Raw genomic sequence first — 118497 nt, forward strand, 5'->3', positions numbered from 1 at the left:
AAACTGTTTTCCGTTCTCCACGCCCTAGAGCCCCTTTAGGTAAATCATATGACAGAGCTTCCCATCAAGACATCATTCAAGCCCCTTCTTTAGACTCCCAGAATGGCTGCGCCCTTTCTGGTAATACTCCTTCATTCAGAAAGCCCCGGGAAAGCAATGTCCTAGTTTCTTGCATTTCTTTCTTCTATGACATAATTAAAACCTGCAACGAAGCAGACTTACCGTCCGACGTGAAGGAAATCCTTTTCAAAATCATTGACATATTAAAATCTAATAATGGCTCCGAGGACCATTATACAATGGAACTGTAGGAGCATCCGGAATAAGAAACATGAAATCATATATTTTATAAATAAATATAAACCAATTTTATTAGCCATATCCGAGACTTGGTTAGTTCCCAAGTCTCATTTTAACATTCCTAACTATGTTTGCTTACGCGATGACAGAGCAGATGGGTATGCTGGAGCTGCTCTGCTCATTAATCGTTCAATCCCCTTCACTCTTCTCCCTATCCCTAACCATAGTCCAAGCATCAACGCTGTTGCTGCAAAAGTTTTAAATTTCACCATTGTTTCCTTTTACGTTTCCGACCCCAACTCTTCACTAATTCCTGACATCTATTATATCCTATCCTCTCTCCCCAGTCCTATTTTTGTCCTTGGGGATTTTAATGCGCATCACATTTCTTGGGGCTCTCATAAAACAGACACATTTTCCCTCTCATTGTTAGATTTGTTTGACGATTTGAATCTGTGCACTTTAAATTCAGGCTCCCCTACTCATCTTGTCCTTCCTAACCAGAATCCAAACAGTGCCGTAGATTTGTCTCTCTCTTCTCCATCCCTTTCTTTACTCTGTTCATGGAATACTTTACCTAACACTCATGGTAGTGACCACTTCCCCATCCTTATCTCCTTTGAACACGATGTTCCTTCCTCTCCTCAATCTCCCCTCCTAAAATATAGAACCACTAAAGCAAACTGGTCGGATTATTCTGATTCGTTGGAATTTCAACTTAATTCCCTACCTTCCCCTTCCCTTTCCCTATATAATCCCCTTCCTATCTATTCCATGTTTGTATCCTGTATCATATCTTCTGCCAATAATCATATTCCAATCAAAAATCCATCCACTTATAAACCCTCAACTCCCTGGTGGGACTCTGAATGTACTGCAATCATCCGTGAGAGATCAGAGACAGAGAAATTGTATATTGAACAGATGACTATGCAAAACTTTCTTAATTTCAAACAAATTTCGGCCAAAGCTAAAAAATTATTGGTATCCAAGAAACGTTCAGGATGGCTTAACTTCTGTGAATCCCTGTCCCCTAAAACTCCTCCCTCCCTGGTCTGGAAACAGATTAAAAGATTTAGAAGCTCCCGTTCCCAAAATAATATCACTTCTTCTAACTGCTCGCTCTGGTTAGAGGACTTCATTAACAAATTAGCCCCCCCTTTTGTCCCTTCCCTTGAAAATCTCCCTGCTGCCCCCTCCTACCTACCCCATACAAACTCTCTGGACGCTCCTTTTACAATTGATGAGCTCTCCTGTGCCCTTGAAGGCCTGAATGATTCTTCCCCTGGCATAGATGGGATTCCATATTCTTTTATATCCCAGTCCTCTCCTAAAACTAAATTATTCTTTCTTGATTTAATTAACTCCTTCCTTGCTTCTGGATCAGTCCCAGAATCATGGAAGTCCCAAATAATAATCCCAGTCTTAAAACCTAACAAAAATCCTTCAGATAGCAACTCCTATCGACCCATTGCATTATCCTCTTGCTTATCCAAAATTACAGAAATTTTAATTAAAAATAGATTAGAGTGGTTTGTTGAGAATAATAATATTTTACCCCCTTCTCAATTTGGCTTCCGCAAAGGCTATAGCACTTTGGATAGCATTGCTATACTCACAACGGACATTCAAATAGCTTTTAAAAAGAAACATTTTCTTGCCGGAGTCTTCCTAGACATTGAATCTGCCTATGATAATGTCATGCTTCCGGTGCTCAGGCAAAAATTGCTTCAGCTGAGCATCCCTGTGAGGCTGGTACGGTTCATTTGTAACCTGTTTATGGGCAGATCAATTTGTGTCAGGTCAGATAACTCCTTGTCTCCCCCTAGACTTGTCTGGAGGGGCCTCCCGCAAGGTTCTGTTTTAAGCCCTATGTTATACAGTTTATACACTCATGACTTAGAATTAGCAGTTAACAGTTATTGCCAAATTCTCCAATATGCTGACGACATTGCTCTCTATATTTGTTCTGACTCTACCTCCGAAATTGAGACTAATTTTAACAATGCTTTTTATTTTTTACATGAGTGGTTATTGCAGCATGGTTTATCTCTTTCAGTTTCTAAAAGTTCAGCCATTATTTTTACCCGTAAAAGAATGATTCCCAACCTTTCTCTTGTTTATGGCAATCAAAATTTCCCTATTAAAGACAATGTTAAATTTTTAGGTGTTTATTTGGACTCTAGAATGACTGGCATAACTCACGCTAATTATATAGCACAAAAATGCGAGAAAGGAGTTAACATCTTACGGGCTTTATCGGGCGTTAGATGGGGTGCTCACCCCTTCTCTCAAAAACTACTCTATAACGCCATAGTACGTAGTCATTTTGACTATGCTTCCTTCCTTTTGGAACCGATGAATAAACGCGGTATTCAGTGTTGGGACAAGATTCAAAGTAAGTCTCTGAGGATTGTTCTTGGCGCTATGAAGTCTACGGCTATTAATGCTTTACAGATTGAATGCGGGGAGCCTCCGTTATCTCTTAGAAGACAATTCCTATGTGACAGGTTTATGAGTAAGCTCACCCAATTTTCCTCCCATCCCCTTATAAATAAATTATTTTCTTTACTCCAATTAGCCAATGGTAATAACTCAGCGTACCCACTTTTAATCTCCTTTATAAATATAATTTCAATTCCTTATAAACTATATCAATCTCCCATTAACCCCCTCTTTTCCAATCCCTTTGAATCACTTGTCTACCGTCCTAACATTACATTTTGTAACATCCAAAAGAAGTCTCCAGATGCTTATCATTCCTTCCAGGCTATTGTGGCTCGTAATTGGGAAGGTTGGACACATATTTACACAGACGCCTCCAAGATTTCTGATAAAGAGAATGTTGGTATAGCTGTGTGGATCCCGAAATTTTCAGTCATGTTGTGCCGCAAATGTCCCCCTATTACATCAAATTTTGTTGGCGAAGCTTTGGCCCTACTCGAAGCGGTAACATATGCGATAAATCACAATCTTAATAAATCTATAATATTTTCAGATTCCAAAAGTTGTTTACAGTGCATTCTTTCAAATCAATTTCGTATAAAAACAAAATATCCCGTTATCCTGCAGATCAGGAAATCTCTTTGGGAGTGTAAACTTAAAGGTATGGAAATAACTCTTGCATGGATTCCTGGACATAGTGGAATTCCGGGAAATGAGTCAGCTGACTGGGGTGCTAAATCTGCTATGCGCATTTCGTCCGAGTCTCATGATCTTGTTTACTCGCATGACCTTTCTCTCCTCGCTAAGACCAGATTAATGTTCGCCTGGGAAAAGTCTTGGGCTTCTACAAGATTTCAGAAGGGAAAGTTTTACTCAAACATTCAGAATGACATCCCTGCTAAACCTTGGTTTTTCAAATACAAGGACATCAATAAAAACGTCACATCTTGTATTAGCCGCTTGCGATTGGGCCATGCTTGTACTCCCGTCCATTTAGCAAAAATTAGGGTAAGGGATAACTCTCTCTGTGAGTGCGGAATAGACGAGGGAAATTTAGAACACATTTTCTTCAACTGTCCTAAAAACTCCTCTTTATACGACATCCTTCCCCCTACTATCCCCCGTCCTACCAACATGAATATTCTCCTTTCACTGACCTTTAGTCCTTTTGTGTATGTCTTATCCAAATTTATTAAAAATAATAATATTAAACTATAATTTTTCTTTCCCTTTTTTCCCTTGATTACATAATTAGTCCTATCTAGTGTTTGTCTATATTTACTAATACATATATTAACTTGGTGTTGGATAATTTATATATTGTGTTGTTTTTTATGTTTGTTGTAGATATCATCTGCGCTTGATTTGAAACTGTTGGATCTAATTTGAACTTTTTGGACGTGAACAAACCCATTCACTACAGGACATTGGCAAAATTGTGGCAACGCAGTACTGCCATAAACTAAAATATTGAATTGAATTGAGAATTTGTGAATTGTGATTTGTGATATTGTGATTGTCTGAAATCATTTGCGATCTTTTTGCGATGTAGGTATTCAAACATTAAATAATGAAAAACTGATTTATATTTTATTTTAAATCATTAATGTTGTTGTAAAAAGGCATTCCTACTAAAATTAGAAGTTTATTTTTTAAATAACGATGGGTGGATTATTTACTAAAAATAAGAAACCAGTCAGCAGAGTAACTGAACAAGATAAGGCAATTCTTCAGTTAAAACAACAAAGGGATAAATTAAAACAGTATCAGAAGAAAATTGAACTGAATTTAGAAAGGGACCGACAGTTAGCTAAAAAACTTCTTGCTGAGGATAAGCGTGAGAGAGCAAAATTACTTCTAAGAAAGAAAAAATACCAGGAAAACCTATTGCAAAGTACTGATGCACAACTTGAAAAGTTAGAGCAACTGACTCATGATTTAGAATTTGCGGAAATTGAAGTACAGGTATGTTGTTTTCACTATCATGGTACCTTTATTGTGTGTACCATCAAAGACCAATAATTAATCAAAGTTTAAAAACATACAATTTACAATATTGTTTATTTTTATTTATGTAGTTATTTTTGTATGTTGTCTGTTTATTCAGGTACTTGATGGCTTGAAGAATGGTAATGCAGCTTTGAAGAACATTCATGATATATTAAATATTGATGAAATAGAAAAAATAATGGATGAAACCCGAGAAGGTATTGAGAAACAAAGAGAAATTGATGATCTTATATCTGGACAACTTACTGAAGAAGATGATGAAGCAATTGAAAATGAGCTTGAAGAGATTTTGGATGTTAGAAAAGAACTTCCCGAAGTTCCGAAAGATGAACTTCCGGAATCTGAAGAAGCTGTACCAGAAAAACCTCAAAGGGCAAAAGCTGGTCAGAAAAGAATTGCCTTGGAAGCCTAAACAAATTTTTATTATTTATATTTTAAAAATGTATATGCATGTATATAAATAATATTGTATTTAAAGCTTTAAGTGAAATATAATATTTTGTTATGAATTAAGTTATGGTGTTGGTTATTTATTAATTTTAATTTTGACACTAACTATTGAATGGATGGGTGATTTGCAATGCTACCTTGTTCAGTACTTGATCTGTGGTCAAGCGGTGCATTCATTTTGCACTTATTTGTCTCATTTCACTAACATTTTCCTCATTTTCCTCAAACATGATTCTTGTAAAGAAGTTTCAGTTTCTGGCCGAAACTTAAACTTTATTACCTACCTCCTCTTTAGATAGGTCACATATTGTTTTCACACATTCTGTTGATTGTCTGAAAGAGCTTACATGTAACTTGTAAGTAACAAGGCCCTCCTTCTGTGTATATGAGGTTTTGTATATTAATATGAGGTTAATGTATCTATTGTTATAAATAAAATACATAATATTTTCTTTCATATTTTAATCTCATTCATATCAAATTACTGAATATAATTTAATGATTTAGTACACACTATAGTGCCTAACAGTTTAAAAATCTATATTAAAATATAAACAGCGTGGCACCATTGAAGATAATATTGTGTGCGTTACCCAGGCAAAATGTTTTGCTTTAGAGAGATGAGACTTAAACAAATAATTAGTGTATCATGAGGAGCAATTTGTTTACTAATAGCAAAATTTGTTTGAATTGTAGTTTTTAAGTTATTTAAGAAAAACAAATTTTGCTGGAGTAACGTTTGAAACGTTACCCAGGCAAAATCGTCTTTCAAAAATTAGTTTCAGCACGGAACCAAATACATGAATAGATAGCTTTTGTTGAGTAGTAAATGTTTATAAATAGCAAAATTTGTGTGTGGTATAGTTCTTTAGTTATTTAAGATTTTGCTGCGGTAACGTTTTGGGATTTCCCAGATCTCGAAAACTGCTCAACGCAGAAGTTTGAAAAAAATACCAATAAAAGACCTTAATTTGTTTAAATTTGTTTAATCATTAGTTTTTGATTTGGTTGACGTAAACCAATGTAATTAAATGGTTTCAAAAATCAGAAGAAGCGGGTTTACATGTAAACCAATACACTTATAACCAAATAAACAGCTGTAAAAAATACCCGTGGTTCGACGCTTGTTTACAGCAGACATTTTAGATTTCATACTTTACACGTTAAGAAGATAAAAACAAATTTGATTTATTTTAGACTGGTCGTACTTTAGCGATCAAATACGCAGTTCCCATAACATTAAGAAACATGGCATACTTTAAACAAATTAAAATGATTCATGAAAATTCTTTCCTGTTAATTTCAGCCTTGAATTACGGCTCTAATGAAAGTTATCTCAAAAACAAGAATATGTCAGCAATTCTCTAATAAGCCGACCAAATTGAAAAGGTCACGTAAAAGCGACTGCACCGTACGTACGGGTAATCTTCGCAAATTAGCAGCTTGGTAACCGATGTTTTGTACAGTTAAGCAGAAAAACGTTATTCGTGAAGCCGATTTTTTAATATTTTTTAAGTGCAGTACCATATTACACAATTTTTACTAGTTAATAAAAGTGTAATATCATAGTGTATAATTTATAGTGTGATTTAAAACAATACAAACATATATACATGTAGCTATATTTTTAGTACTTAATTTGTTGTTTCTGTTAAACCAAATGTTTTATTTTGATACCACAACGCAAAGCCACGCTAAAAACGTTTTAACGTTCTTGATGCTAGTCAGAGCAGCGCGCATCGCTGTGTGCAATGCAACGCAACAGCTATATGCCTTGTCTTACTTACTCTTTAGCTGTGAGTAGTTGAGTACGCTCTATCTATGGGTACGCTAGCTCCGACCGAACCAATGAAACAATCAGTCGTGAACCAAGTGTTTTGGAGAGAAGTGCTTGTGGTTTATGTGTGTGTGTACGACGACGTCTTTGAACGATGTGAGTATTAAATGTTGAGTGATATTAGTAGTTATTAATGATAAAAACTGTACTGTTTCCTATATTTTTAAATAGGTACATAAGTGTAAAAGTTGTTTATTTTTTATATAATTGTTGGAAGATTTTTATTATATTGTTGTTTTCTCATTTAAAAGTTTTGTGATTATATACATTTTTTATAGAATATGCTCGAAACCGTCCCTCGCATAAGGGCAAGAAATATAGGCAAGCCGATAATACATATTTTGTAAAAAAAAACATTAAATGTGCTTTGCACATTACACACACAACGCCGACTCAATTCCAACTCAAGTCACACTGTGGTATTGAAATATGAGCTTTATGTCGTGTTCCTTAGAGTGGATATTTCAACATTAAGTTAAAAGAAGGTTACGACGCTTTGACAATGATTGGTTCACGGGTTATCCACCTGTGGCAGTCACATGTAATGTTAAAATATTCACTCTAAGTAACACGTAACAAAACTCAAAAATGTTGATGCTAAGGCAAAGCAATACATATAATTTGTATGAGACTGATTTTTTAAATAAAAATAATGAATCTTAACCATTTTATTATTTTAACTAACCTGACCAGAAAACTTTTGTATTCAACTGTACTAACAAAACATCTATATTATCCTGTTCATTTCAGATGGTTGCGCTTATGTATGGTGCGGTCGCTTTTATGTGACCTTTTCAATTTGGTCGGCTCATTAGAGAATTGCTGACATAATCTTGTTTTTGAGATAACTTTCATTAGAGCCGTAATTCAAAGCTGCAATTAACAGGAAGGAATTTTCAGGAATCATTTTAATTTGTTTAAAGTATGCCATGTTTCTTAATGTTATGGGAACTGCGTATTTGATCGCTAAAGTACGACCAGTCTAAAATAAATCAAATTTGTTTTTATCTTCTTAATGTGTAAAGTATGAAATCTAATATTTCTGATGTAAACAAGCGTCGAACCACGGGTATTTTTTACAGCTGTTTATTTGGTTATAAGTGTATTGGTTTACATGTAAACCCGCTTCTTCTGATTTTTGAAACCATTTAATTACATTGGTTTACGTCAACCAAATCAAAAACTAATGATTAAACAAATTTAAACAAATTGAGGTCTTTTATTGGTATTTTTTTCAAACTTCTGCGTTGAGCCGTTTTCGAGATCTGGGAAATCCCAAAACGTTACCGCAGCAAAATCTTAAATAACTAAAGAACTATACCACACACAAATTTTGCTATTTATAAACATTTAATACGCAACAAAAGCTATCTATTCATGTATTTGGTTCCGTGCTGAAACTAATTTTTGAAAGACGATTTTGCCTGGGTAACGTTTCAAACGTTACTCCAGCAAAATTTGTTTTTCTTAAATAACTTAAAAACTACAATTCAAACAAATTTTGCTATTAGTAAACAAATTGCTCCTCATGATACACTAATTATTTGTTTAAGTCTCATCTCTCTAAAGCAAAACATTTTGCCTGGGTAACGCACACGATAATATTCATCGCTTTCTTTTGAAACAAATATTATCTCAATGATTCATCGCACCTTATATGAAAGGAAATCATAGAGTACATGACGATTCTGAATCGTTAATCCTATTACTTTACATAACATAAGGTTTAAAACTCAGCCAAATAACACGGAGATATAATATTTTATTACAACTTACGTCTCTATCATGATCATAAATTACTTCTAAATATTTACATATACATACAAGTCCTTTAAGCTGATAAAAAGAATGAAGTGATTATAACACCACTTTCACTTGGCGCGTCGACTAAGCTATGCAAACTAGCCGCCCGTAAATTGTAAAATAATTGTAATTAAGAACTACATTGTTATCACACATTGTACTGTACAAGAATGGCAAACATGTTCAACTTAATATGTCAAGATGTCCATATAAATATTGTTTTCGTATTTTAGAATCAACATTGCTTCATGTGGTCCCATGGTGTTAGCCAATATAAATTTTTGAATACAACCACCGTGTTAAAAAAAATATATTTAAAAAATGGAAAAAAATCTCCATTGTGAATATTGTTAGTACATGATCAAAAAAGGAATGTACATTTATGATATTATATAAAAAGGAGAGGACATCTTTAACATGAAATACCACAGCAATTAAAACAGATAATACTAGAATGGGTTCATTTTATATGATTAAAAAAATATAACCTGGTAACCCGTGACTATATATGTACCACCAGACTAAATGGTGCTGGATCTGAATTATATAATCATATAAGATTAAAAAAAAAAACCTTTTTTAAATCACAATTATATCTATACATAGATTTAAGTAAAATGGGACTTGAAATTATATCACAAGAACATTAATGTTCATCAACATTTAACAAGAATTTTTAAGCCAATGTAGCAAAAAATGGCAAATTCCATAATTACGAAAAATATTTTTTTTTATTGAAATGATCATATTTTTTACATTTAATATAATTATAAAAATTTAATACATGATAAGTATGTACATTAAAAGGAACTGTACAAAGACTTCACAATACAATACGATATTGCATTCAGCTTTTTATAATAAACTGCACAATTCTTGATATTGATCTTGATTTTCTTGATTTGTGATCCACTTATGCTGTCCAAGTCACATCACATTTTATTGTCCAATTTCACTGTTGATATTTTGTTACTTCACTTAAAATTAATGGGAGTTGACTAAAGCAATATGAAGTGTAATAGTATTTTGCATTTTGATAGTTCAGTTTAACACTGCATTCTAAAAACAGGATACTACTCAGTAAAATGTCTATAGATTCTATTGGAAGATCATTTACTCGCTCGGTGATTTATTGCTGTGCGGAACTAGATTTCCATTGACAAGTTGGAGGCGCGAGTTGATGGTAACCATAGCAACGAGGGAAGCGCTCCGATTGGCTCATCGATTGAATCCGCAGCGCCATCTTGTTTCAATGTCAACTGTGGAGAGGAACTTGTACACATGGTCGTATCACGTCAGCACGCTCCATTTAAAAATTTGGGGGCGCGAGACGATGGTAACCATAGCAACTAGGGAAGTGCTCCGATTGGCTCATCATTTGCATCCGTAGCGCCTTCTTGTTTCAGTGTCAACTATACACAGGATCTTGCAGACATGGCCGTCATCACGTCGGCATAAATAGCAGCAGTTCGTTCTGACCCGTCGGTCAGTCGATTTCCTCCTGCTAGTAGTTCACGGTGACCGGGTGGTGCGCTATCGCAGCGCCGGCGTGGTGCTGTGTTGCAGTAAAAGTGCCAGCAGTGACGTTGGTTGCGCTTGTTGCTGCTGTTGATTGCACTTGCTGAAAACATTTTCCTACTGATATTATAAATGCGTATGAGCGCAAGGGTGGTGGTTTATACAGTTCGATTCAGACGTAATGGCGGTTCGGAAGTTAGCTGCGAATGCATGTGCGTGCAGATCCGTCCCTTAACGTCCATCTCGCTGATATCTAAAATTGTTTTCTGCGCATCAGATTTTTCGATGTTCCAAGCCGCCATTAACATTGAATCTTACTGTACGAATCATTGAAATAAAAGAGATAGCGGCCAAGACAGAATAGCCGAAAAATTCATGATGACTAAAAATGTTGAATCATAGTTTATAGAAAACAAAATTTTGATAAAATTTACAGGACATCATTTATCATCATACAAAATTAAAGCTCACCTGTGTTGTAATTTGCATCACAGTGTTGGTTTGAGCTTGAGTAGCCGTATTTTCAGTTGATCTGCTTTCCGATGATGCTCTAGAGAAAATGAAGGTTGTTAATTGTTATATTTAAAACAAAATCTAAATAGGTTTTTTTTCGACTTGTCTTACAAATATTCTTCCTGTTGAAATAATATTTTCATAAGTAAGTCATGAACTGGAGACAAATATTTCTTGTAATTTTGTCATAGATTAAAATATTGTTAAAAATCACATACCTTATATCAGGCTTTCTATCCACGTCGAGTGGGTCTTTACCATCACATTTATTGCACTCATTTGTACAGTCTTCGATTTCTACTGGAGGTTCAGCTGTTGCATTATTTTCTGCTGTGGCGGCGTGCGACCGACGATGTGTTACTAAGTGTGCTAAAATTATAACGTATATTTATCAATTTATTTTTAAAGGTATAAAACAATCAAAAACCTATATAATTTCCAAAGTCTTACATTTACACATAAAATCCTTTGAACAAACTTCACATTTGAATACTTTAGAATTTGCTCCTTTATTATGTGATCGCTCATGGAAGAGGAGGTTTCCTTTTAACGGGAATGATTTGCCGCATTCTCCACAGCTATATGGTCGCTCGCCACAACTGTGAGACCTATGAAACAATGTTTAATTAGATTTCAAGCAACTATTAAAAATTTACAGGGTTAACAAGAGTCTTTAAATGAAACATTATTGTACTGTGCAAATTTTTCATAATACTTAAATTAGAAAAATTACAAAACCTCTTGTTAAATAATTTAACAACATCAACATCAACGCTCAAATATAACAAAAGTTACAATATAGATTTTCATATGGAAAAATTTAAAGTAATATTTATGTACATTACCTCATATGCGTGACGAGGTGTTCCTTCCTCGTGAAGGGTTTAGAGCAAATCTTGCAAGCGTGCGACGAGTCTCCGGTGTGCTGCTTCATGTGATTCGTGAGATGCTCTTTGCGCGTAAACGTCTTTTTGCAGAACTGACACCAGTGTGGTGATTCGCCAGTGTGTATTCTGTGCGAAAATTAGTATACATATATCTACACTAATATTATAAAGAGGAAAACTTTGTTTGTTTGATTGTAATGAATAGGCTCATAAACTACTGGACCGATTTTAAAAATTCTTTCACCATTCGAAAGCTACATTATCCACAAGTAATATAGGATATGTTTTATCCCGGAAATTCCACGGGAACGGGAACTATGCGAGTTTTTCTTTGAAACCGCGGGCGGAGCCGCCGGCGGAAAGCTAGTAATTTTATAAACCAGTATTATGTTTTGGATAGACGAAAAATTACTTCAATACAAACTTTCTATTGCCACGTCTTTATTTGAGATATACTAAAATACATCTGTGGTAGTTTGACGAAATTCTCAATAGGCTAAAACTGTTTAGATGGCCATAATTTTGAGTCTATCTAGCATTATAAATATATATTTGAAACCATGTAAAAAAAATTATAACATGCTCCTTACATCTCTCATAATTCAAATAGTAGTGACAAATATGTAAACTTGCGCTTGACACAAAATACATAAAAAAAAGTTTATTCAATATTTTTATTACTCACCGAACGTGATTGGTCAGATGCTCCTTCCTCGAGAAGGTTTTGGTGCAGAAGGGGCACTTGTGCGGCGTCTCGCCCGTGTGCAGGTGCATGTGGTTCGTGAGGTGCTCCTTGCGCGAGAACGACTTCACGCAGTACGTGCACTTGAACGGCGTCTCGCCCGTGTGTTGTCTGAAACAATGTTTGCAATTTATAGATATTTTTTTTTTTTTTTTTTGTTCCTTCAGTTACTGCAATCTGTCTCCTTGGGGGACATTCAGCAGTATGCTGGTTGGTGCTTATAATGCTGGCGCGCACGGCATGTAACCTGTGTCACATCCTTATTGTTACAACAGTAACTATATTTACTGCGATTGTATGAGGTCTTGAGGTATTTTACGCTTTAAGCGTCGCGCATTGGTCTGATTTGACATAAGTGACCGGGCCAGTGAATTTGGGTGTTGTTCTATACGCTCTTTGTACGCTCTAGTATAGCGTACAATTTCTTGTTTTACAGTGGGCATGCGTAGGTCGCGATGTAATAGATCGTTAGGCACGAACCAGGGTGCATTGGTTATCATGCGGAGTGTTTTATTTTGAAACCTTTGTATGATCTCGATGTTTGAATGGGAGGCAGTTCCCCACAGTTGTATGCCATATGTCCAGATGGGCTTGAGTATAGCTTTGTATAAAAGCATTTTATTTTCTAGGGACAGTTGCGACTTTCGTCCAATCAGCCAGAAAAGTTTGCGCGTTTGGATGCCAAGTTGTTTCCTCTTGGTGAAGATATGTTTTTTCCAGGTAAGCCTTTTGTCCAAGTGCAGCCCAAGGTATCTCACATGATCTGCCTGGGGGATAGCAATGTTGTTCAGCGTGACTGGAGGGCAAGAGTCTCTTCGTAAGGTAAATGTTACGTTTACTGACTTTGTTTCATTCGCTTTTATCCGCCACTTTTTAAGCCAGAGGGATATCTCATTTAGGCCTTGTTGGAGTATTTCTGAGGCTATTTTTGGGTTGTTATGTGTAGCTAGTAGAGCGGTATCATCAGCAAAAGTTCCAGTAACCAAAGATTCAGATGTCGGTAGATCCGCAGTGAAAAGAAGGTATAGTATGGGACCAAGTACGCTGCCTTGCGGAACTCCTGCTTTTATAGGGCGAAGATCTGACAGTGCATCTCCTTGTTGTACTATGAAATGACGCTGCTGGAGGAATGATTCTAATATTCTGTAAAGGTAGTCTGGTAGCCCGTTTTTTAGTTTGAATAGCAATCCTTCATGCCACACCCGGTCGAAGGCTTGAGATATATCTAGGAATGCACTGGCGCAGTAGGATTTACTTTCTAATGATTCCATGATATGTTTTGTTAGTCTATGCACTTGGTCGATGGTAGCATGCTTACTGCGAAATCCAAACTGGTGATCGGGAATTAGCTCCTTTTCTTTGAGTATCGGCAGGATGCGTTGCAATAGCAGGGACTCGTATATCTTAGATGGAGTAGGTAGCAGGCTTATGGGCCTATATGATTTTGCTTCCTCAGGTTGTTTCTCTGGCTTCAGCAGCATTATGATTTGTGCGACCTTCCACTCCAAAGGAAAGAAATGCAGTCTTGTCATTGCATTAAATAGTGACGTAAGGAAGATTATGCCAGATTCAGGTAGTTCTTTGAGTATACGATTTGTGATAAGGTCGTATCCTGGGGCCTTATTTGGGTCAGATTTTTTTATAGTCTGGGAAACCTCAGATTTGGTAAATTTAATAGACATATCCTGTGTACCTTTTGGACTGCTTAAGCGGTTAGTAATTTCTGCTGCATCTTCTGGTGTGCCGTCATATGGGTGAGGAGTGAATACATTTGAGAGATGTTCCGAAAAGGTTTTGGCTTTCTCTTCGTCTGTCCGTGCCCATGTACCATCTAATTTTCTTATAGGATGCGATACATTAATGGGCCGTTTTAGTTTCCGGGTGGCTTTCCATAAAGAATAATCCGAGGAAGCAGTAGCATCCAGGCCGGTGAGGTAAATGTGGAAACCATCATTTCTATCTTTCTCCAGAGTGCGCTTTAGTTGTCTGCTAGCGTGATTGAGCTGTTTTTTCGCAATAGGGTCTCTGGTTGTTTGCCAGCGTTTTCGTAGTCTCCTTTTGTTAATTATTTTTTCAAATATATGTTTTGCTACATGGGTATCCTGATTTCTAGATGGTAGAGGTGGGGTCGATGACCAAGCTGCATTTTGCACACACTTGGTGAAGTAAAGCACCGCTTCTGTTATATCCTCCTTCGATTTTAGACGAACTGATTCTTTGAATGCTTGATCTGTGAGCTCCCTGAATAGTGACCAGTCAGTTCTATTGTTATGCAGAACGCATTTCCTGATACATTCTTGAGGGGTTGTACGCAATTCTACAATGATTGGAGAGTGATCGGAAGATAGGTCCCAGCAACTCTCACACGATATGATGTTCTTTGCAATTCCCTGGCTGACACAAAAGTCTATAACGTCTGGGATTTATAGATATGATTTGTTTCTCGTTTAGATGAATTTTTAGGGCAAAAGATCCTGCGGACATTCACCAGCGAGACGGACAGACCAAATCAAAAGAACACCAGCCACTAATAAATAATTGTAGTAAGAGACACCATGAAAAGAGACCGGTGGAGACAAATCATCCATTAGGACCGACAAAAGAAAGATATTAATTATGTTATGTCACATAATTTTCCCATGAACAAAACATAGTTCTAAAATAAATAAATGCTTGATAATTCTTAAAATTGCAATTCCCAGTTATATAATCTACACTACATTTGTTATGCAACTGTACTACACAATAAAACCCACGAAAGCGATCCCGGCAGCGACTCACCTCACGTGGTTGTTGAGGTGCTCCTTGCGCGTGAAGGTCTTGTTGCAGTACGTGCAGGCGTGCGGCGACTCGCCCGTGTGCGTGCGCACGTGCGTTTTAAGGTGTTCCTTCCGCACGAACGCGCGGGGACATAGCGTACACTTGTATGGAGCCTCCCCTGTATGCTGTCTGCACAGAGTACATTCCGATTTGAATAACACACATAACTCATAACAGTCACACCGCTAGCGGAAGCAAAGATAAGCTCGTCTCAAATCGGAATGCACAATGCTGTGCTACTATTAGCATAAAGGAAACTTCACACAAATGCCACTTTTAATTCTTTTTTTTTTTTTTAATTTGTGTGGTGAGTTAGTAGTTACATGCACAAGCTGCCAGGTCTACTTTAAATTTTAATCAAGCAAATACAACACATATAACATTTTGTAGCACAGCATTATGTCGATTATGTGGCGAAATCATAGAAGAAAACACATATACAATTTTATCAACAGAATTAATCATATTTTTATTCCCAATATTCAAATTAGTAAAATTATAATAAGAACTACCCATACACAAAAAAAAACGTAAAAATTAATAACTTAATTTTCCTTATGGGAGAAGCATTCTAAATTCATTGATCTCTGATGTAATATTAGTTAGTGAATCTCTAAATTGCTACTTAATTAAAATAAGAAATACATTTTCTACCAATTATGTATAAAATCTACTACATTCTACTAGCACACAATTTTTCTTACCTTTTTGTGAATGTTAATTAAAATATCTTCGAATATGCGTAGCATTGCGTATAATATCTAGTAACATTTCATAAATCTATTGAATTACCTGATATGATTAGTGAGGTGTTCTTTTCTGGTGAAGGATTTAGCACAGTATGTACACCGGTGCGGGGATTCGCCCGTGTGTTGTCGCACGTGATTCGTCAAGTGCTCTTTGCGCGTAAACGACTTCGTGCAGAAAGAACATTTGTGCGGAGACTCGCCCGTGTGCTGCCGGACGTGGTTCACTACAAAAGGAAAAACAACATTTTTAGATTTTCCAAACAGTGAGTTCATCTTAAAATAACTTTGAATTTTTAGTTTGTACTTTAGTAATTTTTTTTTATTATTTTTTAACTTAATATTCAGTGTTTTGACCTCTACTCAGGTGGGAGACCTGATGTTAATTGTTATGTTTAAAATTTAAATATATATAAAATATTTCTATTACAAGTTTCGTGACACTAGAACAAAAAATCCATCCATATTCTCTCCATTACTTTAACAAATAATTTACATTTCCAAGACAAAACAACATTAAATAAATTAAAATTACCTAAATGATCCTTCCTGGTGAAGGCTTTGGGACAGTAGCCGCACTGGAAGGGCGTCTCGCCCGTGTGCTGACGCACGTGGTTGACGAGGTGTTCGCGGCGCGTGAACGACTTCGAGCAGAAGTTGCAGCGGTGCGGCGACTCGCCCGTGTGCTGGCGCACGTGGTTCAATAGATGCTCCTTGCGCGTAAACGTCTTTGAGCAGAAGTCGCAGCGGTGCGGGGTTTCACCTGTAAAATTAAATCATTGCGTGCTAATGAAATTTTAAAAAGTAAGTTAATATTTTTTCACTAAGATTACTGAGCAAAAAAAACACTTCAAAACTGCTACTAAAACAGCAGCCAATTCTAAATGTAAGAAATCCCAATTTCAGTGTAAATCCAAGCCTGAGCACCGAGGCGTGATAGAACTAAGCGTATTAAGGAAGCGATACTAACCGGAGTGCCACAATATGTGATTGGTGAAGTGTTCCTTTCTCGTGAACGACTTGCCGCACACTTCGCATCGGAACGGCGTGTCGTTAGTATGCGAGCGCATATGGTTCACTAAATGCTCCTTCCTAGTATACTTCTTGCCGCATATTTGACAATGGTGCGGCGTTTCACCTATTCAAGCGGGCAGAAAATAAAATGTTTCATCAATGATGCAACTATGTTTTCAAAAATTTCCGTGCATTTATTTGTTAGTCGCCCTAAACGATGTAAGCGAACTATAGATGCTTGAAATGTAGCTTAACATGACTAGCTTGATATGCGGGACAAATAGTTGAATCATTCAGTAACTTTCTACTTTCTGCACCACTTGCAAATTCCCTGATATAGGTGCAGGCTTGGTTTCACATTTTTCTCTTTATTGAATGTATGATGTGCTATTTTAAAACTTAATACTAAAGCGTTAATAACTTCAAGCAGAAAGAAAGAAACATTTAAATGCTCATAAAAAATAAAAAATGCTGCATGATTGCCTAACATGTTTAAATAAAAATTAATCTTGTAGTATGCAAATGAAGAGATAATTATATTTTACTTTCATTTGTGTTAGTTGCATTAATTGTATTTATTTATTATTTTAAGATAACTTATTTGGACTAATACAATTTGATAATTACAATTCTGTAACATAAATTTAAACAAATCTTATGCCACACTTACCAGTATGCCACATGACGTGGTTCATAAAATGCTCCTTCCTTGTGAAGCTCTTCTTGCAAATTTCGCAGCGATGCGGAGTTTCGCCCGTGTGCTTTCGTACGTGATTCACCATGTGCTCTTTGCGCGTAAATGTTTTTGAACAGTATTGACATCTGTAATAGAGAAAGATATTACATTTATGTAGATGTTAATTCATACTTTTATTAATTTCGAGGGAAAACATACTACACTAAAATAATAATAAATGAATCAATTAAGTGGAATTTACAGAATGGATTTTTGAACACATGAATATAAAATAGGTGAACAAACTACATGTAACATAATATTATCACTAAAACTTTGACTATATTATTATGAACATAATGAGAGAACACAAAGAATATGTGAATAAATTCTAGTAACCTGTAAGGTGTCTCTCCAGTGTGCGTCCGTACATGGTTATCGAGGTGCTCCTTACGCCAGAATGTCTTGTGACATGTGGAGCAAGCATATGGCTTGTCTTGGGAGAGACGTTTCGCTTGTCTCTCGGCAAGGTCGCCAGCTAAAAACATAGATAATTTAGAATAATTACATACAAATGTTGTGTAGTTCTATCTATTGATGTAAGTGTCATAAAATGTTAAGAGTAGATAATTATTAAGCTTTTTAAAAAAATCTTACCTAAATGACATTTGCCATGTTTTGATAGTTCTGTGGGATTGGAGAAGGCATTTCCACATACTTGACATGTGTATGGTTTATTTTCTCCGTGATATCGCCTGTATAAAAGAAATTAAAAAATCATCCATATGAAGTAAAATTTTATGAGTACTTATAAACGTTAGAGTACTTTGTCTCAATTATAAAAACAAAATATTATGATGTATTTACCTGTGAACAATAAGTTGATATCTAAATTGGAATATTTTTCCACAAATATCACAGGAATGATGACCAGGAGAGGCCTCGGCTTCTGACATGGTTGCACTAGTTCCCGCTTCTATCTCCACTTCGTATAATACAGGCTTGAAAACAAAGATTTTTACATAAATATTTTGTGTAATCATAAATGATATTTGAATTTAATGTGTGTTACCTTTTTTTAGAGTATAATGTACATAATAATGCATTTACAGGATATAGAAAAACATATTTACATCAATCACAATAAAATTCATCATTCATTATTTTTTAATTTTAATAACCATTTTTTTTCGTATTCATTTATATAAACAACTTTTTTTACTCACCTTAGACTCTTGCGTTTGTTGCTGCGGTTGCTGCTGTTGCGGTTGTTGCGCCTCCGAGTTGAGTTTCCCGAAAACCTCATGATATGCGAGAAGCTGAGACAAATCCTCAACATTAACTTTGTACATTGCGTGCAAGTCGTGGTCTGACGCCGCTGCAGATATCTTCACCACAGCGCCTTCCATGCCCATTGCACCAACACTCTGTAAACACAGTTTTAGATAGTAATCTAGCTTGATACATAAAAACATTCATACACACATGATAAAACATGTCAATTTTTTTCTTGTAAAAGACAACATACCAAATAATGTCATTTTTCTATGGTTTGGATACTAGTGAAAATACTGGACACAGTTTCTTTGTTCTGACATCACCAGTTAAGTCATACAAGCCTTACCTTCAAATCAATCCCTTTGATATCTTTTATTTCAGTGGGTGCAGCAAACTGCGCCGCCTCAATTTTACCGACATTCTTTTCATCTTTAACCAACAAGGGATCTGCTGCACTTGTTTCTATAGATGTTGTTCCGTCAGGATTTTGTGTGACTAATATATTTGCTGGTTCGCCGGTAGCTTGCTCAATGCGAACCACACTATCTATTACCTGTGATAAACGAAAATTTATAACATTAATGTGGCAATAATTAAAGGTATAGTATAATAAAAAAAAAGAATTGGCAAATGAAACCGTAATAAAACAAGTAGAAGAAATGTAAATTAAATTATTAATTTTTCATTATCTACCACATAATTATATTGAATTAAGGGCTGATTTTTCAATTCTTGGTTAAAACTTATTTGTAGAATAACGTATTAAACTACCATTTATGAAATGTATTCTAATTGCCAGTATTTGACAGTTTACAGGTGACATTTTAATATTATCGTGTAATACTTTATTGGACGGGTAAGTTTTATCCAAGGATAGAAAAATCGGCCCTAAACAAAATATTTATAAGTTTAGGCTATTCAATTATAGTAGAGCCATTTTAATAGGCAACATTTGACAGTTCAACAAAATTCAACAACGTAACCTAGTAACGACGACATAGAATAACATGATATTTCGTTTTGTTAGAACTGCACATTTGCTTAACTTTTTTCAATTACGATTACATATTTATAATAATAATGACCGATACAAGTAATTTTAAGATTTCATTTTACTGATAAACCATCCTAAATATAATAAACAATTTCTGAATTGAAGAACTGACGTCGCTACAATTTTGTGTCAATAAGCCTTTTTTCTTTTTAAATACTAGAGACGTTACTCTAAAAATCGAAATCTGACATCTAGAATCAAATGCATTGATTACTTGTGAATAAAAGTTATCATAAATTAATAAATTCGATTGAGAAATGTTTCAAAACCGTATCGATTAATACACTTTAATCGATGTTTTTAAGCAGGTTACCTCTCTTCGAAGATAAAATTGATAGACGTCAAATGTTGCCTATTAAATTGGCTCGACTTTAATTTACCATTAACTTTACCTCACTACTAGCCCTGTAGATAAAGTGGTTTCTAACAAAAATATATTTAAAACTTCTTACCTCATTGACTCACATTTTTTTTTTGCATTTTGTCACAATATTTTTGTGTAATAAAAATACCAAACTTTTACTATGAGATTGCTTTTAAGCAATAAGGCCGCCTTCTTCTATGTATTTTTGTGTTACTTTTCTTTTAAATTATTTTATTTGGTTTTCTCTTTCTTGTGTATATGTATATGTACAATAAAATATAAATAAAATAAAATATGACCTTATGAGTACAATCTTATACAAACCTGATGATGTCCAACAATCTGTTGCAACTGGTGCACAGTGAGGGTGTGGTCGGTTGGCATCTTGATAGTTTCGTGTAGTTCATCCTTGTCCACAAGCTTGCCGCCCCCTGGCTCCACCACAGTAACAATACCATCTTCGCTTACTGTCAGTTGAATCTATAGAAAAAGAATTGGTAAAATACTAAATATCTCAAAGTTTGTTTTTTGTATAATATGTATAAATAAAAAATACAAGTGTGGATATTTCATTTAAAACTATTAATACAATTATAGCAAATGATATATTATGATGAATATTGAAAATGTTGACTAAGGGCCGATTTTTCAATGCTTGGATAAAACTTATTCGTCGAATAATGTACAAAACTACCATTTTAAAAACGAATTCTAATTGCCCGTATTTGACAGTTTACGTGACATTTTAATATTATCGTGTAATACTTTATTGGACGGATAAGTTTTATCCAAGCATTGAAAAATCGGCCCTGATTGAAATAATGTTACAAATAAAATATAATATTTTCCTGTACATATTGAAACTTGTGACAACTGACAACTGTTAAGTATTTGTAAAATTTACATTAAAAGTGTCAAAGATAAAGATTAAGTAACTTACCTCGCTCACCTAAAGTTTGATGATTGCATAAGAGTGAAAACAGGCATATGATTAGTTAATTTACATGTACATGTGAATTACTCTTATGATGGATGCATGATATTATTGAAGAATTTACTTAAAAGAGTATATATGTAGTTCCTTCCATGAATAGAACATTAAATTAGTACCTATAATATCACTTGATGACTATTTTTTATTAGGTACTATTTATTTTTGAATTTTCGACAGAGTATACAGATTACATTCGTTACATCTAATACAAGTACATGATCTTCTGCACCTCTAATTATAGGAAATTACAGCGTTCAAAATGTTAATTACGATTACAATTCATCAATTTATTAAAAAGTATTACAATTACAAATTTAAAATTACAATTATATTAGTCAAATTATAAAAAAAAATTATATAATAAAAATGTAATGAGCAATTAATTATATACAGAATTCAAATAATTATTATTAAAATTGCAAATTTTATTCAATTACAATTATATTAAAATTAATCACTACAATAAAATAAAAATTATATAGGTTGGTTACATTTAATAAAGGAAAATTTTAAATTTAATTATAATTTAATTAAAAATTATTACATAGATTGTCATGTTTAAAGTAAATAATTCTATATTTACACACCTGTTGGTTGGCATGCTCAGGCCGGGCAGCCATCAACTGTTGTTGAAGTAGGTGTTGCTGCAAAACAATAGGCTAATTGAAATTTTATGACCATTCAAGTTATTTTAAATACCCAAGTATTAATTTTAATAAAATACTAAACATCTAAAGATCTTTAAAAAATCTAAACTTAAATAAGACCAACTTAATATGTACTTGTTGTATAATCTGTGATCTTGTAGTTACACTTGTAATAAAGGTTAGATCAAGCCTTTGTTAAATGGTCTACAAGTATATTATAATTTCGAAATGTGTTTATTGTTTAAACCATGCTATTGACATATAGGATTAAATCAACTAAATACTTCATGCATGATAAAAGGAACTAACTAGACTGACACAGAAATTAAAATAAATTCTATCAAATAATGATTAAAATAAAGTCTCTTATTTTTCCTATAGACAGTATCTCATGCACGTCTAAAACATATGCATTACACAGATGTTCTACCTGCTAGTCTACAGCACATGTTTATCATTCCCGCTAGAATAGGTAGTGGGTTACCACATAATTTACCATATCAATGTTATGGTGTTGAACAAACTCGACCCGATTATTGGGTACCTGCTGGTGAGAAGCCTGCCCTGAACCAACCGACACCTGTGAAGCTCCAGCTGCGGCTTGCTGTGCTGTGAGCTCTTGTTGCTGATTATGTGCCACAAGAGCTTCTAAAAATAAATAAAATATCAATAAATGCATTGAAGCCCCATCCAATCATTATGATTATCAACATTTATAATCACAGATCCAACAATTATTTCTATTGTTGCTCTGTATCTTTGTAAATAAAGTTAGAATTACCATGTCCTTGTCCTGATTGAGTTGTTATTATTTGAGATATGGGAATCTGTTGACCACCAGCAGACACTGTGACCTGTGGCTGGCCTGAGTGATGACCTAATATTATATTAGGATCTCCGTTCAGTATACTAGCATGTGCTTGTCCAAGATCCTAGAATGATTGGATATATTTAATTACACATTTGTAACAGATAATACTTTACTTTCCTAAGAAATGTATAATAAGTATGTACTTATTTATAATAATATAATAATAAATGTTCAATTGAAACTATATTAAGTATAACAATACCAGCACATTAACATAATATTATTTCAAAAGGACTGGCTCATTACACTATTTGTTAATAAAATAATTGGAATCTTTTAACTGATAGTAGAAAAAATGAGTATAATTCTTATACAAAATATTTGAGTAGCTTTTTAGTTTTCTATACAAAAATAAATTTCAAAAAATAATAAAAAAAAATTAAATTAAGTAAGTAGGAAGGTAGGTAGGTATTTTTTTGTAAAAAAAAACTCTTGTATCAACAGTAGTAGATCAAAGGTAAATTAAAGTTGGTTAGTTGAACATGGTGATACAATAAAACAACAAATTGGGAAAACCAATAGGAAACATGATCATTCTATACCTGGACAGGCTTCCCATTTTCAATCCTAGCATTGGCTGGTAGGCCATACACAGAAACTTGTGGTAATGGGCCGGGAAACAGATTTGTAAACACCCAATATTTAGCGACGCTCGACAAAGCTACATTCACAGCTGCCGAGTTGACCCGTAGGTCAGTAGCAGATGTAGCAGGAGTAAGATTACTCTGTTGCTGCTGTTGAGCAGACTGAACTCTTTGATTTTGGGACTGTAAACAAGTTATATGTTTGATAAAAACATCACATTAATGGCTTTAATCACAACAAAAAAGAATATTCAAACCTCTGTATTGCCTGGGGGCTGGCCGCCACCCGCGTTGATACTATGGTGGTCCTGGTTCATTTTTATTAACTATTTTAAAACCCTTAAAACTATTTATAAGTTTACACACAGTTTTTGATTTCTACGTATCGGCATTGTCATAATTTGACTGTCAACGAAATGGAGGCGCGGGGGACGCGACGGGCCGCCATTATGAAACTTAGCACACAATAACATTTTTCGAACTATCCTTGTAACACAGTTTTATTCGTCACAGTGAGTTATTAGAAATGAAAATTAAATTAATTAGGCACATTGAATCACTATAGATTTTAAAAAGGTATTCATTTATGCGTATCTATTGATTGAAACAAAATTTTCGACATTTTCCAACATAGGTATTCACGACGGATAGGACGAAATACGAACGAAAGTTTGTCATGATCATGTCTGCCAACATAAAGGCAATGCTCTCAATTAAAATTCTTTTTATTTACATATTCTTAATTGTAAAGATAAACTACTCAGTATTTGGTTTTTATTTATAAATTTATTATTAAAATTTAAATGATTTTAATTATGCACCATATTTTGTACATTTTGACATAAAATCACATTTTAACAATTGCTAGATGGCTAGATGTCGCTGTGATCGCTGCCAATGCAAAGTAGGCAACATTAAGAAACTTTAGTTTAAAATCTAATTGAGTCGATACATATCAAACTCCGGTAAGTCCATTCTAACAGAAATGTGGGAATCGAGGTATTTTTAATAACTTAAAAAAACAATATGTTTGGAGCTTTATAATTTATGACGGATATAATATAATACATTAGAATTATTTTTACGAAGAAAAAGAAATGTATTACTTGATGATTATGCCACAAAATTAGATTTAAATCTGGACATACAGGCGTTTGATAAATACCAGCAAAACTTACCGGGTTTTGAAAAACATCGTCTTGGACTTACAGGAATTTGAAAAATCTCTAATGGACTTACAGGGATTTGATAGAACTCAGTTTTGGGACGTACTGAGGTGGTGGAAATAGGTAGATAGTTTGTCGCGTTGTAAGTATAGGACATGAAAATAAAATATGTAAATTAAAAGATACAAATTATTATTATTATTAACCTTTATCATCCCACTGCTGGGCAAAGAGAGGGGTCAATAAATCAAAACGGTTGAAAAAATCTCAGTACGGCCCTGGGCTTCATGGCTGGAAATAACTACTGTGCGTGTGCTGTGCGTCAGTTTCATTTATCTTTTAGCTGTTTTCTGAGCCTTGTCTGTTTTAGCTTTTGGTATTGTTTTTTTCCTTGCTTTGTCTAGAACCACCACCTCTATAGTAAAACTGTTTTCTTCCATCATTTATCAATTAAAACGATTTCTAAGCATTGGTCACACATGTTAGCTTCAACAAAATTGAGAGAAATGGCAGCCATTTTAGTGCCATACTGCGCTGTGATTGGTCGAAATGGACTTACCTGAGTTTGATAAACCACTGTCGATGGACATACCGGAGTTTGAAAAAAAATATTAACTTTAAACCTTATTTTAATAAAGATACGATTGACTTACCTAACTTTGAAAAGTACAGACTGGTTTAGTTTTACAATTCAAAATTGGCGCCATTGTTATCTCAATTTTGGCGGGGAGTGGACTTACCGGAGTTTGATATGTATCGACTCAATTTGTGTATAATATTAATTATTATGTTCTATTGTATTTTTAAAGCATGTACATGTTAAAATTATATATTTTTTCGTAACTTTCAAAGCATTTCTTGGAAATAAATCTAAATACCTACGACCGAAGTATAACAGATCGTAATCTGCGATAAAAATTATTATGTACTTACAAATATTTTTATTTTACCGATAATAATAATTATGTACTTCACTAGTTTTGTGTGTTTCTTTTTTATTTAATTTTTAGAAGGTATAAATTATATTAAGTATAATAATTATGAGAAATAATTACCCGCTTGCATGCATGTGCCAAACAAAGAACATACGAGTTCAAACTTCAACAGCAGCGCCCGCCGGCTACGGCCGGCTAGAGGCTCTCATTGAATGTAGAGCCGAAAGTACTAATGGGCAATGGCGCTTATTTATGATTTTAATTGAAGCTTTTATATTACCATTTTTATTTCGGTTTAAAAATTGCATCTTGGACGGTTAAACGACTTGGTTGTCATCTTTTGAGTAATACTTTTTGGCGCGACTTACGATCCTGACGCCCTTTTTACGGCGAAGAATACAGAGGTCTAGTGTCTACGTTTCCGCATCCGACCACAGAGCAAGTAATATAGCCTACGACTCATATGCGACGAGTACATACAAAATTGTATTACATAATATTTATAATACTGTAGGTGTAAGGTGTTAACTAGGTACTGCACAACTCGCTCAGTCGCTCTATTCTAAAACCGGCACTCTATTACAATATGTACTTAGATATTTATTTAACAAATAATTGTTGGTCTTTTTTATATTTTTAATTAAGAAATATATTTTAATTTTATTAATAGAGATAGCAATAGTTCATTGTTTAGAACATGAGAATTGAGATATATCGGATGTAGGTACTGTTCGATTGTGTTCAATGTTCATACATGACTTCATAATGATTAGTAGTAGTAGATGGTAGATATAGTACTATGTTCATGACTAGCTATTGCCGCAATAGATTGATAATTTGTATAATTTTTAAAATAGCGGGTCAAGATGAAAAACTTAAATTTATAAGAGTGATAAAAAAAAATGTGTAATATAAAAATAATATGTATTTCAGTTTATAACTATAATAGATAAATTACCTACTTATTCAATCTATAACATTAAAATGTACAACTTTAAATACAGATAGATATAGAGCTGTTAACGAAATCTATAGAGCAACTTTCTAGGATATCAAATTTTTTGGATCTTTTTTGCAAAAAGCACAACACAATTAAAATATTATGTGCATCATTGCCTCCACAGCCTGTAATGAACTATGAAATACAGCTGAACATGATAACATGTTCAGCTGTATTTCATACTTTCTTTGATAATAATCATATATAATATTATGTAAGTAGCTAATATTATATTCTAAGTATGCATCTTGGTTATGTTATAACTTAACATTTTCGATAACTCATGTTGAGTCTTAAATTATATTGTACTGATTGTAGGTAGGTAACTAGAGCTAGGTTACAGGTAGCGATTAGCAGTAAGTGATAACCGTCGAGATTAAATTATACCAACAAACGCTCTAAGTATAATTGCTTCAGAATTGTTTGAGAACAGGATAAGCCAATAGTCCTATGCGGATGTAAATTATTCTAAACCTATACATTCACGCGAACGTAGTAGGTTGAAACTTGAAACAAACTACGCTCAGCTTCGACGGCCCAACGATGAACGAAGTTTCAATTCAGTAATAACTGCGAGGCTGTACGGACTGCGCGCCTTCGGCCCCGAATCCCGCGTAAACATTTACGTCAATTCCAAAAACTTTTATATGCATAGAGATTGCTCTTCTATCCTTGTGAAAGTGGATATCCATCAATATAAACCAGTTTCGAATAATTATTAAAAACTTTTATCTAAATTTTATTGGACTTTTATCGACTGTTGCAGTTTGTTTATAGAAGCGATCGCGGCGGTCATTTAGCCGGTTGTCATCAATTCGCAGGTTTGTATTTACATTTAAAATGGTTAATCTCGCAAATATCTTTTGTTTTATTTATCAGTACTCTGCCTGGTACAGTGCCAATTTTTGTAGTCAACAAAGTTTCGTCAACAACGCAACTCTACCATCAACTGACTGACAATGAAATTATTGTGGTTTTAACCCACAAGTGACGAAAAATTAATGGATTTTTAATAACACTTACTACAAATAATAAATTTTGTAGTTAAGCTTCGATTGTTTTGGTTATTTATTGAAATTTATGCCGACAAAAATATGTGTAGAGTCAAATAAAATCTCTACATCTGCTATATCTCTACATATACATAGATCAATCTGTCCGATTAAATTAAATGAGAATTAAACATGCACAATTTATGCAGTACATAATTTAAAAATTAAATCCATGCAAAGAATCAAAAGGAAGCCAAAAGGTAACTACGTATTCGATATTGTACATGGGTTAAGCATAACTTTTACTTTATTTGTGATTTATTTAATTATTTATTTATTTTGCTTGCTATTATAGTTATACCTAGTGACATGAAAATATTATTCTTTTCAAGCATAGCTAGGTACCTAATAAAATATTGGATACGCATAAAGTTATTATGCTATAGGTAGGTATCAAAATATACCTCCTAAAATACTGCGTCTGAAGTTGTTTATATTTCGCCGTGACCAACATTACATTAATACTTATACGGTTACATTTCAGGTTACTTTTGCTATTATTGGTTTGTTTCACCAAGTGATTGCATAACTGAAAGCATAAAGCTTATACAATAGGCCCGTGGAGTGACCGTCAACATACCGGTTCACTGTTTACAAATTGTTGCATTGCTTGATTGCAATTTCTCGATTGTTTCATACGATAATATTGTTCTAATTACTAGCAATTTTTATTGATAAGAGCAATACATAGAACAAAAAATAATATGAGTAATTTTGTTTTATTTATTTTGTATAGGTACACGTGACATTAAGTTATGTAAGTAGGTAGGTAGTAAACAAGGAATAAGGATCAATAATTGTTGCCTGATTAGGTAATATAATTTGTACGTATTCTCTGTATGAGATTGTGCTAACGACGATTGTTATTTTCCGCACATTAAATATCAATTTAATTTGTCGAAACAATAGATATACTTACAAAAATAAACACTTTATCCTTAAGAATATTGTCACTAACTTACCTACCTTCATGTTGAAATTCACATTGAATTGGTAACTTCCGGCAATTAAGCTGTTTTTAAAATTATCTATTATTCTCTCTTTAGAAATTGAATATCATGGTATTAATTCTCCAATTTTGATCGTTATAGTAACTGATAAAACCCAAACTGACTCATGAGCCATGGCTCACTTCGCAATGTAAACGGAAATGCTCTGATTGAAATAACAAGGGATCCCATAGATGCCGTAGCTCTTTCATAACTTAATAAACTTGCAATTGATTTAGTTTTCCTAAATTATTAGCTGTAATGTTGCGTTAATAGTTCCTTGTAAATCTTTAAATTGCCATAATGCCAATAAAGTTAGAAACAGATACATCTATACAGAGAAATTAACCTTGCTTTAATCATGAAAATATGAATAAATTTATAAATAGTGATGTAACGATACATGATTTATGCATAAAAGTTACCAACATTTAACAGAGACTCATCTGTAAATCGTATTCTTTTAAATAACAATGCCAAATCAAAAAACAAGAAAACCATTTATTTTAGTATTATTACTTTGCAAAGTCAGTTAAACTTTAAGTTATACACATACAATCAGTACCTAATAAAAGTTTACTATTGGTAGAGTTTTTTCGGAAAACAAAGTGCGCCCGCGCGGGCGGCCGGGCCTCCCGAATCGTTCATTGGGCGCGGTTTTTTGAATTGTTTGATATCGGTATCGGTTGTTTTATTAACGGCGATACCGATACCGGTATCGGTATCGTTACATCCCTATTTATAAACATACTAACAATTTTTTTAAATGATGGAAACTTATTAGTTATTGGTTAAATAATAATTATCACCAATACTTGCATAAATACCATACCTATTGAGAACAAAATATTAAGAAGAGCGGTGTAAAATGCAGTAGTTACCTACATATTTAATTTAACGATTATTAGAAAATACACAGATTTTATTTTAAATTACTGTTAGGTACTATCCCAAACAACCCAATAATTTATAGAGTGAACTTTATTTCATTCTATGCCTAAGAATTTCAACTTGTGCCTTTTTTTAAATAAAATATAGAACAGTAAGTATATTGAATGTCGAAAAATATTATTTTGAATCTTGGAAAATTACTTTGCTACCAACAGATATTCTTTATCTCCTTTTGACAAAGAAAAATAAGCGGCGCGGTTTATTTTATATTTTTTAATTCCACCGGCTTTTTTCATTTTATACAATTGAAGAGACTTCTTTAGCAGCAGCCACTGGAACACAAGCAACAAAGATATTCTATCTATTTTTTTTGAAAATTCAAAACATTCCACACTCTATTCGGTTCATAGTTATAACAGTTGACTTTGGAGGTTATTTAACATAGTTTAATATTGAAGTTAAAATAGAAACATCACGAACAAAAATCTTAATTGGAAGAAGCAACCATGATGTGATTGTAAATGGGTATGTCATTTCATTGCTCGTTTCCGTCATAAAATTGCACGGTTCTGCATCGAGTTGACAATTGAGAAACGATATCATTAGTGCCTTCTAATGACACGGCTGCGTTAATGACCACAGAAAACATATTTTTTCATGTTCCATTTCCTATGAGGGAAATTATGAGTGTGATGGTATAATTAGGCCTGCTTGGTAGCCCTCCACTTAGCATCGATTGTTGTAAAATGACTTGGTGAACAGTAATAACAGACAAAAAAGTCGAAATTTCGTTTTTATTACATAGTGCTAGATGTTTACAGTTATGTATATGTGGCGGAAAATTGGAGCTGCCTGTTTGTGAATTACTTTAATTGATATAGCCATGGACTAGGTCAATAATTACATGCCTAGTGGGTCTTTTAAATTTTCATTTACTACTTCTGATATACTTTGTTGATAAAGTACTATCTAGGTGTATCAAATACCTAGGAGAAATTAAATATACCTACCACGTAAGAAACTAGGACCAATGAACAGAAATGTACATTTTATTTAAGCTTTAAATTAAATAAACTTTTTCACCATGGATTGTAAACAGCATTTCACGCAATACTGGGCATAAAGACTCGCACAAAATTTTACGCAAATACTTGAAATACTCGCATTACGTCTATAGAAATTGGCACGATTTGGTGGTCACCGTCAATTATTTCGAATGCTATTTCAATAATGTTGTACTTACCTACAGACAATTCACAAGTTTAGTAATAATATCTAGTAATGATTTTTCTAATGGTTTTGACTTTTGACGGTTTTAAGGTCTCAGCACACATATGGGATCGGAAAGGGATCGTAACCGTAACGCCTTTCGCCTCGCTGTCAACCAGGCGTCAACCTACCGTATGCACGTGACGAAAGCGTATCAGCAGCGCCTGTACGTCAACTCGGCTACGGCTAGGCGACACCGGCGTTACGCCTAAAAACGGTAAGTACGGCAAGTCGTAGCAGGCAGAGACGTAAGCGCGGGGACGGAGAGACGTAAGCTCGGGGACGGAGAGTCGTAAGCGCGGGGACGATGAGCCGTTAGCGCTGGAATTGCAAGTTCGGAGCCTGTTCCGAGGGGAGGCGATTACGTTACTATTCCGATTAGTGTGCGTTGCAGTAGGGAGTTTAATACAAACCATTCTGAACGGCTCGAGGCGATACGGTTACGATCCCTTTCCGATCCCATATGTGTGCTGATACCCTTAATGGGTCAAAATTTAGCTGTATATTTTTAATATGTAAAGAATATTGGAAATTATTACTTACTTTCATTGCGTTATATTATTTTTAAGTAGGTACATTTTGAAACAAGACAGTTTTGTACAAGGATGATGATGTAACATTACTCGCCTATATTTGGTACTCAGTGCATATTTAGTTGACTGCTTATTAATTGCATTAATTTGATGCCTTTCGTAACGCATTGCGTGGTTTACGTTACATATTATCATTATGTATGATTTACGATTTATTATTTAATTCATTATTTCCTCAAATTTATCGTTTAAATCATATCATTTGAAACGCAACACGTCTTGATCTCAAAAGAGTTTTATACGAGTAACACTATTCTGCATACTGTATCGCTTAGAATCATAATGCATTAAAATTAAAAACTCAATGCATAGTTTTACTAAGGTTTTACTATAATAAAGGCTAATCAAAAATATGTTTAAGGTTAACGGATATAATACCTTTTTATTACCTATTTATTTAATTTGTATTATTTTTTCAAGTAACTCTTTAAGGTTAATTCAATCTTTGCTTTGCTAAGTTTATCCAGGTTTTAGGAAATTCGAAAATACATTATTAGTGTTCCTCTAATCAGAGTTTTACAAATATAACTTCCAGTACGTAGTACTAATACCTGAATATAGGTATGTAGGTAGGTAATGACAATCACAGCTCCATTGTTTATACAAATGAGTGCAGTCACCATGCGAGAAAATCGCAGAATTGCACAAACTGATGCAGCAGGTACTACATTTGTAGGTATCCAAATTGTTTGTCAGTTATACATTTGCAACGTTTATCTGATCAAGCCAGAATATCTGTTAGTTTTTAAACACACTTCGATATATTGCAGTTTTATCTGAAACGTTAGATCGTAACGAGATAATAACGTTACGCGTTAGCTCCCTTTTAGATTACCTATGTAGGCAGTTGTGATAGAATAGATTATTATCTATTTTCATTCTATTTTATGGAATTTATTTGTTAATTGAGAGCATGTTTAAGTACCTACGTCGATAGTTTTTGTACTTTGAAGTAAATTAATATTACACTGCTATCACAGCTTCTACTTATTTACTTGTAAAGTAAACACACGTTACGACAAGAATACGATATTTCCCTTTATCTCACTGTTTGTCAAGTCCCTATGTAATTTTGATACAACTGTTGCTAGAAGTAGCGCAGCGTTACAAATTATCCAATCAGAGAAATGTTCATTAAAGAAACACATGCAGGGTTAATTTACTACGGCTTTTAAGAAAAACACCGTTTCGAATGAATTGTCTACTGGCTGACGATATCGATGGTATTGTATTAATTGGAATCGAACTAATTAAGCTTATTGCTAACAACCGATCTTATCATTACCATTTGTAATTACGTGAACAGGTATAGTATAGAAACATTTATTGAAATAATGGATTATTGTAAGCCGATTACTAGTTTATGCTACAATGGTCCCTGCTTTTTTTTTAATTCCGTATCCAAGCAATTTAACATAGAAATGTATTGTTTGTATTGAAAAAGAAAACTTTTCACAGACTCTACATAGGCTCGTCATAATATTTGTTTAGAACGTGATAGGTTAACTTTTTCTGATGTTTCGTTTTTATTAACCTTTGGCTGACGACGTGGTCTAAATGTAACTTTAACGCCGCAGTACCGTCTCATAGACGTTAAAACTTAAATTGAAATAAAATAATATAAATTAAACAATACTATACTGTAACGGTTTTACAAATTGATTCATACATGTTTTAGAACAATTTAATACAGATAAAATAAAACTACTGTCCTTAATTTAATAATAATCAACATTTATTCATGAATACACTATAATTGCTTAGCTTAATTTAGGAACTCTTTTTTTTTATAAATCTACACATCAATCGAAAAATGAACTTAAATAATCGTTACTTCTTTGTATTATAATTTAAAAATAACAAAAATAATTAGTCTTTCTTCAATAACAAAAAAAATGACAAGGCACATTTTCGGTATCTACATTTTCAACGTCCCGTGTTAGTCATTGGTCATTGCATATTTGAAGACAGCATGTAAGACACATTGGCTTTCTGCATTGATAGCAGTTGTACTTTGTTCTTTTTTTAGGTGAGATGGACATAAGCACACGTCTTCCGAATTACAGGTTCCGGATAAGCTTGGCTTTTTAGAGACGGAGGAGGTTCAGGCATGTCGGTTGGTCCAATGCAGTGCCGGTGGAGAAGTTGATCTTTCAACTGGGGTTCTTTCCCGTTTCCTTGGCATACTCCTAGCTAGCATAGGTGTTTGTGGCATACTCTTTGGTGCAGATTTCTTTTTTCAAGGCATTCTGCGAAAGAGAATAAAATTAAAACCGATGTGACGTCAACGAGACCCTATGTGGCTACCTACGTAAACACAGAGGTGACGACCAAGAGACATGCTTAGTTTTTGTACATAAACACCGTACTTACGTCTGTGAGACGGCGATCGCTCCTGTGGGAACACCTGTGCACTCGGTGCGCTGGTGGCCGTGACTGGCGGCAACAAGATGGCAGGATAGGAAGGTAGCGGGAGGGGTAACGCTGCACGTCGCGTTATTTGAAAAATATTGTCATAATAAAAATAGTGACGTCTGTGAGACGTATAGCACGTCAGTTAAAGGTTAATATTACGTCTAGTAAAACCTTCGCCATTTTCTTGTTAATGAAAGAAATTAAGAAGCAAATGCATGCTGTAATGTTATTTACACTTGCTTATAAACGAAGCGTTCCTTCTAAGGCTTTAAACTTTATCCCATTCACTGCATATTCGCGAAGAAAATGTAAGAATGCAGGTAGATACTAGATACTTAAGAAAATTAGAAAATATTTAACACCGTCATAACGACGTTCACTATGGGAAGTTTCCATTTAGTGTGAGAATAATATTGAAACATAAAATTTAAACACGTTTTTATTTACTTAGTACCTAACTTTTGCGTATTTAAAATGTTCAACGATTATTTTATTAATAGAACACCAATTATTAAATTCTTTAGTTTTTATTTTATCTTATTTTAACAGTTACAAGAATACTACGCCGTTCATAAGTTAAGATATAAGTTGAATGGAAAGGTAAAGACGACCTTGAACTATCACTTGGAATTATGTAACCTAGAATACGAGCTATATTATCAGTCTGTTGACGTTACGGATTTAACGATTACTTTTAACTTAGTCTCAAAATTTATCTTGGAATTTCTAGACAATAGCGTGAAAAAGTAGATAGTTTTTACATAATCCATACAGTGAAATATTCTCAGTTTCTCTTACCGTGTATCTTGTATCAGTAGTATATTAGCAATAGACGTATTGTATTGCACAAAAATTCTCACGCTTATGTTGAAATCAAATCGTGAATCGGGATGCGAATTTTTATATGACGTGATTTGTGTGCAGGCTCGTGAACGATTTTAAATGTCATTCAGTTTTCAAACGACTCTGAAATAACAGAATATATGTAGATATGTTTTATGTTAATGTATAAATAGGTACTGTTTTGAACTTACTTGATAAATTATTGATTCGGTGCCTTCTAAAATATTAAAATACAGGAAAAATATATGTCCATAATAATAAAAAGTTTCCATACATGTACTGTTATTATATGTAGTTTTCAAATATATCACACAATTTTTCCGCATTTATGATAAGGTATGTTTAAAATAATAATAACAATCAAGTAGATAATCAAACAGTGATTATTTCAATAGAACTGCGACATATACACATGAATTGTTACACGCTTATTACCCATATATGTACATATAAAATACAATACTTATACCTACAGCATTAATGCCGGAAAAAACAGACTACGTAGTTACAAATCAATGCCTACAGCCGGCTGTTTGTCAGTCGGAACACGGGGTCATTTGGAGACAATTGATACATCGAGACGCCGTAAATGCTCCTCCGCTCAGTTAACATATCGCGGGATCAGATGAATGTGTTATCTGTTGCGAGATACGATTTATTGCTATGTTCGTTTTACTTTTTTATAGCCGAATTAATCTTATGTTATACACAGCTATATTGTAGTCTGAAATTGAGAAATGTATCGTATCAAATGATACTTCATGAAACACTTTCAGAGTGTCAAATGTTTCTGAAAGTGTTTTGAAGTACTTTCTGAGACATAAAACAATGTAAATATTGAACTTAACTTGTAATTATTAGAACAGCTTGTAGAATAAAATTATTATTGGTGTTCAATGGCATTGTAAACCTTGTAACCAACAGTATAAATGTTTGAAGAAAAATATTATTGATTGGCCTACCTATATTATACCTAATTATGTACCTTATACATTTCAGAATGTAGATAGGTTAAATTGGTGATTATTAATTAACATGGAATTGTACTGAATAATGTTCAATGGTATTTCAAGAAACATCTTAATAAGTCAAACTTCCTCTATTTTGACTCTACCTGTCTCTATGATATATTGAGTTTATTTAATATTCATCAACCATGACTGAACCTAAACACCAGTTAATAAACTCTTTCAAAACATATTTATGACGCATTAATAGATGCATGATATTCTCAATATTTTGAATGTTTGATGCCAATTGTTTAAGGCAATGCGAGGACTCTTCGAGTATCTCTACAAGGTGCAATTCTATGTTTTGTATAGGTAATTAATAATTATATATATTTAGGTACCTGTAGTTTTATATAGTCTGTTACGCAAGCCTGTTTTAAAAATACTTTTGAAATTATACATAAGTACTAATTGCTTATGAACACAGTCAAAATTCACTACTTAACCTTACTCGCGGTAAATTAAAAACCTAAATTAATTATTTGCTAAAAGAAACATATAAAATTGTCCGAGGCCGTATGTTAATTATATGAATCACAGTTGTAAAAGTATTCTCGGAATTAATCTATGCACTAGCGTAACAGAAATTGATTGCCGATTTAATGGTTGAATAAGCAAGAATATTAGTTGGGTTTTAAAACGATTAATCTGATTTTCTTTAAGAAGCTTTAATTAGAAATATAATCATTCACGTCTAATAATAATAAAAACGATAGCGTAGGTATTCCAAGGAAAAAAAATGTTGGGTGAATCCGAAATGCAAATCTACGCATTGATGCAATCATCGGAACAATTTAAACCAAGGATAATTCTAATTTATCGAAGAAATTCTTCATTCATCTCAGGATCTCAGTTATACACAAGATATTGTATATCTATAGATACCCGGCGACATGGTGGACCTGAATAACTGTATTACAGAATCTCATTACGTAAAGGTATATAAAGGTCAGCGTTCACTCACAGTATCGATATCTCGAACCGGGAGTATTGCGTACATTTTGCATAATCCCGTCCCGCTGACTCAAATGTCGGGTACATTGTACGATATGACATTTTAAACATGCCCTTATTGGTTCCGTCTCATACGCGATTTTCCAACAGGATTTATTTATCTGAAAAGTAAATATCTAATAGCAAATTAACAAAAAAAAAACTCTTTCAACTAAAAGCTGTTTTCGGTGAATTATTTAAGAGTAAGTCATGAACAAATAACAATACACAAAAGAAAAAATATATAATAGCACACATTTAACAACTTGTTAAAGTGGGTTTCACTTTTATACCAATACTCTTCATTAGAGACTGCATTTGATTCGGTTAATTGTTTTAAAATAAGTAATTTGTTACACTTAATGTTGCCAATTTATTGCATTACGATTATACGTTTTTATTCAAGCGTGTCCGTAAATTGAACTTTTGTTGGAACACTGAAGACTCATTTATGAACTCACGGTCATAATAATACTTATCCATTGTCATGTTAAGTAATAATTGTCTTCCTACGAAATATAACAACAATCAACCAAAAACGTAAATAAGTATTATTTAAATACGGAGCAGAGGTTAATGATACCATCCTACATAAGTTGGGATACCGACAAATTGCGAATAACGAATTATTTTAGTACCTACTCATTGATCGCTATTGAGAAAATAAAATTTGTGGACAAGATTCCGAGCGGTTACGAATTGTGATGTATGAGATAAGATAAATAATGTTTTACTACATAAAAACGATGTTTATTCTCTTTGAGCACGTTCCAACAAACTATAACGCTTTAATCATCAGACCTTGAATATTGTACATTTACTTCGTTCAAAATAGACGACTACAATAAAAATTATAAAACTCTGTTAACAATATCTACTAGATAATCATCGGATAAGTTTGCGTGATCATTATCTACGTTTTGTTGTTAAGCAATAACATGAATGCAATGTCCGCTTATATTAACAGGATTAATGCAAATGTATTACATTATAATTAGTAGTAAAAAATAAATATTAACAATTTTTATCCACACAAGTATTTGCATGTAAGTAAAAAAATTAAGTACTTACACTTAACAACATAAACGATAAAATTTAATACTTAACAACAGCTACAGTCACGTTCGCTATAAAATTATTTTTAACATCGTGTTAAATAAAACAGTGACTTGAATTTTTAAATGAGGAATACAGATGTAAAATCGAACAAATTGGAAACTACAAGTAGGTACTATCGCTCTTAGAAAATTCAGGCATACAATATTTAGTTTTAATACATATACGGTATACCTAAATGGGTATGAATCGTAAGTAGAAAATGTCGAAAGCGAAGGTTCAAGTGTCGTTATTTACCTACGAGTAATGTTACATACATTACCAATACGAACGTCGGACACTCAAAATTATGAAAGAGGTGAACTTGTTCTAGAACGAACAATGATCTGTTTTACATTCACCAATCCTTATTTGTTCAGTAACATTATTATTATTTTTTTTTTATTGGTCTACAAAACTGGTTGCAAATTTACAAATTTTAATTGGATACCTTATCTATGTAACAATAATTATGATAACTGTGTACTTATTTGATTAAATTTAATAATTTATTCCTAATTGAGACCAGAGAACCACCAAATATATCTATTTCTGATCGGATACTATTTGCATAGGTGCACATTCGAAACAGAGGTGCATGTTGACCAAGATTAGTTTTACTTAAAGGTGGCAGAAAACATAATCTGTTGTTATGTAAACGAGTAGTGATACGCGGAATTGAGAGACAAATGCGCTCCAAGACATCAGGACAATCTGCTTCCCCATGTACCTTATAAAGAAATAATATATCCGCTACTTTCCTGCGTGTACGTAAACCACTCAAGTTAAAGTACGACAGACGCTGGTCATAGGAAGTTAAAACCCTACATTTATGGTCTGAGTAACTAAGATGGTACAAAAAACGTTTCTGGACTCTTTCAATTCTATCGGAATGGACTTGGTAACTAGGGCTCCAGACAGCTGAACAATACTCTAGTATTCCACGAACGAGGGTGCTATAAACTAAAATGGTAAGTTGAGATTGTTTCAGGAATCTCATTTGTCTCGTGACGAAGCCCGATAATTGTGAAGCTTTTTTGACAATATGATCGTAATGGATTCTGAAACTTAAAGAACTATCCATGATAACGCCTAGGTCACGGATAAAGCTCACTTCCGTGAGTGGTAAATTATTGATAAGGTAAGTAACAGGTGTTCGAATTTTCTTTCTAGAAAATGTTATGTGATAGCATTTATTAATATTTAAGCACATGTGATTATTTGTACACCATTTTTGTATATTATTAAGATCTGATTGAAGTATGTTAACATCTGTTTTATCCTTAATCGTTCTATAAACTTTCAAATCATCAGCGAACATTCTATAGTTGGATTGTATTACACGCGGGAGGTCGTTAATAAAGATTAAAAAGAAGAGAGGACCGAGATGGGAGCCCTGGGGTATTCCCGATGGAATAGTATAGGGGGTGGATTTAAAACCTCGGATTGAGACAAGCTGGGAGCGGTTGCGTAAATATGACTCGCACCATCTTAATAAGGATCCGTGTATCCCCATATTTGAGAGCTTATGTAATAGAAGATCATGATTTACTAAGTCGAATGCCTTTCTGAAATCGGTATACTTACACAGCATGCACCTCGAGATTCTTATCAAGTGCTTCAGCTATATCAGATACATAACCTACAAGATTTGTGTTTGTTGATTTACGGGGCAGAAATCCGTGCTGGTTTTGATCAATTTTACATTTAATGTGGGCCAAAAGTTTAGTATGTATTTACTATGTCTTCTAGAACTTTTCCAGGTGTGCTTAGAATCGAGATAGGTTGGTATTGGGCAATCTCGTTTAATGAGCCTGCTTTGTGAATCGGAGTTAAGTGTGCGAGTTTCCAAGTAGATGAAAAGAAGCTTAATGTTAATGATTCGTTTAAGATTAGAGTAAGTGGTACATATAGGCCTTTGGCACAATTTTTATAGAATATTGGTGGTATTGCATCGGGTCCTGGGCCTTTATTGGCATCTAAGAGTTTTAAGCGATTTAACACTTCTTTTTCAGATATTACCAACGTGCTAAAAGGGGCGTGCTGTCTGTATCTGCATCATGCATATTTTTGGATAAAGATAAAGATTATGTTATTCCGCCGATAATAATGAATTGATTGTTTTCAAACATTTAAACCAACGCAGGTACTAAAATTATTACAAACTCATTGTAGCCTCAAAAGAAAGTGAGAAAAATATGTAATCCGGCGTGAATGAAGCACAAATTTCGCTGTTAGCGTAATTCAGGTAACCAATTACACGCGGTTTATTCGCTTTGCTCCGATGGCACAGGCACAGTAGTCTGTTTACGCGTATTTTAATACGCAGGGTTGGCAATAAAACTGCTATAAAATGATAATTAAGAAACAACTTACATGATAAACTTCAAATAACGTTGTTACAAAATTTTATGATTTTATAGGCAAACCACTACAAAATAGCTATACCTATTATATTACCTATATGTCGATAATATACCTACCTAATTTTAACCAAATACGTTTATAATATTATGTACTTATTTTCCAAGAATAGATATGGAAAAATCTAAAATGGCTTCTTTTTCATATTCTTATTGGAAAAACAATATGCTTTATAAAGAGGGTATTCTAATTGTTTGCTATATAATAATTTAATGTGTGATCTTTCATAATGCAGATTTACATCGAACTGAAGTGTATTTTAGATTACAGTCAGAGTGCTTATTAAAAGTTCGTTTTTTTAGGGCCGATTTTTCAATCCTTGGTTAAAATTTATCTGACCAATAAATTATTACATGAACATTTTAAAATGTCACCTGTAAACTGTCATATACGGACAATTAGAATACATTTTTGAAATGGTAGTTTAGTACGTTATTAAATGAATACGTTTTAACCAAAGATTGAAAAGTCAGCCCTTAGTGTCATTTTTCGAGAAGAAGAAAAAAACAATAGTTTTGGCAACAGGTGACAACCTTACAATGGTCGCTACTCGCGCTGCAAGCCGCTTTGGTGCGAACTTGTCTAACAACTTTCGCTGCTCGTCCCAATATTGCAAGTGAACTATTGCGTAATTGAATCATCGTTTAGTATTCTACCCGTTTTAAGGTTTTAGAACCTAATAATCACCATTCCAGTATGAACTTTGCTCTAATCACTACTTGAACCCACAATGTACAACGTGCAGGATTTAATACATAAAGAATATTTAGTTTAAGTAATGTTAATGATATCGGTATTGTCGAGACAAGTAAAGTAATGTGAAACAATTTCATTTGCAATGTTTGGTTATATGTATAGGTAATTGACTATCATTTAAGACGTAAGTTATTATTTTGTTTCTGGAAAATATAGTCAATACGCAATAAAATATAGGTACCTTTATTGGGTTAAAATTAACAAATACATTATTCCTTATAATAATCCTAATAGTTTATAGCATAAAATAGGAATCTAGTATTTTTTTGACAATTTGATAGATAGATTTAATCTTCCGGTTTTGCTGCTGGTGAAAAGTATTTATTAATTTTGAAATTTTATTATTTTAAACTCAATCATTCGGGCAATTTTAAGTATATACTATACGTATTATAATATTATGGTCCTTGAGTCTGCTTATTATAATTTTTTTTTTTTTTTTTTTTTATTGGTAATAGGGAAGCGCTTGACCACAATCTCGCCTGATGTTAAGCTGAGATGCGGTCTAAGATGGAACGCGCTTCCCTAGAAGGTACCTGTTCACTCTACGCTTGAAGACCCCCATATTGTACTCGTCGGGGAACACAGACTCAGGAAGCATGTTCCAGTCCCTCGCGGTTCGGATAAAGAATGTGGAACCGAACCGCTTAGTCCGGGTACATGGAACGTCCACCATATGGCGATGCCTAGAATCTGTGCGCCTCGACGATCGATGGAAGAACGGGGATGGCGGAACGAGATCGTGCAGTTCCGCAGCGCACTCTCCAAAGTGTATCCGATAGAAGACCGATAAGCTGGCCACTCTGCGGCGGTGACCGAGGCTCTGGAGCTTTTTGCCTACTAGGTCATTGTCGTTTATGAGCCTCTTGGCACGCCTCTCTATCGCCTCAAGCGCCTCCAGCTGGTACTTGGCGGAACCGTCCCAGAGGTGAGAACAGTATTCCATGCACGATCGGACTTGTGCTTGATAAAGGTTGAGCAACTGTCCCGGGCTGAAATACTGTCTCACCTTCGCCAGAATTCCAAGCTTTTTTGAGGCTACTTGGGCTTTAGATTCAATGAAGGAACCAAAGTTCAGAGTAGGCGTTAAGGTGATACCAAGAAGCTCGAGGTGGTTAGTTATCGGCACGGACACACCTTGGAAATTCGGAGTCAGGTGGAATGGACTCCGTTTAGCGGAGAACAGACACGCCTGGGTCTTAGACGCATTGAACTTGACCAGATTGGCATCGCCCCAGTCGGAGACCGCCTGTAAGGACAAGTTCATGCGATCGACCATCGCCTCCCGTAGAGACTGAATTTGTGCCGTACTGGCTCGCGCGCTGGATACATATCTCTCCGCAACAGTGCTATCGTCTGCGTACCCATAGATACCGGGTTTCAGCAGATCGTTGATGTGTAGCAGGAAGAGTGTTGCGGAGAGAACTGATCCCTGAGGGACTCCGGCATTTATAGCCATTTGGTCGGACGAGCAACCGTCGACGACTACCCGAAGCGACCGGTCTCTCAGAAAATCTGAGATCCAGGCGCAGAGACCAGCAGGCAGACCGTAGGATGGAAGCTTGCCAATAAGACTATCATGCCAGACCCTATCGAAGGCCTTCGAGATATCAAGGGAGACAGCAAGTGCTTCACCATGATTCTCGATGGCCTCGCTCCAGATGTAGGTGGCGTACGCTAGAAGATCCCCAGTGGACCGGTTTCGGCGGAACCCGTATTGTCGGTCACTGAGGAGGTCGTTCGCTTCTAGGTGTGCCAGGAGCCGGCTGTTCAGTACACGTTCCATAGTCTTACAGAGTATGGACGTGACTGATATTGGCCTGTAGTTGGAAGGATCGGCACGACTGCCTTTTTTGGGCACAGGCTGCACGTTGGCAAGTTTCCACGATTTTGGTACTATTCCAGTCGTCAGCGAAAGGCGAAAGAGGCGTGTCAAAACAGGAGCAAGTTCAGGCGCACAGGTTTTAAGAACTATGGCTGGAATTCCATCAGGGCCACTGGCTTTATTCACGTCAAGATTCCGCAGCGTTTTAAGAACCTCCGTCTGACGGATGCGAATTTCCGGCATTTTCGCCTCGCATCCAGGTAGACTGGGAGGTTTTGCGCTTGCGGGATCCAGACGAGAATTTTCCGCAAATAGAGTAGCAAATAGGTTCGCTTTCTCTACGGCGGTGTGAGCCAGCGTCCCGTCAGGTTTCAGCAGTGGAGGAAGTGAGGGGCGGCAGAAATTCGATTCAACCGACTTTGCCAGGGACCAAAACGCTTTACTACCGGAGGGGTAAGAAGCCAGTTTGTTCCCTATACGGCTAACGTGGTCAAATCGAGCTTTCCGTAGAGCCTTCTTGCAGGACTTGGCAGCCCGGTTAAAGGCTTTCTTCTTTTCAGATACATCCCTCGCTTTGCGGTGTCGAGCGTCAACCCAAGCCAGATACGCCTCTTGCTTTAGCGCTTCAGCGCGTCTGCAATCGGCTCTGAACCAGGGCTGAGCTTTGCCGGACATGGCTACGTCGGAGAATGGAATAAAGTACTCCATTCCCTGTCGCAACACATCAGTCACAGCATCCGCGCAGGTCGAAGGGTCTTCAGAAGAAAAGCAGACAGGCCGCCAAGGATATGATGCAAAAAAGGAACGCATCTCATCCCAATCTGCTGACTTGTATTGCCACACGCGCCGAGAGCCCTTAGGACTGGGATCGGGCGGCGAGTAGACAGATACAGATTTCACCAGACAGTGATCGGAGCTGCCAAGCGGCGAGGAAATCGCTACCGAGTAACGGTCTGGATCTGTTGTCAGCAGAAGGTCCAAGCAATTGGCTGTATGGCTCTCAACATCAGGAACCCGCGTCGCTCCTTGAACCAGCTGGGTGAGATTCAATGCTATAGCAAGTTTACGCATCTCTCTCCCAGCGAGGTCAGTGCACTGGTATGGGTATAGCCACTCCTGGTGGTGGGCATTAAAATCCCCCAGTAACACAAGCTGAGCGGAAGGGTATTTGTGCTGAGCAGCGTCCGCCGCCTCACTTAGGTACTCTGTGAGCCTGATCGTCTCCTGGTCTCCACTGTGCGCTCGGTAGACACATGCATAGAGAAGTTTCTCTGGGCCTGTGTCCACCAGCATCCATAGTACGGAAAAATGGGGGTCTTCAAGATACCGGAGACGCCGACAACAGATGTCGTCTCGGACGTACGCGCACACACCTGACCGAGCTTTAAAATTGTGCTCCAGGGTGTAGCCGGGATAGGATAGGTACGCCAAGTCAGACGGACATCTTATCTGCGTCTCCGTGAGGAACAAGATACAGGGTTTATGAGTCTCTAGGTGGAAGTGGACTGCAGCGAGATTTGAGTGGAGACCTCTGATATTGGTGAGGTCCACTTTCAGCGAGAGGGAGTGCTGCCGCTGTGCAACGTTACTTCTGTATCTTGCCTTTTTCATGTGTATAGAGGAGAGTGAAGAAGGTGAGAAGACGGTTGTGAATCGAGGCGCTTTACAATTGGACCTGAGACACACACTTAGAAGCCGCAATGACGGGGACTAGTCTGGAGACTGCGGGGACGCCCGAGCCCCCCCAAGTTGTCCATAGGGCCCTCTCATCCGGTCGCCAACCGGCACTATGGCGCAACTTGGGATTTTTCGCTGGTTGGCGGGGCAGCCTTTCACATGTGGCTAGCACGCTACTTGGGCCCCCTACTGACCAGCGGTCGGCCAGCGGTGCACCGTGCCTCGGATCCCGCTACCCTCCATGACTAGCCACCGGAAGCAGCAACGACAGTGTGCGTCAAATCGTCTTGATTGTAAGAGCGCAACTGATTCGACCCGTCTTCACTAAGGCTACATCAGCTTCTTCGTGCCGGAACACGGACGCTTGGCGACACGTCTTCAGCTGATGGGTGGTCATTTTAGCCGCGACAAATGTCTCCCACCTGTTTAGCACCACCCAGGGGCCACGTGTAGGGATTCAGAGTTCTGGGTATACTCCTACGGACGGAGGTGACTCGGCCCCCAAAACATATACAACAGATACCGTATATTAATTGACCCGTTCTTTCACTTTCAGCCTTAAATGGCCTTGTAGGTACATACCTACTGTATCTCATTATAATATTTAAGCAAACATTTTTTACAAAGGATTCAAAGTCCAACAAACGTAATCAAAAATAGTTCGTTTACGATTTAACTTTAAGTGCGTCCGTTTCGAAATGCAATTTCTGCGATAAAAATCTTATTTTACTTTTAAACTCCACGTGCTGTTATGACAATAAAAATCTATGAAGTAAAAAAATATTGGTCGTGTCCTTGGTTACGTTAAAAGTAAAGTTAACCGCGGTAAACTTTGCAGACCTTATTTGAATATTTTATACAATAATTCACACATAAAAATTGTTAAACTAACACTTTTTTAATTCTAGAACAGTTCAATTAATGAACACATTAATTAAACACATAATTCCCTGTCAATATTAATAATAGCTAACGCCATCGAATGCTTATTATAAATAGACAAAACCAGGTGTACTAAAACAATTAATATACTTAGAATTTAATAAAGCTGTGCTGCAAACCTGGCAAGATCTAGACACAATTATTCTGCGTCTGTCTTGTTTTCATAACTTCTATCTTAAATTTATGCGATTGAATACTCTGTAATAAATTATTACATTTTATTAATATCCACGAAGATAATGAGCTGTAGCAGCATGAAAAAGTGCAAAATTGTGAATAATAATACTATTTCCAAATGTGAAACGGTAGGTATACTAGCGTATGATTTATTATAATGTCGAAACAAAACTAGATACCTACCTACATTGCGTTAATAGTAGACTTAGGAAACTTCGTAAATAACTGTCACCTTAAAATGTAAGTTATGTTTATAAGTGTCGTCATTCAAGATGATTCAGTATTTGATCACAAGTTCTAAGTGCACACTTCTGTAGGATTCGAATATTTGTGGAATAACGTCATATACCCACCCACAAATCGTTCAAGTAGCAATAATAAGATGAGGAATCTGCTTGAATCTGATGAGGTGAGGAATAGATAGTGATAAAAAAAAATTTCTTAGTTGTACGAACTCTACAAATTCCTTCGAAATATAATTTTTAATTTTATAATCTAAATACCTATTTCCAATAATATTAGATTGTAAATCATAATATTATGTTTGTCACATATTGTTCGATCGAATGACTACGAGCTAAATGTTCTACAGATACCTATGATATAAATGGAAAACATATTATACAAGAGTAGAGTTCTAGAAATGTCTGAAATTTCTCTTCTCTATAGAAATGTTTCAAATTAGATCAAGTCCCATATAGCTGAGGAGAGCTGTGGGAAGAGGTAAATAAAATTTTCAATAAAATTTCATATGTCATAGGTACTTAAATTTAATGAAATGAAGGTAGTATTAAAATTAGTTATTTTAAGTTAAACTTAAAACAAATTTAAAAAATCGATCAGAATCATAAAATATTAAGCGGCACATCACCGTGCGTTTTTGTAATGCCCATCAATTAATTATATGATATCCATCGAAGTAAACAAACTAAGTCTACGGATAGAACACGTAGACATAGTGAACACGTGAAAAACAGGAATGCAATTTTCCAGCAACAACCTTGCGCCAGGGCCAGCGACACTGTTCTCTTTATAGCTCGGGAGATGCGTGGGCGCGAGATCTTTCTTTAAACAAGATTTGCTCAAAACAACGCGCGTAGCGGCTCGTTTTACACCACCCTTTAGTTTTACAGTTTTCAGTAAAAATGACGTTCGTGAGTGTTTCGTAATATCAGTGTAGCCTGTTTGATTGTGTGTGAAAGTGATGCGGTATTTACAGTTTTGTTTATTGCTATTGTACAGGTAAGTGGTTTGATGTCGTGTTGTAATCATAATATTTAATGTATTTCTTTGACATTTTTTTTTTAAAACGCGAAAATTGTTTATTCGGCACCTCTTATCTTCAATAAATTCTGTTTCTGTGGAATTTCGGCCTGTTGCGATAGAGTTGTTATAAATAATCTTCCAGTCAAATTACAAGTAAAATAACATACGACATTCTCAATTCTCATGCGAACAGTATTGTCCGAACCGCACCTTAATGTACATACCTGCCTAGTGTCATTAACATGGCTCCTTTCTGTACAGTTCTTACAAAACCTGTGTTGTAAATTCACATAAATAATGTTTATGTCGCACTTTAAATGATCGCACTTTATATGTTACCTTCCCCTTTATTATGATTGAAGCTTTACTGAGTAGATTTAACGATAATCGTAAATTAAGGTATTTGGCCGTTTTAGCTTCATTATACGACTAAATATGTATCAATTTTTTGTAACGATGAGGACGAGGAAACAGAGATAGAGAAAATTAAAAATTTGTTTTATTTTTATATTCCTATCAAGAAGATAGGACATAACTATTGTATAGGCATCATTGTATAGGAATATTAATAAATATTTCGAGTAAATTATCTTCAAGAGGATGATTATAAAAACAATAGAAAAACGTAATAGCATAGTGTCGTTAGCTAAAATTAAAATTATCGTGATACAGAAGTATGTGAGTTATGAGATTATGATGCTCGTTGATGACAGATGCGGGTCGGCCACTTAAACCTGTCTCCGACCTTGGGTGTCGGACCGGTACGTTATGTAAATGCAATTACGATTTTGTATGCGTCAATATTTTTTTTTATATATTTGCGACAAGTGGATTGCATTATTATTTGTTTTTTTCATTGTATTATCCGATTTATTACCTATTTAGTAACGTATTATTTTAATATACATAATATATCTCATAGTGTATTCCTAAACGGAAGTAAGTGAGTCGGGGTAAAACGGACGGATTTTAGACGAATTGAAATAATCTAGCAAAAGCCCGATTTTCTCAGCACTAGTTCAAGATTTACTACTTAAAACTGATATAAATGACAATTCATTTAGCATCGCTTTGCTCTACAATAAGTTTATTATTATAAACTCAACAGTTTCTGATTTTAAGGCGTTTAAAAACAACACTTACTTTTTTTATGACTATGGTAAAAAAGTACTCTTCAGGGTAAGTTCGGACATGCTTTTAAATGCACTTCTATTGAATATAGCATAAGGTCGATAAAAAAAATATATCCGATCTTTTACGCTCTAAAATGATTTTTTGACGATTTTTTTTGAAATCCACTTTAGAGGCGCGCGGCTCGTCGGAGCCACGCCCAGAACCTGAAGGTCTATGCAAAACAAAATGAAGTCGTACAGAATTTTGCCCCCGTAAATAAATATGCTCATATTCGCCGAATTTTTGATGTTTACGTTCTTACCCCATGTCCGAACTTACCCGTACTCACTATATACTTTTTAATCTCAAGTTAGGTACTTTTTTTCGTAATTACAAAACATTTTACATTTAAATTATTTTACGTAGTGTAACATCAAAATAATCACTGTTTTACACCTATTTATTTCAAAGTTATCCTCTAATTATTATTATTCAATTCACAACATTGGAAAACATATCTACGTGTGTTGTTTATGAATGAAAAACCACAAATAATTAATAATTATAATAAGGCATACATATTCAGCTCCGAGAATAGCACCTTGGAAATTTATTCACATTAAATGCAATAAAACAATGTTAAGATAAGTGAATTAAAATGTAAGGATGTGTGCAGCATCTCTTTTATTTACGTTGTTCGTCACAACTCACACTTCTTTATAATTACCTCACCGATAACCACGACGAAGTTTACGTTAAATTTAAACTTCATTCATCTCGTTGTAATTTTTTGTTCTATGCTGAATTGTATACTGTTTGTATACAATTCAGCATGCAACTTACAGTTTTTTAAACAACGTTAAATAGGATATACTCTACCAAATTGGTTACCGCCCGTAAAGTATTAATATAAATTTCAAATAATAGCGCTAAAGTATTAATTAAACTACTTAATACTACTAGAGTATTTTATGAAAATTGAAGTACAATACTAATGAATTATTTTGGTTTTGGTGTTTGAGAAGGCTGTATCGCGAACCCAAATTGACCACGCCCAATAGAGAGATCCGCCCCTTACCCTATTTATTCGACCAGAGAAATATACTAATAAAAATAGAATTTCACAACCTTTGCTTTCATCAATGCCTCAAGCAAATAGTTTCTTGTTCACTTTTATACTTACTTCTAAATTTATGTTTATAATAAAATAAAAATTTAGGTTATCTAATTTAATAACAAGCCAAGAAAATATTTTATAAAATAAATAATCAATTCGCAATTCTTGCCTCGCATTTTCGCTCTTCATTTTTAATGAGTTCACTTTTCCAGAGAAACACAAACACAAAAAAAATGTGAAGACATTTTCGTGCCCCGCAACATTCAATTTAACAACTCGTTTGAGGCAATCTCCATAATTACCGATGAAAAGTAAGCGATACCCTTTTATTGGTGGCGTATTTTATTTCTCTAGTGTATTTAGAGGCATTCGTCAATTAGGGGAGTTCTGTCGGTATCTGTTAGTGAGCCAAGTTTCTGTTTGATTTGACGTTTTTACTCTAATGACGCCCGCCCACAGCCTAATGGATGATGGCTCCTCATTTATTGACATTTCACCGCTATTGTATTCACTTGTATTGATAAATTAATAATGCGTTTAGAGATGAAATAATCGAGGTATTGAGAATATTTAATTGTGTTTTTGCACATAAATAGCTAGGTACTAAAGTTTATTCGAACTTTACTCAAATACAACGCAGTGACCTTTGACATTAAATTCGCTTCCTGTTGCTATTATATGGATACTCTGATCACAACCTCTGACTTTTACGGAGGACCTGTTGCGATTTAACCCTTCGATTAAAATTAATTATCTTCGTCATAATATATCAATTATCATAATATTGTGTTCCGTGCTATGATATATAAAAAAGCTAGATACGTTACCCGCTCTCTATTTTGGCAAGAAAAAACTCAGGTAAGTGCCCGAGTTTCATTTAGTCACGCACCATTCAGCGTCGTGGCTGGACGTTCTTTTTGTATTTTAACCGGCAGTTGTTATTACGAAGTACATGAGTGAGACATGTATTATGTCTCGTGCGTGAGAGTGAAAGAGAGAACAACTGTATTGGTGATAATGCGTTAGTAAGTAGGTATGTATTAATTACGCTGTTTTTTAGTGCAATGATGTTGGCGTATGCCGCGTCTACTAGTATAATAGTCATTGGTTCCGTGCTACCAAAATGAGTATGTACCTAATTACTAAAAGCCTTTTTAGTAATTACCTAATTTTCCACTATAAATTGATTTCAATGTTAAGTTTATATAGGTAACTAAATGACAAGTGATGTATTTCAGGTGCGTAGAATAAATTATAGTTACGTTAGTAACGCCGTTAGTACACCTACGCATTCGCGTGCGGCAGCGAATCTCTGCGAAACCACTGCGTAGCGAAATATCTGCGGAACGTTAGTACACAGCAATGTTTTCGCAACTTTTTTGCAATGCGTTTTATTTAATTCGCTGCCGCATACTAATGCGTCGGTGTACTAACGCCGTAAACAAAAATATTGCGAATATATTGAACAAAGGCAAATGTCAAGTGATATCGATATCTTGGCCATTATTGTCATATTAATTGACAAGTCATTGATCCCTTCGCGTTCCACTTTCAAATCGTTTAGCTTAATTACATAGACCTAATGTCGTTCTGCAAATGTCATCATAAACTCGTAATTAATGTTTTCAGATGTAATGCGTCATTTTTCATAATATATAGGTATATGTATTTCAGTATATTTGTTTTGTTTTGTGGCTTATACAAATAATATATTTTTTTAATGTTGGTATTGTATTAAATAATTATAATTATTAAAACATTGAAGTAAAATTAATAAACAATTTTTCGTTTATTTTATCTATGCCGAGTTTCAAGAATTCATACTGACATTTTGTATCTGCACCATTTTCCCGCTCATTTGGAAAATAATTGTGGATGAAACAATTAAAATTTGTAATAATAAATAATTATAAAACCCTTTTCGTAATTCGTTAGTTGGTTGTATAGTTTTACTTACGAAGGAAAAATTAGGTAAGTTCATAGTTATAACCGTGAAAATCGGTAAAAGTTACCAATGCGTAACTATGCCTCTCTCCTAAGTAATGAAGCGGAATGAAATTCGTCTTTTTGATAAAACGTAGGTACTTGAAAATTAATTCCCTTATGATATTGGAACCATAACTAAATATTGGTTTATTATAACCGTTGTATAGCTTTGCAATTGATTACTGCTTTTAATGTAATTACTTCGAATATCAGCGTTATTGTTAGCGCGAACAATAAATGTTATAAATAGGATTGTTGGATTACTATTTATATAATACTAATGTTGCGTAACTGTAGAGTAAACATTGGTATGAATATTATGGAGTACCTACTTGTTGGTCAGTTGTTTTTTTGTTTGTATTATTAAACTTTAAAATAATAACAGGTACTTATTTATTGCATTTAAAAAGAAGAACATATTAACATAATTATCAAAGAATACAGTATGCAGCTTATTAACTTCACTTTCATGAGTGAATGAGAATAAGAGACTAGTGATATCACAGCTGATAATATATTAGGTATATGATATTACTATACAATAGCACGTAAAATATAAAAATATCAAATATGTTTGTACGTCTCTGAAGGCTACACTAACGCAAACAGTGATAATAATCAGTAATCATCCCACAATTATTTAATTATACCATATTCGGTATTCCTACCACATAGACTATAAAATAAATTTATGCCTTTATCAGCTAATTGACATCATGCTCCGTCGTTTACACTATCGAATATTTCTCCGAATTATTATAACAATTAAGATTAACATTTTTTTTTCAGAAACCTGATATCAGCAACCTGCTTCTGTTTTAGGTATGTATCTGTACCTATTCCTTATGTTACCAGTTTCTATCGACGGTTGTTTTGCTTACCTACTCTTCACTGAATGATTACTATCTGTGATAATGAGCTGTTTCATAACTATTTATAGAAATTATAATGTATTATGGTTTTGATGAGAACAGATATTTTTTTACAATAGGTACATTATTGAATAACATAAAATATTATGTAATTATGACTGCGTAAGTGTACCTACCCACACACATCGACAAAACACAAATTGCAATACTATTTCATATTTAAATGTCAAGTCATTAATGTAAGTTCTTTTACTTGTGAGGTCTAGAAAGCTAAACATTACACGTATGAGTGCGCTTGCGCTGTTTCGCTATTATATTGTTCTCTGTAGCCATCGGATTGTGTCGACATTAATTTTAGGCAATCATAAAATTTCATGGTACAAATATGTTGACAAAATTGTTCTATCTTGATGTGTTTTACAATTATAATGATATTATATTATGTACATGATACCTTGATTAATAATTTTAGTGTTTTCAATTAATATTCATATTTTATGAGCAGTTATGTCGTCGTCATATTAATATTGATATTATTAAATATAAGTAACATAGTTTTGACTTCTGCCATTTACTTAATGACCTCATTGACATAACGAATAGTGTTAGCGACTTGTATCAGAACTAGAAACTAGAAAGGTTCTAGCTAGCTTCTATATATTCAAATGATATTCAACGATTATCTATCTCTCCTTACAGAAAAGTAGGTCAGAGATTATATCTTAAATGTCTTCTTATTCATTTCTTTTGTTATTGCCTTAGCATACATAGGTATATTTAAACATTATATAATATATTATATTCTTAGGTTATTACATTCAAATGATACTGAAATGGCTTGGATTGAATTCTGCGTATACTGATACTTTCCTTACGATTCGCTTTTAAAATCATCGCAGCATGAAGATATCTGGGCACGCGTAACATCGCGTGACCGCGCCTTCCGCTTCCGATGCGCAGGAGTCTCGGATCGACGTCACTTGACGCCCGTATATGCGTAGGCGTTGCGATGTAAATCGATCAGCGATTGTAGATTATTTCTAATTTTACAACAGCTATAGTATTAATTCGTATAAAATATTTATGAAGTTTGAGTGTAGTCTTCTGATCGAGGTAAGGTCGGTTAAAAATAACTATTGTTTGATGATGAGGATCTATTATTTAATTATTTAATATTTTATTCAAAGAACATATTGCACACAAACTTTCTGATCTTTTTTAATTATTTATAAATATGATTAAAGTATATACTCTATGCATCTGACATATTTTTTACGCATACCGATATTCTCTACCACTAATTAAACATTAATACAAAACAAACGATTCCTATAACTACAGACTAAACTGATGATATATGTTTATGTATGATACACAAAGGTGTTCCTTTTTGCAGATCCCATTACCACTTTCCATTAGCGTTAGTGGTTAAACCTTTATCTATGTAACTCCTCGATCTAACAGCCTTGTTACTACAATACCACTTTATATTGGACTAATTGCTATCCTTAATTTTCTAGTGTTTGATTTTTCACAAGAGAAAAAGTGTAGTTGACTTTTCTTAAATTTATTGCTTTCTTTGCTTTTTGTCTTTGTTATATTTGTTTGGTTGAAGGACTAAGTACATAGACGATATTATTTTATCTTACTCGTTTAGATGAAAAAATTTTAGTTTGTTTGTATAATATGATATACCAACCTAGATACTAAGATGTATTTTATTTAATCCTCCTATATGAAATAGACTTAGACAAGGTTTCGCGTGTATGTGCGGTATTTCATTTTGAACGATAATAACAAATATTATATTCTAAGAGACATTAAGTAATTTGCTCCGACGGGGCGATGACACCTGTTAAAGCGTGCCAAACTGTCTGATATATTGTGTTACGGCAAATTGTATACTAATTTATTGTGACTACCTTAAACGTACCATTCTATTATAGGTATTTTTGGTTGCGCTCTACTTCCGTAAGGAAAATAAATAATTCAGTTGTGGTGCGATTAAATTAATTTTGGGTTCAATAATAAATAAATTTATCTTTGTTTAAACATTTAAAGCGTTGTTTTAAACATGATTTGGTAATATGTAGGTATGTATAGTAATTTCCAGTCATGAGTTTATAAATCTTCAGTACCTAGTTACCTTTATCATTTTTATTCATGTTATTTTCAATATACACATAAGGTAAGTAATAATAGTAAGCCAGTGTCAATTTATATTCCGGGTCTGTACCTACGACGTAAGGTGTGTCAATGTCAAAATGCGACCCCTCACTTAAATTTAATTTTTTGTGCAGTGTGGGAAGTTATTTATTAAATAAGCACTTAAAGAATTTTATTCAGCCTTCATAGTCTTTTGTTTACACTCGAAAGAACAAAAGATTCAAGATTTTGTTGTTGAGTATGCGCAATCCTTAAAATATTATAAAAGTAGTTCTAGGTCGGCTAGGTCGACGATTCGCGTTGGATGTTTGCCAACTATTCATATAGATTCATCTTTACGCACATGACGCGTGAGGAAAGCTTTACGGACGGTAACGGCCAAGGACCCTGTATAATGATATCACAACATCAATAAAAATAACTGTTTATAATAAGACTGGAAGTTCCCTCAACGCGTTGGCTTTTCTGTTCAATGCAAGCGCGTGTAATGGTCAGATATAATCAATTTGTCTACAACATTCTTTAATATTGCGGAAAAATTAACAAGTAAGCACATTATGATATTATTAAAATTTTCTTTTTATTAGATGTTTGAAATAGGTACCTTCTCAACTGCCTACATTAATATACCGAGCTTTGCTTACGTCTTGATACTGAATTACTGACCTGTGTTCGTTTTTAAATTTGCGACAATATCAAAGTCAAACAATAGAGTGATGTTTAGAAGTCATCGACACAGGCTCTTATAAATTTTATTCACCTCGTTTCTGAAATAGTGTTAACTGATGTTTAAGGATGCCGTTTTGTCCTAAGTGTTCTATTTCGCAATGAATTAGCGGGTCATCTAAATGGACATATTGCTTAAGTCGGTAATGTAGAAACTCTATGCGATACTGAAAATTGATTCTTCAAACAGCTCTAGTTAAACGCTGATGTAATGAAGTGCATTTATGCAAAGTATCTTGTGTCTAGTTACTTCGCTGAGCACATTGCCCGTTCATTTGAGATACAATTTCTTACGTATTTAAACGTTTAGATCAAGTAGGTACATATTTCACAGTCCTTAACATTCATACTGCAACATATGAGCAATTATGTATTTATATATTGTATATGACAGTAAATAGCAAAATAGAGACAAGTAAATGAGAGCAACTTGCATTTTTCTATAATTTTCTTCGTAGCAAATTCCATACAGATTTGATAAGCTTTTTGTAACAAACAGCCATCCTCACAAAGTATCACGTTTGACATTCTAATATAAAGTAGCTTTTCCTTATCCTTAAGATTTACAAAATAATATTTAATCAATATCTATTAATAAAATTAATAATAAACACTAATAAGCACAAGCACTAATCTATCGTATCCTATCCTCTAGAAAGCCTGGCGATGCTTTCCATTTCAATCTAAAACGAAAGTTAATCAATATGTAGGATGGTACCTACTAATCACAACATTTATTTATAATATGAATCTATTATGTAATCGTATATTAAACAAAATTCTCTGTGTGTTATACCTAATACAACAAATTGTATGCAAAAAAAAGAGTCTTTGACATTCATCTGCAGTTTAATACAACAATGATGTTAATATGGTTCTACATACCTACATGGCTGACAGGTCTCGAATCAAAATAATATTAGTATTCTGATTTCATGCTTCTAAAGTAGTGACGTCACTATTTTATGAAGATAAGCGTAGAACATTAGTTACGGACACGTACGGGGTTTGAATGAATATTGAATAGAATATGTCTGAATAGACAATGTTTTTGCCCGCCAAGATAAAGTCTGTAAAGAATGAATATACATTTTTTCACTTTCAATGTCGTTCGTTACGGCTATTATGATTTGTGTCACAATAATACAATTGTGATAACACAAAACAAATATAATAGGTACCTAGTTACGGGTGATTACCTACTATATATACTATAACGCTTTATTTTGAGGAGGAAGAAGATTAAAAAAATAAAGAAATATCCCATAAATATGATGCAAAAGATATCTAATAGGTTCCGAATTATCAAAATGAAATAATACGTATCTAAATTTGTCCTTAAAAAGATAAGTTTTTCGTTTACTTATAGTTCTAGATAATGTTAACTTTCAGTACCACCAACGATTTACGCATCAATTTTGATCTCGTGCAATCCTAACTGGGTTAGCTACACCACTATCGTTTGTATTACTTTAAATACATGAACATAGGTCTTAATAAGACGTGATACCTGAATCAGAACCATTGATTAGTCAAAGTATGCCAGCAGTATAAAGGCACGACAGTCGGTCAGTCGCGCGATGCATGCTAAAACAGCTCCGTCACTTCTAGTTTCACGGATGTGAACATGTAAAACGATCTTTATCAATGTCACGCCACGGGAATTCGGAGAAAACACCGAAAATAGGGAAATCCAATTTAAATTCACTGTTGTGCAACTCTCACACTCATTGAGGAATAGAATTCGCTTCGCTATTCAAAGAATGTGCTAAACTACTTGCCTTGTGTTTCCTGTATTTAATTGATCTTTCTGATGTGAAACCAGGTGTAATGTAGAGTGAAGGTTCAATAACAAAGTTATAGAGCACATTGAGAGATAACAATTACTTTAAAAAAAATTCTGTTTAGATACCTACTAGTAAATGGCATCTATAATAAATAAATATAATCGCTATTTAATTCCCCTAAGGCGCCTTAGAGATCACGAACACATCCAACAATTATTTTTTTAACACCCAAGATTAGAGTGCGTTTAAAAAAAAATATCTTCAGCTTTACGCAATAGGTGTAGATTATGCTGCAATATATGAAAAAAATAAACAAGACATATCGGTAAAACTAGAAAGCGTTATTATACTACCATACAATAATATTAAATAAATGCTAGCTCTCGGTAAAATAATGTGGCGCGGTTATACAATAACTAAGAGGAACCACACGAAAGTTCTCATGCTCACTGACCTTGAAATTGTTTCTCGTATCATATTGTTTTCTAGGTAAAGGTCAGTTAAATATGTCCTAACAAAATAATATAATTATATACATGTAATTGCGTTTGTTTATCATTACGTGAAGGTTTTTTGAACGTTAAAAAATACGACTTTGAATAAATATTAGTGTCACTTGAAAGGCAGTCACGTACTTATACCTTATTATTATATGATTCCTTTTATTGTTCAATCATGTTATTCAGTTTAAGTTGTAAGCGGTCACAAAATAAAAGAGTATATTTTCGCAGGTCTGTAATTTTTTTTTCTGCATGAACTTTTCTGAAGAGCTGTAGGTACATTTTTAAACGTGAAACTATTTAGATTTTTAAATTAACATTAAATTGGAGGAAAGTGTTTTAAAAATGCACTTGGACTTCTAAAACAGTCAAACAAAATGGAAAAGAGTGTGCTGAAAGAACCTCATTTCCGTTCGCGACTTGCTCAATACATTTCATTTAAATACTTTCTTCGTCGTCTAAATGCTGAGTGGTTTTAATTTCTCACATCATCCTCTCATACGGTTGGAACAAAGAAAAGCTTTCTTCCACACTCCAGAGTATCTTCAATGAAAATGAATGCAGCCGCGTAATGTTAATCGATGAGGCCCCACAGCCATACGCGAACCTTGGAGGTAAATTCATATATTTTTATAAGGAAATAATAATAGCATATTGTTTCTTGAAGTCCATGATAATTTGTCAAAAATAACTGATTAATTGACAAATCCTTGTAAATCGCTATTCGCCTCTTTGTCAAGTGTCACGAACGATGGACAATCATTTACCGCATATGGTCTTCATATCCTATTGTCTCAATGCCCTTATACAATGAGTTATACATGTACGTCAGCTATATGTGTATTATATATGTAGATACAAGTATGTGTGTGTATGTGAGAATCCTGTCGCCACTCCTCGCATCGGAACAGTTAACCCACAACAATTTAGTCATTAACTACCTCGTAGGTAGGTTGGTAATTTGCCTCTTTCCTCCTTTTTATAATCTGGAAAGCAATTTTGTACGCATGGAGTTAATGTTACGGCATGATTTGTATTCTTAACGTTCACGACATAATTGTGTGTCATATGTTATTATTGTATACGAGCACGTGTAGCTGTAGATAAGTAGACGCAGTTATATGAAAACAGTTATATTTCTCTATAAATTGTTGTGCCAATATGTTAATTAATAATTGAAATGAATTGTAGCGAAACGAATACGAGAATATTCGCTAATAAATTTGAACGTTTGTAAGAAACAATTCCGTGTATTGTTATTGTGCTACGAAGCTATATTTCGATACTAGTGGTCCGCCCCGGCTTCGCCCGTGGTACCTACATGTTTAATCCTATCTCTCAAGTTGGATCGAACTGCACATGGTGTGCGAATTTTATTATAATCGGTTAAGTGGTTTGGGAGTCCATTGAGGACAAACAATGTGACACGAGATTTATATATATTAAGATGTACATAAAGGTAGATATTATGTAATTTATCCATTTTATAAACCCATTAATGAATTCTAATTTTGAAATTTAATTATAAATCGAGTAACTAAGAAGTGAAGCGTGAATTCAATTTTTTACGGTACAAAATTTAGTTAGTTACCTTTTGTTCATTAGACGTTGGTTTCCTTAATTAGCGTTAAGTTTCGATAAAGCTTATCATTTTACCTTAATGAGTACTTTCTCATGTTTGTAACTGCATAAAAATTTATTGTTACATATTTCTAACTAGTTTAAAATAGATTAGCATTTCATTTATGGTAATTAAGATAAGATTTAAAACAAATTGTTACGTTGTTATTAATTCTGTATGTAACATTCATGTTATTCTTTAACTATTAAAGACAATATAAATTGTTTGCTCTCTTTTTTAAATTCGATAACTACTTACAACTTTCTCAGTGTATATAATAAGTGAATTGTATATTTTATTGTACGTATAGTTATGATAAAACGTTAATTCATACATAGCTTGAAAATATGGAGATATTTTCACTGCAGGAAATATATATATAATAGTAGTCCAATAATAGTTAATTCGTCCATAAAAGTTCCCCTTACCGATTTTGACCACGGGACCAATCTCGATTGAGACTAACCAATTACGCAGGAGATATAATGTAGAGCACAAGTACGCAAACATATAGAACACCGGAATATCTGTAGTCTTATCATGCTACATAGCCCATAGATCCAAGGAATAGGTTCAAAACAGAATATAGACTTCCTTTTGAAAGGAATGACTCGCTAAACGTAAAACTAGAGAACGGCTCTACCAATTCGGAAACTTTATTAACGTTTTCGTTAAGGCACAAGGAAGATTTTTATAGAGAAAACACAAAAACGAGGCTATAGGGCAGAACAACGTTTGCTGGGGCGGCTAGTGCTTAGCAAAATTGGAAACAGATTTGCCTCAAACAGAAGATGCTTAATTTTCGTTTCAATATTTATAGTCTGATGAATGTAGGTTACTTGAACAATGATGCACGAGTAAGAGCGCAAAGACGCAGGAAGCAGTTTGTCATTTAGTTCGCGTCGATTAATTCATAACGAGCGAGTGACATCAACAAAGAGTTGCATTTTATTCATCGTATTTTTATCTAAGAATTAAAGTATTATGTAAAGATAGATTTTATTCGTTTTATGTTTATTGTGCTTGTTGCTCACACTATTGGAATATTATTCCTCTTTACATCTTAGGTTTAGCAAACATTATAATAATTCTTGATATAATTACTTATTTACGTGTACCAATTGTAATTAAAAACAAGATTAGGCCTAATGTCCTAAAGTTGCAACCAAATTTATTTTGCTTATATTTTGTAACTGCTTCTAGCGCTCTTAATATTTTAATTTGATAGTTTTGATAGTTTTAAGTTACCAAATCATATAACCAAGAAGTAACCAATTATTAGCATAGAACGTATCGGAAAAAATCATCAGCTGTTGGCAAACAACGGCACAATGCAATATTTATCTTAATTAGAACGTGGATCTTTCCCAGTTTCAATAATAAGCAATGGTTCTATCACATGCGATATTCAATTTATAAGATCACTTCTGTAGTGAAAAACTGTACCATTTCCCACCGGAGATTTTCCATGTTATTGTTTAGACACGTTATCTAGCTGTTGTTATGTGACACTTTACGTAAACTACGGAGAAATAGTTGTAATTCAATATTTACTGTTTGTAACACAAATTAAATTTGTATCGCGTATTGTTATTGTTTTGGTATTGTGTGTGGATATTGTGCATATTAAGTCTTTGTACCAAGTTTGTACCCTATTGATATTGCTTCGGATGATAGCGCTCGCATCTAAAAATTAGTTCATTGTATGAGTAGTATGACATATTATGGGTCATTTAATATCACACGATGTTTTGTGCTCAGAAAACAATAAATAATTATGAAATGATTTATTTGTATGTATTATGAATAATTCATTAAAGAGAACTATAAGTAGGATGTTAAGTTAACAATACTTTTTTCATAGTATTGATACTTTCGTATTTCTCATTATCTTATATGCGTATTAACTTAAATATGCCCAGTATTATACTTACTATGCGATCTCCTGTCCTCTTTCTTGGTAATAAAAAGAAATAGACTCTAGCACTCAGGAATAATGTAGCGAAATAAGTAAAACACATACCAAACTGCATTTTCCGTAATTTTGGAGATTACGACCTATATATAAATAATGAAACAATATTTCTTTGTCCTCTTTTAAATATGAGTAATGAATATAGATAAGAAATTACCTAACAAAAGGCTCATATCACCGTGATAATTAAATATGCGTTTATTATAACGCCGTGTGTCATCTTCTTGTTATATTTTTGAGTTCACTTCATTTATCTATAACGTGACGATACAAATATACTTATTGTTTTCGATTTACAAGTCAAATTTTCCGAAGTATACGTGATACGTGTAGTGTTAAAGTTGTAAGTATGAGAATGTAGAATTTTGACCTAGGTACATGGTGTTTTAAGTGTATAAATATCATTCAACACCACGATAGATATGCGAGAATTGCGTAATTTCCCCATGTGCCAAATACATACAAGTGCTATCAACACATCTCATTAATGACAGCAAATCACTGTCCAAATAATGCATGGCGGATTCACGCTTAGCGACTACCGAGTACCGTAGTAGGTATTTATTTTATTTATAATATACCACAATAGAACGTCGGCTAATGGAGGCTGTGATCAAGATGTTATCAGAGCTGTAGTTCCTTTGTTTATCTCCGTGTTGAATGAGTAAGGTGATCATTGCGTGCTACTATCGTTTATGTAGCCTTAGTGCTTACTCGTTTCATTTTTCATAACACAAAAGGCCGTTTGTTGAAATAGTAATCGAGCGGTAAAATGAAAGCAGAGTGAATTAACTTATTTTGATACATTCTTTGTAATACACGAAAAAGCTTCTGAAGCATATAACTAGATGTAAAACGAAATCTACACTGAATTAACAATGCTAGGCGACTTTATATCAGCAGAAAGAACACTTGGATTCGAAGCTTTAAATTATTGATAAAGCAACCAAAACTATCATTTTTGGAGAATAATAGAAGTATTGTGCAAGTCTTAGGCCTTATTTTGTAGGAGTTTCGAAAGCGAATGCATTCAATAACATTAATGCACCGCTGCATATGCATACAAGCGAATAATGAAAATTATGAAGTACGTAACGACGATGCTGTATATGTATAATACTATTACATAGTTTCAATACTATGTAATTTTTCTTTCGCTTAACGCATAATGCAATGTTCTTCGAATGATTCAAATGTTATTTCATTATGAAGTCAACGATGTTTGCTGTGTATAGGTACATTAAATTATAATATAAAGTCAGTTTCTACAATCTTGGAGGATATGCGATTGGTGTATTTTTAAAATGATTATACACTTAGTTAAATATGCACAGCAAAAAGTAAATTTTACATTCATGTAAAAAATCTATGTTTTGCTACGTGGATGAACTTGAAAGTTCATCCACATGGATGCCTCTGAAAATATCATATAAAATTTGTTGTGATTCGTTGCGTTCTGTACAGTTGAAGTATTTTTACTCTGAATAAACTTTTTATTCAAAACTAAAAGACGAAACATCATTTTCAGTGATTAAACCAAATTAATACTAATGTAAATCTTAAAATATACCTACTGCTTTGATTGTACGACATGCTTCTCAAAGCTCAACGAAAAAGGGGTACATTATTGTGTTTTGTCGTTTGCAATTGTTTGGAAAAATTGGGATGCAAAATCAGACATTGTTAGCCATATCAAAATATAAAAACCATCGTTCGTCCGATTTCCAATACAATATAAAAACACAAACGCTCCGTCAAAATGTTCGCTGAATTTGTGGAACACACTCGACGTACTTCAGGCTTGCATGCAAACGATACAGAGGAAACAAAAAGACTCCAATTATCCAATTTGTAGCACGATATGAAGCCTTCGTTAATTTATATAAGTTTCCAGCACACCGACCTTAATTAGTGTCATCGTTGAAATACAATTAAAACAGCCATTTACTCCTAACGATATAAAGTTTATCACTCTTTTTTATCTCCTACGTTTGATAAGATTGAGGTCGGATAGATGCGGTTGCTGTGTTTTAGACCGCTGGAAAATATGTACCTACATTGTTCTGATTTCAGCGTCATAAGGCTTACTACTGTCTGAAATCAAATTACTTTTTTATAACCCACATAAAAGAATACAGTTTAATCCTGCATTTACTTTATAAAAGCCAAGTTTATCTTACAGATTTTTTATGGGAAATATATCAAAGGACAAACTGCAATAGGATACATATTATGACAACATTTTTATCTATTTAAAGATATTACGATCTAAAAAATTGATTTTAGAAAAAGGAATAAATTGTTATCTAAGCTATGTTGTTCAGCACGAGCAATTTTTATTTTTATGTACGGAAGAATACCTATTGGAAAATTCCCTTTTAAGCGCATATTATGAGTCCAAACTTAAAAACACCTCTTAGTGGTTTTCATAAAAGCACCTGTGTAAAATTATATGCTCTACCAACCCTTTGGATCAAAACAGATTAAAATATTGTACTTCGTCATCATGCTCACAAATATTTGCACACTTCAAAAAGTTTAAATAGAATTTTCTTTCTGTAATATCTGGTTTATACGACCTACATCGACTACACAAAGGGAGTGAAATAAATCTATAATATCAAATTATTATTCGCATTTGCATGCCTCCAGGAAACTAGAGAATATGTTTAATAAAATTAGATCATATATTGGAAATCGCTTGTTTTTCTCTCAGAACGCTTTAAATTCGTATGAAATTTGTTAATTGCTTAATAATTATAGGCATGTATCCATACTCCTTTTTTTCTTTTTTTTTGAATGCTATATTCTATCTATTGGCTGAACATGTTTGTACCTTATTAATATTATTGTATCACCATGTTTTAATACAATGTTTAAAGCAAAATAAAGATTTATTTATTCATTTAAGAATTTTAAGAGGGCATGTGTCGTTACGGGACTTAGAGGCGGCGAAACAGAAAATCATTTGCCACGAGAAACAAACAACACACATTCATTATATAAGAAACTAGCGGTCCGCCCCGGCTTCGCCAGTGGTACATATTTACGTTTTCTCTACATAAGAACCATCCTCGTACTTCAAGGAATATAATAAAAAAAGAATTATCGAAATCGGTTCAGCCCATCACACGTGATGCCGTGACAACGCGAAACGGGTTTAATTTATATATATATGTATATATATAGATAGAACGGTTATTATATAGTTGAAGTTGAAGTTCCAAGCATGTTTGGTCCAAGCAATCTAAATCTAAGATCAGAGTGAAGGGAATAACTAAATGATTATTTACTATGTAAATCGTGGGAAAATTTCCAAGACGTGCGTATTGGTTGTAATTATACAAATTTTGAAATCAATAGCAATTTAAAAAGTTTCAATTTTATGTTTTAAATCAGTTCAATCGTTTTGTTATAGTTTTGAACTATTAAACTAAAATAATTTTAGTTGGACTTGTATTTGAACACAAGATTCCCAATTAATTACAGCTACTATTTAATTTAATATTATACTATAATAGCTATTATATTGTTAAGAACTTACTAGCTTTTGTTTGAAGTAACGGATAAAGCTTCTACAAAAGTTAAAGGATAATTAAACAACCCATAAATATGCCTTAAATAAACTTTATAGTTTATATGTATATAATATATATTAATTGTCTACATTTTTGTATTATTAAGTTACATTAGTAATTTTTTTTTAATAATACTAAAGAGAAATAGCTCAATGATTTATACTTTATAGCGTCGATAATATCCACTTTATTAACATGTAAAGTAGTTTTTTACAATAACACCTTTTTGTACACAACATTACATTACATTTTCATTTACATTTTCTGCCGTGTATTACTTACATGAATATTACATTGCGTAATATTATTTTATTGCTGGTTTACGATTATATGTAATAGAGCGTATCGCAAACTACTTTGTACCTATCGTGAATCATATATGTAACTACATTAATAATTTTTTTTACACTTTTTATATTTTTATTCCGTTCACTAGAATATTTTGCAAATGGGCTCACAAAAACATATATATACAATACTAGGTTTCCTCCCGAGGCTTCGCCCGCGCAGTCATAGAAGAACCCGCATAGTTCCCGTTCCCGTGTGATTTCCGGGATTGCATCATTTTCCCGGGATAAAAAGTAGCCTATGTCCTTTATCGAGTATCAAAATATCTCCATACCAAATTTCATGAAAATTGGTTCAGTAGTTTAGGCGTGATTGAGTAACAGACAGACAGACAGCTACTTTCGCATTTATAATATTATAGTATGGATGTTTTTTTCCTTTCCACATTTCACGTAGTATTGTGTCAATATTGTAAACATCTCATACAAATCTTTCTTATCGTTTTAATTACTTGGGTAATATAATAAAATAATTTGTACAAGATAATTTAAATATTTTGACTTTAACTTATACCAGACTAGCTTCCGCCCACGACTTTGTACGTACATCCCCGTTTTTCCCCGTTCCCGCAAGAATTTCGGGAAATCCTTTCTTAGGGGACGCCTACGTTATGACATCTACCAGCATGCCAAATTTCAGCCCGATACGTCCAGTGGTTTGGGCTGTGCGTTGATAGATCACTATATCAGTCACCTTTGAGTTTTATATATATAGATATTGTTTGAACATAAACATATTTTAAAATTTAATTTTATTATAACCAAGTTTCAACAAAATAAATGTTCAGAGACGACATTGATAGTTCATATTTTAATCAGTTACAGTTTTAATCTCAAATAATTACTTTTACTAAAAAAAATAGATTTTAGAACTTGTAGGATTTCATTAAAAGATAAAAAAATCAACCAGATCCCAGCTGTTTATAGGTCGCAGAATTTTCCATATCCTACATCCATTCTCCACGTCATCCACGTGCTGATATAGACGAATTATTATTTGAATACACATGTATATTATAGAATAATATTTAGATGTGTTGGTTTTATTTGTGTGCAATTTTACTACAATGTCATGAATCACGACCATGTTTTTCTAGTTATCTATTGCACGCGCACATTACGTGACCTTTCTATTAATTAACACATAAAATGGTTATTTTATTTGATGAACAAGTACATTTTACCAAAATAGCATTATTGCAAATATAAAACGTCATAGATTCACTTTATTCACAGCTAATATCCAATATCTATTGGAATGTCACGTAACAAATATTTTTATTATGTTCTCTATTAAATATACTCGTGACTTTATTTGACTTCCTTATATATCTAATAGGGTGTTTATTTGATCTTCAATGATATAATTTTTTACACAAAATTAAAGCTACTCGAAGAATAGTCACATCTTATTATCACTATAATTTAAACTATGTATAAATAATCAAATTATTGTAACTGTTTAATTTATTCTCGATGTCTAACTTTCAAAGCTCTGATTCAAACTTTTAGTGCTACGCTTCTACAGAGGGACAGATGGCGCCAAATTCATAAGATCCACTTCTTCTATAGAACTTAAGATATAAGTAATAATGTTTAAATATTGATATCAGAAACAGGAAATGTTTAACTTTGACCTCACATTTAGAACAGTCTGACAAACAACAAAGTTTCGTTATAATGAATAAAAATTCCTATACAAAAGTGAACGATGAATGAAAAGCTTCGTAGCACTAAGAGTAAGCTGTACAACAGACCGTTATTGTGCTAACATTATCCGTTTCCTTGATATTTTAACTCTTTGAACTGGTTTATTATTAAATGTCACGTTTATTGTTATTTGATATATTTCAATTCTTTTTATTTGTTAGTTGTGACTTGTATTAAAAATTAAAATCTATATCGATTTCGATTGCAAAGAAAATTTTGATATGCGTTGATGTTTCTTTAAACATTTATTCGTTTTTTGACGTGTAAAGTTGATGAATAAATAAACATCCCAATTCTCGGCTCTATAAAATGTAGAGTCATCTCCTGAATTATAACGACTAGTGTTTACACGTCCAAGAATTCAGATCAGGCCTTTTAAAGACTATTTTTAAACCTTAAGGCCCTTTTATGAACATGATTCTTCCATTTAAATGCTATTAATTTCGTCCTTTTTGCTCTACATCTCTACATACATATTTTGCGCATTATATTGGTCCTTATCGCTGAAGATGCTCATCTGGTTGGGCCAGCAGCGAGCAGCGAGCGATACCCCCGTCCCGGGCGCAGGGCGAGTGGCGACCGCAAGCTAATTAGTGATAATGTTGCAGCGTCAGCGGGTGGGCGCGCGCGCGGTGGCGTCGCCGCTGGCGTGTGGCGTGCGCGCGCGACTGTAAACGCTCCCCGACGCCGGACCATGCGCGCAGTGCCGCCACGCCGCGCCGGCCGACCGCGCGCACCATGCTCAACATGAAACTTAAGGAGCGCCTCGCGCTAGCCGTCAGCGCCTTCCTCGTCCTCTTCACGCTGATGCTCATCGTGGACCTCCAGATGGACTATGGCATCTCTGGACACAGAGTCCCGTTGCACGGCAGAGTCAAAATCGGTGATGAAACGGATAAAGGACATTCTGCGTATATCGAATTTCGGAAGCGGTTCCTGCAGAAAAGGTGAGCGGTGTTTGTGTTTTGGTGTTATTTCTTGTGGTAGAGCTAGTGAAATTTAAAGTTTTAGTAGTTTTAAATTTAATGAGGTCTAGTTTAATACCCCGCAATTAATTTAACTTTGAATCAAATTTCCCAAATAGGCATGAATGTATAATAACTTAATTAGCTAGTTATATTCGATTGCTGTGTACCTAAAGACCGTCGTGTTTACAATTTTGTTTAGTTCAAGGAATTATAGCTCTCTGAAGAATATTTAATATACATATGTTATCTCCCGTTATCACATGTTTACCGGTTTGACAGCGTCTTTGAAGATAACATAATTCATAATTTCTCGATGTGTAAACAAAATTTCCTGTTCTATTAACTAATTGAGATACTTCCATAGCTAATTATGATTTAATATCGTGTTAAATAGCTCTAAATTACACTATAATGGCATATTATATTATAATTTTCATCGATAGTGACAGCTATAACTTTATATAAAATTTTAAATAATGTAGAGCCAGTAATATAACTTGATTCAAAACAGTAAAAATGTTATTAATTATTTTTGGAATTTCTCAATAGAAAATTGGTATATTATAAAGATTCTGAATTATATTTAAAAAAAAAAACATGGGTCACACAAAGTTTGTTTGTTTTAATTTGTTGGGGAACATTCATGTTATACTGTTGCATATTAGCTACAATAATATCTAATTGATATCTCTAGAACAAACAGCTATTCAGAAATATTCTACATTACACATAATATTAAATTGAACTGTGTACAGCCGGGTGATTAGGTACTTATCATAGTGTGAGGTTCATTTCATTTACTCACATTCACAATAGTTATTTAATTATGCAAATCTTTGATTTTTTGGGCTCTAAACTCAAATTCAATTTTCATTTTTCATTTATGTTTGTTTTTAAATTTATCGAATGTACCGAAATGTACCGAATTGCTACATTTATTAAATTCGATTTCAGTTAAAAAAAAAATATTCGTGTTAAAGTCAAATAGAGCAACCAATTCATTTATAATGACAACAATTATGCATAAAACAAACATATCATTAATAAATATTCTAACTTTACGATACATTAAGAAGTATTTGTCGGAAAAAAGTTTTATAATGATTATATCCATTCCTTTTTCCTCTTTTAATTGTTCATTCCTCTAGTTCTCAATAATAGATACTAATAATATTTAAATAGAATCTACTATATAAATTGTATAAACTAATTTTAGTCTTGATTAATCAAAAAATATTCCCTAAATTCGGCAGAGATAATGATTGTAATTTTGGTCTCTACACTCATCACTATCGAAAATTATCATAAACCCAATATAACATGTTTTCGATACTCTTATCTGTAGATAGCGATATATATGTTGAGCAGGAAAAGGTACGCATATAAAAATATTATATGCTTCATTTTATTTATATTTGATTTTTTATAGATTGTTTAGGTACAAGAATGTGTTGCAATGTGTTATTCTTAAAATATTTTATTTCTCTACTCGTCGCTAAAGTTATTTCGCATAAAGATCGCAAACACGGTGCAGGTAATGTGTTATTGATTAAACAGAATGTATCAGATTCATTTCTATATAGAATTAAGTAAATAAAGCATCAAATTAGGTATTTAAAAATTCTGATGTCAATATTTAACACATATTTTTTTTTCTTATTTTTCATTGTTGATACTTGAATTTGGCCAATCAAGTAAGATTTTACATTTTAAAATGCAAACTTATTTATCTCATATCTTATTGTGAAAATAAACTCCATTGATATAAATTGAAACTCTGCATCAGTGTCATAACATTTTACTATAAAGTATAAGGGGAGATTTGATGTCTCTCTGTTGTTAAATACGGTACACTAACATCGACGTAATAAAATTTTCTTTTTATTCTTATACTGCTCCAGTCCTTGTAAGTTTACATAGGTCCATTTGTAGCAGGTAAAATATTTATTTATACATTTTTGTATTAATTAAAAGTAAAACAATGTTTACAAATTAGTAAAATTCTCACAAATATAAAGGATTAAAAAAAGCAGGTCTAAAGACAAAGTGAACACTCAGAGCACATTACCATTCACCACTTTAATAAAATTTACTCATTGGTCCTCAAAAAAGCGTTTACTGTTAAATTGTCTTGGGTCTGTATGATATGACGTAGGTAGTAACTCTTCGTTCTTAATGTCTCCGTTTTCGCACTAAAATAACACGCTTACAAACAATATGTATGCAATCTTGCATCTTCATAATAATTTTAAACTATCAATGAAAATATCAACACTCGTTTTTATGTTTCTAAGTTTATTATGCGACATTATGCATAATTTTATATGATTGCTTTAATATTAATTTTTGTCATGCATAGTTATTAATCAAAATATAATTTGTATTCAAACAACAAGGAAATTAGCATTAAAAAGATATGTCAAATAAAGTTTCTTTATCAAGAATGTTTATAATCGGTATGTTCACCATATTACAAGTATTTTTAATTAATTGGATAAGCTAAGACCAAGGTCTTTGTGATATATCGGTGCATTGACTAACGTTAGTATCGTTATAATTTATAGTAGGGATCAAATAGTAATGATTTTTCTGAATTTTAACAAGCCAAAGTGGCAAAAAAGCCATTTCTACCAGCTTGAAACATAAATTAATAATATATTCCATAAGTAATTTCGTGATTTAAAAAATAATATTAAAATGTTTACTATAAAACATGAGTTATTTGTAATTTTATAGAAAATGAAATGTAATACTATATTGGACGTGTCTCAATATTTGCTACGACACTAATGTTTACCTTTGAAAGCAATCTGCGGCGATTTTCTATTTGCTCACATACCTCAAGAGGTTTTATTGATTAATAATTTTACTCAGTATCCAGGTAAGGCCAAGTAATGTGAAACTGTAAATCGTCATATTACGTTTATCATTTATGTCATTAAATATTTCTCCAAAAGGAATTCAATTTATCTCATAATTAATTAAATTTTTTCTAATATATGTCAAGGCCGAGCATATATTATATAAAATTGTAGAGCTAGACAAATTCATTAGCATATAACTTACATATTTGAGATTAGCTGCTCTACTTATGAGTATCATTATCTTTTACGAACTGAAAAACAAAAATGAAAAACGAATTACGAATATTTACTTATTAATAGCTTAGTACAAAGTTCCGAAGTAAAATTAAATCCCACTAATTAAACTTTATTTAACGACAATAACGTGATTTTAAATGCTTTATTACTTCTAGCTATTGTTAGCGATATAAAAGTAATGGAGTGGCAAACTCATATTACGTTTACTTTTAAATATTTATCCAGCCGATGCGATGACAAATTAATTAATGCATTGTTCTACAAACAAAAGCTGTCACCGTTTACAACATGAACACAAAGCTGAGGACATTTGCAAACAACCACTTAGGCGTAAACAAGTGAGGCATTAAAGCGAAAGTTAATTTAATTATGTGAAAAATATTTTTCAGCTAGTAGCAAAAGCTGATGCGAGCTTTTGAATAAATGAAAACGTTAGTTCATTGATTTTGTGAACGATAAAACGTGTATTCGTTTTATTGTACAGGACAGGAGTATGTATTGTAAAGTATTTATTTAATAGATAGAGTAAGGTGACGATTTTGGTATCTAATATCTATAGATCATTGAGCTATAAATCTTGTCAAAGAAGTTTCACTTCTGACACGTGTGCTCGGTACACTCACTCTTATTTTATTATAACTTGATTTTGACTATCACTCAAAGTGTCGAAAGACGCAAAGAAAATGTTAAAATAAAATTTTATCAACACTAGAGCTTAAGATAAATTTGTATCATAATATCAGTAGAACCAAAGTAAGATAAAATGAAATGATAACCGTTAGCGATTAAAGGGCGTAGGACCTTAGCATGTAATGAGAACTACATTAATATTCATAGTTGTAGATAACGCTGTTCATGCCAACATAATCGTATATTTGTAAAAACGCAAAACTAGGTTGCTGACAAAGGCCTCTACAAAAAATAGTTAACTCGCACTATTATGCTCGTGCGTAAGGTATTTAATGCAATAATTGTACGTGGAAATATTTACCTATCGTATTTCCTTACAAATACGTGCATATAAAATTCATTTAATATTGGTCTTGAATAACAATTTATATTAATGATGCATATCAATTGACGCACGTATACCTGGAACTCATTCGGGAATAACTCATAATTGTGTTTCAATCGTAATTAATTCTGAACTTTCAGGCACAACTTACTTTGTTTATTGAAAAGAATATGGTGACCACTATAGAAGAAATAATTAAAGTTAAAATTAATATTTTAATTGTCAATGCATTGATCGTTGGTATTGATAAAATTTATAATCTATTTTGTTAAAGCAGCTAGGTATTGATTGTCGAAGATAGACGTGTGATTTTTGTGTCGAGACTCGAGATTCATGTCAAGATATTCAATAGATATCTTTATAGTTCTTCTTAAACAAAAAATAAACTTATATATAATGATAAAAATAATTAATTTTCACGCGAACAAACTATTTATTAAATAGAGAACTACTTGTTTCCAAAAACATCATTTCAATCCCTCCCACATGACAACTAGAATACATTTGAAATGGTAGTTTAATATGTTATTCGATGAATAAGTTTTAACCAAGGCTTGAAAAAATGATAATTTATATGTCGGTCTTGGCAAATCGGAATGGCGCGAAGGATGCGGGTTCAAGTCCCGCCTCGTGATCGAATTTTCTCTATTCTTTATAAATTTATATTAAATCGTAATCTATCAAAAATTAGTTACTTTGATGTTAAGTAAATCTCGGAAAATCGGTGCAGTTTGGCCTATTAATGACATTGTGATAACGGTACCTTAATAATGTATAACATATTGTGTAGGTCATATACATTTTATCTTTATCGTACGAAAAATAAATCTACACTGTCTGGGGTCTGTAAATTCACCATATTTTAAACACGCTTATTACTTTCAAAGCTCGAGTAAGAGCACTTCAAGTGATAATTATGAAGACATAAACTTTGAATTAGTAGGTAATAATTTTAAGTTGCTGTCTGCAGTCGCGAATGTATTTATCATATACAACCTTCTCATAAGTGTTCGTAACACTGACGCAACATTAATAAATTAATAAACCCTCAACTCCACAATTTACAACCCATAAATACAGTTTATTTATTAAGTTTGCCCTTTCAAACGTTTTAACCATAAGGACCTGGTCATAATCGTGGGAAAGGAAAGGGAGTAGATATTCAAGAGTGGATAACCTTTTCGTAGATAAACTGATCAATTATATACATGGAGAGGGGACTTAACCGTTGTATAAAATAGCTCATAGGTAGATATTATTATTACGCATAAATTAACAATCATTAAACAAACTTTAAATAGGATTTAATTATTCAGAGGCTTATAAGTAAACCTTATTTTAAATGTCTGTTTTTATAATTATTTAATAAATAAAATCTGTTTTTCCTTCCTCTCTACCATTCTTGTCAATTTATTTAAATAATGTGTTTATCCTTGTTACATAATGTTATGATATAAATTAATTTTTTTAATTTAATAAAAATAAGTTAAATCACTAAAATAAAAAGTTGAAAATAAACCGCATCCATCGCTTTCACTCTTCAACGTTAATTCTTCGTAACTCTTTTCCACAAGTAACAGTTTAAATTGGCGGTTAGACAACTCAAGTAATATTAACCACAATTTATGTAAACTATAGGCTCTTAATAATACTCTTTAACTAATTTTCACTGTGGGTGGAAGACAATGTAAATTTTCCAATTGCTTTGTGAAAATGATTTAAATTATCGCTTCAAGTATCAATCCTTTCATCAATAGCCATAACAATAACAGACTGAAGGTCATCAAAATACGGGCTCTTGAATATTTAAGACTAATTAAATCAGTTGAAGTTTTTCGTGCTTAGTTATCAATTGCTCTCTCCATAGCAACCCCCTTTCGGAATTATTGTAGGTTCCGCATATTCAAATGTTTTAGTAAAATGTTTTAACAAATATTTTTTTCTGTTCATTATCTACTACTTTAGTCCTATCTGTCGTTACGCCACTTTCGAACCTCATTATTTACCTACCCTATTTACTATCTCATAACTCATTTACTTACAAACATACTCGTTACATCTTCTTATTTATACAAAAATAGTTATACAAATTTATATCACTAAAACTATCAATTTTATATCAATTAAATTACGATTATTTTATTTAAAAAAATCAATTTGTCAACAGTAATGGAAGTAATTCATCTCGAGAGTTCGACCAATCAGCTCCAAGTGAAATAAGTGGTGTTGAAGCTGAACCGAGAACTCCGACGGCACCAGCAGATCGCTTCGAAGACCTTCAGAGGATACTGGCCATGCAACTCCAAGGGAAATACGAAGACAACCCCGTGGTAATACCGCCAAATAAAGACTTGAATGTGCTGCGACCAGAAAATCCGACCATTGGTGAAATGGAAGATCTAGAACCTAGGTAAGTTGCTTTTAATTGAACGTGTTTATTTTTTTAGCTATAACAAACAATACAACTCTAATTTATATGACACATAATATACAAATACAAATACACAGAAAATATTATAATTACAAACCTAAATATTATAGCAGTTTAAGATTGGCTGTCACTGAATAATAAGATGCAAATAAGTTATCTTTATTACTCTCTTATTAAATGGACTTGAAGATGGTATTCCCAAAATACTCATAACTAACTTTCATGATCCTTAAAAGAGCAAGATGCTATTAACTGCGACTCGAAATTAGTATATTGCGTTAGAAATGTGTTATTATTATAAACTATGTCTTTTGCGCTGGCGCTTAAAGACCGTTAAGAAATATTAATTAAAATTGCTTCGCGAAAAACGACGGGAAAAGGACATTACAAGGAAAATTTTCGAAGTTGCCGACAGCTGACATCCACAAGTACGATTTATGTAGCGCTCGTCGAGTTGCCGAATTAAATTGTTACCGACTTCGTTATAACTGCAATTAAACTTGGAAAAAATTAATATACAGCCAAATATTTTGTGATTCTGTCAATTATAAATTTAACTTTTTAAATTTTGCCAAACTCGTTAGCAATTATTGAACATCGCAATACAATTTCAATAATTTAAAAAATGTGATCACTAATAGGGAATCAGTGATAAACCAGTGCACTTGTAATTTTCGGCATTTATCGACATAAACATTAGCTAGTAATAATTAATGTACATCCCGAAAGCTGGCAGGGCTCTTTTATCCTCTACGAATAACCCGGCAAGTGCTGAACTATGCATTAAAACCAAACAGGTTGGCCGCCACACGTTGACGTAATTTCACTTAAGTAAATATAGGCAGACCAAATCTCGCAGGAACGCTACAAGAAATGAAAAACTTTAACATAACATGCTCTTTATTCTTCCATCTTTACACTTATACATTTTGGACGGATTTCTTTTTGATACTACTATAAAAACGGATCATAATATCATACTTATACGATGGGATCATTCTATATGTAACAGAAAGGCGACCTTTTTTATCTTGTAAAGCAAATTTCACAAGCTTTGCGAGGAATCTTATTTAAAAATCCTGTTACGGTGCCCTGCCGAGATAGGCGCGGGGTCTTCGACAATAAAACTAAATGGAATGAATGCAGGAGACTTCCTCAAACGCCTCTCTAGATATGATGGCGCAACTCATTATACGTATCGTTTGTAAAGGGTTGCTATAATTTGGGAATTATTCTTTGCGATACATTACCGCAAATGATAAGTCGTAAGAATGTGAAATGAGATGGGATTTTCAAAGATATTTTGCTTAATGCAAAGAAGATTTTGCGTGAAATTATTTGTTTTCATGCTGTACACATGCGATAATGCGACAAGGCCGCAAATTTGTACAGTTGAGATTATTTGTACAATATCGATACGAATAAAATATTTTACATTTATAGATTTATCTATCGAATAAATATTGTTTATATCAAGGTATCGAAAGATACCTACATCGTAACCTATAATCATATCATTCTCAACGCAAGTCCTCGATAGACTTGACCGATAAGTAATTTATCTTGCTACTGCATATTAGTTGTAATAATAACAACTGATACAATAATATAACAGTATTATGCTACAAGTGTAAGTAGAAAGCTATGCACTATTCATCGGCTATATGCAGATTTGTAAATGTCCTGCAAAACGGTGCCAGTGCTGAATTCCCATTAGATTTGAATACAATTCGCACCAAAAAGAGAGTCAATAAATTTTATAGCAGGTGTCGGCTTGATTTCTAAATGCAGGTTATCGGAGCATGCCACAAATTGAGAGCGGTACACGTAGGACGGTAGGCTCCTTAGTATTCCGTGGTGTCCCGCGCGACGTCGCCTGGAGTGTGGGCCATGTCTAGCAGGCGAATCACGTCCACTTATGTGTTCCACGCAGCCAAAACCAACACGCCGGAAAATCTTCCATGTAAATCTCGATATTAACGATCAGGTTAAGAATGTGTGATAACAATTTCAAACGGTATTTACGGGGCGCTGCAGACTTTAAGCGACGAGAACACGTAGCATTAGTGTTCGAATCAAGTTCGAATGCTATTTGATTTCCCTCTCTCTTTGTGTACTTTACGATCGGGTACTTTTAAAAAGTTATAGACGAAGTTTTATAGTGGATCATAAATAGCGAGTTTTCTAATAAAGTTTCGTAGTTTGAGATGATGTGGTTATATTCTAAGTGGAAATAAAACATCATTTCATGTCGTATTCTAAACATGGTTACAGCTGATGATATAGATACTTGTATGCTTAAACCTACTTCTAGGAATGTTATTTCTTTACCAAAGGGAAATGCTTATAAAATAATTTAATGATTGTTTTTCTTTCTACAGTGTGAACGCATCAAACTTAGAAAAGTTTCAACTGAAAATAGCGCAACACGAGCTGTATGAAGAGGGCGAGCCTTTAGTGGAGGAAGTTCTCAAGGATATGGCAACTTCACCAATTTTACATGCTGGTATGTATATTTACATATAACTCTTCCGTAGGTAGACTTTCCAACTTCCTCATACAAATTTTGTCATTACTTTTATTAAATTGTGGAATTTTATTAGACACACAATAAATACAGATCAACAATTATAATAACAATGGCATAAGTAAATAATAAAAATAAAAAAAACTTAAACAAAATTAGCGGTTGTCATTTGTCAAGGGATAACGTGAATTGATTGATGCTTTATGCGTATGCGAGCTTTATAAAGTTTTCTAGGTATTTGGACGAGGAAAAACACATAAATAAAAACTAAATTCTTGATAGTATTCAATTTATATTTTATTAAATTACATACTTAGTTCTTTAAACCTATAACTCGCTTGTATAAGCTACCTATCGTTTTTTTTTTAGTCCGCGCCGCACTGACATTTGTCAATAAATCATTCAGCGAACAACAAACTTTTCTTTTTTATATTAACGAGATGCAGATATAAAACAAAGCTGTATTATAGGTCTTCTAATATAATAATAATTTGTACCTTTAAATTATATAGCTGTATAACTCTCGGTCTTAAATACTTAATACAAAATTGCAAAACTACACTACCGTAGCAGAAACAAGTTGTTTATAATATTACAATTAATTCAAATTGTATCATAAAACACCGTTCTTGAGACAGAATTCTAAATATCGCCTACCTTGTATCGGACTGGATTTCGACATGCAAATACCTGTGCGATATTAATAAATATTATGCTAATGATATCGAAGTTGATTTATTCATTAGATATTTCGGCTAGTAAAGAAAAATATATTTATTCTTAGCCCTCGCTTTGTTACAATTTCCGACCATATTACGTTGAACTCCCCACAGTATTATAATACTTACGTGACAAATATCCAAGTGACTCCGGAACTAAATATACAATGATTATGAAACATAAATATACCTACATTATAATACTACTTATTAAACTATGAAATCAACATTAACTCTGATAAAACGTTCTTCTATAATTCTGAGATTGTTGGCTTCTAGTAAATAGGTAGAGCTTCTATGAATCTTAAAAAATGAATTTGACTTTGACCTTTTAAAAAGCCTAAGATTTAATAACAAAAGAATGCCACTACTTCCAGGTCATATCATAATAATTACTGTTTTATGTACGTTCCGATCTATTATGCATTTGTAATTATTTTGCATACTTAATCATTAAGTTGTATAATTTATAAAATAAATAAAATCTTGTTATAACCCGTTCTAATTCATATTATAAAGGAGAGATGATATTTTTCACACCGACTAGCTTTGCAGTTTTCCCGGGTCGGGGATACGGCGAGTGCTAGTTTTCTGTATTTTTTGATATTTACGATATTTGACTGATATATATATATTAAATTGTAGTTTATATATTTCCTAACAAAATTCAATATTTGAAATTATTTATTAAGAATTCAGGCAGATTGCTCATATAGGCTCACATCGTAATAAGAATTATTTTGTTTACTTTAAACATTGAACTTACATATTTAGAAGGTTTGAAAATAAAAAGTTTACTATTAAACACTTGACCGTAATTTGAAGCTTACTTATCGAGAAGGTACCTAGCTTTTTCCGCCTATTTTCCCTCTCTTTCTCGTTGTATATATGCTATCTCTCTCGCACACGGCACACCTCTCACCAGGTGGCGCGGCCGGCGCACGATAATGTGCAGGCGCTAGATCTTCTTCATTGGCGTCTAGCTTCCGCCGCGAGAAGGTTGTCTACAAGACTACAACCTTGGTGCTATTAAGTATTAAGTATTGCATATTGCAAGTGCTAAAAGTGTGAAAAAGTGTATCCCGTCGGATCGGTACAGTGAGTTATTTTTACATCTATTGTAATGACATTTTACTTAAAAATGAGCAAAAATCTTTTAAATCGACGGTATATCCGTTGGACTTTATTTAAAATGCTGAGGTCTTTTAGTGAATCCTTCAGCAATAGTTTATTTTTCAATATGCTTTAAATACTTAATAGCATGTTAGATATTTAAAATTAACGATACAACATTTTACGTGAAATAGTAACTTTTCTTTTGAAATATTTTATAAGTAATGCAATATATACTAATGAATATTTGAATTTCTAATACTGTGAGTAAAGCAGATTTTAACGGATTTACCGTTCGGCTTTACTCGTATCGTTATTAATATTACTTTTGTGATTATTTGATATTGACTAAATATATCAAATACCCTCTCTTTTATATAGATATTTTTATTTTATTTCATTTTTAATGTGTTTTTATTACAAGGTTACAAGTGAATATTAATAGTATGTATGGATAAATCCAAGGCTAATCCTATGAGCCAACTCAAAGCTTAACAGGCATGCAATCCATTGCTACGACTTTATTACATTGTCGTTATCACTAGGAACGGTTCGGAGTATAGTTTATAACTAAAAATTATCGAACGAGATGAGTCAGCTCAAAGAACAAATTATATAGGTATTACCTATAACAGGAACAAGTTGATGTTAGCGTAATTGCACGAATCACAACGTGTCCGAACATGTCGAGATATGTTATAAATCGTCCGGGAGTTAGCCGCTCATCTGAATAATGATGGAATACGCACAATGCACATGTTCAGTAGGTACCATGAACGTACCACACATTCAAAAGTATCCGTAGTCTATACGTGTCCTTTTATGAGTATTAATCTGATCCGTATATAAGCGAAAATAGACATAGGTATTACACACAGCAATTTTGGTTTGAAAATTACTTTTATTTATATTACGTTTCCTATGTTTCTAATGATGATGCAACTTTTTGGTTAAAACGAGTAAGTGCCAAAATTTTACATTTAAATTTTCTAGTTTGGAAAGAGACGTTATCGTATAGTTATCGAGATACCTTAATTAGAAATTAAATTTAGAGACATTTCAAAGGATTTACTATTCACATATTCTAACGTTTTAGAATAATATTATAAACTTGTACACCTTGACAAAAAGTAAAAAATTGCGGGTGAGCGGAGATTATTTTGTGCAATAAAACCGTCCTACGATGGTATAGCCACGTATGGCTGCGTTCGTAAGGAATGTTAACAGATATAAAGCAACTGAATGTGACATCGATTGTATGAACTAAATTAAATATGAATCGAAGTTCATTTTAAAATTTTGTGTAAATGATTTGAATTTTGACTTTATTAAATAGTTAAAGCCTTCTTTTTATATACATATACATAACAATTAATTACCATTGTCAAATCAATTCTTATTTCATCCTGGACAGCTGTTGCTAGCATTGGAAAATAAGTTAAAGTACCTTGTTACTATATTATTATTTTAAATGATTATTAACTTCTAATTTTATATTAGCACCTTAAATCTTGCTCGAAGCAGATTACATAAATGTGGCCGCTAGGTTTAACCGCTACTCTTCGCAGGTTAGGTTCGTTATCCAGGTTAAACCCACCCTCGCAGGGTGACTATTAAGTATTTTTGGGAAGGCCCTACTTATTTCAAATTACAAACATCCCTCGCGCAGCTGTCGCTCGCAGGGAAATAGGTGCAAATATATCAGCCCTCGCGGGGCTTTGATTACAACCGCCCTCAAGGAGAAATGGTGGAAATATATATCAGCCCTCGCGGGGCTTTGATTACGACCGTCCCTCACGGGGAAATGGTGCAAATATATATCGGCCCTCGCGGGGCTTTGATTGCGGTTGGTGCAAATATACAAAGGATTGATCATTAAAATGATCATAGATATTTGCTTTCGTCAACGAGGACCCACGAAAATGTTAGAGATGACAGTAACGGATCTTCACTCTTCTAAGGTAGGTAGAAAAAGGTTTTGAAATCTAATTCACAGTGGGCCATCTATACAATATAAGTATAGTAATATAACCTAATAAATACAATAAAATAGGTAAGAGACGTTAAATAATGGACGCATGAAATGAATACTTTGTATCCTAAAAGGTTAGCTTACGCTTATTTAATCAGGAAACCACCATTGGTTTATCAATTATGGAAATTGCGACTTGAACAAATTGTATTTACCAATGCAGAGCCTCACAATGCAGAGAATCACAACAAAGGGAGGCGAGTCGGATCAAATATCATCTCGCAGATGATTTGTGGCGGTGGTTTCCAGGATTGTCACCAAGCCTTGTGTCAATGGTATATTTGTTATCGTAATTCCATGGCACTAGCCGACCAATTTTCACATAAAATCACCTGAAGAGATTTTTTAATCGCAAAGCGATTGAATGTAACAAATTACGATTGGTTATGTATAGTTGACCTCTCATAGGCCTACTTTAGTTGCCCGATCTTGTAGGCAATTTATTCGACTCGTTTATCAACCCGTTTGGCCTCATTATGGCACCCATGAGTTTTTCTTCAGGGCTCAAACAATAAATCGCTGAGGGATTAGGATAATCATTTGCTTAGACAAGTTTCTTGTCATCCCACCAGGATTATTATATTATATAATAAACTTATATGCAACTATTAACGTAAAACGTTTAAGGACTCAACGAGTGCTGTGAATTCTGACTATTGAGTTACTTAGGATAGAGGATAATTAATAACGGAAGGTCAATCCTTCCAAACAAAAGCCTCGTATTATTAGATATTACTTGGAACCCCTACCCTTCACGAGAAAGCTCTGCCAGATGACTTCACATTTCTTTGATTTGAAGGGGGGGGGGGGGGGCAATAAATGCAATGCAATACAGACTATACGGCTTTTGAAACATTATAAATATACCAGATAAGCGAACTAAACCTTTCTGGTTTAGTTCTTGCTATATCGATATCCGTGCCTGCTTCTCGTGGTTGCGGTTGAATTAAGTTTATCAATGGTCATAAATGCAATTCTATACAGATGATATACTGCATTTTAAACATGACAAAGTCTAGTAAGCCAACTAAACTTTGCTAGTTTAGTTCTTACTATATCACTGTCCGTGGCTGCCTCTCGTGGTGGTTACAGATGACTAAAGTAACGTCCTGTCTTCGCATCCACAACCAACTGTCCTTTTATAATCTTAAAACAGATTCATTCGACATAGATCCCCACGAGTTCAGTTCTTCATTTTTGCACTCGAAAAACTGTGGACAACCCACGAGCAGTGCCTCCATTGGTAGCAGTTACAATCAAGGGGTAACTAAGGTAAGCTAGCCATATTAGGGATGTTGGAACAACCGACCATTCAGGGCAACTTTCTTTGTCCAGTTTAACGTTTAGGCAGTCGTAGCATTCCTACGGAACAAAAATGGGATCAGATCTGCACCCTTAATGCAGTTAATCGAAAGGAGATACCTTCAGACGACGATAGTATTCAGAACGCACCATATTCCTGAACATAATAATGCATATTAATCTGTTGCCATTGTCCTGCAGCAGAATTCCTTAGCGATAATTTGTTCTCGTTAGAGCGAGCGAGGGTTGTAACGATAATATGAGAAATCCTAGTCAGTTCGAGGCCTGAACGACGTGTAAGAGTACTGCTATTTCAGTAGTAGTAGCACCGAGAAGGGCGAAGGTATTCTGGAAAGCAGAACTGAAGGCCCGGTCAGCAGCACCATTCACCTAATAGACAGTGTTTAGTGCTGCACCACTAGAATCTGACTCTGAAGGTATACAGAAATGTATACATTTTCCAAATATCAAATGTTATAGTCGGAAGAAAAATCCTATTTGCCTCCGTCTACCCAAAAGACATACGGAGTAGCTAGTAGAAGTTGGTTGAATTAGAATAAGTATAATTAAAAACCTTTGTTACTTACTGGATAAATTTGGCTCATTTCCTATCTGACGTTCATATAGCTGTTGATGGCCTAGATGTTATGCACAAACACTTTCATTATAAATAAGTCACGTTATGTAGTCCCGAGACTTTTGGTATATAAGTTCTGATGTAAACCATAATTATACCTTAAAATTAATTTGATTAAAACTTAACGTACTTAGCTGTAGTAATTGCAGGTTTGGGACACAGATAAGCTCTTATCATTTTAGTCTCTAACTTCTTGAGTTCATTATATGTTTCCAGTACAGAGTTTAAAACCTATCAGTTTTAAATAAATAATTCATGCATTGCACTGAAAGTACCAGCCATGTTTATATTATGATCGGTGGCGTTGGCTCTAAACATTAATAGACACCGCACGCTTTGGTTGGATGTTACATATTATCTGTATTATAATTTAAACCGCTTACCTGGTTTATTTTATTACCTTATCCAAGGGATGACCTTTTAATTTATTTGACCCTAAAAGTAAAGACCAAGGTCTCTACTTGTCCGCTAGTAGCAGGTTGGGTTAGAACTGTGTGAGTTGAGACAGCTGGTAAATCTATGTTATGAGGATTCAATGGTGCTTCTACAGAAGTCTAATTGAATAAATAAAGGTTTGAGTTTGAGGTATTCTTGCCTCGTCGGTGATGAGCTGTTGCTTAATTTTGTAAGTAACATCTAAATGCGTAATTAAAAGTCGTTACTTGCTCTTTCGCAGATTTACGCTAAAGATAGTGGAAATTGTAGTAACTTTAACTTTTCAAGCCCAAAAGGTTAACTAAGGTACGCTTGAACCAATCTCATAAGTTCTAATACTTTTAATCATTATGATTTACTTTTTGGTTCTTATTTGATTAACTTTTTATTGTTAATATAAATAATATAAAAATTTAAAAATTTGTGTGATTTATTGGTATACTATCTGCACACCTTACTCTTTCAAATAAAGAAATAAGTAATTACTTATGTACCTATTCAAATTCACATTGGCGTCCATATATTGTACACCAGGTGGGTAACAAACAGGTCTCAATAAGTAAGCTTCAAATTACGGTCAAGTGTTTAATAGCTGTGTTTTACCTGAAATAAAACACATATTAAATACTTACCTATATTTGAAGCTTACACTTAACGTCCACCTGTTGAGTATTTCGACTCAATGAAGAAGATCTAGCGCCTGCACATTATCGTGCGCCGGCCGCGCCACCTGGTGAGAGGTGTGCCGTGTGCGAGAGAGATAGCATATATACAACGAGAAAGAGAGGGAAAATAGGCGGAAAAAGCTAGGTACCTTCTCGATAAGTAAGCTTCAAATATAGGTAAGTATTTAATATGTGTTTTATTTCAGGTAAAACACAGCTATTTACAAACAAATAAAACGGATTATTTATATTTATTAAATAACTTAATTAGTTTTCTGTATGTACGAAACTTTACATTGCATGTAAGCTGTTGACGCCAGACCAAAAAAACAATGCGTTAACCACAAACCTATATACATTACCTATTGAGTATTTCGGATTAGAGTATTTTAATCTATGCGTATAAATACATTATTGAAATGATTCCCCGTTCAGCCTTGGTCCACCTGCGTTTACAAAGCTTAAGGCAGGTTATGTATATTAAATGAAGACGGTCCCGCAATCAGTTGGGGTTAGCGGTCGGACGGACAATAGTGGCACAACAATCTCGCCCTTTTACTTCCAATTGGACTTAAATATTTAAATCACTTAAATGGATTTCATTGTTGAACCGACTTATCATGTACACTACCCTTTATTTTTAGCTGCGTTCTAATTGTTGTTTAATTTATTCAATTGCTAGGTCGAATTTCATTAGACAACTTTCAAGCTTAGCCTAATTTGTAGATAAATATCAGTGCTAGGCTATGGTTATATTATTTTATTTTTGTTACAGAGCAAAAGGAGGGAGGAACTCAATTGAAGCTCATAATGGACTACCCTAACGGCGTACAAGCTTTATTCAAGCCAATGAGGTAAGTTTGTTATAGTATTAAATTATCTGTGGTTTAAGCTTCGGAAGTATATAGCTCTATATTTATAAAACAGTTTTTTGTTGTTTGGTATAAGAGTATACTGGCACCAACAAATGATGAAACCAATAAACAGGACTTGAAACTTCGTCGGACGTTTTTCTATGCATAAGTGTTAGTTCAGAGGATTCTTAGCGAGTGTTCGGAAAGGACTAGCGGAAAGTTGTCACGTGGAGTGCTGCGTTGGTTCCATTCACTAAAGTTCGGGAATGTTCTCGCATGATCGGCTTAGAGGCTTGCCTTTCTTCCCAACTACAAGTGTTATTGAAGTAAATGCGAGTTTTTCCCAAGTTCCTTTTGTGCCATTGTTACCGTGTAAGGCGAGGGTACCCTATTGTGCGGAGAATAAGTAACACGATTATTTCTGCATTCCGTTAGTTTAAGTATTTAATGTGTTCAACAATAGTTTTCAATATATCAATAACATAATACTACGTTATATTATCAAATGGGGAGGTGGAGGTGCACTGTTCAATGCTACGTGTTAGCAACACTAGATAATATTTTTAAGTCATATACAAAGAGGACTTTAAACCTCAGTTTTATCTGAAAATTTGCTTAAAAACTTGCAACTTGCAAATACAATGCAGGCTTCTATCTAGAATCGAATCTAAATTATATGTACACAGTAAATACTAAGAAACACTGAAAATTCTGAAACAGCTGAATAATATGGGATTAAATGTAAAGTATCTCTTCAGCAAAGTTATAAAAATATTTCAACGTCTTTTTAGGAACAAAATGTAGATTAATGAAATATGACAGACAAAAAAGATATCAGAATAAAAAATACAAAAATTTTATTCGATAACATATAACACCGCTCCCAAATGTAGAGAATATCGTATTTCGATACCGTGGAATGTATTTGTTTTCTAAACAAAACAAAGTGTAGTATAAGCGATATTTAAAACCTATGATGGACTTTAATACTAAATGCTGAATATAGAAAACATTAAAAAATTGTTGATTTTACAAAAACTTCAAGGCTTAATAACTTCAGCATTTTATTTTAATCTGTCTTCCTTATACCTTCAAGAATACTGCAAAGGTTTATACCAATTGGCGCATATTTTACAATACACGCAAATTGAATTAAAATTATGTAATATATGGGCTGTAAAATCGAGAAGATTTTAAGCGAAGATCAAATATATGCGATACGCAGGTTGTTAGGGTGCAAACGAGTTAGTGATTTATATCAAAAATAATGTTCTCGTGGGCTTATCCCGTCGACATATCAAGTGGGCCGGTGTCCGACGATATTCGCACGGGGACGATAAATTTCGGGACAGTCGATAGGAACCCTTTCTTGTACGGCCGATTGGTTTATCGTTCTTATCGGATGTATCCGATAATGTAGGGCTGTCGAACAAATATGCTTAAGTTTAAAGGTTAAGTTCGTGTATGTGTTATCGATGGATGGAGATTATTAGCTACATATTTGATAAACTACTGGGTATATATTTTTCTCATTTTGTTTATTTCAATATAGGCCCAATATTCATTTGTATGAATAAAATGATTCTTAAAGTATTTTGAGCCTCATATTTTATGTTTACAAAAAGCTCACGTAGAACCTACTTTTTTTAAATCGAATAATTTAAATCGTTATGCCTTTAATGTTAGCATGTGTCTAGCTATCTTGCCTCAATGAATTTTGTATAACTTGTTTTCATTCATACATTACTACTGCCTTTTAATATTTGTCAAAAACAATTAGTTCAGGATACATCGCCCATTTTTGCAAGTGACTACTATCAAGCTGATTTTCCGTTTGTAGCTTTCACCGAATAATTTCGTGTACGAAACTCTCGATTGTGGTAGCTAACAGAGATAACAAGGATAAAATTTTTTGATTTGATGGTTCTCAAATATTTATTACGCAATTTGTAGGACAATATGTCTGTTGAATTATATAAACATTAACTAAGTGAAAACAAAAAAATCAGCTTGTTAGTAATCATTTATGATGACCTCGTTATCGATACACTTTGGAAAGGGGGACTCTTTGAACCAACCATAGATTTTGTAGGACAAATATTTTTTCGAATAATTTAGGTAATTATCTTGAGATTGAACAAAAAAAAAATTCAGTTAGTAATAAATATTTGAGAACCATCAAATCAAAAAATTTTATCCTTGTTATCTCTGCTAGCTACCACAATCGAGACTTTCGTACACGAAATTATTGGGCCTCTCATCAAAATAAAGCTACAAACGGAAAATTAGCTTGATAGTAGTCACTTGCAAAAATGGGCGATGTATCCTGAACTAAATTGATATAAATGTATTCATGACTATTTCTCTTTGTTTTATATTTTCATTGTCACACCCTTGGTCACACCTAGCTACGCTTTAAAGGCCGAGGTTTCAATAGGTATCCTTGTATTATTCTTCTTTATCAATATAGCCAGACATAATATATCTGCATTTCGTATAGATGAATTCATTTATTTAATTTATGTTATAAAAGTAGTTGAAATGTCTCACATTTTCGTCTTACACTACACTTATAATAGAAAGATTTGTCAAAATAATATCAGGATGTAAATATTTAAAACTAATTTAAATACATAATACCGTATTAAATTATAGATTAAGGTGATAAATACAAAACCAAAGTTGAAGGTTGAAAAATGCAATCCCGTTGAAACTTTAAAATAAATAGACAAACATTTAAGAACGTTTCAAATGTGTAAACAAATATATTATATCAATAATCGAATTCGAAGGTTATCTGTTACGCTTTCATGGGTTATGTCCAGTTATGTCTAAACAATAACACAGAATTGGATGAAATTTAGAATGAAAGTAGTTGAGTCATTTTCAGGTATAATCCGCGTTTTTCAAACAGATCTTCAGGGTCTTAAATAGCCCGTAGTAATATAAGTATCAGTTTAAAGGTATTGTTTTTTAAAAGTTCTTGAACCCAAGTTCATTAAACCCTAAAGCTCACTTGTTAAGCACGTTTATTAGATAATACATCGATTGTATCTCAGTACTTAGATGTAAATCGTGTTCTATCTTTAATCAAAAGTGCTTCGACGCGAAGAACTTAATATGATTACCTACTTGAACTTTCACAAGTTTTTGAACTTTTGAGTTTATTTAAAAATATCAACGTTATATCGATACATATAGTATAAAACAAAGACGCTTTCTTTGTCTCTATGTCCCTATATATGCTATAAATCATTAAAACTACACAGTTTTTTTAAATAGATAGTGATTGAAGAGAGTATAACAAGGTTTAGTTTTCATCATTTATATGAATTGTAGTAGGGTCTGAGGATAATAATATCATGTATCAATTATAGACAATAACCTGGGAAAACAACGCCTTAGACCTTACAATGATATTGGTTATCATTTCACATAGAGGCAGTATTAAATATTTATGCAAAGGTATAACCTAGTCGTATTCATGAATGCAACAGTATAATTTTTTCATAGCTCTACATAACGCAAACTATTTTATATATCGATTACTGCCTCCCGTACGGGTATCTTTATAAATACAGATATAAAATTGTTTATTTTCATGAAAGAAACTACTGAATTTAATAATATCTATAAATATAGTAAGTTGTAAGTTTGCACTTTACAAACTTCCGCCTGCAGGTATAGTTTACTCATATTAACTTAGTTTACATATTATTTTATTACAATTTTTTATTCATTTACAGATTCGCAAGAGACGTGCAAACATTACCCAACCACTTCTACTTCTCCGATTATGAGCGACACAACGCTGAAATTGCTGCATTCCATTTAGACAGGTATGTTTTTTTATTCCTTAATTTTTACATTGCTAATCATTCTTTTCCTTTTACATTTTAAAATTAGCACTTGTTTAAATAGAATTAAGCGATTGGAAAATTTTCGTGAAGGTTTCCTAAATGATTAAAGTTTTTGTTTGTCTTTAATCCGACTTTATTTGTTGTAGACGTCTTACAGTGGCTTATTGTTTGTTTTAAAATGATAAAAAACTGAAATAATCAATTTGTGGTTTTACATTAACATGTCATTTATTTAACAGCTAGTTCATTTATTTCGTTTTAAGTTTGCCTCTTCATACTTAACTACTTAATAGTTAATACCAGCTGTTCAAACTCGCGGAAAATTTCTATTGACACAATAATTTAAAAAAAGCTTTTGTATCAAAACATAACGTTACTAACGTCACTCATGGTAAAAATCCACGGAGCCTTTTTATTATTTTATTTCTGCTTATCATGTGTCATAAAAAAAAATCTAAGTAGGAGCTAATTAAAATGTACCTATATGGAGCAAATAAACATTTCGTATAAAACGCTCCAAATAATATCATGAGTCGGTCGCGATAGATTTGTCTGTACAAATTTTATTGTATATTCATAATCATAATACGCACCCTTCTAAATATACTTTTATACACGTTATAATTTTTTTTATTTAGGTATGAATTTATTTATGTGAATGGTTTTTGACTCATGCAAAACTAAAAATGAGTATTGTTTTAGTTCACTAACGATTTCATTTGAAACCCTTTAATTATTCATGTTTGTTTCGACATAACAAACAATTATTGCGTATCTGAATGGCACACTCAAATTAAAAATAACTAGGAATCCTTGAATGGTGCATTTTTTGTATTTGCTATTACTAGGACGTGAATGAACTTTTGTTTCGCAATATTTGAAGGGTCGTACAAAGGATAATAAAAATACCTTGTTGGTATGTTAACTAATAAGGTCTCCAACAGAGGGCTTTTGATTCGTTTTTATTTCACATGCTTGTAAAGAAACGAACCATTTAAATTTTAAACAATAATAAATAAATAAATTGTACCTTAGAAACACGGAACAAATTTGTTTGTACCATACAAATACTATGTAAATAATTATATATTTTAACATGCTTATAATTCACGAGTTTTCACGAGTTTGATATATCTTGTGGTTTAAGGGCTGATTTTTCAATCCTTGGTTAAAACTTATTCGTTGAAAAACGTATTACACTACCATTTCAAAAATGTATTCTAATTACCTGTTTTTGACGGTTTACAGGTGATATTTTAATATTATCGTCATATCGTGTAATACTTTATTGGACGGATAAGTTTTAACCAAGGATTGAAAAATTGGCCCTTAGTTTAGTATATTTTGTTATTTATATTTAGTAAAATGTACCTATTATTTATTTATTACTATAATTTAAATGACAACGTATATATGATTTATTTCCATGTACCAGGGTACTAGGTTTCCGTAGAGCTATGCCGGTAGTGGGGCGCACGGTGAACATGACCACCGAGATCTATGACGTCATCGAGGGGGACATACTGAAGACGTTCTTCGTGTCGCCAGCGAACAACTTCTGCTTTCACGGCAGATGTTCGTATTATTGTGATACTGGACATGCTGTGTGTGGCAACCCAGATATGTTGGAGGGAAGTTTTGCCGCGTTTTTACCGTCATCGGATTTGGCTAAACGAACGGTAAGTTGGTTAATTGACAAACAAGATGATGAGAATAAGAATGGTAGTATGCGGAAAACAAAAATCTCCATGATTTTTGTACGGCGTTGCGAAATAATTGATTAAAAGTAGTATAGAAATAGTATGACACAGATGCCGTACAAAAATGATGGTCCACAAAGTCGGAATTTATTTTTATTTTTCGACAGTTGCCGGGGTAAATTTGGTCATTTGATTTTGTACGGCATCTATGTCATACTATTTCTATACTACTTTTATTCAATTATTCCGCAACGCCGTACAAAAATCATGGAGACAAGGGGAGAAAATATCTACCTGAACTTTCGAATTCTCATCTGCACTCAGGTGGACAGCTTGCAATGTGACGTCATAGTGCTGAATCTTATTATTTTATGCTCTTATATCGTTCTAGAATCTAGATAGTTCACCTGGTGGGTCAGATGACCCATAATTTTTTCAACACCGGCCTGTAGTCTATTTTTCTTATGATATTTGACTGACCAAAATTAGAAGTAGTGTTTTTATAGGATTTTTCTTCATCTCTCTTCTCATATCAACTTTTATTCAATTGAAAAATAATAATCAGTGCAATAAAAAATTTGTCTGCGAATATGAGAAACATTGATTCAAATCTCGAATTATGAACTTGTATTTATAAATATGTTTTCAATTACATATATTTAAGGACATAAGTATTAAAATAAACTTAATTATCCTTGTAATTGTTTGTTTATTTCGATATTTTACAGGAAATTAAATTGCGTATTTATTATTTACACATTATTTACATATTTAGTTGTTGATTAAAACTATTTAAATAATATAATTTACCTATGAGTCTTTAATTTAATTTCTGACTAATTTTAAATAAATAATTAATAATAACGTGAAAATGTATCTTAGTTTTCCTAATCAGTCTTTCGTCTAGTCTAATTTGCATTAGACTTTTAAATCGTTACATTATTTTTATTGCTATAAAATATCATAATTATAGCTTCATATAAATATTATTCAGTTGCAACTTTAAATCTTTTATAAGAATAAAACATTGTTGTTTCCAGGTATGGCGGCACCCGTGGAGACGGTCGTACCACAAGCGGCGGAAAGCCACGTGGGAAGTGCAGTCTGATTACTGCGAAAAGGTTATTATTTATTGTGTAGTACAAAAGTTTATTTTTGATAGTAATAGTTTATTTTGAGTATGCTTAATAATTGTTTTGTTTTCTGCATCTTGTAGAGTTATTGACTAAGACTGGATCTTGTAGAGTTATTTTCTAGACATAACTTTTGAATGTTTAGTTTTAAGAATAGAAATAATTTTTAAATAGTTTCTGTTACTTTTCCGGGAATTATGTTAAAAGTTGATGTCATTTTGCAAAAAGGCAATACTATAACTACTTGATCACTTTCTCTATGTATAATGGTGTTACATAAAACGATATCATAATAGGTACTAGGTATATAAAAATATTATATAAATAAATTTAAGATTTATAATTTGCAGGTGCGTAATACTCCCCCATACGACTCTGGGAGAAGGATGTTGGATATCATGGATATGTCTATTTTTGACTTTCTCTCCGGCAACATGGACAGGCATCACTACGAAACTTTCAAGTTAGTATCATGATTGTTTACTTCTTATTTTTTATATTTTTTAAACGGAAATCTGATTTAAACTCTTCGTTTGATTTACTTTTTGATTTTTAAGGAAGGATATTCTTCGGTGCTCTTTTAGCACAACCAACTTTTTTATTCGATTTACCTGTCATCGAATCTTGAATCTTTTCATCATCAGCCCATATACGTTCCCACTGTTAGGACACGGGCGCCATATGAGGGTATAGGCCATAATCGTTGGCCAAGTATCTATGAATCTTGCCAAAGTAGTTTCACTGATACACACTGAGTAATCAGCACACACGCTCTTTTTTAATTTTTCAAATAATGTTACGTTGCGATTGTTCTAGAATATTCCAGAATCAAATATTCCCATTGTACCGGACTGTATACTTCATATAAAACTGTTTGTTCTCATTGAGATAATATTACTACGTATGGAGGAGACACCACGAACAAAATCTGTGTGCCATTTTTTTGCTCTAAGTTTTAAAAATTATTATCTAGTTAGGTACATACCGATGAAAGTTATTCCTTTGCACTTTTCCACTTTTTTATTATTTGTATTATTTGTGCAATATCGTAACACACACGAAGGCATATTTGATGTGTTTCACTTTAAAACAAATAAAAAATGAGCGTGCAGGTACGCCATATGGCGTATGTTGAGCGGAACATAAGTGATGTAGGCGGTGTCGTCTCCATATGTATATCTCAATGGCTAATACATATTATATTCATACAAAATTGTTCTAGAATGTTCCAGAAACCTGCTAATCATACAAAATTGTTCTAGAATGTTCCAGAACCCTGCTAATCATACAAATTGTTGTAGAATGTTCCAGAACCCTGCTAATCATACAAATTGTTGTAGAATGTTCCAGAACCCTGCTAATCATCCAAATTGTTGTAGAATGTTCCAGAACCCTGCTAATCATCCAAATTGTTGTAGAATGTTCGGCAACGAGTCGTTCACGCTGCACCTGGACCAGGGGCGCGCGTTCGGCAAGGCGTTCCACGACGAGCTCAGCATCCTCGCGCCGCTGCTGCAGTGCTGCCTCGTCAGACATACCACGCTTGCTGTGCTTTTGAAGTTAGTACTTTTGTTTGATTATATTTGTAACTAGCTTCCGCCCGCGACTCCGTCCGCGCGGATGTCGGTCTTTGCGTGGATGGTTTATTTCTCCATTTTGAGTAACTCGGACAATGACATCTTATAAATATCTATTGGACCCAAATACGGCTAGGTCTATAATAATACGCAACGTGTGTTCGCGGTACCTACTACAGAACAACGTCTATGGATAACTGAAAAATTGAGATTAATTTTTTTTCTACGTATTTTTCCAGGATAAAAAGTATCCTATTTTACGCCCAGGATAATAAGGTATAATTATACCAAGTTTCATCGAAATCGAACCGGTAGTTTTCACGTGATGTCTTCACATACAGACAGACAGACAGACAAAAATTTTTTTAATCACATATTTGGGTTTGGTATCGATCTAGTTATTTTTTCAATATTTTCAATGTACAGAATTGACCCTTCTACAGATTTATTATATGTATAGATTTAAATTATGTTGTTAGAAAGAGAAGCTTTAAGTATAGGTTCCGAATTATCGAAGTAATGTATAAGTGATTGAAAATTATGTAGTCATAAAAGCTTTTAAATATAGGTTTTGAGTGTGTGCTTTGTTCTTAATAATATTTGTGTAATTATTATGTAGTTATAATACAACTTTAAAAACATGTCCATAATAAACCAATGCTATTTTTAAATCAGCTACAAAATTTTCAAACAATATTTTGGCTTACGAACATAAATGTTTAAATTAAAAATTACTCAAATGGTATCATGTGTGATGTGATGAAGTAGGAAACCTTTCTGGAAACTGTATGAATTACTACTTACCTTAATACCTACATAAGGTATATAAAACATGTTTAACGATGTAATAATCTATAATAAAAAGATATAATTTAATTTTTATAGACTGAAAGGAAGGTTTAACAAATCTTAATTCTACTCTCAAAAATATGGCTTCTCATATTATATCACATCAACAATATCAAAAAAGACGTGTGTCACTCGGGGACTGCCGCGGTAAAGCTATTGCATGCTATGCCTTCAAGCCACACCTCCGCCCGTCGGAGTGGGAAGCGTGAGGTTTTCGTTACGGAATTTCTCGATTCGGTCCCTGCGGTCAAGGCCCGCGATAGAAGCTATGCAATAGCTTAATAAATCTCTAAATATAATCTTTTCCAGGTTCCACAACGGAGTACCTTTATCCACAGTACTTCGGGACTCCATGAAGGCCGACCCGGTAGCTCCCATACTGTGGGAACCGCACCTTGCTGCGTTAGACAGACGAGTCGTCACCATACTTGATGCTATCAGAAAATGCATCGAAAAAGCTGAAAACCCACTCAACAATGAAATAAATGATTTTGTATGACCTATATAAGTATATAGGCTTATGATTAAGTGATAGTGAAGTGACTATTCTGGGGAACTAAGTGCATTTTTAGCTTGTTTTACATATTTCAGACGAACTGCTAATTTGTAATTTGTATATTATAAGATTGAGACTGCTTAAACAACCGAAGACTGTTGCTGAACGGCATTATTGGCACCTCTAGAAGCTTCCTAACGTTAGATAAGTTTTATCTACGAATACAAATAATTACGAAGCTGACGGTCTGATATGTTTAAAGATACTGGAAGTTCCTGTTAAAATAATTTTTATTATATGCCCATAAATTAGGGTCAATGTGGGTAATTTTGAACAGGAAGATTGGAAACAACTCTACTTACACTTATTATACCTATTCTAAATACATAACTCTTCTTTTACAACTGTAAATAATATTTCTTTTTATATATTACGGTTTTTCAAATGTTTGGAAATTCATCTGACTGATTATAGAAAAATATTATTGTTAGTTGTTTATAATCACCCCAGGTCACAATTATCCACATTGACTATAATATAGTGGTGGAGGATATAACCTGGCTCAGTAAACAATAGAATCCGAAATGCTCATCAATTTGTTTCCATTCATTATTGACACAGGTTATATGTCGTATTGCGCTAGTCCACTGTATTCGTGATTTAGCGAACGTATTTTTAAGGTTAAACGCAAGTCTTTGGTTGGATAAACTAAAGATGTTGGTGCCAAAGATTGTCCAAATGTTTTCAGACGATATTCAGCGATTCGACTCCATTCCACTGAAGTGGGAACATGAGCCATGGAAATGCCAAATGAACTTCATAAACACTATTTTATTAGCGAGTTTGTGAGAATCGATTCGTATAGTCTTACCACAAAACAATTGAAACACAGTCTAATTTTAAACCAGGGATCTGTCACTTTAATTGTTGTCTATGAGAAATACGACAAAACCAGATTAAAGAGAACCCGCGTTTAAAGTTAAACCCTGTCGAAAGTTTTTTTGTGGTAAGACAGGTATTGTTTTAATGACTAATGTTGTATGTATATTGTGAAAAGTCTGACGACTCGTACGGCTCGTACTCGTACCTACTGTAAGTGCAAATTGTACATAATATTAGTAAATGCAATTAGACGTAAGTTTACATTTTATAGGATCATTCGCTTTCATTTTCGTTGTGAATTCTGTTACCATAGCTGAAAGCTCAAGAAGACACATATCATTGTTATACAGGTCTGTATGTGATATATTTTATATCTATTTATAAGAAATTTTATAGCATCTATTTGTGTTATTGTTTTTGATTGTCCTTCGAGATGTATTCAATGCAATTTTTTAATTATATATTTGAATTATATTTTTCGTTGTTCGATGTTTTTCAGATTTTTATTACTTTTAAGATTCTGGCAATTGTCTCGCGATTTGATCTCATGATAAAATTCAGTTCATTACGTTGGTAAGATCTTCAGTAAGTTAACGAATGATTTCCCGTAATCGTAAGATGAATTGTGTTGTCTATTTTATCTGTATAATTATTTATACTAGATTTAAATAAAACTAGAGTCCTACTTAATCAAAATTCATATATAATCACGAATATGTAACCCATTGTATTGTCTAAATTGTATTATAAATAATTCGAGGCTTTTTAATATTAAATTTGACTTGCCAAAGATGTACCTATGGATGATTTGATTGTGTTTAGTTATAAAATGTTGTACAGCATAATGTGACGCGGCTAGATTGGCTGTTTCCGTTGGTTGTTAATAAACTTTAAAAACAATAATCCTTTGTATAATTTCAACACTTAATAATTTATAATAAAAGAAGTATAATAATAAAAGAAGTATAATAATAATTTATAATAATAGAAGATGTGTAGAATTTTATTGTCTTTTTCAATAAAAAATTGGCTCTACATTTTATTTAAAAACAACTGTTAAATTTCCGTCTCTCATCTCTTGAATATTGTAGTTTTAAAGATATAACAAATTAGTTCAAAATGAATAAAAAATAGTTCAAAGTTCTAATCAATACGAAAGCAAAAGAATTGTAACACATTCTTTTCTCACAACTAAAATTCCAGACATGCGTAAAATAAAAGTCCGAAAGGCGAAAATCAGATAGCTACAATAATATTATAGTCAAATCAAATATTACAAAAGGATTGTGGGTCACTGTTCTAACATAAAGGTCACATAAAGCCGGGAATGTCTGCCCGCCGTAAAAACAAATATAAATACGGAAATATGTCGTAACATTTTATAGTTTTACGGTAGTTATCTTGTTTATTAGTATAAACTTGTACTATTTTCGTTTAAAGTGCTATTTTAATAATAAAAACTGTTATTTTATTCTACGAATAATAATGGATTGAATTCTACGGAAACAATTTAATCCAAATAACCATTTCAACTTATCCCGTTCTGATAAAAATAAAATCATTATATCATATTATGTAATTGAATCAATGATTCACTAACTACCAAAAACTGATACATAAACTATGAAACATATTATGATACACTAAAGTGCTCTTCTTTTTTTAGATTTAACACATCGTTTCCATTACAATTATTTTTAAATCAAAATAAATTTCAGTAGCATAAAATATATGAATAGAAAATGTAATATAAGTAATAATTTTATCATATTCATATGCAGTATATAAAGTAAATTTACAGTGAAACAAGCAAGCAGCAAGATTTCAATTTGCCTTACAAAATATTATAATGTAACACGTGCGTGCAATCTAGAATATTGTAGATTCTAAGGATCATCTCAATTTCACACGAACGAGAACAAACTACCGACTGAATAACAACTCAAACTCCATACAAATTGACTTATGTTATCTTGGAAAAGGCAACTATATTTTCCTGGTAAAAATATTATCATAACAGATTGTTTAGAAATTGATGTGGATCAAGAAAAATTTTAAAGTGGGAATCAAAATAAATATTAAAATTCTAAAAACAAACTAAAAACAAAGAATCTAAACAAACAAGCATTAAAATTATAAATGTTCTCTATTGTTCGAAAACAATTTAGATTTGGCCACTTAACATTATATTATAAAATTAATTAACTAAGGCACTTCCAGTGGTTGTATAGTGCGCTTTTATTAGGCTATTTATTTGAACAACTTATAAACAATTGTTGTTTTGCTGTTGGAGTGTTTTAATAAACCCTTTCTTCACTTTATAAATCTGATTTTCTTATTAAGAACAAACATAACCATTCCATGAAATTCTCGCAATGGAAGAGCTTTATTAAAATTAATATTTTCATAATTGAAGGGTACGAACTGGTAAAGGGTATTGTGGAATTATTAAATTCGACATTTGTTTTGAGTATTTTGTGAAATCCTTACAATTTATATTACACAAGTTGTTTTAAGTAGAAACTCCGTTCCATAAAGAAGTCATAAATATCAATATATTTCCCATAATTGTTTAATTATCTAAATCTACTCTATCTATGTACCTTGGTACTTAAAAAATAAGTAATCACTGATGAAAGTACCCACCTGACTAGATAGGTTATCTAAGGTTGTAGTATCCAAATTCATCCATCTAATTCATCTAAAGGAAGTAATTGACTACACAGTTTACGGCAGCTCTCTGCTACACGCTCATAGTTTAGTTGCTCCAACTGTCAAACTGTACCTGCAACTGCCGATAGCGGAAAGAGTTACATCCAACAATAATGTTCTACGATATAGATATCTCTGATTCGCTTTAAATTATTAGTTTTAAATTATTTAATTAAATTAAATTATTTATTTTAAATTATTAACAATATTTAGAGTGTACAATAAAACATTTAATGTCTACGAAAGGTACACAACTAAGTATACAGTCCTTTTTAAAAATATAAATTATTGACTTTTGTACTTTCACACAACGAAATTTTCGTAAAAACATACATTGGGTCAATGAATGAATTTAATGCGTTTCCTATTATTTTGTTCTGAGGAATCAAATATCAATTAGATACAAATCGGTAAAAAAGGTTAAAATTCCCCAATCAAAAGCAGCACGTATTACACACATGATTGTAAACATCAGAAATCAGCAACGACCGATAATGGTTTAATACCTACCATATTTGTTCAGCTGCCAAACAATTAGACGCCCTAAATGCCGAACCCCGCTTAGTGCGTAGCCCACACACGGGCTTGCAGCAGCTGATTTATGTGCGTCAAACTGCTAGGCGGAGCTACTACTCTATTGTTTCTGGACAATTTATCACCATAGCAGAGGTCTGGCACAATTCACTTGGACACGCTTTTGATGGCAGCATGCGCGCCATTGTTTGCCCGCTACGAATCCCGATATTACAAATGAGGTATGCATTGAGGAAGGCTTGCCTCCTCTATCATGTATTGAATCGGTTGGTCAATAGGCTGAACGCTTCAGATGTTTTTGTTGTGTTATGCGATAATGTGCAACAATTAAAATTAAGGAAATTCATAAACGATTTTTGATATATTAATTTTAATTGACATACCTACTTACAAATTAAAAAAATGCAAAGGACTTCAACATAAGGTTTTTATTAAGCTATTGCATAGCTTCTATCGCGGGCCTTGAGCGCGGGGACCGAATCGAGAAATTCCGTAACGAAAAACCTCACGCTCCCCACTCCGACGGGCGGAGGTGTGGCTTTAAGGCATAACATGCAATAGCTTTACCGCGGCAGTCCCCGAGTGACACACGTCGTTTTTTATTGATCAACTCTACAACAAAATACTTTTACTGCAATCTGTACTGTTTTTTTATTAAGAAAGATTATGTATTTTGCTTAAGTAGTAATTTTCATGAACTTCAGCCACCAATATCTACACTATAAGTAGATAACGCTTTTTGCGATTGACTAACAAATCTGCCTAGTTCAAATTGCAGTGTGCATGCTTAAGCAGCTCTGCACGTATTACAATTTACAATCACAATTAGCGAAGATAAATGTAAGCCGATAACTGGATCGGCCCCGTTTCGTCCCCGTGGGACTCTCGGAGCGTTTTAATTGGCGATCCACCGGCCTGACACTGGATAAATTCAGACGTTTACATAAATAGGCTAGACTTCAAGATTGTATTTACCGATACAATTACAAGCAACGCATTGTTCGATAGGACGGTAAAGCAACTAGGGATTGCACTAATTGTGTACTTGCAAAGACTAATTATATTACTAACTACTAACTAGAGAGATTGCACAGAAATATCTGTTGGTGTCAATAGGTTTTATTTTCAATAATTAACCTAATATGCATCAATGACCCTGCTTTTGGTTTGAGAGTAAATAATGTTTGTTGCCTATACTACATTCTGCTAAGTAGATACCTACGTATGTTGTTTTTCTGAAAAACTTAGTAATGTAGAGTTTCATCAGATCCACAATAAATAAATGTCTAATTTTCAACGACATCAATTTTAATTTGAACATTTTAAAGGATCAAACCTAAGGATAAAACAGAAAATTCTACAATCTAACTCGATCTCTAAATATGCTAAAGGCAATTTTTTGAAGGGGAAAATTAAATTCGTGGGTTTTTCTATCCCATAAATAATTGCTTCGAATCGATTTAGAGATTTATGGTTATTAAAGATACGTCGCTGAGATAGTAGGCACCGCAACAAAATTCATTTACATGGAAATGTGACCTGATTGAATTATGCGATTTTAACATATGGTTTAAACCGGAACTCGCTGAAAGTACTTACGTTAGCTGGTTAATGTAATTAGAAATTAAAAAAACAATGACTCGTACATTGGTTAATTTACTTTACTATTGGAAGATTTCCGCCTTAGCCTATGACAAGAGAACTATTTTTATTTGGATATTATACTGCACAAGTGAGTGTTATAGTGCAAAACAGAGTGAAGTCGGTATGGCTCGACCTTTTTTTATAAAAAATAATACGCTTACAATAAATATAAAGGAATAAAAATACATAATATATTGATAATAATTATTTTAATCAATTTTAAATCGTTTAGGTATTTAAGGCCAGAACCATAACTACTCCCTGTCAGCGTGGCAGACGGCAGTAGCGTAACAGTTGAGCAAATAATATTTAAATGAATAAATATTGTCTTTTAAAATCAAACAGATTTAACTTCATACCTCCCCGGATCTTGAACAGAACAGTCTTGAATACCACAATAATTAATTATTTTTATTATAGTTTATGACTATATAAGGAGCCTGGGTAATTAAATGTTTGTAACAAATAATGGTATAAATAAATGATTTTTTTATTTACATTAAAACATACAAAGGCTCATTCGTTCCGTTTAGATATTCAGTTCACCTCAATGCACCATATATTTTATGTATAATGGAATAATTAATTAAGTTGAATCAGATTGGTAGTGGCGGGACCTATGTTGAGAGCACATCAGGCTAATTGCACATGTCTGTCAGTCAGGCGCACCAACCAAAGCTATTTTAGATTTAGATAACATTAAAACGCCTATTGAGATGTAACTTATAAAATTGGTTTTGATAATGAATAAATTTTACATATTCCATACTTCTACCTTCTGAACTGCATTAACGACATAGAGTTCAGAAGGTTCATGCGCTTATCAATAATTACTTATATAAAAACGTAAAGAGCAATGAATTAATAGAATGAGGTAATTATTGTTTCACAATCGTAATGATTTTTAAAAATGAATAATACTTATTATTCAGAATTTGTTTCATTTCGACCCTTTGAATAAATAAAGCTGTCTTACAATTATTTTTGATTGATTACTGATATACTGGTAATCATAGTACTCACGTATTATGTGTATTTAATTCTACTTTGAGCTCATCGGAAATGTAAAAATTACGTTACTTCTAACTTCTAAGTAGTTAATGATAACAATACTAATATTACTTAGCTTGGCTACATAATGTATAATTTCTTTTTTTATTGTATGGTTTTAGGCAGGTACTGGATTGAAAAGAAATCATAAGTATATTTTTTTTATATGACTGTTTTGGATGATATAAGGTACCTACTTAATGAAATAGGCCAGCACTTTTCAATAATTTATTTAATATATTCACAAAACACAAGTCACAATCCTACAATTACTAGTGATATTTCTACAAGCTTCTAGGTCCAATCTTTTTATGAATATTGCACAAACATATTATCAATTTAATAATATCAATTTATAAATTCGAAATCTCGAAATAAACTAAACGAGATAATAGTGATGTATTTTATTAAATTTATATTAATAAAATTCTGATTAAGTACAGCTAGGTTAGAATTTTTTGTGTACATAATTTTTAGTTTCAATTCATCTTAACTCTATCATACACAGATGAAAGGATTTTTTTTTTAATTTTGCATACATTTTTATACTTATTGCAACAATTTCATATTTATAATATTTTATTTTCTAGTCAATTTATACCATAAAATTTCCATACAAAATATAGCAAAGCTTGCTACATACATACCAATTAATCCAAAGAAACATGAAATTAACGTTAACATGTTTAAGGAATCTATAGAAACAGTCTTAATATCTTGCCTAGCACCGCTTCGTAACCATCTTTCTGAGTGTAATTCGATAAGTCGTTGTCTGAGTCCAAATTCAATAGTTCTAGTTATGATGCGATTCAGTTCCTTGGCCCCTGACCACCTTGGTTTCATGAAAAGACAAACTGGAAAATGGCTCACACTTTCTTCCAATATTTGCACTTTATATCCTTTAAATAATATGAGCTCTTTAGTAACAGCTTGAAGAATTCTTTCACCGTTAGCAATTCGCTGGAGGTAGACCGGTATATCGTTTACATTCATTAATGGCTTGTAGCGTTTTGCAATTGACGTATTTTTGTATAAATGCATCACTGCTGTAACACCAACGACTTCATCGAGGCGTTGAAGAGCTTCATCTACAGTTCTCATTGGGGGTTCCAATATTGTTTCGTGTAAGCTATTGATAAGAATACCTTGATATACATTTCGTACAATAAAACAATACCATATCCAAGTCATATGTACGAGGTTATTAAATCGGAATTCTGATTCAAATTTCACCTCTTGTCCTAAGAATAATGCGATACTTTTAATAATAGTATCGTTCGATATTTTAGCTACTTTGTGAAAACGAAAGCTAACTTTGACGATAATTATGAAAAGTAAAAAAGAAAAAGCAATAAAACCAGATAACCAAGATAGAAAGGGCAATATTATCTTTGCCCACATCAATATTTCTTGTCGTTGAGGAACGCACCAAACAATGTTTGTAAAACCATATGAATATGACAATTGTGCTGATAAATATTTTTCTTGGTTGATGATTACAGCCGGCACAACTATATCAGCTAAATTATAAATTAATACGTATAAAGTTTGTGTTAACGTAAGATTTGCCGTGCTACGAATTAAAGTATGATTAAATTCATTCACCTCATGAGATGTTAATATCATTGTTGCATTGATCTGATTAAGTATAATATTAATAAAGTCAGCATCTATTCCTTTGAATGACTTTATTGTATTATTTTCCTTTTCGATAATTGAAAAAGGAGGTAGAGCGTATGCTTCAACTCTAATTGGACATTTGAAAAAATTACAAAATTTTCTTGGAAATAACACAGATTGTTTAAAATTTAATGAAACAGGAGTGTAGTCTCCACATTTATTATCGGAGTATGGTATAAAAGTATTGAGATTAGTTTCGTTTTTCTCATTTTTATTTATAATTATAATATCTGCCACATCATTCTGCCAAGCACTTTTAGTAAATTCTGTTAGTACAATATTTTCGTTTGTCTGTGATATAATTACTAATATCATGCGAATCGGTTTTATCAATTTTTTTAATATTTTTAAAAATATATCAAATTCCGCTATATTTTCTACGTATAAAACAGTTTGGTCATAAATTAAAGCCGATTGAATTTGTGCACCAAGATCTGTGAGTTTCTTTATGAAAACAGTGATAACTGTACCCCTGTATAAACTGGTGAATTCATTAATATTTATTGAATCAGCTTTATACCAAATTACAGATGTAGGACTAGTATTAGAAAATTCTTTATTAGCAACAACTGCGGCCATGGCATTCAAAGGCTCGGCTGCCATGCATAAAAATACATTGGTTACAAAAATTGGTATTAGTATCTGTACTAACATGATCGAGACCAGTGTAACTATAGAAGGAATATGAAACAGTTCTTATATGTGTACCACTTGCACTAGGTATATCGTGAATGTGCGAAGAAGACTGGATCAAACAAAGATGTTAGTACATAAAATCGTAATTCAATACATATTTAATAATACCTATTACCACAAAAATGTGTCAAATTATTATCATTACTTTCAGGCTTTCAAACCTAACACATCAGTATTTTAATTCAATATTCCATAAAGTTACTACAAAAATCATTAATTTCATGCTTTCAGGGTACGGAAACCGTGTAATTTAGGATAATATAGTTAGTTCGTATTAAACAAATAAAATCACGTAGACAAATACCATTACGCACTCACCACAAATATTATGATTTTTATTACTAAAAACGTGATAGACCTAAACTAACATTAACATTATATTATGTCTAAACTTATCGAAGTATCAAATCGTATTTGTTATCCTCCGAAATGCAACCTATTTTAATATATATATTTATTTTTCATTTCCATCCTCTCAATTTAAACGTTAGTAGTTATAAACTCTATGGTTACCGTTTCTTTGATATCTTAAACCATACAATTTCTAAACAAAATATAAGGATACAAACCACATATAAAGCTACCAATCCATAGAAACAAGAAATCAATATGGCCATATTCAATGCAGTACTTTTTTCTACAGTATAATATTCACGACCGCCACCCCTCAACCATTCGTTTATATATACTTGGTAAATTTGCCATTGAAAACCTACTTCGGTTATCCGAATCATGGTATGATGTAATTCTTCAAGAGCTCCCCATCGTGGTCTTACAAAGAAGTAAACCTTGAAACTGCTAACATTTTCTTCTAATATTTGTACCTTATATTTAGTGTATGATACTAAAATCTTATTTACTGCTAGCAGAATTCTTTCACCATTAGCAATCTTTTTAACATAAAGAGGTATTTCTTTATTAAGCACTGGCTTAAACCGTTCGACGATGGACGTGTTCCTATATAAATCTACGACAGGTAGCAGGCCCACGACTTCATCAAGTGCTTGTAGGGCGTCATTTAAAGTTCTTAAGGGTGGTTCTAAAATAACATTATGCAAGCCATCAATCAGATCTCCTTGATATACAATACGCATAATAGTGCAATACCATATCCACATCATAAATACTACATTATTCAGCCAGTATTGTGTCTCAAATATTACTCCCTGACCCATGTATAATGCAAAGCTGGCCAATAGCAAGCCCTTTGTTTCTTTTCTAAATCTTCCAAATCTTTGAATTAATTTCACACTGGACAAAAACGCCACAAATGATAGGACTATAAGAGGCGATATACGAGATAAAAACGGTAAAATTACTTTGGCCCAAGCATAAATTTCTCGTTGTCTTGGTGCACACCAAATAACTGGTATATTGTAGCATGCATAAAACGCCTGAGCAACTGCGTACCTTCTATTAGTAATGATGAAAGGCGGCACTGCAACGTCAGCAAGGTTATTTGTTAAGTCTCCTAAGTTTTCTGATAGTGATAAATTCGCGAAATTAAAAATTGTATTGTTAACTTTTTCATCAGAGACAACTATAATAGTTGCATTCAGTTTTTCTAATATAAACTTCATAACATCAGTGTCAAACCCTCTCACAGTATTTGGGTCACTTCGGTTTTCGTACATAACGTAGGGCGGCAAAACGAATGCTCTCATTCTTATAGGACATTTATGAAAATTATGAAATTTATTGCTGAATAACTTAGGTTGGCTTGCGCTTAATGCTACGGGTGTATAGTCTCCACAACGTCCATCAGAATAAGGTATGAAAGTGTTCAAAACTATTTCTTTTTTCAAATTTGCACTGATAACTATGATATCTGCAACATCATTGTCCCACGCAGTTCTTGTAAACTCTGTCATTTTGATATTATCATCAATTGTTTCCAGAATAACTAATATGACACGAATTGTTTTTACGCGTATTTTATTTATAACCGTTAGGATTACACTGAATTCATTTTCGTTTGTTACGTATATAACAACTTGATCGTTCAAAGTAGCATCACTAAGCAGTGCATCATTGTATCCGATATTAATATGTTTTAGATAAGTTGTAACTACAAGGCCATTGTAGGCCTTATTGAATATATCAATATTTTGTGAGTCAGTTTTCCACCAAATAACGGTTGTAGATTTATTCCCGAATTCTTTATTTGCAATTTCTGCAGCGACATCGTTAATAGTTTTAGTGTCTATTATTATAGCATTATTTAACATGACCATCAGTATTGCATAAAGAAACATACCTAATTAATATTATTTATTACAGCGATCTTCACAAACAATTACCTATACTGATAATAAATCTTTACTCTATCGTTTTTATAATAATTATGGACAAAGTACCTCCGTATGCTTCCTGATCCTAAGTTTATTTATAAAGTGCCGCTTCCTGCCACAAACATTTGGATATTCGATGTTTGTTTACTCGAAAGTAATAATTGTGGACATTAAACAGGACTGTTTAAATATAATAAAAGTGGTCAATGCTTGCATACATTGGGTTCCGTATATTGATTCCTAAGATTGATTCATGTTCAATTTCACAAATTTTGAAAAAAACGTAACTACTGAAAATTGGAATGTTTACAATATTTATTATTTAATTGAAGTATATGCCGGCTGCGCGAAGCTAGAGAAGAAAACAAGGATTTTCAGGAAAAATTTGGCAAAAATTTTTTGACGTAAGTAACTAGTTACTTAATTTTATTTTTTACGTGATCAGTGTATGCAAAACTAATAGTCCCTTCGCGTAGTATACCAATAGTGGGACACCCTGTATATAAGATACTAGTTATTGTGCTACATAAAAGATGACATTATGCATATAATATCTAGGTACCTATTATATTATTTTCACCATTTGCACCATATAATAACAACTTAATATATTAAAATATTCAAAAAATATATTATTTATATCATTTTAATTTTAGATACGTTTTTTGTCTTCAGTATTTCGTCTTGAAATAAAATTTCACTACAGAACCCGATCTAGAACAGAACATTAGATATAATATAACAACAATGTTGTGAAATAAAGGATATCGAGTGAAATAAAAAAAACTTGATCTTATCTTATCTAAATGTTTTCAAACCGTAAAATGGATAAATTATTATTAAAGGTAACCTGAGCTTCGCGGTTTTACCGGAAGCCGTCGACGCAAACTGCAAGCGTCGACGGACGACGAAAGTGCAAGGGTTTGACGTTTGACGGCATTCGTTTTTGCCTGTCGACGGCAGCCGTCGACGTATTGACTGCTGCCGCCGAGGCTTCGACAACTGCCGTCGACATATTATTGTGGTGACGGCTGAAGTAGACTCTGCCGTTCACAACTTACTGTTCATCTGTAAGAACACTTAGATTTTTACAATTTTCAAAAATTTTATAGGGTCATAAACATACCTAGAAATGTTTCAAATGTAATGCATTTGCTCTTTTTTGAACACAGAAAATTATGCGATATTGATGGAAAAATAAAAACAAGTTGTTATTATTAATATTTTTATTTATACAGAAATACAAAATATCAAATATAGTGCAATGACAACAAGCTAGGGTATTATGGTGTAAATCTAGTTACATATGCATATAACAACAGTGTAATAAAATTAATAACTTCTAATTAATAATAAGAGATATATTTAATTAATTAATTAAAGCAATAACTCGAACAAATAATATTTAACAACACTTGTTGTCACTGCCTCATAGCTTTAAGACACTTTTTAATATACAAAGTCGCATTATAGATTTTAACCCCTTACCGCATACAGAGCCATATATGGACGACGAAGTTTATGAATTTTTTATAGGCTAACTATAAACAATATCTAAAAAAACTACCTTACATCTTAAACAGCATTTCATCGAGAATTGGAATGTAATTAATTTATACAGTGTAAATATTATCCATCAGATATATTATAGATTTAGTCTAGCGCGTGCGACGGTTTGGGTGCGCGGAAAAAACCGTGATTTTTAAATTAAGATTTCAATATCAAAAAGGTGAGTAAAGCCATGAAAAAAAATATTTCTTCATTCTTTAGTCTTTCTAAAATAAGGTAAAACATTTGGTTAGGTTGTTTTTTTTGCTTTAATCATGTTTTTTTGTACTTTTCCAAATCTGTCATATTTGGCTTCGTATGCATTCCGTCCAAAATATATTATGTCATATGTGGCTGGGTATGCATTCAAGCACAGCATTCAAGGATACTTTCACTGATTGTTCCAGTATCGATCCTAGACACTTTTATCTCACTATGCTAAGCATGTAAATATTATATCATCATCAATAAATACAGACTCATGCTATATGCCACTGTATGATTTTTAATTAGCCGTTTCAGAGCAAATGCGAAAGTCAGGGAAAGCTCTTATTACCAAAAGACGTGGTCGTCTCTCAAAAACTTAGAAACATCGGCATCTCTGGAGTCTCCTCAGTATTTCTGACTCGCCAATTACCGCAAAAAAGCTACGAAAAACTCCTGCAGGACATCTAGATTTTCACTTTGATTCTGTACGGTCTGATGGGATTAGTCATTATCGAATTTGGAAGAAGAACGCCCGTCAGCTATGCCTATATTGTTCCAATTTCGTTCCTTCACGCTATGTGAAAAATATAACGTGTTTTTATGTTATAATGACAAACGTAATTGTTTTAAGCAATTTCACGAAGTATAAGTTGGCTGTGATTCTGGGTGTTATTTAGGTATCCATATAAAGTACTAACATTTCGCCCGCGGCCTCGCCCGCGTTTTCAAAGAAAACCCCGCATAGTTCCCGTTCCCGTGGGATTTTCGGGATAAAACCTATCCTATGTGTTAGTCCAAGTTACCCTCTATATTATGTGTGCTAAATTTCATAGAAGTCGGTTCAGTAGTATTTGCGTGAAACAGTAACAAACAAACACATACACATACATCCACCCTCACAAACTTTCGAATTTATAATATAAGTAGGATAGGATTTATGTAAAGTATATGTAGCATATCAGTTGAATAAGCATTCAGGATACAAGCTTAAGTTTAGTTTGGGGCTTAGCAACCGTGTGTGTGAAATTAATCCGGAATATGTTTTTATTTTATTAATTAGTTACTTTTTTCTAATTGCATACGAAGCCATATATGACAGAAAAAATACAACAAACACTGCATACGAGTCCATATATGGCGCCGTTATATATTTTCTATAATATAAGTAAATAATTTTTTTTCTCAATTTGATCTCATAATGTAAGGTCTAATAAACACTTTTTTACAAAAAAATAATTTTTATTTCATCTCCTTAATAATTCATGCAATAAGGGGTTAAATATTTTTGTTTTTAAATGTTTTATACTTTAAAAAAAATTAAATATTTCGAGGTAGAAAAGAGATAAAAGAGGTCCATTAACCCGAACATCATAAAAAACGTATATAAATGCATCTAAAATAAACTTCAAAAATAGATTATTATAAAAATTACAGAATTACATCAACTGTGAAATCTTTAAAGTATCATCAATCATCAACATTTCTGCGGGAAACTTGTTAACTTATACATTCACAATAAATTAAACAGCTCTTAAATGACCTAGACGTATACCTAAATATAGTGGACACTCTTGATCTGAGTTTTATTAAAATGCGTTTTTTTAATGTGGAGTGGTGAAATCGCACAGGTCAGGTCCATAACAATAAAAATTCGAGCATATAAATAAGACAAAAAAAACAATAATATCTTAAAATATCGGGCAGTAACAGTATCAACAATGACGGAATTTTTCAATTTTACTGACATCATAGCCTTTAAATATTTTACGTTGATCCGAACTAAGCTATAACGTTTGTGAAAAATATTATAAAAAAATAAAAAATTACAAATCATTCAGCCATGTTGAACAATTTATAAAAGCGCCATCTAGCCACCGCGTTGTGTCAACACGGCGTCTACCAACAACAGCGCTCCGTTGATAATCGCTAGAGAAGCTTTGGCGAGATTCTTGTCCTTGATTTCACTTCTTCCATAATGCTGGTATCTGTAAAGATACAAATATTTTAGAAGAGAAATGCCTAAATACTTCAAAATATTCGAGTGTAAATTTAAGTATCATAACGTGTATCCTTTTTATTCCTCCTTGAAGTTTGAAACTATGCATTGGATTATGAGAATAAGGTCGCCCACTATATAATTATTGTACACAATAAATATAATCATACTTATTATTTATATAACTATACGTATACATGTTGTGCGATTTTATTTTTCTTTTGCAACAATATCATTATGCATTCAATACTTGTACGATGATGTACCAACTCGTAGTAATGCAAGGTCTTGCAGAATCGTCTGACTAGCATGTTTGTAATATTAACGAACAAATGATATTTCAATGTTATATACTAAGCGAAATATGATACGTGTACGTGAAGTCCCGTGTCCCCTAGTGGGGTTAAGGCCTAAGGGGCAGATGCATTATGCAAACATCTGTTTCACTGATCGCTTTTCTTTAGGGGCAAGAAGGTGATCAGCCTGCTGTGTCCTGCTAGACCTAGACAATTTTTTTTCTTCGCCTCCACCGGGAATCGAACCCAGGACCAAAGTGTTACGCTCACGCGTCAACCAACAATCCAAGGAGGTGGTCAACTAGCGAAACATGATGAACATTTATCTCTGTACCATTTTTTTAGTAAATAAAAATTATTTTATTTCTAATTTTATTAATTTTCCGTATTTTTTTTTTCTTTTACATACCTGTCAATAATTACAGCTCCACTTGCGACGAACAGACCAACACCGACCAGAGAGTAGAAGATATCAATACGCTTGTGTGATGGAGTCTGCATTATATACCCTGAAATATATAATAACATGTTGTAATTTAAGTCGTATCAAATATGTACTTAATACGTGATGCACTTATTGCATTGTCTAGTAAGGATATATCATTTACTGATACAATATTATGGTCTTAACCATGGGTACAAGGAAGTAGCAAAAACAAGTCTGAGGTGTTCTAATGTAACACCACAGGTTACAATAATACAGTTACGGAACTTATACAGTTCATACAATCTACAATTATAAATAGATCCATTATTATTCGAAGCATACAATATTGGTTAGGAAAGTTTACCACTTGTCCTGATTTCATATTACATAAAGACTAATTGGTAAACAGAACAACACCACACTTGAAAATTACAATGCTTAATATGTATTACTTATAAATAGTAGTAACTTACTAATAAATAGTAGTAAAGTTATCTTTACTTTCCTAAGTATATGGTATTTATTTATATAAAAACGAGGAAGTTTGTTCTTTCACCTAAATACCACTGAACGGATATTGATTATGGTTAGCACTTAGCAGGGATTATTAAGCTTATGTACCAGATCATGAGCTATATAAATACAAGTTTAATTACAGCTACTTATTTCATACTAGCTTTCCGCCTGCGGCTTCGCCCGCGTTTTCTAAGAAAAACCCGCATAGTTCCCTTTCCCGTGGGTTTTTCGGGATAAAACATATCCTATGTCCTTTCTCGGGTATCAGAATATCTCTATACCCAATTTCATGCAAATTGTTTCAGTAGTTAAGGCGTGATTGAGTAACAGACAGACAGACAGACAGACAGAGTTACTTTCGCATTTATAATATTAGTATGGATTATGTTATATTTACCTGCTGCAGCTCCAGCAAAGATAATGAGGTATCCAATGAAGGTTCCCGTCACGAGCATGCCGATGTCAGCGTCGGCATTGTAACTGTGGTAGTGAAGCGCGACGCAAGCGCACGTCAACGCCTGAAATTAAAGAAAAAAATGTAAAGTATATTAAAAATCTGAATCTGAATTTATATGAAAATTTTCAAACCTATCACACTTGACATTGAGGTTTACCTTACTCGAAATCTTACGATTTTAAATTATTTTGTCTTTACGTTTTACGTCTAATTATTGATGTATAATATTAGGCATTTAATTTGGCCTCACGTTAATTTAAAAATTGTAACAATTGAGTTTAGTGTCGTGGATACTTATACGGTTAATGGTTATACCATACATTACTGATTACACCAAAGACTGTGGGTAGGACCAAAGTAGTGGCTATTTCGTAATATGTGGGTCCACATTCATTTTTTATAAATATAGGAATAGTACGACAAACCATTTGTTCACATATTACCTGTATGAATTTAAAATACTTTTATGTTAATAGAATAACATTGTATGTAGGTACGAGTATATACCTATTATAAAATGTCATAAGAAAAAATAAATACCAACATAATTTACACATGTAGAAGGTAAGAAGTTAATTCGCATTTATCATGGACTGTAACGTTATGTAATAAGTATGCTAAACACCCTATATCCGTTTACCCGATATAGTTTACACCTATATATATTGAAAATGATATACGATGTATATTTAACATCAACCGGAAGTCTGTACAATGAACTTTAGTATACCAAAATAGGCAATACTAAATTTTTCAGTCTCTACATGACTGATTTGTGGCAAGTAGGTAGTCTATACAGAATGATATAATATCTAAAATAATTATTTGCTTTTGTATGTTGGCAATGTGTATGCTTGTTATCTCATATCTGTGTTATTTTGCCCGCAAACCGGTAAAATACGATGATAAACAAGCTATTAATTGGAATATTTTTTATGCTATTTCATTTTATTTCCCACATTTCCTGTTTGTGTTGTTAAATGGTCTCTTACATCACTGTGACTGTGACTGAGACTCGCTAATATTTGTTATAAAATATTACTCATAACCTCAATGAATGATGTAATTTAAAAGATATGATCTGTGCGTACAAACTGGCTTGAAAGTCCGACATGTAAGGAATGGTGATGTCATATTTATAACATTAATCTGAATGCAGGTCGCATTACAAGGTTATCGCGAAAGACCTCGTGTTTACTGTTTACGTGTATTATACACATGCTAGGTAAACTGGAGTATTCATCTATAGGTATAATAAACATGTAACTGATCACTGTATGTACCTATATGCAACACTGTAGAAATAATATGTAGATACTAGGTAGGTAGGTATTTAGTATTTACTAAGATCTTTACGCAGCATCATAGCATTCGAAAAAAAATTGCGTTCTTCTGTTTACTTGCTTAAATAAAATATGAGATTTAAGAAACTAGCTATTAGTAACAATAATCAAGAAGATTTTCATTTCAGATAACTAGTAGATAAACCTATCATGTACCTAAGTAGTAAATTGTGATAAAATCAAATCAAATAAAAATTCCAACAATGTTATCATAAATCTTGATTAACTATACAAATCAATAATGTAGAATTAATTGAACATTAAAATAAATCTAGAAAGTACGACGCTACTGCAGTCTGCATATCATCCTGTTAAATAGCCTATTAACTAGGTAAGTAATCGTAGGTAATTGTGATGAAACGGTCGTAGGCTGAGAGCAAACTCGTATAAATAGTTGATGATGTTTGTTTTATAGTTACATGGAAAAAGAACAGAAATAGCATAAATTAGGAATTATTTTTATTATTAACTATTGCACGCCTCATAAGCGAAGCGTTGAGGTGGGTACTACTGTCACTTCGCGCAAAACATCTGATTTTTCAAACTTAAAATGTCTTTATGTATCATACATTGCACTTGTAAGATAATACATACACACACATATTAAGAAAAAACACTATTTTTAACATTCATGATATTTTTGATGTCATTTTTGTTATTTAAACTAGTTAAAAAACAGTTTAAAAAAGTTCTGTCTTGGACGTCCGTGTGTCTGTATGTGCGGAGGATTTTCTTGTTAACACGATAGCGACCGAAATACTTTACTAATCGAGTCTTTTTTTTTCTCTTACGCTTGAGTATGCTCAGCTGTGATGCTCAGGAATAGAACCCTTTCATTTTTCAGGGTCTGATTCGATGTGGTTTAATTGTTATTAAATAAACAAAAAAAAAATATCGACTGTTCTCCATAATTTTAGTATATCTATATATATATTCTTTATTTTATTTTTTATTTTTTTTATATTTACCTATAGTGTACTCAAAATTCACCATTATAAACTCGATTCTTTATACTATAAGCCAAGGTTTAAAAAAAATAAGTTGGTAGTCAGTCCCTTAAACCTGCGCAGTTTCACATCTAGGTGGGGCCACAAGAAAAATAGCTCAATTATTACGGTACCGCTTTCTTTACTTTTCTTTGAAACTGTTTTATTTTATTTCTTTTTTATATTTAAAGTGTACTCTTTATAAATAATCAATTTTATTGTAAAGGACGAGATTATGAGGCGTGCACTTTTGGATTTTCCAAACTATTTTTTATTTATAATTTAGATTGAAATACGTACATTTATAGAGGGTGAAGATTATAAAGAGGGTTTCTTCTGAAATAACAATCTTGAATAATAGAGGAATGAATGCCTCTATTACAATCACCCACTATCACAATCAAACTTCAGATGAGAAATGTCTCTCTCAAGTTTGATTGTCAAGATTGTCCCATAACTTATTTCTACCTGGGAATTGGGATCCAACAAGGAATAACTATTTATTGTTCGTCTCGAAACCGTTAGTTTGCAAGAAATTTTTGCTTTTGAACCAACTTTACAATTAGGTATGTTAACTTTTATTCCTGCGAAGAAATGACAAATGAGATATGATTGGGACAGGTCATAGGGCTGAAAAACATCCATGAAAAAAATGATGAAATAGTTCTAAATCTAATATAAAACTACTATGAGTACAAGCAGGTACATCTCAATTCTCACTATATAATATTAAGAATAGTCAATATTAGCGAATAATCATTCAGTGTGAATGCACGGAAGAGTCAATAAAGATCTGCCATCATACTGTATTTTAAGATCATGATTACAATTTGCAATCATCAAATGCTAATGTAAACTCAAGGTTGACCTCAAACTGTGTATTGTTAACAATTAATTAATATGTGCGTAAGAACTTCTTTGCAAAATTTGGCATTAAATGTGGAGAAATAGACGTAGCACGTACGAATAACGGAGTAGGAAGGTAATTTAGAAAGATTAATGGCCTCTAAATTCATCTATTAAAAAATAAAAATAAAAATTGTTTATTTCTTTTTAAACAAGTTTTCATCTCGGGTTGGAGGTAAGTATCTATTAATTAATAATAACTCTAGAAAAGTGTTCGTTCTAAGTACTTTAAAACAAGTTTGTGAGATTGGATTGATGTTATTACTTTCACATAAACAAGGCTGACCTAATATCGATTTAATTTGCAATTATAGCTAAGAATTATAGTCCCAATTTGGCCATGGGGTTTAATCCAAGTACAAAGCTTTTTATGTATTACATTTACCTGTTATATATAAATAAACGAACACAGCGGTCAGCGACAATAGACTGTAGGGCGTTGTCTAGTGATTCTAGGCGCAACTGACGTCACTTGCAAGAGATAGCGAGCGTTATCGAAGCGAACCGCACGATATCCCAAGAAGCTTATCGATATCCATTGCATTGACAAATCAAATTAACGTTTTATCTAATAGATTTACAGGATTCTTATTAATGACATGAAATCTAAGCAGGAAATTTTTTTATGCCATAAATGTGTTTTATCTACTACCTATAGCTTACCGCCCGCGGTTTCGCCGCTTTATCTCAAACCTAATCAATTATTAAAACTCACCTAATAAAAAAGAACCTCATCAAAATCCGTTGCGTAATTTTAAAGATTTAAGCATACAAAGGGACATAGGGACAGAAAAAGCGACTTTGTTTTATACTATGTAGTTAGTGATTTGTTTATGTACGTATCAACTAGGTATGTACTCAAATTTTTCTATAAAGATTAAGAGATTCTAAGAAATTTCATATCGAACTAATTCAAAGAAATGCTAATGTGATAGCACAGTATTAGGTACTATTTTATTGTAATACTGTGGTGATAGGTACCTATAGGTGTCTATAGTGTCTACGTTATCTCACACTACGGGATAAGGGGATAACTAGTAACTACTTAGAAAATGTAATTAGGTATAGGTACCTAATTGTAATCTTAGCTTGTAATTTACATGACAATTAATTTGAGTTTAAAGTACTCACAAAAATACCTATTAGGTATACAAAAAAAAATGATATCAAGTACCATATAGGTGGGTAGGTATATATGTAAATTTTACTTATATATATGTTTTAATTTACTTAGGATACAACGTAACCCGGGCGGAGCCGGGGCGAGTACTTATATGTCCCGAAGTGTGCTGTGTGCCCGAAGTGAAACGACGCCATATTGTTTACGCCGATTCATGACGTCATTTCATTCATTTACTTTACCTATTTGATTTTCCCGGGGTAGGGTTATACCACAGACTAATAATAATATAGGTACTACGGGTTATACTAACTTATATGTAATTTCCAAGAAAAGATTAATTTATTATAAAAAGTACTTGTTACCTAAAAGTAAAAACTGTTTTTACCTACACTAGGTAGGGTCATTGCGCCAGTTCGCGTCCACTTAGTGCAGTTGGAAAGTTTGAAGGAGAAAATAAAAATGTTCCAGAACAAATTTCAACGCAAAATTTATGTAACGTGTTCATTACATAGTCTTGTTTAAGATTTACTTTCAATTGTGTTGGAAATATCATGTGGTTTTTATTTATCTAGACAAATAGCAGAATTAGGCGTTTTACCCAGTTCGCGTCCAAAAATTCCAGTTTGCGTCCACCTGTGGACCAGTTCGCGTCCACCGGCTAAGAAAAGGAATTAAGAGTGTATTGGGTGATTTCTTATCAGATAAATGCAAATAAAAATTAGATTTTAATAAATTATTTATTTATGAATATAGTTATTTAATAATAACCGGTCAAATGTGAGTGAGACTCGCACACCGAGGGTTCCGTATTAACCTGTTTTTTTCCATATTATGTTTTAACTGCAAATGATTATTTTTTCAATGTTTCCCTTATTTGTGCTATAAGACGTTGCTTCGTACCAAACTTCAAGTGTCTGTGTTCACGTAAAGTACCCTGTAGGTTTTGATTCCCTTGCGAATGTCGAAATTTGCGAAAATTTGCAGCATAGACGGCTATATCTTTTGATTACTTTGGCTTATAAGTTTGATTTTTTCACTGCTTCAAGGGACCGTAGACTTGAGTATTCAATATAAATTTCAGCTTTATACCTCCACGCGTTACTGAGAAAAAGACAGAAAGACAGACCGGCAGACGGACATACAGACGGACGGATATCAAAGTGATCCTACAAGGATTCCGGTTTTTCCTTTTGAGGTTCGGAACCTTAAAATCAACATTTGCTGTAAAAAACTGAAAGAAAACTTATTTATATTTATCTTCTCATTATTATTAGAACTAAAAATTAACAAAAAACAAAGTTACGTTATGTAAATAAATAATAATCAATTCTATTAATTAAGATTACCTGCCTACCCTATTTTTTAGTTTCTATTAAATTTCTTTTTTGTTTACTATTATTTTCTTAACCACAGTCTCATTCTTAGAATACCCATTTTAAAATGAAAAAATAGCATAAAAATTTGCTAATTTGAATGAAAATTTAAATTATTAACTTGTAGTCTTAGTCAAAAATTTACAATCTATTTTAAATACATATTTTAACAAACAATTCATTGCTACATAATGAAAAACAATGTGGACGCAATATGTTCTATTGTTATGCACTATAGGTATAGTTTGCGACCACCGTGGACGCAAAATGGAAGTTGTACAAATTCGGTGTAGTAATTCGCGTCCACCTTATTTTAGCTATTAATTGTAAAAGATATAAGCTGATTTATAATCCATACTATTCCATGTTTTGTTAGCAAAGTAAAGAAACAGTTACATATTCAAAAATTCACATTTAACAATAAGATACTTACCGTCGAACGCGACGTATCGCACTATTTTTTTCTCAAAATCCCGCGCATTTTAGCTCTCTCGTTTAATAGCCAAAATTAAATATTTTTTTTAAATAGGATAGGCGGTGCGCAGGCTTTTTTTGAATATGTGTGCATGTCTCTTGTACATTGAGATATTATCGGAAATTTTTCTTAGTTCAATTTTACTTAAAGTTTACTTATTTTCGTGAATTTTCTAAAAGATATCCGCAAAATGGACGCAAATGGGCATGTGGACGCGAACAGGCGCAATGACCCGTCATTGCGCCAGTTCGCGTCCACTTAGTGCAGTTGGAAAGTTTGAAGGAGAAAATAAAAATGTTCCAGAACAAATTTCAACGCAAAATTTATGTAACGTGTTCATTACATAGTCTTGTTTAAGATTTACTTTCAATTGTGTTGGAAATATCATGTGGTTTTTATTTATCTAGACAAATAGCAGAATTAGGCGTTTTACCCAGTTCGCGTCCAAAAATTCCAGTTTGCGTCCACCTGTGGACCAGTTCGCGTCCACCGGCTAAGAAAAGGAATTAAGAGTGTATTGGGTGATTTCTTATCAGATAAATGCAAATAAAAATTAGATTTTAATAAATTATTTATTTATGAATATAGTTATTTAATAATAACCGGTCAAATGTGAGTGAGACTCGCACACCGAGGGTTCCGTATTAACCTGTTTTTTTCCATATTATGTTTTAACTGCAAATGATTATTTTTTCAATGTTTCCCTTATTTGTGCTATAAGACGTTGCTTCGTACCAAACTTCAAGTGTCTGTGTTCACGTAAAGTACCCTGTAGGTTTTGATTCCCTTGCGAATGTCGAAATTTGCGAAAATTTGCAGCATAGACGGCTATATCTTTTGATTACTTTGGCTTATAAGTTTGATTTTTTCACTGCTTCAAGGGACCGTAGACTTGAGTATTCAATATAAATTTCAGCTTTATACCTCCACGCGTTACTGAGAAAAAGACAGAAAGACAGACCGGCAGACGGACATACAGACGGACGGATATCAAAGTGATCCTACAAGGATTCCGGTTTTTCCTTTTGAGGTTCGGAACCTTAAAATCAACATTTGCTGTAAAAAACTGAAAGAAAACTTATTTATATTTATCTTCTCATTATTATTAGAACTAAAAATTAACAAAAAACAAAGTTACGTTATGTAAATAAATAATAATCAATTCTATTAATTAAGATTACCTGCCTACCCTATTTTTTAGTTTCTATTAAATTTCTTTTTTGTTTACTATTATTTTCTTAACCACAGTCTCATTCTTAGAATACCCATTTTAAAATGAAAAAATAGCATAAAAATTTGCTAATTTGAATGAAAATTTAAATTATTAACTTGTAGTCTTAGTCAAAAATTTACAATCTATTTTAAATACATATTTTAACAAACAATTCATTGCTACATAATGAAAAACAATGTGGACGCAATATGTTCTATTGTTATGCACTATAGGTATAGTTTGCGACCACCGTGGACGCAAAATGGAAGTTGTACAAATTCGGTGTAGTAATTCGCGTCCACCTTATTTTAGCTATTAATTGTAAAAGATATAAGCTGATTTATAATCCATACTATTCC

General features: G+C 33.1%; 6 protein-coding genes and 2 long non-coding RNA genes across 14 annotated transcripts in view; 4 read left to right on the top strand and 4 right to left on the bottom strand.

The window, feature by feature from the left end:
• Positions 1-2893: 2893 nt before the first annotated feature.
• LOC123695768 lies at positions 2894-4229 on the top strand. The gene is made up of 2 exons (XM_045641694.1): positions 2894-3753; positions 4093-4229. The coding sequence occupies exons 1-2, from the start codon at positions 3181-3183 to the stop codon at positions 4132-4134; spliced, it is 615 nt and encodes a 204-aa protein (XP_045497650.1). The 5' UTR covers positions 2894-3180; the 3' UTR covers positions 4135-4229.
• On the top strand, positions 4229-5264 carry LOC123695767 (charged multivesicular body protein 6-A). Its single transcript, XM_045641693.1, has 2 exons — positions 4229-4710; positions 4853-5264. Exons 1-2 carry the CDS (start codon positions 4408-4410, stop codon positions 5165-5167), a joined length of 618 nt encoding a protein of 205 aa, XP_045497649.1. The 5' UTR covers positions 4229-4407; the 3' UTR covers positions 5168-5264.
• An 876-nt stretch (positions 5265-6140) lies between these two features.
• Positions 6141-8251, top strand: LOC123695769. Its single transcript, XR_006751970.1, has 2 exons — positions 6141-7138; positions 7793-8251. It is a non-coding gene; the product is annotated as an uncharacterized LOC123695769 (long non-coding RNA).
• A 399-nt stretch (positions 8252-8650) lies between these two features.
• On the bottom strand, positions 8651-24216 carry LOC123695766 (zinc finger protein 571-like). 7 transcript variants are annotated; one of them, XM_045641690.1, is made up of 22 exons: positions 23811-24216; positions 23512-23736; positions 22880-23030; positions 22643-22743; positions 22039-22095; positions 20782-20937; positions 19386-19592; positions 18988-19188; positions 18629-18762; positions 18419-18516; positions 18161-18299; positions 17756-17907; positions 17042-17209; positions 16607-16834; positions 16118-16298; positions 15287-15454; positions 12449-12616; positions 11722-11889; positions 11327-11484; positions 11095-11245; positions 10835-10913; positions 8651-10466 (listed from the first exon to the last, which is right to left on the bottom strand). In XM_045641690.1, the coding sequence occupies exons 1-22, from the start codon at positions 23868-23870 to the stop codon at positions 10350-10352; spliced, it is 3267 nt and encodes a 1088-aa protein (XP_045497646.1). In that variant the 5' UTR covers positions 23871-24216; the 3' UTR covers positions 8651-10349. The 7 variants fall into 7 exon arrangements, with proteins under 7 accessions (XP_045497646.1, XP_045497642.1, XP_045497645.1 ...); XM_045641686.1 differs by having other exon boundaries at positions 22595-22743; XM_045641689.1 differs by having other exon boundaries at positions 22643-22746.
• A 3014-nt stretch (positions 24217-27230) lies between these two features.
• On the top strand, positions 27231-95568 carry LOC123695804 (extracellular serine/threonine protein CG31145). Its single transcript, XM_045641740.1, has 12 exons — positions 27231-27475; positions 51877-51909; positions 66978-67316; positions 73621-73863; positions 76266-76390; positions 84090-84168; positions 87915-88007; positions 89464-89707; positions 90769-90849; positions 91212-91324; positions 92280-92420; positions 93597-95568. Exons 3-12 carry the CDS (start codon positions 67108-67110, stop codon positions 93784-93786), a joined length of 1518 nt encoding a protein of 505 aa, XP_045497696.1. The 5' UTR covers positions 27231-27475; positions 51877-51909; positions 66978-67107; the 3' UTR covers positions 93787-95568.
• LOC123695805 lies at positions 33162-33978 on the bottom strand. Its single transcript, XR_006751978.1, has 2 exons — positions 33822-33978; positions 33162-33697 (listed from the first exon to the last, which is right to left on the bottom strand). It is a non-coding gene; the product is annotated as an uncharacterized LOC123695805 (long non-coding RNA).
• A 7922-nt stretch (positions 95569-103490) lies between the features above and the next one.
• Positions 103491-105209, bottom strand: LOC123695658. The gene has a single exon (XM_045641565.1). The coding sequence runs from the start codon at positions 105207-105209 to the stop codon at positions 103491-103493; it is 1719 nt and encodes a 572-aa protein (XP_045497521.1).
• A 3096-nt stretch (positions 105210-108305) lies between these two features.
• The window catches only part of LOC123695477, an 11310-nt gene continuing 1118 nt past the window's right edge, over positions 108306-118497 (bottom strand). Inside the window, exons 2-4 of the mRNA XM_045641336.1 lie at positions 110660-110780; positions 109729-109828; positions 108306-109012 (exon numbers count right to left, since the gene is read on the bottom strand). Of these exons, the coding sequence (XP_045497292.1) occupies positions 108895-109012; positions 109729-109828; positions 110660-110780 (339 nt within the window). The 3' untranslated portion in view covers positions 108306-108894. The remainder of the gene's footprint in view (positions 109013-109728; positions 109829-110659; positions 110781-118497) is intronic.

Source organism: Colias croceus, chromosome 11 (assembly GCF_905220415.1).
Source record: "Colias croceus chromosome 11, ilColCroc2.1".
NCBI classification, from domain to species: domain Eukaryota; kingdom Metazoa; phylum Arthropoda; class Insecta; order Lepidoptera; family Pieridae; genus Colias; species Colias croceus.

Bases quoted from the DNA above. Each gene is read 5' to 3' on its own strand.
- LOC123695768 (XM_045641694.1), top strand. From the start codon at position 3,181: ATGTTGTGCCGCAAATGTCCCCCTATTACATCAAATTTTGTTGGCGAA. The intron at 3,754-4,092 runs GTAAGGGATAAC...TGTTTGTTGTAG, and splicing joins TCCATTTAGCAAAAATTAGG to ATATCATCTGCGCTTGATTT.
- LOC123695767 (XM_045641693.1), top strand. From the start codon at position 4,408: ATGGGTGGATTATTTACTAAAAATAAGAAACCAGTCAGCAGAGTAACT. The intron at 4,711-4,852 runs GTATGTTGTTTT...CTGTTTATTCAG, and splicing joins TTGCGGAAATTGAAGTACAG to GTACTTGATGGCTTGAAGAA.
- LOC123695766 (XM_045641685.1), bottom strand. From the start codon at position 23,870: ATGAACCAGGACCACCATAGTATCAACGCGGGTGGCGGCCAGCCCCCA. The intron at 11,890-12,448 runs GTGAGTAATAAA...ATTTTCGCACAG, and splicing joins CATCTGACCAATCACGTTCG to AATACACACTGGCGAATCAC. The intron at 11,485-11,721 runs GTAATGTACATA...ATTGTTTCATAG, and splicing joins CACCTCGTCACGCATATGAG to GTCTCACAGTTGTGGCGAGC.
- LOC123695804 (XM_045641740.1), top strand. From the start codon at position 67,108: ATGCTCAACATGAAACTTAAGGAGCGCCTCGCGCTAGCCGTCAGCGCC. The intron at 67,317-73,620 runs GTGAGCGGTGTT...ATTTGTCAACAG, and splicing joins AAGCGGTTCCTGCAGAAAAG to TAATGGAAGTAATTCATCTC. The intron at 91,325-92,279 runs GTTAGTATCATG...AAATTGTTGTAG, and splicing joins CATCACTACGAAACTTTCAA to AATGTTCGGCAACGAGTCGT.
- LOC123695658 (XM_045641565.1), bottom strand. From the start codon at position 105,209: ATGTTAAATAATGCTATAATAATAGACACTAAAACTATTAACGATGTC.